General features: G+C 42.6%; 6 protein-coding genes, 1 long non-coding RNA gene and 1 pseudogene across 11 annotated transcripts; 7 read left to right on the forward strand and 1 right to left on the reverse strand.

Moving 5' to 3' along the window:
• Positions 1-19,428: 19,428 nt before the first annotated feature.
• Positions 19,429-69,950, reverse strand: LOC139582988 (protein broad-minded-like). Of its 4 annotated transcripts, none has more exons than XM_071413555.1 (34): positions 69,840-69,950; positions 69,234-69,430; positions 68,971-69,132; positions 68,580-68,757; positions 68,055-68,126; positions 67,805-67,930; positions 67,241-67,319; positions 67,033-67,136; positions 66,878-66,939; positions 66,642-66,792; positions 66,470-66,529; positions 65,993-66,095; positions 63,547-63,684; positions 63,304-63,393; positions 60,001-60,143; positions 59,014-59,141; positions 58,580-58,781; positions 55,181-55,260; positions 54,879-55,017; positions 52,689-52,776; positions 52,489-52,607; positions 51,573-51,692; positions 50,854-50,942; positions 47,933-48,055; positions 47,516-47,624; positions 44,260-44,353; positions 43,699-43,824; positions 41,094-41,195; positions 28,613-28,682; positions 28,099-28,214; positions 27,386-27,540; positions 26,246-26,386; positions 23,760-23,948; positions 19,429-20,459 (listed from the first exon to the last, which is right to left on the reverse strand). In XM_071413555.1, the coding sequence occupies exons 2-34, from the start codon at positions 69,386-69,388 to the stop codon at positions 20,340-20,342; spliced, it is 3,933 nt and encodes a 1,310-aa protein (XP_071269656.1). In that variant the 5' UTR covers positions 69,389-69,430; positions 69,840-69,950; the 3' UTR covers positions 19,429-20,339. The 4 variants fall into 4 exon arrangements, with proteins under 4 accessions (XP_071269656.1, XP_071269654.1, XP_071269655.1 ...); XM_071413553.1 differs by having other exon boundaries at positions 59,986-60,143; XM_071413554.1 differs by having other exon boundaries at positions 41,112-41,195; positions 59,971-60,143.
• A 182-nt stretch (positions 69,951-70,132) lies between these two features.
• Positions 70,133-72,296, forward strand: LOC139582989 (inactive hydroxysteroid dehydrogenase-like protein 1). The gene is made up of 4 exons (XM_071413557.1): positions 70,133-70,604; positions 70,708-71,153; positions 71,338-71,547; positions 71,671-72,296. Exons 1-4 carry the CDS (start codon positions 70,385-70,387, stop codon positions 71,740-71,742), a joined length of 948 nt encoding a protein of 315 aa, XP_071269658.1. The 5' UTR covers positions 70,133-70,384; the 3' UTR covers positions 71,743-72,296.
• Positions 72,297-72,838: 542 nt separating this feature from the next.
• Positions 72,839-75,068, forward strand: LOC139582990 (gap junction Cx32.7 protein-like). The gene is made up of 2 exons (XM_071413558.1): positions 72,839-72,945; positions 73,783-75,068. Exon 2 carries the CDS (start codon positions 73,804-73,806, stop codon positions 74,698-74,700), a length of 897 nt encoding a protein of 298 aa, XP_071269659.1. The 5' UTR covers positions 72,839-72,945; positions 73,783-73,803; the 3' UTR covers positions 74,701-75,068.
• Positions 75,069-75,338: 270 nt separating this feature from the next.
• On the forward strand, positions 75,339-77,526 carry LOC139582991 (gap junction Cx32.2 protein-like). The gene is made up of 2 exons (XM_071413559.1): positions 75,339-75,434; positions 76,003-77,526. Exon 2 carries the CDS (start codon positions 76,026-76,028, stop codon positions 76,899-76,901), a length of 876 nt encoding a protein of 291 aa, XP_071269660.1. The 5' UTR covers positions 75,339-75,434; positions 76,003-76,025; the 3' UTR covers positions 76,902-77,526.
• A 940-nt stretch (positions 77,527-78,466) lies between these two features.
• Positions 78,467-81,238, forward strand: LOC139582992 (gap junction Cx32.2 protein-like). The gene is made up of 2 exons (XM_071413561.1): positions 78,467-78,598; positions 80,076-81,238. The coding sequence occupies exon 2, from the start codon at positions 80,094-80,096 to the stop codon at positions 80,835-80,837; it is 744 nt and encodes a 247-aa protein (XP_071269662.1). The 5' UTR covers positions 78,467-78,598; positions 80,076-80,093; the 3' UTR covers positions 80,838-81,238.
• A 5,520-nt stretch (positions 81,239-86,758) lies between these two features.
• On the forward strand, positions 86,759-87,685 carry LOC139582359 (gap junction Cx32.2 protein-like; annotated as a pseudogene).
• Positions 87,686-88,651: 966 nt separating this feature from the next.
• LOC139582993 (gap junction alpha-1 protein-like) lies at positions 88,652-95,561 on the forward strand. 2 transcript variants are annotated; one of them, XM_071413562.1, is made up of 2 exons: positions 88,652-88,803; positions 92,758-95,561. In XM_071413562.1, the coding sequence occupies exon 2, from the start codon at positions 92,771-92,773 to the stop codon at positions 93,920-93,922; it is 1,152 nt and encodes a 383-aa protein (XP_071269663.1). In that variant the 5' UTR covers positions 88,652-88,803; positions 92,758-92,770; the 3' UTR covers positions 93,923-95,561. The 2 variants fall into 2 exon arrangements, with proteins under 2 accessions (XP_071269663.1, XP_071269664.1); XM_071413563.1 differs by lacking the exon at positions 88,652-88,803 and adding an exon at positions 91,695-91,810.
• Positions 95,562-131,318: 35,757 nt separating this feature from the next.
• Positions 131,319-138,677, forward strand: LOC139582360 (uncharacterized). Its single transcript, XR_011676327.1, has 3 exons — positions 131,319-131,527; positions 132,167-132,263; positions 137,380-138,677. It is a non-coding gene; the product is annotated as an uncharacterized lncRNA (long non-coding RNA).
• The last annotated feature ends 5,502 nt before the right edge of the window (positions 138,678-144,179 follow it).

Here is a 144,179-nt window from a genome sequence, read left to right on the forward strand (position 1 = left end):
AAGCTCTTTTTACATCAGCCGATGTCACAAAGTGCTGTACAGAAACCCAGCCTAAATCCCCAAACAGCAAGCAATGCAGATGTAGAAGCATGGTGGCTAGGAAAAACTCCCTAGAAAGGCCGGAACCTAGGAAGAAATCTAGTAGGAACCAGGCTCTGAGGGGTGGCCAGTCCTCTTCTGGCTGTGCCGGGTGGAGATTATAACAGTACATGGCCAAGATGTTCGAACATTCATAGATGACCAGCAGGGTCAGATAATAATAATCACAGTGGTTGTAGAGGGTGCAACAGGTCAGCACCTCAGGAGTAAATGTCGGTTAGCTTTTCATAGCCGATCATTCAGAGTTAGAGACAGCAGGTGCGGTAGAGAGAGAGTCCAAAACAACAGGTCCGGGACAAGGTAGCACGTCCAGTGAACAGGTCAGGGTTCCATAGCCGCGGGCAGAACAGTTGAAACTGGAGCAGCAGCATGACCAGGTGGACTGGGGACAGCAAGGAGTCATCAGGCCAGGTAGTCCTGAGGCATGGTCCTAGGGCTCAGGTCCTCCGAGAGAAGAGAAAGAGAAAGAAAGCGAGAGAATTAGAGGAAGCATACTTAAATTCACACAGGACACCGGATAAGACAGGAGAAATACTCCAGATATAACAGATTGACCCTAGCCCCCTGACACATAAACTATTGCAGCAAAAATACTGGAGGCTGAGACAGGAGGGGTCGGGAGACACTGTGGCCCTTTCCGACAATACCCCCAGGACAGGACCAAACATGCAGGATATAACCCCACCCACTTTGCCAAAGCACTGCCCCCACACCACTAGAGGGATATCTTCAACCACCAACCTACTACCCTGAGACAAGGCCGAGTATACGTAGCCCACGAAGATCTCCCCCACGGCACGAACCCGAGGGGGCGCCAACCCGGACAGGAAGATCACGTCAGTGACTCAACCCACTCAAGTGACGCACCACTCCTAGGGACGGCATGGAAGAGCACCAGTAAGCCAGTGACTCAGCCCCCGTAATAGGGTAGAGAATCCCAGTGGAGAGAGGCAGAGAATCCCAGTGGAGAGAGGGGAACCGACCAGGCAGAGACAGCAAGGGCTGTTCGTCGCTCCAGTGCTTTTCCGTTCACCTTCACACCCCTGGGCCAGACTACACTCAACCATAGGACCTACTGAAGAGATGAGTCTTCAATAAATACATAAAAGTCGAGATCGAGTCTGCGTCTCTCACATGGATAGGCAGACCATTCCATAAAAATTGATCTCTATAGGAAACCTTAACAGAAAGCCAGTGTAGAGAGGCTAGCACTGGAGTAATATGATACATTTTGGGGTTCTAGTCAAGATTCTAGCAGCCGTGTTTAGCACTAACTGAAGTTTATTTAGTGCTTTATCTGGGTAGCCGGAAAGTAGGGCATTGCAGAAGTCTAATCTAGAAGTGACAGAAGCATGGATACATTTTTCTGCATAATTTTTGGACAGAAAGTTTTTGAATGTTACAAAGATGGAAAAAAGTTGTCCTTGAAGTATTCTTGATATGTTCATCAAAAGAGAGTACAGGGTCCAGAGTAACACTGGGGTCCTTCATAGTTTTATGATGACTGTATAACCATCAAGATCAATTGTCAAATCCAACAGAAGTTCTCTTTGTTTCTTGGGACCTAGAACTAGCATCTCTGTTTGTCTGAGTTTAAAAGTAAAACATTTGCCGCCATCCACTTCCTTATGTCTGAAACACAGGCTTCCAGGGAGGGCAATTTTGGGGCTTCACCATGTTTCATCGAAATGTACAGCTGTGTATCGTCCGCATAGCAGTGAAAGTTAACATTATGTTTCCAAATGGCATCACCTAGAGGTAAAATATATTGTGAAAACAATAGTGGTCCTAAAACGGAACCTTGAGGAACACCAAAATGTACAGTTGATTTGTCAGAAGACAAACCATCCACAGAGACAAACTGATATCTTTCCGACTGATAAGATCTAAAACCAGGCCAGAAGTTGTCCGTGTAGACCAATTTGGGTTTCCAATCTCTCCAAAAGAATGTGGTGATCGATGGTATCAAATGCATCACTAAGGTCTAGGAGGTGATGGACGAATCTGGGTCTGGCAGATGCCGGGAGAACGCTACCTGCCAAAATGGATGGTGCCAACTGTAAATTTTAGTGGAGAAGGAATAATGGCCTGAGGCTGTTTTTCATGGTTCGGGCTAGGCCCCTTAGTTCCAGTGAAGGGAAATCTTAACGCTACAGCATACAATGACATTCTAGACAATTCTGTGCTTCCAACTTTGTGGCAGCAGTTTGGGGAAAGCCCTTTCCTGTTCCAGCATGACATTGCCCCTGTGCAATAAGCGAGGTCCACAGAAATGGTTTGTCGAGATCGGTGTGGAAGAATTTGACTGGCCTGCACAGAGCCCTGACCTCAACCCCATTGAACACCTTTGGTATGAATTGCGAGTTTATTTCCTTCTTAATGCGTTTGAGCCAATCAGTTGTGTTGTGACAAGGTAGGGGTGGTATACAGACGATAGCCCTATTTGGTAAAAGACCAAGTCCATATTATGGCAAGAACAGCTCAAATAAGCAGAGAAATACCAGTCCATCGTTACTTTAAGACATGAAAGTCAGTCAATGTGGAAAATTTCAAGAACTTTGAAGGTTTCTTCAAGTGCAGTCGCAAAAACCATCAAGCGCTTTGATGAAACTGGCTCTTATGAGGACCGCCACAAGAGAGGAAGACGCAGAGTTATCACTGCTACAGAGGATAAGTTCGTTAGAGTTACCAGCCTCAGAAATTGCAGCCCAAATAAATGCTTCATAGAGTTCAAGTAACAGACACATCTCAACATCAACTGTTCAGAGGAGACTGCGTAAATCAGGACTTCATGGTTGAATTGATGCAAAGAAACCACTACTAAATGACACCAATAAGAAGAAAAGACTTGGGCCAATAAACACGAGCAATGGACGTTAGACCGGTGAAAATCTGTCCTTTGGTCTGATGAGTCCAAATTTGAGATTTTTGGTTCCAACCGCCGTGTCTTTGTAAGATGCAGAGTAGGTGAACGGATGATCTCTGCATGTGTGGTTCCCACCGTAAAGCATGGAGGAGGAGGTGTGATGATGTGGGGTTTCTTTGCTGGTGACACTATCTCTGATTGATTTAGAATTCAAGGCACACTCAACCAGCATGTCTACCACAGCATTCTGCAACGATACGCCATCCAAACTGGTGTGCACTAAGTGGGACTATCGTTTGTTTTTCAACAGGACAATGACCCAACACACCTCCAGGCTGTGTGAGGGCTATTTGACCAAGAAGGAGAGTGATGGAGTGCTGCTTCAGATAACCTGGCCTCCACAATCACCCTACCTCAACGCAATTCAGATGGTTTGGGATGAGTTGGACCACAGAATGAAGGAAAAGCAGCCAGCAGATGCTCATGTGGGATGTCCTTCAAGCCTGTTGGAAAAGCATTCCAGGTGAAGCTAGTTGAGAGAATGCCAAGAATGTGTAAAGCTGTCATCAAGGCAAAGGATGGCTACTTTGAAGAATCTAAAATCTAAAATATATTTTGAATTGTTTAACAGTTTTTTGGTTACTACATGATCCCATATGTTTTATTTAATTGTTTTGATGTCTTCACTATTATTCTACAATGTAGAAAATAGTAAAAATTAAGAAAAACCCTTGAATGAGTCAGTGTGTCCAAACGTTTGACTGGTACTATAGGTGAATTTGTCCCAATACTTTTGGTCCCCTAAAATGGGGGTACTATTTACAAAAAGTGCTGTAATTTCAAAACGGTTCCCCAGATACAGATAAGAATACCCTCAAGTTATAGCTGACGGTCTGCACTTTCACTTCATAGTCATTGTATCATTTCAAATCCAAAGTGCTGGAGTACAGAGCCAAAACAACAGAAAATGTGTCACTGTCCCAATACTTTTGGGGCTCACTGTAGATAGAGGGTTCCACTTTTTTCCCTTGAGTGCATACATTTGAGAAACCTTTCAAACTCTGACCGTTATTCTGTCTTTCATAACTGTTTTGTCCCCTACTGACTATATAACACAGTTTTATTGGGGCATATATTTTCCAGAATGATTGACTGAAGTTGAGAGCTGCTCACAGTGCTGAGATGGAAATATAATAGAAATCATCACCATTTTCCATCTCAATAAAGATGAATAATCAAGAAGTTGACAGCTTATTTTGTATGCATTTCCCTCGACTATCAGTTCATGTTTACAAGAAATATGAATACGCTGTTGCTCTTGGCAACAGATCACATCCGGCGTTGCACTTGAGAATATATTGAAATTACTTCAACCATCTTGGATTAATATTTCATTTGTGAGCAGATGCTTCAAAGGGTAAAAACAGATTAAACTGCGTACCCCTGGGAGGACTTTCAAAGGAATCCCATAATGTATCTGCTCCAACAGGGCGCCCTTCTCCACTGATCTGGGATCAGAACCTTCCACTCTTAGGGTGCTGGTATAATCTCCGGGGATCACAGCAGGGTTACTCTGGATCAGTGTGGTAGAGATCATAGGTAGAACCCTGTTGCTGGGTGAAACTCCCTATCCATGTTTTATGCTATGTTCTTCATCTCTTTCATATTGCTTTTCTTGTGGTTATTTTCTCCAATGACCAAAGCAAAATTCCTATATTCTGTACAGTATTTGTCTTCACTGCTTCCAAAAGTCCATAATCCACAAAGATCTTGGATCTGACGCTTGTAGGAGTGAGCAAACTGTGGGTCTTGGGCCTTTTCATTCTTAGCTGTAGTCCATATTGCTGTCACTGACAGTAAGGTCTCCATTGTCTCCGAGAGTTTTGAAACTGAGTAAGTGACTGGATGAGGGTGAGTAAGTGCACTCAGGAGTGTAGTGTTGGAGTGGATGAGGCTGTTCTTCTATGGCTGTGGTTTTGCCTTAATCTGGCCTGACGTTTGTCTCTTCTTACCCTTCCCGGGAGAGCTCTCCTTAAATCAGACACACCGTTGTGAAAATGATCCAAGGGAACCCAGGGAAGGGGAACTGACGGCCACATCTTCACTAATAGATACTGTGCCCTGCATCCTCTGACTGCAGAACAATACAGTACTGGATCTATGAGATGCACTATTTGATATTCCTTGCATATTTTGTTGCAGTTGATGAGTGTCATGGTTATTTCACTTACTTGCTACCGGAATAGGAATTCAAATGAGTTGGGAATCTTTTGATATATAATTTTTATTGACAAACACAGTAACCAATTTTTTTATATTTTCAGATGAATTGATGGAGCTTGGAAAACATAAACGTGTCAATGAACCAAAGCACAGAACATATATATATTTTTGAATCTACTGAGATGTGGGTGAATACACAGGAGATGCAAAAAAATCTAATGTGCTGTAGAGCAATTAATACTGCATTACATGAATTTACTGAGGATTAATGACTCAAGGTCACACAAGGTATCTAGAATGAATACGCTTTGGCACTACCTGTGTATGATTCTAAAATCAAAATCATTGCAGGATATCACAAACTGATTGTTATAAAGGCATTGGGATATTACATTCATTGACAATATAATATTGATAATAACAATCTTACCCAGCATACACATCTGTATCATAAGGCATTCATCATTTATATTTTATTTCAACAATTCCCACAGCTTCATATATAAATCTTGACATTAAAGCCTGTTGGGCTGCAATGATTTTTTATTTATTTTTTATCTCTGGTACTTTTGTATACTTTTTAGCCAGTAGTTCTGAAAGTAGTGCTCAAGAGCCAAAAGTGGTCCCTGAAAATTGTGTACTACATCACATATGTGCTGATATGGGCACCACTTCACTGCTCTCTCTCTCTCTCGCTCCGCTGTGTGTGCATCTTGCTAACTGTCACTCAAATGGCAAGGGGCTCAAGCTCATTGGCTGAAATTGCTAAGGGGCTAGCAATGTGGGGAAAATGTCACTGCACACCTTCCAGAAAACAGTCACTTTTAAACTAGGGGATTGCGTGGCTAATTGAGGTAAAACAGCAATTCTGCTCATAGATTATGCATGTATGAACTACACATTGACACATCCAGCCCAAAGCGGGAGGTTTAAAAACTACTTAGTAGTCGTTAAAGTTCCGGAGCATGTCTTTAATACAGTCCCTTTGATGCCTACATAAGCAGCTATTGGGAAAAATTCTCCTTTGAAGTTGTTTCCCAAGTATTGGTCGTCTTAGAGATCCCGGGAGAATTGTCTTACTTTCTAGAGAGTCTGTTACAAGAAATCCATTTCTGTATGCAGATAAAAAAATTGGGTCGGTGTCTTTGAGCAAGTTGGTTAGATTGGGGTCAGCATGAAGTATAGATAAAGATTGACATACCGTATGTAGCTAGCTATATGTATTCTACATGATTTTTTATTGCATACCTCTGCAGTTTTATACTATGCAGAGGATGGGATTTCCCCATGGAGAGCAAAGAGTCAGAGAGGCTGACTTCAGTGAAACTCTCTCCCTCTTTGCTCACCCCCTCTCTCCCTCTCTCTCTCCGTCCCTGCAGGATATGGCTCACTGAGATTTACATGTTTGAGATGGAGGTCTCAGAGTGTGTATGCTTTGTGATGCGTTCAGGCCAAGAAGCTCCTCTGTCTCATCTCAATTCTGCTCTCAAACACTCCCTATGCTTTGTGCTCACTAAGGTTTCTTTATAAGCATGTTGCTATGGCCTCACCACAAACTACTGCATTCCTTAGTAGTTACCCTCCAGTGTTTACTACTTTTGGATTGTGATATCACACCGGACATGAGGATTACAAAATATTGCAGTATTAGTGGTAATTCCCTGATTCATCTAGCATAGTCTTTTTAAAATACATTTTCATACTAGTTCAGTATAGACATACTGTAAAAGCTGTATGCTTCAAGAGGCAATTCAAAAGCCTAAAAAAACGGACTTTCAGTACTGCTTGATAAACTTGTCACACCAGCAAATGTGCACTCCACTGCTAATCTAGAACTTTATTGTGAAAGTATTGACTAAGACGGTTCTCTACTGTGAGAGTAGAAAGATCTCTTTATTCAAAAACAATGTTCTCCAAAAACGTAGCTTCTCAAAGTTTCTGAAGGTAGGATTTCTAAAATGTCCTCCCCTTCTCCTTTATGAGCAGGATTATTTGACAGATTCCAGCACTTAATTGCAAGTCACAATCCTGCTGTTTAACTGCCAGTTATTAAACACGTTGTTATCACTTCATTGATGCTGTCTGCTTCCTCTCCTCTAGTCCTAATCTTTGTCTTTTGAGTGAAACAATCACAGCGTTTCTAGCAAAGCAGTGAAAGCAGCAATCCCTCTGCTGTCTGTTGTTGATATTTTCTATGGCATGGCGTTCTGAGGTGCCAGAATTTCATCTTGTTTAGTGAGCAGTGGATATATGTTGCACGCGCCCCTAAGCTGAACGAGTAGCGGGCACCGGCCGATCGGACTGTTTGAAGGAATCCATTAAAACAGGACAGACATCCCCTCCTGGGAGTGTATTGTTTCAACAACCTTCCACCATCATTCTCCCCCTCTGACATAGAGAAATGAAAGAGACAACAGCAAAAACAAAACTGGAACACGTTTTTCAAATGGCCTCTTGTCGCTGGAAAGTTCTGATTTATTTAGAACCATTATCATTTATCAGTCAAATATGACCGTTGTATAATAAATGGAGTGTCAGTTTTCATGCTGAATATGGTTTGCGGGAACACTGGCTATGTGTGAGTGACATGGGAATATGAACAAGAGGGGAGAGGAGAACTGAACAACAGTAACCAACAGTTAGTTTACTGTCACATTTCTCTGTTAATTCTTGATAGAGTGAATGAAATGTTAACCTTTTACATCGCTGATCAGTGAATTAACCCTATCACTCCCGAGACCACAGCAAAAAAATCTGCTTTTCATTTATCTGAGTTTAATTTATCTGCATGACCTGCCCTTATATTTAGCCTCACAATTAAGTGTTTTTACCATTTTATTTTCAAGACAACCTGGGCTACAAGTAGAACACAAATTAATTTGACATAAACAGTTGCATTCATGAGTTTTATTGACAAATGTCCAGAAATAAAAGGTCAGCCAAAGCTGTAAAAATGTATAGAAAAGTACAGAAATAGGTTGCTCAGTGAGAAATTAATATTCAACTAGTCAGTGACAACTGTGTGGAGTTTGGAGTTTGTGACAGCAACTATGTGAGCTTATTACAGTACTATAGACACTATGTCCTTGGATTTCCTATGATCTATGTAGAAGAACCCCTTACCTTATAACGACTCGTGTGGCTTGTGAGCATCATAGAGCAAAACATGTCTCAGCTTTTCATAGATAGCGTTTAATGGTTTGTAGCTCAAACCATTCAGACTCTACAGGCATTTTTGTAAAAAGACCCGGCCCCTTTGGGATCCTTCCTTGTTTCACAAGCACGCTTGAGCTCAGCCCCTGTTAATTATTATTAATATTTGTCTTTTTTAAAATAATTTAGCAGACGTTCTTATCCAGAGCGATTTACAGGAGCAATTAAGGTTAAGTGCCTTGCTCAAGTGCACATCGACAGAGTTGTTACCTAGTCGGCTCAGGGATTCGAACCAGCAACCTTTCGATTACTGGCCCAACGCTCTTAACCCCTAGGCAATATTTTTAAAGGGGTTAGAAGTTCACCACGGTGGGACTCATTGGGCAAATCCACTCACTGACTGTTTATGTTGAAAAAAACACTGAAGTATTTTGTGAAGGTGTTAGTCAGAAAATAATATTTCTCTGAAAATAACAAGGCAGAGATTGCTTCCATCTGATAATTTGACATGACATTTCTATGAATGATGAATCCAATTGAGCCCACAAATCCCCTCCTTATGTTTTCTGCTTTACCTGGCGAGCAACAAGAGAACAGAAGAATACTTAACTGCTCAAGACAAGAAGGTTGAATAGCAAACACCCGGCCTCTCATTATTACATTTTGTCTCCAATTCTGTTTGACAGCTAAAAAACAAAGCATAAGCCATGTCTAGACATGATGACTAATTGTTCTACTGGTACATTTTCAAAAATCGCCTTATTATCTGTAATTTATGCCTTACAATTTAAATTTGTGAGAGTAGGCACCTTTTCATGCCACACCATACACAGCGCCTAATATGAAGACCCTTTTGTGTTTGAGCAAGGCGGCATTTTGATGTCTAGACTGCCATCCTTAGCTGACAAATCCACAACCTATTCATTTGAATACACAGATCACTGCTCTGAACTTTCATTTTTGCATTTCAGAGAAGACTGCGCAAAACGTCTCGCACCAATGGAAATAATGGCATCTGTTATGCTTCCTGTGGATACTGAAATAGCTCTTGTGTTTGTGATTATTGCTCTGTATTTTAGAACGGTGAAGTGACAAGTTCAAGCGGGGCCTGTCGGAATTACGCCAGTGCAAATGCCTCAAACGCGCACACACACCTCCCCTCTCAAAGTACCAGACTCAAATCATATTAGGCTACGTCAGAGGAGACAGAGTGGGGCTGCTAGGGGCCCGAGGTCCTCCACTGACTATTTTAGCCTGGGCTGGCTGGGACCTTGTCTTTTGCCTGTCACTGGACTCTGGTCTCAGGCACTTGTATTGGTCCATTACTGTCAACCAGAAATATGGCAGTAATGGAGATATTCTACTCTGCCACAATAACCAGGAAATAGGGGACACTGTGCCCCCATAACTGTCACTAGGGATATACAGTATTTTCTATTCCGCCCAGATACACCATCACTGGGAAAGGGCAAAACTTTCCAAACAGTGGTTTGAGTGTCACTCACAACAGCTATGTCGGAAACAAAATGTATTTGACTCCTGCTCTAACCCTATAAAATGACACCCTTTCAAATGACAACCATTGTTTAGATATAAAAATAGGTGTTAAAGAACACTTCCACCCAAGTCCAATACTGGGCCTGCTCATCAGATATGACTGTTTTACTGCTGAGCAGGAAGACCCTGGGCACAGTAGGCTAAATCAGAGCCTCCAAGGTGATATAAATGTGCCCGTCAGCCCCTTACAAACCACCCATTTAATCCGAATGGACAGGCATGACTACCCAAGCCCCCTCTTCATCTATGAAGACGAGGACCACTGTCAGAGCAGGTGATGAGGTGATCTCTCTCCTACAGAACCTCCAAATAAGAAAGATAGAGAGACAGGAGAGAGAGAGAGAATATCATCTGCGGTGTTGATAACGACACCACGTGATGGAGTCAAGGCAGATCAATTTGTGGGTGTGTAAAAAAAACAATCACCTCCTTAACTGTCCCCATCAACCACAGACATAAACCACGGTCCTTTCTCAGGACGATGATAATGTCATCATGAGCATTGCACTGTGTGCCCAGCCACCATGGAGACCATCTGTGCCTGTCCGCTTTTTATACATTTCAATTCAAGGCTTTCTGAAGTGCCATTAGGAAGATTTCCATCCAACCTTTTCAATGCGGATGAATTACCTGACACATAAAAAGAAAGTCACTACAGTGCTGATGGAAACCCGGAAATGTCGGTTCAAATTCATAGATGTCGACTGACAATTTGTTCGTTCGACATGGCAAAATGTATTATGAGAGAAATTGCCGTGGAAATGGCTTTATTCGCAAATATTGCTCAAATAACCATAATATCAACAACAACAAAAATGTGGAGTCACGCAATGATATGTTAAGTTGTAGGCCTACCTCCATGAGGTGGAAAGGGATGAAGAGTTTCAAGGCAGATTAAACATGTCATGATGAAAGAACAGTTGCTTTGTGATCATGCTCATTTCCAAAAGGCTAAATAGCGAGGGTAGGCAATTTTTTTAATGCTGGTGACATGATGATCGGTGCTTGGCTGCCAGTTATCAAATAAAATAATCTTGCTCTTATCCATATCTCATCATATAAGCCTTCCACTTTATCAACAAACAGTTGTCTAGAGAGCAGAGTGAGCACATTTTTATTAATCCCAACAGTTTTTGTGACAACCATCGGTAAAGTTGAAAATGTTTTTATGCAGATTTTAGAGTATTTGCATTCAAATCTGTCCCCAAATGGATGGAAACCTAGCTAATGACAGTTCAAGAAGACGATGGGTTGATGAAAAGGTAAATGAGATAAATAGACACGGTATCCTTGACTACTGCTTACAACATTATTAATGTTAACCATAAACAGACATCTACCATGACTCAGGGTAATTCACTAGCTAGGTGTGCTTGGACATAACCTCTGCTCTTGTATATTCTAAAGAGCAACACTGTAGGTCTATGAATGTGCTGAAAGGAGGCTGGGATGGAAGTGATAATTCCTCCCTCTCCGACTGTGTGTCTCATTCAGTGTGAGAAAGGCTGAAATTATTACCGACTTGCCTCGCTAGCTCTCTCTTTAATTACTGATATTGTGCAGATGCAAATTTTGGATGATGGAATGTGTAATTTAAATCAGATGAACTGCAAAGTTCTCGACAGGATGCTTGTTAGTAAGATGAGGAATTCTCTTAAGGCGCTCCCTTTGTCTGGGAGGAAAATGTGTTGCAATCAATCCATAGTATGGTGACAAGCCCTCTTGAAAGCCTAGGCAACTTTTTATTATATTCTTCTCCAGTATCTATTTACTGTGATATAGTATGTCTGGAAGGTGGGAATCATATTCTAATTGTAGTGGCTATGGTTATGAAAATTCGTAATCTACAAAAAGCTCAGGTGGTAGGATCTTTAAAATCGTTGATGAATTTGTTTGATTTGCCCTCAGTAATGAGCACTCATCCAAATGTATATGGGGGTAATGAGGGCATACTGTGTGTGTGTGCATACAGGGTGTGTGTGTGTGTGCGTGCTCTGTCGATTGATATGTGAGCTCATTGCCACTCTGATCACTGGTTGCCGAGGCTCCAGGGCCACATCCTTAATTAGAGCTGGTATAATCTGTGCCCCATGCTGAACTTTGCAGGGATTTCAGGGCTAGTGCAGCTGCCACCAAATTAATGTCAATGTATTTGGATGTAAATGAGCGTCTCCTATTTTTGTACTGCCCTCACAGACATCAGTGGCTCTAATGCTCATTTCACTGCCATTCAAGAAGTGAAGCTACACTGATTGCATAATCCCTGACACAACTATTTTTGGTAAATACATAAGTAGAAACTGTATACAAAACATTGATTTAGCATGATACGAATATGGTTAAGGTTATTGATTGGCACGAGGACAGACTTTGACCATGACAACAGATGGTTTACAAGTCTACCTACTGCTAATGAATCCATCCAGATAATGTAGCTTGACGGTAGCTCTCGATGTGAGGGCCACCCCTCCCCTTCTCCTCTCCTCTGCTGGTCATGCCAGTCGGATCAATAGCAGCATGACGAATGTGAACATTCCAGGGTTAATGAAACTGGAGGAATATTTCAAATGGTAATACGAGGAAAGGGACAGGCTGCATTTACCATGCATGTCAGCGTCCCCACTGAATAATCACTCTCCATCTACTCTTCTCTATTTCTTCCCTCACTCACTCCATCCTGACCGGGACACCTCTGCACACAACAGCATTGGACGTTTTAGTTATGTCATATTATTGTATTTAAATATTAGTTCAAATGCATTGCCTGCAGTATGGTGCTAGGGGGTGATTCCAGGACTTGCTTTTACAGGTGCAGTGTGATCTGTTTTTGTTATCTCTTTTTTTTAAATCAGCAGATGAGATGCTGTTGGCCGTCCGTCGCTGGTGAAAGAATATAGATGACAGAGGTCATGTTTATTGCATGGCTGAGCTCACCGGCCCATCTGATCTGATTACTCAGCCCATCTCGCTTACTGACCTTTCATCTCCTCTGTACAGGGAGAACTCCTGCACCTCATCAGGCCAAACTCATTTACTGTTGCACTTTTATCACACCCTCTCTCTCAAACTGCCAAACTGCTCCGCTGCTCATATCCAAAGGGGAATATCAAGACAGCCAACAAGACGCCATGGGAAAACGCCCTCGGTTAGTCATCGTAGCTATTAATATTAATACATTATTATTAGCTTTTTGTTTAGCTTTATAGATTGCCTGGCTAAGAGCTAAATTCAGACTTTTAGTGAGTCTGCAAAGCCTTGTCATTATCAATCTAATCTCTTTGCATGACTTGCAGAGTGGACCACTTTTCCATGACTGGGAGCTTGTAGAGTGCACTCATACTCTGTGACATTATGATTAATATTTGACTGGAACTGTCCCTGGACTCTTGTCTCTCCTTCCCCCTGAGGGGCCTGTATTGATGCATGAAGAGCACGAAGTTCAGCTTGTTTGATCTGCCCAGTCAAGGCTATACAATAGAGAACAGTTGCATCCCAATACATCGGTCTCATCTATCTTTCGCCCGATGTTGTTTTTCACATCCCCAGCAAAGCAGTCCAGTGATTATTTTTACTGCCTTATGTCACTGTAATAAATCATGGTGATCAGTAAGAAAAAGTGTCTCTGTAATCACATTGCTTTTGTATGGACACCTTTATACGGGCATCACTATGCACAGTATACACAAACTGTATTCATGTCAATAAATAAAGCACCTTATCACTGGCATCGCCAACCCTGGATAAAATATGTTTTAAGCATGTTAGAGTGGTACACTCAACAAATAATGTCACTTTTAGACCGACAGGTTTCTTTCTCTACGTACACTACTAAACCCCTGTAAAAAATGAGTGACATTCAGCTCTGACCTTTAAAGGGAGCCATTGTTACCGTAAAGTTTAGCATCAGCTGTTGACCGGGCGTGCTCCGCTCCAAACAATGTCTCTGGAGTTGTGACATTCAACAGTACAGAGCAGCTAACGCAGCTATGAACACTCTGACACTAGCCTGACATTTCCTCACACCAATACAAGCTGTCAGAAATAGCCCTCGTCTGCACACTAATGCCCATGGACAGCATTTGAACTCAAAACGCTTGAGCCGCAGGTGCATAATACTATGACAGAGAGTTAAACGCATGCATTGTGAAGAGTTAAAGATATTAACTACCTGTAAGCCCTACACTAATCCATCACGACTGGACTACCGACGTAATCTGTTCGAGGGTTCTTTTTCCAACAGGACCCTTCGTCGCAACGTCCCCTGAATGCCCATCTGCTAGCCTGTTTGCCACGGCCCGCTAGCTGTCTAGAGCATATCGGACTGTTAGCTGAATAGGTCCATCGGCCAATTTCTTGGGCCACTATACATATTTTGCCAATTGGACTGGGCACCTTTACTACAAGGAACCCTACTAATCCATCAAGGCTGGTCTGCGAGGAGGCTTCAACAAACTTCTTCAGTCACGACGTCCCTCAAAGGCCCTTCTGCTAGCTTGCTAGCCCCGGCCCGCTAGCTGTCTGAATTGCCGTGTCTCCAGCCAGCTTAACATCCTGTGGCGTACTGCGTTAGCATCAAATAGCCCCCATGTTATGCAACTTTTCAGGGAAGTTAAAAACCAATATACACAAGCAGTTAGGAAAGCTAAGGCTAGCTTTTTCAAACAGAAATTTGTATCCTGTAGCACAAACTTCAAAAAGTTCTGGGACACTGTAAAGTCCATGGAGAAGAAGAGCACCTCCTCCCAGCTGCCCACTGCACTGAGGCTAGGAAACACTGTCACCACCAATAAATCCACGATAATTGAACATTTCAATAAGCATTTTTCTACGGCTGGCCATGCTTTCCACCTGGCTACCCCTACCCCGGGCAACTGCCCTGCACCCCCCACAGCAACTCGCCCAAGCCTACCCCATTTCTCCTTCACCCATATCCAGATAGCTGATGTTCTGAAAGAGCTGCAAAATCTGGACCCCTACAAATCAGCCGGACCCCCCTAATCTGGACCCTCTCTTTCTAAAATGATCTGCCGAAATTGCTGCAACCCCTATTACTAGCCTATTCAACCTCTCTTTCATATCATCTGAGATCCCCAAAGATTGGAAAGCTGCCGCGGTCATTCCCCTCTTCAAAGGGGGAGACACTCAAGACCCAAACTGCTACAGACCTATATCTATCCTACCCTGCCTTTCTAAGGTCTTCGAAAGCCAAGTTAACAAACAGATCACCGACCATTTCGAATCCCACCGTACCTTCTCCGCTATACAATCTGGCTTCCGAGCTGGTCATGGATGCACCTCAGCCACGCACAAGGTCCTAAACGATATCATAACTGCCATCGATAAGAGACAATACTGTGCAGCCATATTCATCGACCTGGCCAAGGCTTTCGACTCTGTCAATCACCACATTCTTATCGGCAGACTCAACAGCCTTGGTCTCAAATGACTAACTCGCCTGGTTCACCAACTACTTCTCTGATAGAGTTCAGTGTGTCAAATCGGAGGGCCTGTTGTCCGGACCTCTGGCAGTCTCTATGGGGGTGCTACAGGGTTAAATTCTCGGGCCGACTCTCTTCTCTGTATACATCAATGATGTCGCTCTTGCTGCTGGTGATTCTCTGATCCACCTCTACGCAGACGACACCATTCTGTATACTCTGGCCTTTCTTTGGACACTGTGCTAACTAACCTCCAGACGAGCTTCAATGCCATACAACTCTCCTTCCGTGGCCTCCAACTGCTCTTAAATGCAAGTAAAACTGAATGCATGCTCTTCAACCGATCGCTGCCCACAACTGCCCGCCCGTCCAGCATCACTACTCTGGACGGTTCTGACTTAGAATATGTGGACAACTACAAATACCTAGGTGTCTGGTTAGACTGTAAACTCTCCTTCCAGACCCACATTAAGCATCTCAAATCTAAATCTAGAATCGGCTTCCTATTTCGCAACAAAGCATCCTTCACTCATGCTGCCAAACATACCCTCGTAAAACTGACTATTCTATCGATCCTCGACTTCGGCGATGTCATTTAGAAAATAACACTCTACTCAACAAATTGGATGCAGTCTATCACAGTGCCATCCTTTTTGTCACCAAAGCCCCATATACTACCCTCCACTGCAACCTGTACGCTCTCGTTGGCTGGCCCTCGCTTCATACTCATCGCCAAACCCACTGGCTCCAGGTCATCTACAAGTCTTTGCTAGGTAAAGCTCTGCCTTATCTCAATTCACTGGTCACCATAGCAGCACCCACCCGCCACATGCGCTCCAGCAGGTATATTTCACTGGTCACCCCCAAAGCCAATTCCTACTTTGGCCGCCTTTCCTTCCAGTTCTCTGCTGCCAATGACTGGAACGAACTGCAAAAATCGCTGAAACTGGAGACTCTTATCTCTCTCACTAACTTCAAGCACCAGCTGTCAGAGCAGCTCACAGATCATTGCACCTGTACATAGCCCATCTGTAAATAGCTCATCCAACTACCTCATCCCCATACTGTATTTATTTATTTATTTTGCTCCTTTGCACCCCAGTATCTCTACTTGCACAGTCATCTTCTGCACATCTTTCACTCCCGTGTTTAATTGCTATATCGTAATTACCTCGCCACTATGGCCTATTTTATTGCCTCTCCTCCCTTATCTTACCTCATTTGCACACACTATATATATACTTTTTTTCTACTGTATTATTGACTGTATGTTTGTTTATTCCATGTGTAACTCTGTGTTGTTGTATGTGTCGAACTGCTTTGCTTTATCTTGGCCAGGTCGCAGTTGTAAATGAGAACTTGTTCTCAACTAGCCTACCTGGTTAAATTAAGGTGAAATAAACAAATAAAAAAACACTATACGTTTTTGTCTGACATGCTGCTTTGTTGCTAGTACGGAGCATGGTCCCAAAACATGACTGTTATTGGTTAGCCATAATCATCTGTCATTCATTACAGCCTGCCAACGTGTGAATCCCAATGAAGCACAGCTGAGACGAATACAACACAACACGACTAAATCATGTTTCAATGCTGACCATTACGAGGGCTGAGGTGATGAGAGCACTTGAGTCAGAATGAGAGGATCTATCCATTAGTTGCACAGCGGTCAGGCCCTTCTAATGATGTCTCCAGCTAGTGACCTTTCTCCGCGGGTGTCTGAGACGTGAGGAAGTGTTCCTGCTATCATGTTGCTGTGATGTATGGTGAGGAGCTGCTCTGACTTATTGCCCTTCACGCGCGTTACACAGTGCCTATTCAGGTACTGCCCCTTCATTTAACGGCTGTATCCGAGTGACACTGGTACAATCCGGGCTCTCTAGCATCTCTTATTCTGCAACTGCCAGCCTATTAATTATGACTGGTTTGCAGCTTGATTTCCTGTTTCATTGTTTTGGATGGATAAGTGCTACTTGAGTGTTGGTTGGAAACCTAATGTTTGCGGGTGAGTGTGTGTGTTTATGTGTGCGTGCAGGAGAGGTGAGAGTGTGTGCGCTGTTATCAGTTTGTGTTCCTCTCTGTATTGCAGTTCAGGTCTGGGTTTCTTTGCCATTTCTCATTTATTTTCCTTCAGGGCTCTTGTTCAGTATTCTAACAGGACACATGGACCAGTGCATGTTGTGTGTTCTTTGGAAAGATGTCCTTCAACTGCAGAAGTTGAAGCAGACGTTGAAAACCATATATTTTGTATAAATAGAAAGCAAAAGAGACCAGAGTTTTGACTAATTAAATGAGTGTTAAATTAGTGTTAACCTTTATCACTCACCTCTCAGTTGTACACCACCAAACATGTCTTGTTGGAAGCTCTTCATTACTACACTTCTGCCTGTGTCACCAAGCCCTGACAGATACAACAGACAGACCATCTGGAATATTTTGTAAAGAGGTAAAGAATATGAGGGTGCTGTGGCAGGGTGTTATTTGTGTGAAAGGGGAGTAATAAGAGCAAGTTGACCAGGGTGATTAATGCGCTATCGATCCACTCACCTCTCCTCTCTAAAGCGAGGAGTCTCCAAGCAATCTACAGGTCAATTTACAGTTCTCCTTCACAAGGCCTCCCAAAGGGTCAGAGTGCAACGGCTTGGATGACACAGAATGAAAACATACAAAGCTGATTTCTTTGCCAGCCAGGTGCCACAGTCGCGCCTCTGCACCTTTCTAGTCCAGTCCTTCTCCACTGACCTGGGACCAGTGAGTGGAATAAACACTTGGGGAGTGTGGCCAATGCAGCGATTACAACTGATAGACACTTAGAGGGAGTTTGTACGGCCGGGCTATCATTTACAGTTCACTCATTGCCTTTGGTTCTCAAACCATTCTACTCTCTCATGGGCTCTATACAAATCTCTGTACAAACGCCTACAACTGCTTTTCAAACGGCAACAAACAATAATGCGGATCAATGATGAAGTCGAAGTGTGACTGTGGACTAATACAATTATGAAATGTTAGATCATGGAGGCATTAGATTAGATGTGGAGAAATGGATAGGGCATATATAGCCACCCACTTAGCCACTATGTTGGGGACAGCAAAGCCATTACAATCTTAAAAGACCAAGCAAAATGTTGCCTCGTGAATATCTACCAATTCAGAACCTGTGCCCATGACAAAGAATCTTTCTTCAAGAGTTGTTTCAAGTTTCCTGATTGGTCTCCCTATTATCTTGTCCTTTCCATCCAATTCCTTCTTCCACCTCTATCCAACGAAGAGAACGGAATGTATTATTTTCTCTCCGTCGTTCTGTTCTCTCTCAGACGGGACAAACTGTCAATCTAGGGGTAGACGTAAGCAGGGTTTAGGCAGAGGGACTATGAGAGTCTACCTCTTGCATTTTAATCAACACCAGCCCATTTCAAATTAAAGGGGAGGCAGCAATGGAATGGAGACTCCAGTTATGGAGTTTCTACCGCTGTTTAATGCACTTTTGGATCAATAAACAATTGCAAATTGTTATAGTCAGCAAAGACGTGGTTGTAAAATACTAAGTTCAGATGGCATCCAATGACCTATACTATTCTGTGAGTTGGTTGCCCATCAATATGTCTGGTGTGAGGTATTGAGTTGTTATTCCCAAACCACCCTGCTCCACACGCATGCAAGGTGAACAGTATACCGCACCAACATAGGCATTAGTAACCACTGAAATGCTAGTAAAAAATAAATAAATAATAATATCGGGAATCTGCTAAGAAAAGGCTTGGCATGGTAGTGTCGCACAGCAGCTGAGGGTGTGCCTTAATTACCACAATCAGTGTAATGATAACTAATTAGCCAATTCAAATTAGTTCCTGTAATTTAAAGTCTATCATTGAGATGAACTATTAGAGTCATCATTACTGTAAAGGTTGCTGTTGTCATTTCTAAAATGTAATCTAAGCGCCATCTCCAGCAGATGCAGCAGTGTTGGCCGATGAGATTTTTCACATCATTTAAATAAACAGCTCATTACACTGAAATTAATTGATTTAGCACAACGGAATTATGGGACGTACAAACAGGGGACAAAGGACACTGACAGACAATCAAACCTAGACTGAATGTTCAATTTTATTTAACACATGGGAGATCAAAGATAAAGAAATAAAAGTCAAACTCATTTTAAACCTCACTTCAAGTGCTTATCGGGTAAACATTTTGTGGCACTGATTTCTATCTCTTCTATCGACCTCTGCCCTACGTAGATGGTAAACAGTATATAATATTTAACAGTTGTGTTGGAGTAACCAAGGGCTTTAATGATCTCATTCATTATTCAGAGGCGCTCGTATCAGATGGTTCAGCTGAAAGAGAGAGATGGGCTGTTTACTAAGACTTGTAACAACAACACGCTGCCTCTCCACGGTCACCATCAAGCCTCTCAATGAGGAGAATGGACCCACAACATAGATACACTTGGTAAGCTACACTTGTGGCACGTACACAGCTCATACACCTCCCATTACGGTTAGGAGCTTACGATCTGTAATGCATTGACGAGTAGAAGTAGAATTAAAAGGTGGGAAACAAACAGTCATCATATTGTCTAGTGGAGGTATTCGTAGTGGCTGTATCGGATAGGAGAGGTCAGTAGGTTTACAGGTAAATATAATTATGCCCTTAAGGTTGGATTAATATAGAGAATGATCATAACATTTCAAGACGATCCATGAAGACGTAAATAGACAAGAAAGTACATCAAGCAAGAAGTGAATTACCATGTATTTCATAACATTATCTCAATCCGTTAAATAATATGGCATACATACATTATATGCCACTGAACATCTTTAAATATGGCGAGAAATATTGACAGATCTTAGAGGAAAAAAAACACACAAAAAAACATTTACAGAGAGCATACGCAATATCAAATGTTAAACCCGTCTTGAGAATCCTTTACCTTGTTACAACCAGTCCCAGTGCAGCCTGGTGAGTGGAGACTATTGTGTGTCGTAGCACTGCTAGCTGACTCTCTGGGAGATATTGTTCATGTCTGTCAGTACCATTGTTCTGTAACTGCGCTCCAGACCCTCCATGTACTCAAGGTAATTACTCACTCTGAAGCCTTGGATGGGTTCCTCCTGATGGGAATCAAGGGGAGAGAAGAGAACACAACAACTCTGGTTAGGCTCCTAGTCCAGAGCGTTATGGGCTGTGTGTGTGTGTGTGTGTGTGTGTGTGTGTGTGTGTGTGTGTGTGTGTGTGCGGTAAGGGGGGTGGCATAGCAATATACAACAACGTGGACTTAACAACCTGTAATAGTACAGCCAGTATGTGGTATGACCTAATTTGCAAGGACAACTTAACAACCCCAATTGGATCAAGGCCAAAATGCTAGGGATAAGAAGATAACATTTAATTTGGTCATTTGTACTGTCAGCAATTTACTTTAAGGTATTATAATTACTCTCAGTGACACATCTTTTATGGTGATTCTCAAGTTCACAGACAATGAAAATGAAAAACACTCGGTGTGCAGTGCAAGTGTATTCTGTTTGCTACCTACAGAACACAGCACCCAAAGGGCAGGTTGGCATTTATTGTCATGAATCTTGCCCTGGAGGTAGCTATGCAGTGGTCACTAGCTAGCACAGTCTCAAAATCATAAAATCTGATTTAAACTGAACCTTAACCATACTGCTAAGCCTAATCTGAATACCTAACCCTAACCTTCAATTAAGATCAAAAAGCACATTTCATTTTCATGACTTTTTCATGAACAACCCTGATCAAACAAGTGCAAAGCTAATTTCACATCCTTAAATTCACGCTTTAAATGATGTAGAGAGGTACAGGTACGAGGTCTTTGTGTCTGAGTACATTGCCAGACATACAGTGGGGAGAACAAGTATTTGATACACTGACAATTTTGCAGGTTTTCCTACTTACAAAGCATGTAGAGGTCTGTATTTTTATCATAGGTACACTTCAACTGTGAGAGAAGGAATCTAAAACAAAAATCCAGAAAATCACATTGTATGATTTTTAATTAATTAATTTGCATTTTATTGCATGACATAAGTATTTGATACATCAGAAAAGCAGAACTGAATATTTGGTACAGAAACCTTAGTTTGCAATTACAGAGATCATACGTTTCCTGTAGTTCTTGACCAGGTTTGCACACACTGCAGCAGGGATTTTGGCCCACTCCTCCATACAGACCTTCTCCAGATCCTTCAGGTTTCGGGGCTGTCGCTGGGCAATACGGACTTTCGGCTCCCTCCAAAGATTTTCTATTGGGTTCAGGTCTGGAGACTGGCTAGGCCACTCCAGGACCTTGAGATGCTTCTTACGGAGCCACTCCTTAGTTGCCCTGGCTGTGTGTTTCGGGTCGTTGTCATGCTGGAAGACCCAGCCACGACCCATCTTCAATGCTCTTACTGAGGGAAGGAGGTTGTTGGCTAAGATCTCGCAATACATGGCCCCATCCATCCTCCCCTCAATACGGTGCAGTCGTCCTGTCCCCTTTGCAGAAAAGCATCCCCAAAGAATGATGTTTCCACCTCCATGCTTCACGGTTGGGATGGTGTTCTTGGGGTTGTACTCATCCTTCTATTCCTCCAAACACGGCGAGTGGAGTTTAGAGCAAAAAGCTCTATTTTTGTCTCATCAGACCACATGACCTTCTCCCATTCCTCCTCTGGATCATCCAGATAGTCATTGGCAAACTTCAGACGGGCCTGGACATGCGCTGGCTTGAGCAGGGGGACCTTGCGTGCGCTGCAGGATTTTAATCCATGACGGCGTAGTGTGTTACTAATGGTTTTCTTTGAGACTGTGGTCCCAGCTCTCTTCAGGTCATTGACCAGGTCCTGCCGTGTAGTTCTGGGCTGATCCCTCACATTCCTCATGATCATTGATGCCCCACGAGGTGAGATCTTGCATGGAGCCCCAGACCGAGGGTGATTGACCGTCATCTTGAACTTCTTCCATTTTCTAATAATTGTGCCAACAGTTGTTGCCTTCTCACCAAGCTGCTTGGCTATTGTCCTGTAGCCCATCCCAGCCTTGTACAGGTCTACAATTTATCCCTGATGTCCTTACACAGCTCTCTGGTCTTGGCCATTGTGGAGAGGTTGGAGTCTGTTTGATTGAGTGTGTGGACAGGTGTCTTTTATACAGGTAACGAGTTCAAACAGGTGCAGTTAATACAGGTAATGAGTGGAGAACAGGAGGGCTTCTTAAAGAAAAACTAACAGGTCTGTGAGAGCCGGAATTCTTACTGGTTGGTAGGTGATCAAATACTTATGTCATGCAATAAAATGCAAATTAATTACTTAAAAATCATACAATGTGATTTTCTGGATTTTTGTTTTAGATTCCGTCTCTCACAGTTGAAGTGTACCTATGATAAAAATGACAGACCTCTACATGCTTTGTAAGTAGGAAAACCTGCAAAATCGGCAGTGTATCAAATACTTGTTCTCCCCACTGTAAGGTAGACCTGTTATCTACAGCATGTTCAGGAGTACATTCACTTAATCACCCTGTCAAAACATGAGAGTGCCGTCATGATAAATGTGAGATTAGCATGAAGAACATCCTACATCCTGTTTCTTTCTCTGTAGACACCAATCTTTGTATGAAAATCCATCAAAATGACCAATGCAATTTCCCTTTATCACTTGTCACCCAGAAAAGAGCTGTAAACACCGTCAAACAAGTGGAAATAGTGAACAGATAACAATTCATACAGCAAGAAGGTATACCAACTGTACTGCAGCCTCGATCTTATTGTTACCGTGAGAGAGAGGTAAGTAAGGGAAGAAGTGGACATGTTGGAAGGCACTTTAGAAAATGTTTGGGAGCACTTCTTTGGGTGATAAAACCTATGGCAGCATTGTGTAATGATAGACATTTCCTTTAGAATTTTCACAAAGAAAGGCTTTATTTTCAGTTTTTCATGTAACATCTGAGTCACTGACGATGCTTTTTCACTTTGTGTCTTCCACCGCATCAAGCTGCAGACTGACATCAAGAACAATTGTACCAAGTCATTTCCATTTCAATGTTTTATTTACATGAAATATAGACTCAGAAGGTGTAGATATGTAAAAACCCAACAAACCCATCCGAAGTCCAGCTTAAACCCATCTCATATTATTCAAAGTGTGAACCTCAATGAGCATATACAAGATGGCATGTTTCAAACTTTCCAAGTTGAACCGAGGACAGTGAAGAGGCTGCTTAAGTGTGTTTCTGTCAAGCTGTATTTGCTACAAAAATGCATGCTACAATTCATCACAAGAATATCTCCAGATACAGCCATAACATGATATTTTATTCAAACTACTGTCAGAGTCTGTTGATGGAGCGTGGACTCTGCTGTTATCTGCTGAAGACCGATTCACTAACTCCAGGTAGACAAACAGACTCACCTTGAGGAAGACCTGCAGGTCCTGGGTCTGTGTGTGCTGCAGGATGTCCTGCTGCAGGTGTTTCAGTACAGCCACACACATGTACACCTGGTAGTCCGGCCCCATCACCACACAGGTGGACACGTAGTGGCAGATCTCAGACCAGTCCAGGTAGTTCCAGAAACACTGGCCTAGCCACTGCACACACATCTGGAAAAACACCCGCCCACACATTTAATAAATTATATAAAGAATGTAAACCATAAAATTAGATGGTTGAAGTGATGAAAATAAAGTTTTATGCTTTTTATTTTTATCTAATGACTTGGAGAAAAGACTATTAAGACTTTGTGGCAGTAGCTTTATGGAGTATGCAGAGTGGTTGTAAGTCTACCATGTGCTTTAATAACTGGGGTTACATGAAAAATAACTGGACAGCCTGACTGACCATAATAGACTTAACACTCTACCTAGGATACTGAAGCACACAGAGGACAATAGGTTAAAAAAAAAGTCCCTTTTTTAGGACCCCGTCTTTCAAAGATAATTCGTAAAAATCCAAATAACTTCACAGGTCTTCATTGTAAAGGGCTTAAACACTGTTTCCCATGCTTGTTCAATGAACCATAACCAATTAATGAACATGCACCTGTGGAACAGTCGTTAAGACACTAACAGCTTACAGACGGTAGGCAATTAAGGTCACAGTTATGACAACTTGGGACACTAAAGAGGCCTTTCTACTGACTCTGAAAAACACCAAAAGAAAGATGTCCCTGCTCATCTGCGTGAACGTGCCTTAGGCATGCTGCAAGGAGGCATGAGGACTGCAGATGTGGCCAGGGCAATAAATTGCAATGTCCGTACTGTGAGACGCCCAAGACAGCGCTGGAGGTTCTGTCATGGTCTGGGGCTGTCATGGTCTGGAACTACCTGGACTGGCTCATCCTGACATGACCCTCCAGCATGACAATGCCACCAGCCATACTGCTCGTTCTGTGCGCGATTTCCTACAAGACAGGAATGTCAGTGTTCTGCCATGGCCAGCGAAGAGCCCGGATCTCAATCCCATTGAGCACATCTGGAACCTGTTGGATCGGAGGGTGAGGGATAGGGCCAATCCCCTCAGAAATGTCCGGGAACTTGCAGGTGCCTTGGTGGAAGAGTGGGGCAACATCTCACAGCAAGAACTGGCAAATCTGGTGCAGTCCATGAGGAGGAGATGCTCTGCAGTACTTATTGCAGCTGGTGGCCAAACCAGATACTGACTGTTACTTTTGATTTTCACCCACCCTTTGTTCAGGGACACATTATTCAATTTCTGTTAGTCACATGTCTGTGGAACTTGTTCAGATTATGTTTCAGTTGTTGAATCTTATGTTCATACAAATATTTACACATGTTAAGTTTACTGAAAATAAACGCAGTTGACAGTGAGAGGACGTTTTGTTTTTTGCTGAGTTTATTTTCAATGCATAATGGATTACTATCAAGCTCATATAATGCAGCAATAAAAACAATGACAAATCCTAATTGGTGTTCCTGTCAGAATCACCAGTACACTGAACACCCTTTACAGTTCTTTCTAACTGGGCCTCCAAGAGCATGTTGAGAATGCATTGTATTTTCAAGTTATTTTCAATTACAGTATTTTGAAGGGAAAGAAGTGAATTCAACTTGAACTATTCAGTCAGACAGAGCTAACCCAAGTCCCAGCCTGTTCTGCTAGGCCCTCCACCTCTGCCCACCAACTCCACACTGCAATTTACTCTGTATGTTTACGTTCTCTGAATATCTTTCCTAGCAACTCCAAAGGATGTGGCGTAGCTGCAGCTGGAATTTTAACGAGGCACCCAGGAGCACAATAATATCTTGCCATTCCTGATGGAGGAATGAATCTGACCTTCATCCGATGGTCAGATTCATGACGTGATTCCTGATTTGTCATGTTTTCAAAACTCAACTTATTAGGGTATATTTTCATTTATGGCAAAGAATATACTGGATTTATATATAGAGCTGTGATTGGGAAACTGGGAGGAAGTGCATTCAATAGTTTGCACTCAATGACTTTGACTTAAAAGCTATATTATAAACTTTTTTTATTGTGAGAGACTCTTTGGCTTATAGTCCCTGTTGACACACATTACGTCTGAGATGACAGTCCGCCTGAAACACTGAGCCAAAAGGAGATGAGATCAAAAGGAAGATTTTTCAAGGTGAACTTTTTGTTTGAGGATGAAAGTTTACGTCAAGGGAATCAACTGTGGCAAGCCGAACAACAGAGGGATTCCGCAGCCTCAGTTCTGAACTTTTATATGGAGAATAAGTACTACTGTCACCTTGAGGGAAACGTATTATGCCGGTTCATGAAAACTAATTTTCTATCCCATTTTAATGGTCATAAGCATGGTCAAAATAGTCCCTTAGCGTGTCCATTTCATTATAATACCATACTGATGAGTGAAACATTTGGACAAGTGAAAGGATGGAGGGTGATATTATACCTGGGAGGGGGTAAAACCGGACATCCTGAAGGCAGAGAAAACTAGAGGCACTTCAGTCTTCAGCAGCATCTCTACATAGTGTGTTGTGCATGAGTAGACCGGATGGATGCTAGACTGAGCAATCTCCATGGGTAGGTGAACCTAAAAGGTGAAGAGAAGTTCAGATTTACAAAGCATAGTAACTAACTACAAAAGCCAAGCTCTGTAGGTTAATAGCTAAACGCCAAATGCCAAACAGACAGCTGATTGGTCTGATTTTCACTTCCTCCAAACAGAATTGTCAGAGCCCAATGCTTTCGGAGAACGCAGTGTGTGTGCGTGCGTGTATGTGTTTCACTGGGTACACTGTGTGAATTTGCTACTATCACTTAATCACTTGTCCCTCTGTTCTTCTAGGTATTGACAGCATCGACCGCATAAAATTTACAGAGGATTGTGCCGCCACTGTTTAGTAATTCTCCCTCATCTGCGACATGGTGTGCTTACTCCCATCTGCCTGCATACATCCTGATTTGCATGCACTGCTGTTTGGATGGCAGAGCCATGAAGATTTGTAATCAGTTGTGCAAGCGCTTCCACCATTTCCAAGACATATTCTTACTGCTGAAACGCTATTAACGGCTGAGTATTCAACGTCATCAGCAGCCAGAGATGGCTGTTTCCAAATGTAAGTGGGGACATTGATAATGACTATTCCAGCATAATCTTATCATATTCACCATTTCTATCAAGAAAACATGCAGTATTAAGAATCCCTAGTCTACACAGATACAAACGATAACATAACTCAAACGTGTATGATTTGGCTTGTGGTGCATAAATTGGGTGAGAATATTTAGCATTAAAATGCAACTCATCTTTCCAATGTATGGCCATACAAATGACAGTATTTCATAAGAATCCAATTTTGCAGGAGGATTCATTACACGCTCCCACCAAATGAAAGACGTGTTTATCTCCTTACATACTTTTAACCGTCTTCTTCCTTGACTACTTCCAAAGCTGCATGAAAATAGAAGGCAGGGAGAAACAGAGGTAGAGAGCAGGGGGAGAAAAGAGCTACGCTCTATCTGTCAGACTGGAGGCAATTTAGTATTCAGTCCCTTCCTGGAAGAACGAGGGGTGGGCTGCTGGACTCACCGATCCGTGGAGCCTGGCGGGCCAGAGGAAGGCTGATGTGAGCAGGGTGGAGAGGTGGAGGAGGAGGCGGAGGGCTCTCTCCATGTCTCCAGCCATGATGAGGAACACGGTGGAGGCGAACCAGTCATGACCTGGGTAGGCTCCCTGCAGAGTGTCTGGTGGAGGGGAGTTATGGAGAGGCTCTGACAGAGTGCAACATCTGGGCCTGTCTGACTGGACATCACCATGGCCCCCCAGCAGAACAACCAGACCAGGGGTAATGTCAGGGCCACTATAAAAAACCCACCCAGAGCACCACAGGCCAGTCTCAGCAGGCAGGAGAGGGGTTAAAGATTGAGGGGACTGAGGCTGGATGCAGTGGGCCTTCTCAATTTAATTGACAGACACATACTGTAGGGGAGTGGACGATGATGATAAACATAGACGTATGAATCTGAATTTAAAACAGAGCATAGTCATGAGAGGCTCTTATCAGGTAATAAAGAGAGGAATCTCAGCAGAACTTCAAGTATCATTCAATTGAGAAAAATGTAAGTTTCTGAAAGCCTCTTGAGGGTTCATGTTGCGTCCTTGAAAAAAGCAGGTGTAAAATATATTTTCTTCCTCTGAGAGAAAATAATAGATATCACTTTACTGACTCTGGAATAGTCAGCAGATGCTTAGTCAGTCCCATTGTGATTCGTATGGTTGTCAAACATAGCTGATAAGGATACAAAGCTCCGACGTGAGTTTGGCTCTCTGTTGAGATAGGAGCTCTTGGCAATGCTTCATCAAAAGACAGAGGTCCTGCTCAGAGTTATCCCTCAGTAAGTTCAGATGTCTCCCATACCTACAAACAAACAGACACAAATTCAAACATTCAGGATTCTACTGTAGATCACACTTTGACTCATCTATTTAACAAATTATGTGGTGTTCAATCAGAACAATTAGGGTTAATAGAAGGATATAATTAGCCTAAATGAGTCTTGTCTTAACGCTCATCTCTCATTAGCATATCGCCCAAAGAGTACGCAATATCTTATTTGAGTTCATAGAAAGTTTACCTATTGTTCTAGAATGTCTCTGCAATAGTGCTGATCACTATATCATTCTGTAATAATCGTTTTTTTGTTATCTTTATTGGCCGTTGAGTACCTGCTCTCTCTGAGAAAATGGCTGGTGCTTACTGGGGGGATTAGGAACAAAGCTGGGAGGTTCAGACTTTGAGGATGCAGACGGCGTTACCTGAGAGAGGCCTGAATCCCCAGCTGGTCCACAGACGACAGGCTGCCAGTCTTTATGCCGCTCCCCGACGCTATAAAACACGCAATAAAGGAACTGGAAATTACCAGGGGTTTACTCACTAGCGCTCCCCAGCCATCAATAAAAATGTTAATTCAATGACTGTGGCAAAGCAAAGCGACTGTGCCTTTGGCAATGCTCGCTCATTTGGCGAAATGACTCAAACTCTAATCTCGCATCAAGTGTTACACTGCAGAGATAGTCTTCCGGCGCCGAAAAGAGATGGCCGCCTCGCTTCGCGTTCCTTGGAAAATATGCAGTATTTTGTTTTTTTATGTGTTATTTCTTACATCGGTACCCCAGGTAATCTTAGGTTTCATTACATACAGTCGGGAGGAACTACTGAATATACGATTAACGTCAACTATTCATCGTTCCTACCAGGAATATGACTTTCCCGAAACGGATCCAGTGTTTTGCCTTCCACCCAATACAATGGATCTGATCCCAGCCGGCGACCCTGTGCGACGCCGTAAAAGGGGCAAACGAGGCGGTCTCGTGGTCAGGCTTCGGAGACGGGCACATCGCGCTCCACTCCCTAGCATACTACTCGCCAATGTCCAGTCTCTTGACAATAAGGTTGATGAAATCCGAGCACGGGTAGCATTCCAGAGAGACATCAGGGATGTCAACGTGCTCTGCTTCACGGAAACATGGCTAACTCAAGAGACGCTAACGGAGTCGGTGCAGCCAGCTGGTTTCTTCATGCATCGCGCCGACAGAAACAAACATCTTTCTGGTAAGAAGAGGGGCGGGGGGGTATGCCTTATGATTAACGAGACGTGGTGTGATCATCATAACAACACACAGGAACTCAAGTCATTCTGTTCACCTGATCTAGAACTCCTCACAATCAAATGTCGACCGCATTATCTACCAAGGGAATTCTCTTCAATCATAATCACAGCCGTATATATTCCCCCCCAAGCAGACACATCGATGGCCCTGAACGAACTTTATCTGACTCTTTGTAAACTGGAAACCACACACCCTGAGGCTGCATTCATCGTAGCTGGGGATTTTAACAAGGCTAATCTAAAAACAAAACTCCCTAAATTCTATCAGCATATCGATTGTGCTACCAGGGCTGGAAAAACCCTAGATCATTGTTATACTAATTTCCGCGACGCATATAAGGCCCTCCCCCGCCCCCCTTTCGGAAAAGCTGACCACGACTCCATTTTGTTGATTCCAGCCTACAAACAGAAACTAAAACAACAAGCTCCCGCGCTCAGGTCTGTTCAACGCTGGTCCGACCAATCTGATTCCACGCTTCAAGACTGCTTCGATCACGCGGATTGGAATATGTTCCGCATTGCGTCCAACAACAATATTGACGAATATGCTGATGATTCGGTGAGCGAGTTCATTAGGAAGTGCATTGACGATGTCGTACCCACAGCAACGATTAAAACATTCCCAAACCAGAAACCGTGGATTGACGGCAGCATTCGCGTGAAACTGAAAGCGCGAACCACTGCTTTTAACCAGGGCAAGGTGACCGGAAGCATGACCGAATACAAACAGTGTAGCTATTCTCTCCGCAAGGCAATCAAACAGGCTAAGTCCCAGTACAGAGACAAAATCGAGTCGCAATTCAACAGCTCAGACACAAGAGGCATGTGGCAGGGTCTACAGTCAATCACGGATTACAAAAAGAAAACCAGCCCCGTCGCGGACCAGGATGTCTTGCTCCCAGACAGGCTAAACAACTTTTTTGCCCGCTTTGAGGACAATACAGTGCCACTGACACGGCCCCCTACCAAAACCTGCGGGCTCTCCTTCACTGCAGCCGAGGTGAGTAAAACATTTAAACGTGTTAACCCTCGCAAGGCTGCAGGCCCAGACGGCATTCCCAGCCGCGTCCTCAGAGCATGCGCAGACCAGCTGGCTGGTGTGTTTACGGACATATTCAATCAATCCTTATCCCAGTCTGCTGTTCCCACATGCTTCAAGAGGGCCACCATTGTTCCTGTTCCCAAGAAAGCTAAGGTAACTGAGCTAAACGACTACCGCCCCGTAGCACTCACTTCCGTCATCATACATTTACATTTCATTTAAGTCATTTAGCAGACGCTCTTATCCAGAGCGACTTACAAATTGGTGCATTCACCTTATGACATCCAGTGGAACAACCACTTTACAATAGTGCATCTAAATCTTTTAAGGGGGGGGGGGGGTCAGAAGGATTACTTTATCCTATCCTAGGTATTCCTTGAAGAGGTGGGGTTTCAGGTGTCTCCGGAAGGTGGTGATTGACTCCGCTGTCCTGGCGTCGTGAGGGAGTTTGTTCCACCATTGGGGTGCCAGAGCAGCGAACAGTTTTGACTGGGCTGAGCGGGAACTGTACTTCCTCAGTGGTAGGGAGGCGAGCAGGCCAGAGGTGGATGAACGCAGTGCCCTTGTTTGGGTGTAGGGCCTGATCAGAGCCTGAAGGTACTGAGGTGCCGTTCCCCTCACAGCTCCGTAGGCAAGCACCATGGTCTTGTAGCGGATGCGAGCTTCAACTGGAAGCCAGTGGAGAGAGCGGAGGAGCGGGGTGACGTGAGAGAACTTGGGAAGGTTGAACACCAGACGGGCTGCGGCGTTCTGGATGAGTTGTAGGGGTTTAATGGCACAGGCAGGGAGCCCAGCCAACAGCGAGTTACAGTAATCCAGACGGGAGATGACAAGTGCCTGGATTAGGACCTGCGCCGCTTCCTGTGTGAGGCAGGGTCGTACTCTGCGGATGTTGTAGAGCATGAACCTACAGGAACGGGCCACCGCCTTGATGTTAGTTGAGAACGACAGGGTGTTGTCCAGGATCACGCCAAGGTTCTTAGCGCTCTGGGAGGAGGACACAATGGAGTTGTCAACCGTGATGGCGAGATCATGGAACGGGCAGTCCTTCCCCGGGAGGAAGAGCAGCTCCGTCTTGCCGAGGTTCAGCTTGAGGTGGTGGTCCGTCATCCACACTGATATGTCTGCCAGACATGCAGAGATGCGATTCGCCACCTGGTCATCAGAAGGGGGAAAGGAGAAGATTAATTGTGTGTCGTCTGCATAGCAATGATAGGAGAGACCATGTGAGGTTATGACAGAGCCAAGTGACTTGGTGTATAGCGAGAATAGGAGAGGGCCTAGAACAGAGCCCTGGGGGACACCAGTGGTGAGAGCACGTGGTGAGGAGACAGATTCTCGCCACGCCACCTGGTAGGAGCGACCTGTCAGGTAGGACGCAATCCAAGCGTGGGCCGCGCCGGAGATGCCCAACTCGGAGAGGGTGGAGAGGAGGATCTGATGGTTCACAGTATCGAAGGCAGCCGATAGGTCTAGGAGGATGAGAGCAGAGGAGAGAGAGTTAGCTTTAGCAGTGCGGAGCGCCTCCGTGATACAGAGAAGAGCAGTCTCAGTTGAATGACTAGTCTTGAAACCTGACTGATTTGGATCAAGAAGGTAATTCTGAGAGAGATAGCGGGAGAGCTGGCCAAGGACGGCACGTTCGAGAGTTTTGGAGAGAAAAGAAAGAAGGGATACTGGTCTGTAGTTGTTGACATCGGAGGGATCGAGTGTAGGTTTTTTCAGCAGGGGTGCAACTCTCGCTCTCTTGAAGACGGAAGGGACGTAGCCAGTGGTCAAGGATGAGTTGATGAGCGAGGTGAGGTAAGGGAGAAGGTCTCCGGAAATGGTCTGGAGAAGAGAGGAGGGGATAGGGTCAAGCGGGCAGGTTGTTGGGCGGCCGGCCGTCACAAGACGCGAGATTTCATCTGGAGAGAGAGGGGAGAAAGAGGTCAGAGCACAGGGTAGGGCAGTGTGAGCAGAACCAGCGGTGTCGTTTGACTTAGCAAACGAGGATCGGATGTCGTCGACCTTCTTTTCAAAATGGTTGACGAAGTCATCTGCAGAGAGGGAGGAGGGGGGAGGAGGGGGAGGAGGATTCAGGAGGGAGGAGAAGGTGGCAAAGAGCTTCCTAGGGTTAGAGGCAGATGCTTGGAATTTAGAGTGGTAGAAAGTGGCTTTAGCAGCAGAGACAGAAGAGGAAAATGTAGAGAGGAGGGAGTGAAAGGATGCCAGGTCCGCAGGGAGGCGAGTTTTCCTCCATTTCCGCTCGGCTGCCCGGAGCCCTGTTCTGTGAGCTCGCAATGAGTCGTCGAGCCACGGAGCAGGAGGGGAGGACCGAGCCGGCCTGGAGGATAGGGGACATAGAGAGTCAAAGGATGCAGAAAGGGAGGAGAGGAGGGTTGAGGAGGCAGAATCAGGAGATAGGTTGGAGAAGGTTTGAGCAGAGGGAAGAGATGATAGGATGGAAGAGGAGAGAGTAGCGGGGGAGAGAGAGCGAAGGTTGGGACGGCGCGATACCATCCGAGTAGGGGCAGTGTGGGAAGTGATGGATGAGAGCGAGAGGGAAAAGGATACAAGGTAGTGGTCGGAGACTTGGAGGGGAGTTGCAATGAAGTTAGTGGAAGAACAGCATCTAGTAAAGATGAGGTCGAGCGTATTGCCTGCCTTGTGAGTAGGGGGGGAAGGTGAGAGGGTGAGGTCAAAAGAGGAGAGGAGTGGAAAGAAGGAGGCAGAGAGGAATGAGTCAAAGGTAGACGTGGGGAGGTTAAAGTCACCCAGAACTGTGAGAGGTGAGCCGTCCTCAGGAAAGGAGCTTATCAGGGCATCAAGCTCATTGATGAACTCTCCAAGGGAACCTGGAGGGCGATAAATGATAAGGATGTTAAGCTTGAAAGGGCTGGTAACTGTGACAGCATGGAATTCAAAGGAGGCGATAGACAGATGGGTAAGGGGAGAAAGGGAGAAAGACCACTTGGGAGAGATGAGGATCCCGGTGCCGCCACCCCGCTGACCAGAAGCTCTCGGGGTGTGCGAGAACACTGCCTGTTCACCCCGCTATCATCCAGAAGGCGAGGTCAGTACAGGTGCATCAAAGCAGGGACCGAGTGCTTTGAAGTGCTTTGAGAGACTAGTCAAGGACCATATCACCTCCACCCTACCGGACACCCTAGACCCACTCCAATTTGCTTACCGACCCAATAGGTCCACAGACGACGCAATCGCAACCACACTGCACACTGCCCTAACCCATCTGGACAAGAGGAATACCCATGTGAGAATGCTGTTCATCGATTACAGCTCAGCATTTAACACCATAGTACCCTCCAAACTCGTCATCAAGCTCGAGACCCTGGGTCTCGACCCCGCCCTGTGCAACTGGGTCCTGGACTTCCTGACGGGCCGCCCCCAGGTGGTGAGGGTAGGTAACAACATCTCCACCCCGCTGATCCTCAACACTGGGGCCCCACAAGGGTGCGTTCTGAGCCCTCTCCTGTACTCCCTGTTCACCCACGACTGCGTGGCCATGCACGCCTCCAACTCAATCATCAAGTTTGCGGATGACACTACAGTGGTAGGCTTGATTACCAACAACGACGAGACGGCCTACAGGGAGGAGGTGAGGGCCCTCGGAGTGTGGTGTCAGAAAAATAACCTCACACTCAACGTCAACAAAACAAAGGAGATGATTGTGGACTTCAGGAAACAGCAGAGGGAGCACCCCCCTATCCACATCGACGGGTCAGTAGTGGAGAAGGTGGAAAGTTTTAAGTTCCTCGGTGTACACATCACGGACAAACTGAATTGGTCCACCCACACAGACAGCGTTGTGAAGAAGGCGCAGCAGCGCCTCTTCAACCTCAGGAGGCTGAAGAAATTCGGCTTGTCACCAAAAGCACTCACAAACTTCTACAGATGCACAATCGAGAGCATCCTGTCGGGCTGTATCACCGCCTGGTACGGCAACTGCTCCGCCCACAACCGTAAGGCTCTCCAGAGGGTAGTGAGGTCTGCAGAACGCATCACCGGGGGCAAACTACCTGCCCTCCAGGACACCTACACCACCCGATGTCACAGGAAGGCCATAAAGATCATCAAGGACAACAACCACCCAAGCCACTGCCTGTTCACCCCGCTATCATCCAGAAGGCGAGGTCAGTACAGGTGCATCAAAGCAGGGACCGAGAGACTGAAAAACAGCTTCTATCTCAAGGCCATCAGACTGTTAAACAGCCACCACTAACATTTAGCGGCCGCTGCCAACATACTGACTCAACTCCAGCCACTTTAAAAATGGGAATTGATGGAAATTATGTAAAAATGTACCACTAGCCACTTTAAACAATGCCACTTAATATAATGTTTACATACCCTACATTACCCATCTCATATGTATATACTGTACTCTATATCATCTACTGCATCTTGCCATCTTTATGTAATACATGTACCACTAGCCACTTTAAACTATGCCACTTTATGTTTACATACCCTACAGTACTCATCTCATATGTATATACCGTACTCTATACCATCTACTGCATCTTGCCATGCCGTTCTGTACCACCACTCATTCATATATCTTTATGTACATATTCTTTATCCCTTTACACTTGTGTGTGTGTATAAGGTAGTAGTTGTGGAATTGTTAGGTTAGATTACTTGTTGGTTATTACTGCATTGTCGGAACTAGAAGCACAAGCATTTCGCTACACTCGCATTAACATCTGCTAACCATGTGTATGTGACTAATAAATTTGATTTGATTTGATTTGAGATGATCAGACGAGCGTTCTGTATTCATCATAGAAACCAATGCATGCTTTAATTGAGAAAATGGTCTTGATGAGAGTGAAGTAAACCTGCAGCTCTGTGGAAACTACTCTTCCCTCCTTATTAATATCAGTGCCACTCCCTGATTGAAATGACTATCTAATGGAGATGAATGGCTTCTCTCTCCCGTCTGCCATTGTTTCTTCTTGATAGATGAGCCCCTGAGAAAGGCCTGGGAGTGAGGTGAAGGAACTCCAGCAAATGACTCTCCACCACATAATGGCAGCCCCTCGACATGAGCAAATCTGTGAGCCTGTTGTTAATGTCAATCACAAGCCATGACAGGAGAGGGGAAGAGAGCTAAACCGCACAGGCTATGACAACTGCTCCCCTGATGGACCATTTGGTGAAAGGAATAACTTCACGGAGGAAAGGACAAAAGGGGAAAACAGGGCATGGGAGTGTGTGTGTGCATGTGTGTCTGAGGGGGAGATGGGAGAGCGTGAGAGAGAAATGGTTTTCTTGACTTTTCAAGTTTCTTTAGACTTTTTCTACGATTCACCCTCCTTTGTGAGCTACAGTACAGCCCAAGAGTACAGCTCAGCTCTAATGAGCATGTCTCGCACAAAGAGACTCCAGTGTTTGTTTGAGTTAAGCAAGCGAAGCGAAGAAAGAACACTTCAAATCAAAATCAAATGTAATTTGTCACATGCTCCAAATACAACACGAGTAGACTTTACAGTGAAATGCTTACTTTGCAGTGTAGAGTTAAAAAGTAAGACACATATTTGCTGGATAAAAAAGGAAATAGTAACACAATAAAAACAATAACGAGGCTATATACAAGAAGTACCAGTACCGAGTTAATGTGCAGGGGTACGAGGTAGTTGAGGTAATACAGTATGTACATTTGGGTAGGGGTAAAAGTGACTAGGCAATCAGGATATATCATAAACAGAGTAGCAGCAGAGTGTGTGAAAGTGTCAATCTGTGAGTGTGTGTGTATGGAGTCAATATGCATGTGTGTATGTGTGTTTTGTGTGTGTGAGCGTATGTAGTGTGAGTGTGTGGGTAGAGTCTAGTGAGTGTGCATACAGCCAGTGCAAGGGAGTCAGTGCAAAACAACTAAGATAAATAAATAATAATAAAGGGTCAATGTAAATAGTCCTGGTAGCCATGTGATTAACTTTTCATCAGTCTTATGGCTAGAAGCTGTTCAGGTGCCTTTTGGTCACAGACTTGGCGCTCTGGTACCACTTGCCATGTGGAAGCAGAGAGAAGAGTCTATGACTTGGGTGGCTGGAGTATTTTTAGGGCCTTCCTCTGACACCGCCTGGTATAAAAGTCCTGAATAGCAGGGAGTTTGGCCCCAAACTGGGCTGTACTCACTACCTTCTGTAGCCCCTTGCGGTCAGATGCCGAGCAGTTGCCATACCAAGCGGTGATGCAGCCAGTCAAGATGCTCTCAGTGGTGCAGCTGTAGAACTTTCTGAGGATCTGTGGGCCCATGCCAAATCTTTTCAGCCTCCTGAGGGGGGGGGGGGGCGATGTCGTGCCCTCTTCACGATTGTGTTGGTGTGTTTGGACCATGATAGGTCCTTAGTGATGTGGACACTGAAGAACTTGAAGGTCTCGACCCGCTCTACTACAGCCCCGTCGACGTGAATGGGGGTGTATCGGCACTCCGTTTCCTGTAGTCCACGATAAACTCCTTTATCTTGCTGACGTTGAGGGAGAGGTTGTTGTCCTGGCACTACACTGCCAAGTCTCTGACCTCGTCCCTATAGGCTGTCTCATTGTCGTCGGTGATCAAGCCTATCACCATCGCGTTGTCGGCAAACTTAATGATGGTGTTGGAGTCGTGTGCGGCCACGCAGTCCTGGGTGAACAGGGATTACAGGAGGGGACTGAGCACGCACCCATGAGGGGCCCCTGTGTTGAGGGTCAGCGTGGCAGATGTGTTGTTGCCTACCCTAACCATCTGGTGGCGGCCCGTCAGGAAGTCCAGGATCCAGTTGCAGAGGGAGGTGTTCAGTCCCAGGTTCCTGAGCTTAGTGATGAGCTTGGAGGGCACTATGGTGTTAAACGCTGAGCTGTAGTCAATGAACAGCATTCTCACATAGGTATTTATTTTGTCCAGGTGGGAAAGGGCAGTGTAGAGTGCAATAGAGATTGTGTCATCTGTGGATCTGTTGGGGCAGTATGCGAATTGGAGTGGGTCTGTAATGATGGTGTTGATGTGAGCCATGACCAGCCTTTCAAAGCATTTCATGGCTACAGATGTGAGTGCTATGAGATGGTAGTCATTTAGACAGGTTACCTTGGCATTCTTAGGCACAGGGACTATGGTGGTTTGCTTGAAACATGTAGGTCAGGGCTGCACAACCCTCTTCCTGGAGATCTACTGTCCTGTAGGTTATCAGTCCAACCCTCTTCCTGGAGATCTACTGTCCTGTAGGTTTTCAGTCCAACCCTCTTCCTGGAGATCTACTGTCCTGTAGGTTATCAGTCCAACCCTCTTCCTGGAGATCTACTGTCCTGTAGGTTATCAGTCCAACCCTCTTCCTGGAGATCTACTGTCCTGTAGGTTATCAGTCCAACCCTCTTCCTGGAGATCTACTGTCCTGTAGGTTTTCAGTCCAACCCTCTTCCTGGAGATCTACTGTCCTGTAGGTTATCAGTCCAACCCTCTTCCTGGAGATCTACTGTCCTGTAGGTTATCAGTCCAACCCTCTTCCTGGAGATCTACTGTCCTGTAGGTTTTCAGTCCAACCCTCTTCCTGGAGATCTACTGTCCTGTAGGTTTTCAGTCCAACCCTCTTCCTGGAGATCTACTGTCCTGTAGGTTTTCAGTCCAACCCTCTTCCTGGAGATCTACTGTCCTGTAGGTTTTCAGTCCAACCCTAATTTAGCATATCTGTTACAGCTAGTTAAGGTCCTGTTGAGCAGCTAATTAGTAGAATCCGGTGTGTTAATTTAGGGTTGGACTGAAAACCCACAGGACGGTAGATCTCCAGGAAGAGGGTTGGGCAGCCCTGATGTAGGTATTACAGACTGGGTCAGAGAGATGTTGAAAATGTCAGTGAAGACACTTGCCAGCAGGTCAGCGCATGCTTTGAGTACTCGCCCTGGTAATCCCTCTGGGCCTGCGGCCTTGTGAATGTTAACCTGTTGAAAGGACTTAAAATTCTCTCACATCGGCGGAGAGTGTGATCATACAGTCGTCAGGGGACAGCATGGTTCAGTGTTGCTTGCCTTGAAGCGAGCATAGAAGGAATTTAGCTTATCTGGTAGGCTCACATCACTGGGCATCTCTCAGCTCGGTTTCCCTTTGTAATCTGTGATAGTTTGCAAGCCCTGCCACATTCATGGTATTGATCAGGACTAAAACACATAGAGGGCTCAATGAGAAACACTGACGCACCTCTGCATGTTACCAAGTCAACCATATACTATTAGACATTTATTAACAGAATTCTACAGGAACACATGACGGAACATATATAAAGGAAGGGGTCTCAAACAGTGATAAAGATATATTAGCCTAGGTTTGAGGAAACACTAAAACTAAGCTCCAAGAAAACATGAAAATAAAGATTCAAATCAGCACCAATGCTTTAGAAATGACAGACTGGTCTAAAGTTACTAGCTAGCTCCCGTTAATAGATAATGGGCAGTGAGGTCTCATTGGACCCTGAAAACGTTGATGTGTGTTGATAGCATAATGAGGCTAAAAGAACACCAAAGCACTGAGGATCCTTTGAGCTTCAAGGGAAAGTTAGTTAAATAACTACTGATGAGATGGAGAGAATGTTCTCACTGAACAGTAAATAACCTGCCTTTGGATTTCTGGACAAAGAGCCAGATGTCATGATGGAGCACATTGTACGAGATAAATAATACATGGAAAATTATTATAACACTAGGGAAAAAAACTATATTTGAGTTGGATTTAAAATGTTCTATTCTATATGAGTGGCGGATGGATGCTGATTTGTCCTGACATTAGATATCCACATAAAGTTGAAGTCGGAAGTTTACATACACCTTAGCCAAATACATTTAAACTCAGTTTTTCACAATTCCTGACATTTAATCCTAGTAAGAATTCCCTGTTTTAGGTCAGTTGGGATCACCACTTTATTTTAAGAATGTGAAATGTCAGAATAATAGTAGAAAGAATGATTTATTTCAGCTTTTATTTCTTTCATCACATTCCCAGTGGGTCAGAAGTTTACATACACTCACTTAGTATTTGGTAGCATTGCCTTTAAATTGTTTAACTTGGGTCAAACGTTTCGGGTAGCCTTCCACAAGCTTCCCACAAAAGGTTTGGTGAATTTTGGCCCATTTCTCCTGACAGAGCTGGTGGAACTGAGTCAGGTTTGTAGGCCTCCTCGCTCGCACATGCCTTTTCAGTTCTTTCCACAAATGTTCTATGGGATTGAGGTCAGGACTTTGTGATGGCCACTCCAATACCTTGACTTTGTTGTCCTTAAGCCATTTTGCCACAACTTTGGAAGTATGCTTGGGGTCATTGTCCATTTGGAAGACCCATTTGCGACCAAGCTTTAACTTCCTGACTGATGTCTTGAGATGTTGCTTCAATATATCCACATAATTTTCCTACCTCATGATGCCATCTATTTTGTGAAGTGCACCAGTCCCTCCTCCAGCAATGCACCCCCACAACATGATGCTGCCACCCCCGTGCTTCACGGTTGGGATGGTGTTCTTTGGCTTGCAAGCCTCCCCGTTTTTCCTCCAAACATAACGATGGTCATTATGGCCAAACAGTTCTATTTTTGTTTCATCAGACCAGAGGACATTTCTCCAAAAAGTACGATATTTGTCCCCATGTGCAGTTGCAAACCGTAGTCTGGCTTTTTTATGGCAGTTTTGGAGCAGTGGCCTCTTCCTTGCTGAGAGGCCTTTCAGGTTATGTCGATATAGAACTCGTTTTACTGTGGATATAGATACTTTTGTACCTGTTTCCTCCCGCATCTTCACAAGGTCCTTTGCTGTTGTTCTGGGATTGATTTTCAATTTTCGCACCAAAGTACGTTCATCTCTAGGAGACAGAACGCGTCTCCTTCCTGAGCGGTATGACGGCTGCGTGGTCCCATGGTGTTTATACTTGCGTACTATTGTTTGTACAGATGAACGTGGTATCTTCAGGCATTTGGAAATTGCTCCCAAGGATGAACCAGAATTGTGGAGGTCTACATTTGTTTTTCTGAGGTCTTGGCTGATTTTTTTTAATTTTCCCATGATGTCAAGCAAAGAGGCACTGAGTTTGAAGGTAGGCCTTAAAATACATCCACAGGTACACCTCCAATTGACTAAAATTATGTCAATTAGCCTATCAGAAGCTTCTAAAGCCATGACATCATTTTCTGGAATTTTCCAAGCTGTTTAAAGGCACAGTCAACTTAGTGTATGTAAACTTCTAACCCACTGGAATTATTATACAGTGAATTATAAGTGAAATAATCTGTCTGTAAACAATTGTTGGAAAAATTACATGTGTCATGCACAAAGTAGATGTGCTAACCGACTTGGCAAAACCATAGTTTGTTAACAAGAAATTTGTGGAGTGGTTGAAAAACGAGTTTTAATGACTCCAACCTAAGTGTATGTAAACATCCGACTTCAACTGTAGATGAGAGACTCATCACTAATTAAAACAGTTCATTATAGATTAAAAAAAAACTGTGAATGTGACACCGATGGCAGCATTTTATCCTTTGCTCTTTATTTTTGATTGATAAATGTGTCACCGCTGGGAAAGCTTCAAGCCAAAATCCACAAAAATGCAAGATGAATCACTCACTCACTAGGCCACACTGACCTATGTAGTCCGCAGGTGGGAAGAAACGTTCTGACGGCAAAGCAGAAAGGTGCGACACAGCCTTCTCCAGTAGATCAGCCAGGACTGTGGGCGGATACAGGAAACACATAGTGGGTTTTAGGAACATCACAGATGCCTTTGAAAAGCCATCTCTCTTCAATGATACATCATGCAAGTACAAATTGAGCTGCTTTTACTGTACACACAGCCGGGAAAATAGGAAGGTAATCAAGCATCTTGTTTATCTAATATATGAAGAAAGGAAGCTCTGTGTAGACAATTTTTATAATTTAAGCTACATCAAAGGCCCTCGTCCTGGGCGCTTCTTTGTCTCTGAATTAAATAAGAAATCAAGAAGTCTCTTACTCTGCACTCCGTGATCCCTTCACAAGCAATAATTCAAAATGTAACTATTTTAGATTGACATTCAGAGGAAGCAATTGAACACACAATGAATCATGACGGTTTCGATGATTAGCAACCAATAAATTACATGAACACCCTCAGAGACCGCAACAGCTGACACATGACAAGTATGGTCAATTACAAGTAAAGTAAATTAAAATCTTACGTGGGAAAGATAGTAATCTTAACAAATTGGTCATTGATACACTTGCAGTTACAGTGGGGCAGAAAAGTATTTAGTCAGCCACCAATTGTGCAAGTTCTCCCACTTAAAAAGATGAGAGAGGCCTGTAATTTTCATCATAGGTACACTTCAACTATGACAGACAAAATGAGAAAAAAAAAATCCTGAAAATCACATTGTAGGATTTTTAATTAATTAATTTGCAAATTATGGTGGAAAATAAGTATTTGGTCACCTACAAACAAGCAAGATTTCTGGCTCTCACAGACCTGTTGCTGGGACTTTCGACTTTCAACTACACGGACTTTCAACTCCCTCCAAAGATTTTCTATGGGGTTGAGATCTGGAGACTGTCTAGGCCACTCCAGGACATTGAAATGCTTCTTACGCAGCCACTCCTTCGTTGCCCGGGCGGTGTGTTTGGGATCATTGTCATGCTGAAAGACCCAGCCACGTTTCATCTTCAATGCCCTTGCTGATGGAAGGAGGTTTTCACTCAAAATCTCACGATACATGGCCCCATTCATTCTGTCCTTTACACGGATCAGTCGTCCTGGTCCCTTTGCAGAAAAACAGCCCCAAAGCATGATGTTTCCACCCCCATGCTTCACAGTAGGTATGGTGTTCTTTGGATGCAACTCAGCATTCTTTGTCCTCCAAACACGACGAGTTGAGTTTTTACCAAAAAGTTATATTTTGGTTTCATCTGACCATATGACATTCTCCCAATCTTCTTCTGGATCATCCAAATGCTCTCTAGCAAACTTCAGACGGGCCTGGACATGTACTGGCTTAAGCAGGGGGACACGTCTGGCACTGCAGGATTTGAGTCCCTGGCGGCGTAGTGTGTTACTGATGGTAGGCTTTGTTACTTTGGTCCCAGCTCTCTGCAGGTCATTCACTATGTCCCCCCGTGTGGTTCTGGGATTTTTGCTCACCGTTCTTGTGATCATTTTGACCCCACGGGGTGAGATCTTGCGTGGAGCCCCAGATCGAGGGAGATTATCAGTGGTCTTGTATGTCTTCCATTTCCTACTAATTGCTCCCACAGTTGATTTCTTCAAAACAAGCTGCTTACCTATTGCAGATTCAGTCTTCCCAGCCTGGTGCAGGTCTACAATTTTGTTTCTGGTGTCCTTTGACAGCTCTTTGGTCTTGGCCATAGTGGAGTTTGGAGTGTGACTGTTTGAGGTTGTGGACAGGTGTCTTTTAAACTGATAACAAGTTCAAACAGGTGCCATTAATACAGGTAATGATTGGAGGACAGAGGAGCCTCTTAAAGAAGAAGTTACAGGTCTGTGAGAGCCAGAAATCTTGCTTGTTTGTAGGTGACCAAATACTTATTTTCCACCATAATTTGCAAATAAATTCATTAAAGATCCTACAATGTGATTTTCTGGATTTTTTTCTCTCATTTTGTCTGTCATAGTTGAAGTGTACCTATGATGAAAATTACAGGCCTCTCTCATCTTTTTAAGTGGGAGAACTTGCACAATTGGTGGCTGACTAAATACTTTTTTGCCCCACTGTATATGCAGAGAGCTATTGGTTCCTCATTATCTAGTACTCAGGACACTCAATATGGGTCTATCATTTCATCCACTGACAAATTGATCATCCACTGACAAATTGATCGTCCATTTATTCGTGGGAACTTAACGGACTATCAAATGTTAACATACTGTGTCCTCCGTCTGTGGTTTGAATATAAAACAGATGAGTTATAACCCAACAGAACTATTGTTCTCAAATACAGTGTGTAACATATTGATTGTAGCATATCATGTAATGGCAAGAACTTTGAAATGTTGATTCAGGGTTTTTATTGATAAACTATTCAAAGTCAGAAGTCTAGGTCTGGGTTTTTTCCCTTCTGACCATGTGACCTGACCAGGAATATCTCTGTATCGTATCTAGGGCCCAGAGTTGTTCCTGGTTAGACCATGTGGTCTAGAAAAACGTATTGCCCTACACATAACATCATTGTATATCACCCACCGTTCCCTGAGACAATGTTGGACTTGGTGGTCATGGCTTTGCAGTACTGTCTCCTACAGGTATCCATCCAGCTCCCATCCTTCTCTGTGTTCTTGGTGGAGGCCAGGAATGCACTTATCTCACAGTCTACAGACAAAACAAAAATACATTGTTCACTCCGACTACCAAATGCATTTATTCACATTCTCATCAACTTCCAGTAGAGTCTTTTGCCTCCATTATGCAATCAGAGATATCTTTTCTTTCGTGACGCTGACCTTTTAAACAACATTGACATACAGTTGAAGTCGGAAGTTTACATACACCTTAGCCAAATACATTTAAACTCAGTTTTTCACAATTCCTGACAATGTATAAGGTAATATTTGCCCTATTTTCCCTGGGTTATCTTTGGTAGATTCAGTATGTAATGCTTACCCTGCTTACCCCGGGTAGTCTTTGGAAGATTCAGTATGTAATGCTTACCCTGTTTACCCCGGGTTGTCTTTGGAAGATGCAGTATGTAATTCTTACCCTGCTTACCTCGGGTTGTCTTTGGAAGATTCAGTATGTAACACTTACCCTGTTTACCTCGGGTTGTCTTTGGAAGATTCAGTATATAATACTTGGGCAGAGGGTATGATGAAAACATCGGCCATGGATAAGGGTCAGTGCCCTAAAAAAGATTAATAATCATTATGTTAAAACCTGTTAAGGCTGCAAGCCCGACACCGGTACACCTATGACAACATCCAGCTCAAGTGCAGGGCGGCAAATTCAAAATCTATTTTTTTTTTTTAAATATTTAACTTTCACACATTAACAAGTCCAATACAGCATTTGAAAGATAAACATCTTGTCAATCCAGCCAACATGTCCGATTTTTTAAATGTTTTACAGAGAAAACACCACATATATTTATGTTAGCTCACCACCAAATAAAAAAGAGGACAGACATTTTTCACAGCACAAGTAGGATGCAAGTAGCATGCACAAGCCAACCTAACTAACCTAGAACCAACCTAAATAACCTAGAAAAAACTACCTCAGATGACAGTCCTATAACATGTTACACAATAAATCTATGTTTTGTTCAAAAAATTTGCATATTTTAGCTATAAATCAGTTTTACATTACTGCTACCATCATAGCTACAGTCAGAAATCGCACGGGAGTAGCCAGAGAAAATACAGACACCAACGTCAACTACTCTAATTACACATCATAAAACATTTCAGACAAATATATGGTGGATAGCAAATGAAAGACAAAGATCTTGTGAATACAGACAATATTTCAGATTCTTTAAATGTTTTACAGCGAAAACACCACATATATTCATGTTAGCTCACCACCAATTTTTTTTTATTTAACCTTTATTTAACCAGGTAGGCAAATTGAGAACACGTTCTCATTTACAATTGCGACCTGGCCAAGATAAAGCAAAGCAGTTCGACACATACAACAACACATAGTTACACATGGAGTAAAACAAACATATAGTCAATAATACAGTGAAAAAAAATAAGTCTATATACAATGTGAGCAAGTGAGGTGAGATAAGGGAGGTGAAGGCAAACAAATATATGTATAAATAAATAAAAATATAAAAAGGCCATGGAGGCGAAGTGAGTACAACACAGCAAGTAAAATAAAAACTAAAAAAACACTGGAATGGTTGGTTTGCAGTGGAAGAAAGTGCAAAGTAGAGACAGAAATAATGGGGTGCAAAGGAGCAAAATAAATAAATAAATAATACAGTAGGTAAAGAGGTAGTTGTTTGGGCTAAATTGTAGATGGGTTATGTACAGGTGCAGTAATCTATGAGCTGCTCTGACAGCTGGTGCTTAAAGCTAGTGAGGGAGATAGGTGTTTCCAGTTTCAGAGATTTTTGTAGTTCGTTCCAGTCATTGGCAGCTGAGAACTGGAAGGAGAGGCGTCCAAAGGAAGAATTGGTTTTGGGGGTGACTAGAGAGATATACCTGCTGGAGCGCGTGCTACAGGTAGGTGCTGCTATGGTGACCAGCGAGCTGAGATAAGGGGGGACTTTACCTAGCAGGGTCTTGTAGATGACCTGGAACCAGTGGGTTTGTACAAAAAGAGAGACAGACATTTTTCACAGCACCGGTAGCATGCAGCTAGCATGCAGCTAGCATGCAAAGCCAACCTAACTAACCTAGAACTAACCTAAATAACCTAGAAAAAACTACCTCAGATGACAGTCCTATAACATGTTACACAATAAATCTATGTTTTGTTCGAAAAATGTGCATATTTCAGCTATAAATCAGTTTTACATTACTGCTACCATCATAGCTACCATTATAGCTACAGTCAGAAATAGCACGGGAGTAGCCAGAGTAAATACAGACACCAACGTCAACTACTAATTACTCATCATAAAACATTTCAGAAAAATATATGGTGGATAGCTAATGAAAGTGAATACAGCTAGTGAATACAGACAATATTTCCGATTCTTTAAGTGTTTTACAGCGAAAACACAATATATCGTCATATTAGCTTACTACAATAGCAAACATAGCAACAGCATTGACTCAAGGCAAACGGTAGCATAGCACAGTTCGACAGATATATATGAAATAGCATCCCAAATTGGGTCCTTATCTTTGTTGATCTTCATTCAGAATGTTGTACAATGGGTCTTTTGTTCAGAACCAGCTTTGTTTCGATCCAAAACGAACTATTTCCCTCTTGAATTAGCAAACACACTGGCCTTCCTGTGCTAACCTCTCCATCTTGAAAAAAATTCTTCCTACGCATCACGTATAAAATCCCGAATAAATTTAAATAATATAATTAAACTATATTTAAAAAACATACTTTAGGATGATATTGTGACATGTATCAAAAAAAATCGAAGCCAGATGTCATATTCATCGAGAACGACCGTTTTCCAGGTGGAGAGTCCTGGTCCGAGTTCACGCCTCAGGAAAAATAAATTATGGCGGTCGTCTCATTCAAAGAGGGTGTATGCATTCTCTGAAAGAGATATTCAACTCCTTTCTGTTCTCACTTCCGCATGAGACCCAGAGGAAGGTGTATGACGTGTTTCTACAGTCCTAAGTGACATGACCTTATATAGACAAGCTTTTGAAGAGCGACTTAGCTTTTGGAAATCTCACTTCCGGATAGGAAATGAGCTGTAAAAAGGGTTCTGTTTCACTTAGAGACATAATTCAAACGTTTTTAGAAACTAGAGAGTGTTTTCTATTCAATATTAATAATAATATGCATATTGTACGAGCAAGAATTGAGAACGAGGCCGTTTGAAATGGCCACCTCTTTCCAGGGTACTCAAGGCTCCGCTTACAGCCATAAGAAGTTAAAATATATGTGATCTCTCTGTTTACAAACTCCTACAAGCGTACGTATCTCATATTATTGACACACCTAATAAAAATATGGTGTATTACTGATTGTCTGTAGATGCTGTGTAATAAGTGAAATCTGAGCTATTCCACATGTAAATATTTAGAATATAAATCACATATGAACCATGGTTTACTTTTCAGATTCAGAGTACTCTAAATGTCAATGGAGTTTTGTTTGCTAATCCTTATCATCTTGTCTGTGCTATTTACATTCATTGAAGACATGGTGCTATTGAAAGCATGTCTTTCCAGGTCACTAGTTTCTGTGTCACGGAAGCCACGGAATATCACAGCATCCCTGGAACAGGTTACCATGATGAACCTTTTGTATGCAGATGATAGCATTTTAATGTAACACACAGTTCTGGAAAACAATTCCTTCAGTCATCAGGACTTCCTTGACTTGATGTAAGGCCAAGGGGTGTGAGTAGAAAGGCACTGACCTTCTGGAGGACCCTAAGGGGAAGTCTCCTCTCCGATGGTCCTCCAATCACACTCATACGCACCAGGATGTGGTTCCTCTCCACAGATAGACCATCAATGATGAAATCTCTGAGAGAGGAGAGGAGGGAAGGAAAGATGGGAGGAGAAATCTCCACTTCACAAATAAAACTAGCGTGCATGCAGATATATTTATTTTGTGACCGGACAATATGGAGCATTTCAATTCATGAACAGTTGCAATATCCATTAAGGAGGCATTCAAAACACCCTTTTGGAAATTGCCTTTTGTTTACGCTTTATTTCCATGACAAGGCAAATGATCCATTTCTTATTTTGTTGTGATTAACCTCTAACGGTGGAACCAAAGCCTGCCATAGCATTATGAGGCACAGGAAATCAAAACCCTTTTCAAATACCCTTCACCGGACGATGGATCGGTGATGTTGTCCTTCTGACATTGCAGCAACATGTCGGAAATGTTGTACTGTGACTCCAGAAGAAGGAGGGAGTCTAGGTTGCAGCACATCACACTAAGTAATCTGAAAGTACACCAAAATAAATAGATAAACACATTTTTACTTCTCAAGGACATAGAATTACAGATCGTACAGACGTAATCGTTATAAAATGACTCAGCCACTTGATTTCGAGTGCTTGCTCTGACAACCCATTGGGTCTAGCTGCCTACTGCTTACACACCTACAACAGACAGCATGTTGTCTTTTACCCAGGTCTTATGAAAGCTATCATTTGTTTCTGCTAGCCTGCCTTATTGCCTTGTGTATTAACAGACTCCACAGAGGACCAAGCCAGAGTGCTTTGCATAATAGGGAGAAAGAATCCCTAACTGAGTTGTGGAAATAGATTTCAACATTAATGCAGCAGTTGTGAGAGTAATAAATCATGAAAGCGGATGCAGGAGCGATGTGACGGAGACATTGTGTATTTTTGGAGAACATAGCTACGACATAAAACAGGCAGGTGGAAGTGAGCAGTAAAATATGACAACCTTGGGTTATATTGTTAAGTGACAGAGATGTCCCTCTCTAATGGCTATAATGAAGGGATTTCCTACCGAGCAGTCAGTTCATACCAGCCTGGTCCTTTTACAGTGACAGTGACACAAGCCTACTGAACAGGATTTGGGCAGCAACACAACATACAGTACTGAAGCTGTACTCAACCAAAATGGTTCTTCCATTGCAGCCTGCTCTTTAACTCAAGACCAAAACAATCTTGGGACCCTTGGAGCAATTCCAAACATAATTGTTTCGACACAGACACCAAACTGCAGGAATGCAAGTTCTTGTAAACAGGAAAAAAGATCCAGTCCTTGAGCAGAAATAATCCCACCAGTCAAATCATTAACTACAAGTGAAAGATTGTGTAGAAGCCAGCCAGGAGGCAGTAAACATTATAAATGCTTGTTCTGCATTCAGGGAGTAAGGAGCTCCATCTTTGTTCATACCATTACAGGCTCTGATAAGGAGTGCAGCGTGAGGGCAATTCATTATCATTATTTTAAGCATGAAAAATGGGAGCCAACGTGCTGCTGAGACACTTGTGAAATGAACACTGAATAAAACCGTTCAAGCAAATTACACAGCCACAGCGTTTTGTCAACAGGAAGCCTTCCTCTTCAAAAACAAGAGTCTCCTAATTGATCCATTTTGCATATTTGGTGGAGCTGAGTGGGGCCCTCAGGCTCTTTCATCTGCAGTTTCCGCCACGCTCCCGGAAACACCAACACTGACTTGCCCTCCTTCTGACTGGGGCGGCCATCGCTAAGGATTCACTTTGACTTCAAAACCAGTGTGTCCCTCTGGCAGCGAAGTACAGAACATTCAAAACAGCAGAGAGAAAATAGTCTAAAGTAGTGAAAAATTCAGGGGCAATGTGTTAAAAAAACAATAAGGTGTCTGTAAGAGAACAATCTAGAGACAGCCCTTTGCGATGCGGTACACAGAGATGTGATCTGGTTAAGCAAGGAGAGGTGTGAGTTGTTGCTGTGATGGAGCATTCTGTCAAAGCAAGATGATTCATTTCTGTGATGCTGTCAACTGTCATCACGCCCTCAGTGTGATGGGCACCTTCAGTCATTCAGTTTGACGTCCATTGGAAGACAGAATGGCTTTGTGAGTTCTGAAGGCTGTCCGTTTCCCAACTCATCCTTCATTATTTAACATGCAGGTCAACATCTAACCTATATCTACAGTTCTTTTTCAAGATGTAGATGTTGTGTTCAGTTACAAGGACAATTAGCGTGGAGAAACCCTAACAAACAGTGAGTGAGCTAACACCCAGTCAAGCCTGAGTAAGGCAGCTTGGAAGTGGAACAAAAAATACTTTCCTCATTTCCAAGAGCTACTTCCATGCCAGAGAAGAAATACAGCCCCCCAGCATTGAGAAATGGTTACCAGGTGGTCCGTACTCACAGTGCTGTGCATTATTTATCCACTCTTCCTCCACTAGGAAACTGGTTTACTCACCCATAAACACACAGCAGCTGCTACATCTACACTGTGCTGTGCTGTCAGAGACTAGACATGTCTAGACTGTCCTATGGACACCGTACACGTCACTCTGATAGGTCCTCCCTGTGATATCCTGCCAGCCAGTCCAGCGACACACAGACGGCTGTGACAGTTGTTGGGTGAAATTAGGACGTGAGGAGGGACAGTGGCTCAGTAATGATGACCTCTCCCCAGAGAGACAGAGAGTGAGGCAGAGGTCATCCAGTGACAAGTCTATAACCACTAGAAGTGTGTAAAAGTGAAAGAACCAGCCAGCCATGTTAACACTGAGGCAGCCTGGTGTTTGTTTGAAGTCGATGTGGAATACATTGCCCTTTCCAATCCATATACATCACTAAGTTGATGGAAGATTATTTTCCGGAGAGTTCACAAAAGATGTGAGCGATATAAACAAAACAAAACACTCACATCAAATCATGTTTAGAATGAAAAAACGGACTTTTCAAAAATAAGAATATCCTTTGTGGTAGCTTTAACAGTCGTGGGGTCTAATCTGTAGCAAATTATTTAGTGTTATATTAATTTGCTTTCTCTGTGTCTAAAATAGTGACTCAGTAACACAGCCTTAATTCAACTAAGAAAACATACGAGTCAATTCTGAGAAAAGCTCTTTTTATACAGTGGAATTATTCAGACAGTCGATGTCGCATAAAAATAGCATAAAGCAAAGAGTCAATCTCATATTGATCAGGCTAATCAGGCCAATCAGATGATAAACCACACAATACATGCACTGCTGTGCCTTTGTGCTCCCGCCCCCCATTCATTCTGAAAGAAAGATCGGAGAACAGTATTGATCTTACCTCAGGCCAAACGTGTGAGATTGCTCGTAGTTGAACAGTGAATGAATTTTCACATCTGAGTTCACAGCAATCAGCCTATCAATCAAATCCTGTGGCAAAGAGGTACAACACAGAGTGAAAATGCTGAAAAGATTGTGATGATGTGAAAGGTAGATAATTACATTTCTACCTACATCCTGATCGTGTGCAGTAGTTATTGATTCGGCTATGTCTGTAGAAGTACACATGTAGGACCATGTTACAATAGCCGCGTTTGCACACAACCAATGTAAGTGTGGCCTCCTATGGCAAAACCTGGAACTGCAACCACATTAAAAAGTACTACCAGAGACAGAAGATGAAGCGACACACCCCACTCCCTCATTTTTTTCTGGTTACATTACATTCAATAAACTAAGCAGACCAGACCCAGCTGCTATTGCATTGGTGTCTATGAGAGAACCACCCCGTTAAGCAGACCGGAACTGACCATTGTTTTCCAATGGTAAATGGCCCGAGTGAACTATCTTCATTTATTCACCTTTTGGTACTACCTTATCTTTGACATTGTCTGCATAATCTTATATTTCACATTTTCACATATCTGAAGCAATACATTTTATTTATGGGTAGCATAATCCGAACAAACTGATGTTAAAACCATATCCAACATAGGAAACAGATACAAGTGTATGTCAAGTCCAGCATTCTCCTGGTAGGGTGTGAGGGTCGGGACTGACTGTAATGGATGTGGGCATCTCCCTTAGGTTGTACTCAGCCTTGTTGGGAAGAGGCTGCTGTCCCAGGAGCTCCCACACAGCATAGGGGGAGGACAGCAGGTTGACCAAGGACAGGAACGACTAGGGGGAAGGGGAGGGGTGGGGTCAAAACAGTCATACAGTCATACATCATTTGGTTGTTCTGAAAAGCTAAGGTCAAGATGAAATGAGTTTGGGTTTATGACAAGGTTGGGGTGCAGCAATTTTTTGTGTTTCTTTCCTACATTCTATTTATTCAAAAGGAACGTTATAGGTCTAATGATCTATACTGCATTTCAATAAAAAAGGATCAAAGGGATGACAATTACATTCACATGTGCTCCAGACAGTGTGTATTGCTGAGGCGTATCAGAGGACTGACATATTGCTAGATCATCTTAAACTGATGAACACCAACTGTGAATACCTGAGTAGATTACTTCCTGTAGATTGGTGAATATAAAAGACCGTATTGAAATAAAACAACCGAAAACAAGAGCTAGGCTATTATCTGTTAGATACCGTTATTTAATTTAGGGGATAAATGGCAGCAAAACAAAAACATTATTGTCATTCTTGTCATTCTGGTTCCTATCCTGTCTGAATATGATATAGACCTACCACTCAACCTTTGACCCACCCACCATGAATAGCTAACAGAACAGGGCCCACAGTCATAACACCAATGTCAATCAGAGCACTGCTCACTGAAATAAACCATCCATCCCGTTCATGAGCACTTTCTGTAGTAAGTCCTCTCTCTGACCTGATGACCAAGAAAGGCTGACTGTGAATACCAAGGCTGAGTTGTCCTGCTGATTATCCTCAGGAGGCTGCATGAGAAAACCATGGACGTTGAAACACACGGCACTGTAAAGATCTGAGCAAAATAATTTACCTTCAGACAGCTCCTGTCAATGGGGTCCATGGGGGTGGACTTGGGGTAAACGACCCTCACATCCTCTCTCCCACACTCCAGGACTGACCATATCTCCACCACTAAGGCCTGCACAAAACCTGCCAGGACATACTGAGGGGTAACTCATGTGTTAACACTGTATAACAATATGCTCTGTTTTACTAGTAGTATTACTGTACCAGAACTGTGTAAAGCCACCACACCGGGGGCTGTTGCTGCTACCTGTGTTACCATCACACCGTAGCCAAACTTCTCACATCGGCTGACCTGGAGGAAAGCGTTTTCACAGATTTGAAAATAGCCCATAATTGCTATTAGCCAAAAGCTATTTACTATCTTGCATAATCAAAAAGTGTATGTGTGTGCATGTCTTTGTGTGAAGAATATTTGTTTATTCTGAAAATGGGAACACATTAGTTAGGCCAGAGGCATTGTTCTATCCTCTGGGTTATCGAAATGGCACTCAGATGTATAAATACACCGTATTTCTGTTAATTGATTTGATGTAAATCACTAGCTCAAACAATTGATCAAAAATAAAGATGAAAGTAAAACAACAAGTGGAAAATGCAAGAAAGACCTACAGAATTTAAGCCTATTAAGCCTCAGATTCCAAGCACATTTTCACCAATATTGTGGATGAATCAAAGTAATGAGCATTAACTACAGATAGGACTAAAATCTGAAATGCAAGATTTAAAACATTTATAAATGTAAATACAAAGTGATTTCATGCGTAAAGATTCTTAACTAATTACAAAACAATGGCGCAAATTAAAAATAGATTAGCTTAATTACAATCTGGAGCAAAATGTACGCAAAACAAGGAAGGTAATTAAATCAGCAGGGAATTGTGCCCACGTTTGCAGTACATGATGTATACATTGGGCAGTAAGGCTACATAAAGAGACATTAATACATCAAATTCAGTGTAGCGGTACCAGCATATGTACAGTTGAAGTCGGAAGTTTACATACACTTAGGTTGGAGTCATTAAAACTAGTTTTTCAACCACTCCACAAATGTCTTGTTAACAAACTAGTTTTGGCAAGTCGGATAGGACATCTACTTTGTGCATGACACAAGTAATTTTTCCAACAATTGTTTACAGACAGATTATTTCACTTATAATTCACTGTATCACAATTTCAGTAGGTCAGAAGTTTACATACAGTAAGTTGACTATGCCTTTAAACAGCTTGGAAAATTCCAGAAAATGATGACATGGCTTTAGAAGCTTCTGATAGGCTAATTGACATAATTTGAGTCAATTGGAGATGTACCAGTGGATGTATTTCAAGGCCTACCTTCAAACTCAGTGCCTCTTTGCTTGACATGGAAAAATCAAAAGAAATCAGCCAAGACCGCCACAAATCTGGTTCATCCTTGGGAGCAATTTACAAACGCCTGAAGGTACCACGTTCATCTGTACAAACAGTAGTACGCAAGTGTAAACTCCATGGGACCACGCAGCCGTCATACCGCTCAGGAAGGATACGCGTTCTGTCTCCTAGAGATGAACGTACTTTGGTGCGAAAAGTGCAAATCAACCCCAGAACAACAGCAAAGGACCTTGTGAAGATGCTGGAGGAAACAGGTACAAAAGTATCTATATCCACAGTAAAACGAGTCCTATATCGACATAACCTGAAAGGCCGCTCAGCAAGGAAGAAGCCACTGCTCCAAAATCGCCATAAAAAAGCCAAACTACGGTTTGCAACTGCACATGAGGACAAAGATCGTACTTTTTGGAGAAATGTCCTCTGGTTTGATGAACAAAAATAGAACTGTTTGGCCATAATGACCATCGTTATGTTTGGAGGAAAAAGGGGGAGGCTTGCAAGCTGCAGAACACCATCCCAACCGTGAAGCACGGGGGTGGCAGCATCATGTTGTGGGGGTGCATTGCTGCAGGAGGGACTGTTTTACTTCACAAAATAGATGGCATCATGAAGCAGGAAAATTACCCAACTTATTGTGGGAAGATTGTGGAAGGCTACCTGAAATGTTTGACCTAAGTTAAACAATTTAAAGGCAATGCTACCAAATACTAATTGAGTGTATGTACACTTCTGACCCACTGTGAATGTGATGAAAGAAATAAAAGCTGAAATAAATCATTCTCTCTACTCTTATTCTGACATTTCACATTCTTAAAATAAAGTGGTCATCCTAACTGACCTAAGACATGGAATTTTTACTTGGATTAAATGTCAGGAATTGTGAAAAACTGAGTTTAAATATATTTGGTGTATGTAAACTTCCGACTTCAACTGTATACTGTATATAGCTGGGCGTTATAAATACTAAGTAGGGTAGTGGACTCAATTTTGCCTATTCATCCCTACCATGGTGTTTTCTCTCCATACCTGTAGTTTCTTGGTAAACCTGGAGAACATGTAGGTGACACACTCATTGATGGCTCCAGTCTGCTGGAGGAGGAGCAGGCCTTTCGGTGTGGCAGCGAAGTTCAGCAGGTTGTCCAGCAAAGTCTCCTCCCAAACCACTCTGTGTGAACAGACAGCAGAAGGAAAGATTGATGGGAAGACTCATTATTTTCCATCTTATTTATCCTTCCTAACAACATGCTAGAGGGGTGACTGAAAATAAAATCACAACATAATTATAATAGATGCTGTTTGCCTGCAGGGGGAGACACAAAGAAACGTACACATTCTGCAGCTCCTGAGAGGACGTGCCAGGGATGGCTCCGGGAACCGGGGTGGGAACTCTTTCTGACAGGGAGCTTGTCTGTGAGAGAGAAAAGAAACCTTCAGCTTGAGCCTTTGTTTTTGTCCCCTGAACCTGTACACTGAACTTCAATAATGAGGAGTTCAGCAGTCATGTTAGAGGCTCTGCATCTCATTTCTCCAGTCTTTCTACCTTCCTCCATAGAGGCACAGGGCTCACAGGGATTCATTATTAGCAGTGTAGAAAGTTCTCTGTCTCCTGTAGCTGCCTGCCTGATACGCAACACCCATCACAAAACAATGGCCTTAGACAATATGGTTTTGTTTAAACTTTCATGATATTTGGCTTGTGGAGGTGCTATTGTGAAGGCAAAGTTTTGTTCTGGGGTTTGTGAGGGTAGTTGCGAAGCTCTAATTGAGAATTGGTTAACTCTCGCAAGGCCGCCAGACGGAACACCAGGACGCGTTCTCAAAGCATGCACAGACCAGCTGGCAAGTGTCTTCACAGACATTTTCAATCTCTGCTTGTCCCAGTGTGTAATCCCAACATGTTTCAAGCTGACCACCATTGTCTCTGTTCCCAAGAATTCCAAGGTAACCTGCCTAAATGACTATCGCCCCGTAGCACTCACAGCTGTCATTATGAAATACTTTGAAAGGCTGGTCATGAGACACATCACACCATCATCCCAGACACCCTGGACCCACTCCAATTAGCATACCGCCCAGCAGATCCACAGATGACACAATCTCAGTTGCACTTCACACTGCCCTCTCCCACCTGGACGAAAGGGGAAATAACTATTTGAAAATTCTGTTCATAGACTACAGCTCAGCGTTCAACATCATTGTCCATCACCAAGCTGTGGACCCTGGGACTGAACACCACCCTCTGTAACTGTTCGGTGGTGAGGGTAGGCAACAACACCTCCGCCACGCTGACCCTCAACACGGGGGACCCTCAAGGGTGTTTGCTTAGTCCCCTCCTGTACTCCCTGTTCACCCGCGACTGTGTAGCCACCCACGACTCCAACACCATCATCAAGTTTTCTGACGACACTCCGGTGGTAGGCCTGATCACCGACGACGATGAGACAGCCTACAGGGAGGGGTCAGATATGTCATGGGTCCAAGGGTCGTCAAAAAGTTGCACCATGGAGAGCATCTTGACTGGCTGCATCACCGCTTGATATGGCAAATGCACCACCCTCGACCGCAAAGTGCTACAGAGGGTGGTGCGGACAGCTGCCATTCAGGACGTGTCAGAGGAAGGCCATAAAAATTGCTGAAGTTTCCAGCCACAGACTGTTCACTCAGCTACTGTCCGGCAAACGGTACTGCAGCATCAGCTCTCGGACCAACAGGCTCCGAGACTGTTTCTACCCCCAAGTCATAAGACAGCTAAATAGTTACGTAATGGTTACCTGGACTATATGCACTGACCCTCTCTTGCACTGACTCTATGCGCACTCACAAGACTATACACACACACACAACTACACTGATACACTCACAGAAAACCCACACATATACACTACATACGCACACACACGCTTACCTTCAACATACATACACACACGCATATGGAGACAACATCAACACACATTCACACACACTTTTACTCTCATCATATACTGCTGCTACTCTGTTCTTTATTTTACTCTTATTATTATCTATCCTGATGCCAAGTCTCTTTATCTCTCTGCACATTGATCTGGTAATTGTACTCCCTGTATATTGCTCCATTCTTGTGTATTTTATTCGTCTTGTATTACTATTTTTCTTTTTATAATAATTTCTTTAAACTCTGCATCATTGGAAGGGCTCGTAAGCAAGCATTTCATGGTTAAGCCTACATGTGACAAATACAATTTTATTCGATTTTTAAGACACCACGGATGCTGGAGGTTTGCGATCAACAAAATACAGCTTGTCCATCATAAAGTATGGTTTTCGGTAACCTCCAGCATCGATGGTCATTTAATGACTCTCAAATATTTTATAGGGCTGCAGGAACTTTTACTTTCTGACATTTGACTCAACAGGTAAAATATTATTTTTCTGATGTCTTCCCCCTACCAAGTACAATAGTTAATACTGTATTTCACATGATATGTTTATGAGAACATTTTAGGAGGGTGGAGTTTGGTATCTGAATGTGGGATAAGGATTACTTAGAATTCCTATTGATAAAGGCGTAGACAATAGCTCATAAAAGCCAACAGCATATCATACATGCTAGCTGGCAAATGAGTAATCAAACTAGTAAAACTGCTGATACACTGGGAGTGTCTTAGGATAAGTTTAAAATCTTGCTTATGTAACCTTATATATATATACAGTATATATATATAGATATAGTATACACTGAGTGTACAAAACATCAGGAACAACTTCCTAATACCCGCTTTTGCCCTCAAAACAGCCTCAATTCGTCGGGGTCATGGACTCTACAAGGTGTTGAAAGCGTTCCACAGGGATGCTGGCCCATGTTGACTACAATGCGTTCCACAGGGATGCTGGCCCATGTTGACTACAATGCTTCCCACCATTGTGTCAAGTTGGCTGGATGTCTTTTGGGTGGTGGACCATTCTTGAAACACACGGGACACTTTTGAGTGTGAAAAACCCAGCAGTGTGGCAGTTCTTGACTCACTCATGTGTGCGCCAGGCACCTACTACCATAACCCATTCTAAGGCACTTAAATATTTAGTCTTGTCAATTCACCCTCTGAATGACACATATACACAATCCATGTCTCAATTGTCTCAAGCCTTAAAAATCCTTATTTAACCCGCCTTCTCCCCTTCATATATTGGTCCCCTAAAACGAGGGAACTACAGTGGTTCTTCTTTTCAAAGTTTTGAGCTTATGCCGCGACCATTTGTGGTAGATGGTGGTAAATTGCATCATTCTGGCAACAATGGCTGACATTTAAATAACGTGACATAGAATTCTGCGGCACCCCGCAAGCTGTGCTGCAGTACGCCGCAACTTTTAAAGGAAGAACCACTGTATGTACAAAAAGTGCTGTAACTAAAGCTGACTTTAACCTCACAGTCATTGTATAATTTGAAATCCAAAGTGCTGGAGTACAGATAGATACAGTACTTATAGATTGCATTTGGATTACTGTTAAAGTGCTATTTGGGTTGTTAATTGGATTCGTTACATTATTTCTAGATTTCTTGTTCTTTCTATTTTTTTTATTGATTATTTGTGTACCTGTTTGACATTTTACTGCATTGTTAGGAGCTAGTAACATAAGCATTTCGCTGCACCCACTATAACATCTGCTAAACGGTGTACTCGACCAATAAATTTAGAATTGATTAGTATGATGGAAAATTGCTTCCTTTTCAGTAGAGTTAAAACATACCTTTTTCCAAGCTGCAGCGATGCACTCATGCAGGCCATAGGGCCTGAGCACCTGCAGTCCTTCACATGTGTTGTACATCTGCCGACACACGAAGATGAAGGCCCCGCTCACGCCATAGGATGTCTCTGCATTCCGTAACAATGGCAGCTCTTTAGCCAGGAGCCTCTGGGTGAACTGAACGATTACATGGGCAGCTGAAATACTAGACCACAAATAAAATACCCTGATCGATTACATGAGCCGTCACTCATACTGGTATACCATTCAATTGTTTGATGTACAAGGATTAACAATCCAACATAAATTGTTGTGCTCTGTAAGTACACGAGAAAAAACGCCATACTTTTGTAGTATACTTAAGATGCTGAAAGTGCAATATTCATAATAATAAACAATGAATAAGTACCCTGTGTATAAAATACGTTTTTACTTACCCTTCCCCCTCACCAGAAACTAGATTTCTTTCATATAAGAAAAGTGATAATCCTCGCTCAGTGGTGGCAATTCTTGCGAGAGTGTCTGCTATATGAATCAATGTAGTTTCTGGGGAGTTTAATTTAGCCTGTGACACAAAACACAATTGAAATGGCTTTGGGCACATTGCGGAATTAATACAAAATAACACAGACAACTCATACAGTGCAAATGTAACTAATTTACCACATAACATCAACACATTTCTACAATACTAATAAACATCATGCTGGGGATGTTGGTTCATTCATTTGTATATAGAACTGAACTGAAATATTGTATATATTATGTCCAAATAAACACTTGGATTTACCCCAGCTTACACTGCATTACATATATTGAATAAATACAGGTTTATAACCATTAGAGCTGAGAGATTGTACTTTTTTAGTGTAGTTATTTCGTGATATTGTACCACGTAACCTAAAATGCAACAGATGCTTTATGCTGACCTGCTTTATATTGACCTGCTTTATGTTGACCTGCTTCATGCTGACCTGCTTTATACTGACCTGTTTTATACTGACCTGTTTTATGCTGACCTGCTTTATACTGACCTGTTTTATGCTGACCTGTTTTATGCTGACCTGTTTTATACTGACCTGTTTTATACTGACCTGTTTTATGCTGACCTGTTTTATACTGACCTGTTTTATGCTGACCTGCTTTATGTTGACCTGTTTTATGCTGACCTGCTTTATACTGACCTGCTTTATATTGACCACTTTAATGCTGACCTGCTTTATACTGACCTGCTTCATGCTGACCTGTTTTATACTGACCTGCTTCATGCTGACCTGCTTTATGCTGACCTGTTTTATGCCGACCTGCTTTATGCTGACCTACTTTATGCTGACCTGCTTTATACAGACCTGCTTTATACAGACCTGTTTCATGCTGACCTGCTTTATACTGACCTGCTTTATGCTGACCTGCTTTATGCTGACCTGTTTTCCTTTGAGCAGGGTGATGATGGGTGCCAGCAGTGTCTCTATGACAGGGGTTTGGTAAAGGCACTCCACTGCACACTCTGTGCGGTCACCCAGGGTCCTCAGCAACTCCATTACAAGAGTGGTGGGAGAGAGAGTGTCTAGAAACACAATTGCAACGACACACATGCAGACATGCACATACACCCACGCACACAAACACACGGGACAGTTCAGTTTAAGATTTTTTGAAACTGCCACGAAAATTCCTAAGTATCAGTAATCATTATTTGAACAAGGACCATGAAATATAAGTTTATTTTAAGCTATAGTTTGTGGCTTTAGCTGTGGAATACTGGCAAAGGACATGCTGTTAGACAGGGAAGGTACATTACTATTGATCATTTGACTGGGGTAAAGGTATTGTAGTGTTGCTCATGAAAGTGAAGGGGCAATAAAATGGGTGTTGGTGTCACCAACAGATAATATACACTGAGTGTACAAAACATTAAGGACACCTTCCTAATATTGAGTTGTGCCTGGCACCTACTACCATACCCTGTTCAAAGGCACTTAAATATTTTGTCTTGCCCATTCACCCTCTGAATGGCACTCATACACAATCCATGTCTCAATTGTCTCAATGCTTAAAAATGATTCTATATCCTGTCTCCTCCGCTTCATCTACAGTGATTGTAGTGGATTTAACAGGTGACACCAATAAGGGATCATAGCTTTCACCTGGATTCACCTGGTCAGTCTGTATCATAGAAAAAGCAGTAGTACACTCAGCGTATAATGGCTCAACACAAGTTGAGTCTCAGTGATGTTATGTCTCGTCTCAGTGAGTATCACAGCGTTCTCTAGACAAAGGTCTGACAGACACAAAGTGGGTGTACTCTAGAACACACATATCAAGATAAAGGGCTGTCATAAAAACTAAGCCACATACTGGAGTATCTGAGTTGTTCCACCAATTGGGTGCCTTTGAGTAGTGTAACTTGGGCAAAAACAAACTTAGATTTCACGGAATTTTTACATTCTGTCATAAAGAACTAAATAAATAAAGCACTATTTCGCATCTCACGAGGTTAAATAAAAAAATTACTATGGTAAGTGCCTATAAAGTGCCAAAATGTAATCTTAAAACAGCCATAAATCCCCTTATGACAGGGGAATTGGAAGTTTGCTGTGGGCAACAGGGAGGGGCAATTGAAAGAAAGCTTCACAAAAATGGCTTTATTGTTAAAACATTTCTAGCTTATCTATCTATGGGTAGCAGGGTTGACAAGTTATGTTTGACCCTCTCACTTTTCAACCACAAAATACTAGAACACAGCCCAAAAAATCGTAGAACCAGCTCAGCTGCTTTTACACTATGGTTTCAGGATTAGATGTTCAATGTTTATTTTAAAATATATATTTAAAAATAAATAGTTTCACCACATTAAAACAAGAGTTCAGTTCACGTAACAGGTTGACCTTAAGTTATGGACAGGGGGCAGTGTTTCCACTTTGAACGAATTGCGTACCCAAACGGAATTTCCTCCTACTCTGCCCCAGAAGGTAATACATGCATATTATTATTACTATTGTATAGAAAACACTCTGAAGTTTCTAAAACTGTTTGAATTATGTCTGTAAGTAGAGCAGAACTCATTTGGCAGACAAAAACCTGAGAAGACTTCCAAACAGGAAGTGAGAACTCGATTTTCAAAACAGTGCCAAATGATACCCCATATAGTTATGGATAAGCAAACACTTCCTAGGGCTTCCACTAGATGTCACCGTCTTTAGATTTTGGTTATATGATTCTACTATAAAGGAGGGGCTCATATGAGCTATTTTACTGAGTGGTCTTCAGAAATTCTCATTTTGCGCGCGAGCGAGAGAGAGTGCTCTCGTTCCAATGCTCTTTCTTCAGACAATGAAATTCTCCGGTTGGATCCTTATTGATGATTAATGTTAAACGCATCCTAAATATGGATTGCATACATCATTTGACTTGTTTCTACGACCTGTAACGGAACTTTTTGAGTTTTTGTCTGGAGGGATTGCTCGTGCGTCATGAAAATGGATTCGTGGGCTGAACATGCTAACAACAAGTGGCTAAATGATGGGCTTTATGGAACTTTTCAGTCATTTATTGTCGAACTGGGAATCCAGGGAGTGCCTTCTGATGAAGTTATTCGAAGGTAAGTGCATATTTATAGTGATTTTGTAGCTTCTGTTGACGCCAAAATGGCGACTATTTCTTTGGCTGGATTGTGCTCTGAGCGCCGTTCTCAGATTATTCTTTTTCCGTAAAGTTTATTTTGAAATCTGACACAGCGGTTGCATAGAGGATAAGTTTATCTTTAATTTTGTGAATAACACTTGCATCTTTTATCAATGTTTATTATGAGTATTTCTGCAAAATCACCGGATGTTTTGGAATCAAAACATTACTGCACGTAACGCGCCAATGTAAACTGAGATTTTTTTAATGTATATATATGCACATTATCGAACAAAACATAAATGTATTGTGTAACATGATGTCATATGACTCATCTGATGAAGATGTTCAAAGGTTAGTGATTAATTTTATCTCTATTTGTGGGTTTTGTGAAAGCTATATTTGCTGTGAAAAAATGTCTGTGCTTTTTTGGATTTGGTGGTGAGATAACATAAATATATGTTGTGTTTTCGCTGTAAAACATTTTAAAAATCGGACACGTTGGCTGGATTCACAAGATGTTTATCTTTAATTTGCTGTATTGGACTTGTTAATGTGTGAAAGTTAAATATTTATACAAAAAAAAAATTAATTTCGCGCGCTGCCTTTTCAGCGGAATGTTGTGGGTGTTCCGCTAGCGGAACCCCTGGGCGAGAAAGGTTAAAATGAGGGACAGACAGACGTGAACGACAAAATAAATAATACTATTCAGAAATGACTTTGTCAAAGCAACAAAAGAACTAGGGCCAACGAAGGTGAAAAAAAATCTTCCTAGATGTCAAAAAGGGTGCACCGAGGGACATATCAAAATGCTGGATTTTGGGACTTTAACAAGACTTCAGTCATTATAAAAATCTGATGTATTGAATTCTCCATGTGGTCTATATTAAAGTGCACTTCCATTAATATAACTTGCTTTTAAATGCAATATTTCTACTTAAAATATCAAAGGGATGCAAAAGGCACTCATTTCGTGGAACAACTCATCTGTTGTTGCACCTTCTTGCATAGTTAATTCATCATCTTAATGAGAGGGTGGGAAGCATGTGTAAAAGAAGGCTTGATAGTGAGTCAAGGGATGGGAGAGGCAACGTGAACCACACCTGCATGTGATGAGTCACTGTGAGGAGGCTTGGGGTGTTGGTACATGATGCTAATCAGAATGACAACCAAGTCTGTCAGACTGACTGGATCTGTAAGAAAATTACACATGTATCAGACAGTTAGGGTGGCAACCTAGAGAAATGCAACAGCTCTTCCTCCAGGATGGGGTCTACATATCTTCTGTGAAATAACTGTCAAACTATGTTTTTTCCATTTAAAAAAGTATTCATTTCTGTTCATACCTTTGCGTTTCCACACTGTGATGGGAAAGAGCTTTCTCCCATTAGTGTACATGAGAAGCCTTCCAAGCACACATAATGAGTGAACGAAATACATATATTCCAGCTCCTTGGTAGTGTAGAGAGTCCTTTGAGCAGTGCCTGGACAGAAACAAGATTATGCTTCAACAGTGGGAACAAAAGAGATAACATGCTGTCTAAACTCCTATAACATTTATTCAGCTGAAACTCCATTCACGACATGTAACAAATAGCATGCTGATGTAATTTCATATGAAACAAAATACAATTTCTTCACCAACCTACCTTTTAGCATATGCTGAAACAATAAAACACTACGGGCAGTGCTGATAATACAGGTTCAAACAAGGGACAAAAAAAGCCTTTTGCACAATCACTGACAACGGGATCAGTTTATCTGTGTTCATCCAATGCAAGGTCAAGAACGCAGCCTCACTCTAAGGCAGAGCTGCCCCACAGAAGACAACACGAGGCACGCTCTGTTTTAAGGAGAACTATAAAGGATAGAGACATTACGCATCTTTTTTATTAGGCCTTCCATACTATACATGAGGTTGTAGGAAATATTAAAGGTACTGTATTCAGGAGAAACAGTACCTTTGAAATAATGGGCCATTCTTAGGTCTCAGTGGATATAGCATTGGGAGAGAAGAGAGAGAAGCTAGTCTGAATTAGAATACAGGCTTAGGAAAAGTTTTTTTCAAAAAGCCTAAGGGATGCTTAAATAATTTCTGCACTTCCATAACCCCAGTCTCACTTACCTAATTACCTCCTACATAGCTTACAATTAGTTGTTTAGCACAATCATGGTGATGTCACGCCTACACCCGCTCCCCATCTCCAGGGCTTGACGTCGCCGGTCTACTAACCACCGGTCCTGGCAACCATCATTACCCACACCCGCTCGCCATCATTACCCACACGTGCTCCCCATCATTACCCACACCTGCTCCCCAATATTACCCACACGCGCTCATCATCATTACTCACACCCACTCCCCATCATTACCCACACCCGCTCCCCAAAATGACCCACCCGCTCCCCATCCTTACCCACACCCGCCCCCCATCATTACCCACACCCGCTCCCCATCCTTACCCACATCCGCTCCCCATCCTTACCCACACCTGCTCCCCATCATTACCCACACCTGCTCCCCATCATTACCCACACCTGTTCCCCATCCTTACCCACACCTGCTCCCCATCCTTACCCACACCTGCTCCCCATCATTACCCACACCTGCTCCCCATCATTACCCACACCTGCACCCCATCATTACCCACACCTGCTCCCCATCATTACCCACACCTGCTCCCCATCATTACCCACACCTGCTCCCCATCATTACCCACACCTGCTCCCCATCATTACCCACACCTGCTCCTCATCATTACACACACCTACCCCCCATCATTACACACACCTGCTCCCCATCATTACCCACACCTGCTCCCGATCATTACCCCCACCTGCTCCCCATCATTACCCACACCTGGACTTCATCATCACCTTGATTACCTTCCCTTTATTTAGCTCTCAGTAGCCTCAGTCATCAGGCAGAATTGGTTTGTTTTCACATTCAGTACACTACTCCTGTTTTGTTCATCTGCCTTGTCTTATTATTAAACTCTCTTTCTGCACCTGCTTCCTGACTCACTGCATAATCATTACATGTGAGCTCTAGTTCACACAAGTCATTATTTGTATCATGGACCAAATTATGAATACATATTACATGGCCATACATAATCTGGGCTTCTCAAGACTCAAAAGACCAGACTTGAATATACTCTGGCTGATATTATAGACATTTTGCTATTCTACTCCCTGAGCTTGGCCAGTCAGTGATTTCCTCCAACCCCACCATCCCTAACAGTATTTCACTATGCAGCTCCTCTGCTCTTCCCCAGACTACACAGTATACACAGTGGTAATCTCTTTCAAAGCATGGGAGCCCTCCTCGGCCCTGGCGATAGATAGATAGCAGCAGAGCCATCGGGCCTGGAGAGGAGGACAGACTGTAAGACCACAGACAGAGGAAAACAAACCACCGGGTGTCTGATAACTGCAGATACGGGCCGCCTCAAAAAGACTTGACTTATTCAGCATCTAAACACCCCACACTCAGTGGGATAAGGAGGCGTGTGAACCAGGTGAATAGGGAGAGGTGGAGGCGAGCTGGGAGGGAGGGCCTGGCGCCTGCATTGAGTTCTCAAGGGATGTACAGCAGGTGAAAAGCCACAGAAAAAGCTATTAGCCTCTACTGATTAAAATGTCCTGTGTAATAATTAGAAATGTTCTCCAACAACCAAATACAAAATAGGTCTGCATGTTGATTATTGGTGTTGTGCTACAGTAGATCTTGGTTACAATATCATTTGAATAGAATGGAGAAATACCAGTGTAGATGAAAGTTCAATTTACCGATGTGCTGGTGCTCCATAGAGTGGATGACCTCAGCCGTCTCATCTCTGACTGGGTCACAGGAGTCATAATAATGAATGCACTGCTGAAGAGCTGCCACAATCTGGGATAGAACAGCGCTCATTACAATCATCAAAGGAATGTTGAAAACACTGAAAAAATACAACTGAAGACCTGTAAAGTAAATCATTTGTTTGAGGGTAATACATTTTCCAGCACTCTACCTGCGAATAAAATATAACTAGATATATAGAAGGTTTAATGTCTTCAACATCCAACAACTGTATACTGCAAGACAAAACTGAAATGTATGGCAAGGTTTTAATAGCTATAAAGGCAATCTAAACTTTAATCTTAATAAAACTGGAAACGAACGTATCATCATGAAGGAGGACAATCAGAGACAATCATCAGCTCGTCATCAATCCACCACCCTCACTGTCACAGAACCATAAAGATGAGTCATCACTCACTCACCAGAGACTTGTACTTCCTCTCCAGGAGCCTAAAGACCACGGTCCTGCTGTAGTAACCATGCTGGAAGAGACAGGATTGACATCATATTCACTCAGAACTGACAATTGGTTTGACTACTTATGGGGAGGATTGTTTTTTTGTGGTGTTTAGAGAAGGTTAATATTGTGCTCACCATCCACTTCTTAAACCAGGTGGCTTTGATATCCAGTAAAGCAATGAGGTGCATGGGCTTCAAGGCTTTCTCTGACCCTTGTGTCTCTAACCCATGTTCAGGGAAGAAGGACAGGAGAGAGAAAGTACTCTCTATTATCTCCTCCATGTACCTAGTGACAGAAAGAAGATACTAAATCTAATTCTAGATTAAACTATTAATTTGGATCACTTAATAAAATAGAACAAACATCTCACTTCTCTGGGTGCCGAATCCAAAAGGTTGTTACTTCCTTCTGAAAATCATTCATTAACCGCATCTGGCAAAAAAACAAAAAAAAAGTATAATAATGACATCATTTTCAGAAAAGGTATAACTGCCATGAAAGTATCCCATTAGAGAGGGTGCATACTTGTTTTAGGAGACGGGTAATGTCCTGTCTGTTTACATCAATCCCCGCTGATCCAGTAGGGAGGCTCAGTTTATGGTACAGGAAGTCAGACTCCAGACTTTTGGCTATTTATCAGAAGGCAAAATATGCATCATCCACATCAGACTTTGATTTTTTTTTTTTTTACTATACATTTCAGAAACATATATGGGAAAAACAAATGAATTACCTAAACTGGTGTAGATCTCCCTTGTTACATTCAGTGGCGAACAGGAGAATGTTTTTGCAAAAAAGCGCAGGACCTTATCCTGAGTAGAGAGTAAACAAAATAATACTGAGAAATCTGAGGAGAGAAACAGACAACCTTTGGGAAATAGGACTCATACAGATGTGAATTGTTGCAATTTCACTGTGACAAATGTTCATCAGACTGAAAACAACTAAAGTTGACCACAAGTTCCCTAGGGGGTGAATTCCCATATCAGAGTATCCGTTTCTATTTAAGGACCTTGTATTCATCTGAGGTTTCAAATGTCTACTCTAAGTATACCGACAATGTGCAACTATATGTGAAGATGGCTTACTTTACTTTGAGTTAATATATTAGAAATCATCAGTTGCCAAACTAAGCTGGCCAGCTCTTTTCCTTGTATAAGCAAAACAAGGATGACAGTATTCATTCTCCTTTGTTGGCTCTTTAATATGATTTTCAAAATGTCATAAGACAGGCATCTCTCTGAGAACATGTTATCATAGGAGCCAACTTTTCTGTGAGCATTATTCAGTGACTTACACTGAGGTCAGGGTCTGGGTCAGCCAAGGCAGCAGAGAGGTTCCTGCGCAGGCCACTCCAACTCTCACAGCTTAGCACATCCGAGGGCGGGGCACAGCACAGAGCCTGCAGGGCCTCCCAGCGCACCTGCACAACACATCACTTTCACTCTCAGGGACCACACAACATTGGCTCCAATCAATTAAATCTCTGCCGCTAGTAATAACCTAGCAAATTATACAGGATAGAAATCATATTGAAATCCTTTTACCTCTTTAGGCTTACTAGGGTCAAGCTTTTCAGCAAGAACCTGCAGCTGTTCTTGTTTGATAAATGCATAACTCTGTATGGAAACATGGAAGCATTTGCAACTGTAGTTAATGTGTAATTACTGTACATTCCCTTTTTTTGAGCTGGGTAAGGTATAATTAGACAGCATAAATTACACTGATTACCAACGCAACTCAGAGGCAACACAAACAAATGTGGCCTATAACGTAATGATTTACACGTTTAATAGTATTACTTATCCAAACCAAAATAAATATGTTAATAAGGTATAATGATACTGCTCTGATAGTGTATAAAAAGCCATTCAGTGGATTGTTGGGTGGATCCTCACTTTGTCCCGGCCTAGATTAAACCCCCTATAAATCAATATGAACTCTGCCAGCACAAACAAAAACACATCATGCGTTTATATAGCAATGCTGAGTAGCAGACTACGGAGTTGCAGACCAAATTCAATTAGGGCATCAAGAGTGACTTGTAGGCTATTTATTGTACATGCCATTACCTGATTGAAGGATGAATCACTGTCGGAGCAGTTGTCTGTGTAATGGCTGTTTGACTGCTGATGTTGGCTCTCCCTGTGCATCTCCTCCTTTCTCAGTTGGTCCTCTTCAAATTTATTAATCAATGATTCAACGACTACCATCATCGTGTTCTTCAATGTCTGCATCATTTGCTTGTATCTACAAATGAGAAAGTAAATGTGATGGGTGAATGCAATGCCAGATCTAGTCTACACTCCTGCTTCAAGATTGTATTCATTGTGAAGCATACAAGCACATACAGACTCCCCCCTGTAAGCAGTGGAATATTCTGTGAAATAAGTGGCGAGTCATGTTAGTCATCTCGTCTTCACTGGGAATGCTTTATGGACACTGGAGAGACACCATACATACTCTCCAGATTCTCTAGTCTTCCTTGTAACAGCATGGACCAAGGTGTCCTGAACAGACCCAACAGCATATCCCTCTCCTCGGGCACAGCTCTCTGTCTCCTCCTCGATGACTGCTCCCAGAGAGCTTTCCACATACTGCCGCAGGTACTTAACAAATTCATAACTAAAAAAGAGACCAATAATAAACAAGAATTATATGAAAATGGATACAAATTACTATAGATTTGATGGTAACAATCGAGAAAGCAAATAATTTCTGAATACTTATGGAAGTTCTTGTCTGTCTCCTCCAGATGAAGCAAGATTTCCTCTGCACATTCAATGGATGGTGCACCAGAGATTCTGTCTTTGATGCTTTTTAGAAGTTGCCTCAACAGAGACTGAAGTTCAGCCTCAGCCTCAGCTGAGAACTGAGACATGGTCTTGATGTGGATTCACTCTTCTCTGCAGAAATACAGTATCTGCAGAATTCAGATTAGAATGTGTCAATTTAGTTATCTAGCTAGCTACTACAGTGCTTCTCCAATGCGATAACTAGCTAGTTAGACAAGCGATGTAATTGTATTAAAAACCTGTACACGCATTGTCTTGCTATGTAGCTAGTTAATGTTGTGTTTGTTGACATTTCTGCAATTTCGGCGCTAACATAGTTTGCTAACGACGGTTGCTAACGTTAGCTTGCTAGCAATGAAGGAAATTAGATAAAGTCCTTTGCATGACCTAACTTCGTTCAACATTTCCCCAAACCATTTCAAATGTATCACATTGTAATAAACGGTGTAAGACTTACTAGCTACATATGGTACAGCTTATTTAGTCAATATAGCTAGCTAACGTTAGCTAGTTGAATAGTTTGTAAACATTTCGAACCTGCTGCAGCTTGGCTCGACCACTGTCTCTATGGAAACGGGTAGCTAGCTCACACTCGTGCATTGTGGGATATTCAAAGCAGATGAAGGTCACAGGCAAAGATGATGCTGAGAAAAGGGTTGCAAACAAACACCAATGGTGGAGGATGTTTAAGGATGTTTGAATATTTATAAAGTTAATATTGACAATGATGATATGCAATAAATTACAGCTACTACGTTTTCAGACGTTATGCTTGTTACTGTGCCTTTAAATCCCGTCCCTGTGTTAGGTGTCACATGGTCCCCATGTTTACAATCCCTTCCGGGAAAGGATCATCTATCAAAAGCCAAACTAGCTCAAGATTGCAACTGTCAGAACCGCTATTTATCTAGATGGCATAATACGATACAAAATTTAACTAAGTATCAAGTAAAATATATAATCAGAAAAGCGTTAGCTAGCTTATTGAAGTACATAAGTAGTACAGATTGGCTAGGATTGGAAACCATTGTTTATAGTTTTTTTGTTTTGTTTAGCTAGCTAAATACCAACCCGTGACTGCTATGGCTGCTGTTGACAGTTTTGAGCTTTTGTACAGAGAAATTGCTCGGTCATGCAATTCATGTGTGGAAACCCTAGCCGTTGTGGGTGCTCTGTATACAGCCAGCAAAGCTGTCATCCTCGTGCGGGACTGCTACAGCTTTGTCAGGTTGCATTTCCTTCCTCGACTGATGCCAAGCACGCGCCTTGGCCACCGTTTTGGTGAATGGGCTGTCATTTATGGTAAGGTAAATGCAATAGAATAGACGGCGAATAATTCCATAGTTCACATAAAGGGTTTTTATGTTGTGGTTCTCATCATGTATTCCCTGCCCATGTATTGCAGGTGCTTCAGAGGCCATAGGGAAAGCCTATGCAGAGGAGCTTGCCAGGCAGGGCATCTGCATCATCCTGATAAGCCAAGAGGGCGCCAGTGTCAGTGACACAGCCAAGGCCATATCTGAGACTCACAGAGTGGATACAATGGTGCTTGTGGCAGACTTCAGTCAGGGCCACGCAGCTTGCAAGCCTGTCAAAGACGCCTTGCGGGACAAAGATATAGGCTTTCTAGTTAACTGTGTGGATGACTCCCTTCGCAACTCGCCAAACTTTACTGGCCTGTCTGAAGACCTGTTATGGGACGTAATCAACAGAAATATTGCTGCCACCACACTGATGACGCGCCTGGTTCTACCTGGCATGGTAGAAAGGAGACGTGGAGCAGTAGTGAACATCTCTTCTGGGGCATGTTATAGACCCTCTCCAAGCAAAGCTGCTCTCTCTGCGTCTACGGTCAGATTCTACGCACACACATACACCCTATTAGGTGTGCGTGCGTGCGTGCGTGCGTGCGTGCGTGCGTGCGTGCGTGCGTGCGACCCTAATGACGTTCATGTTTTTAAACGTGTTGTGGTCTTATCAGCCTACTGTTTTGTTGTACTGAAATGGCTGTGATTCTTCTCTTTTTTATTCTCAGGCTTACCTTGACAACTTTTCCCGTGCTCTGCACCATGAATATGGTCGTCAGGGAATCTTTGTGCAAAGTTTGGTACCTTTCCAAGTGGCGCCCCATGGAGCATCAGCAGGCGGGTGGCTAATACCGCAGTCAGATGTGTATGCCCGTCATGCCATCTCCACTCTGGGCATCTCACACAGGACCACAGGCTATTGGGCCCATACACTGCAGGTACACAGATCAGTGCTGATTAAAATGGGTCTTGGTAGAGTTGAGGGATAGACATTTAGTAGCCATAGTCCATTTTAAACTATAGACTAACCATGACTCTCTTGTTGGTGTTATCTTTTCCAGTTTCGACTTGTGCAGTCAATGCCAGAATGGATTTGGGTCTTGGGGTCACGTATGCTCACAAGCTCATGCTGAACGGTCTCCAGAAACGGAACTCCAGCCACTGAACTCATGACAACAAAGTTATGCCTAGCTGGTAGTCATACTGTCATCATACAGATGATATTACACTAGTGAGTGAATTAGTGTGTGTAATGATTGTATCTTGAATTGCATAAAAAATGATATTTATTCATAGTTTATAATAATACTAAAGAATCTCCAGGAGTGTAGTGCCCAAATTATGTTGATAACGTCTGTGAAATTTACAGATATGGGAGGTGATGGAGATATTTTTTGCAGTGATTTGAGGTTTATTTGACCAACTGTGATCATTGAGGTGTTTAACTGGCATTCCTATGTAAAGAGTTGTTTTGAAACAACGGACAGTATACTTGAGAATAGATTTTGAAATGGGTTATTTTTTATTTAGTGATGTGCTGTGATTATAATTATTGGTGATATGATTGCAGAAACAACTTGTGTGCTTGTGAATGACTTTTCTTGTAGTCTATACTTGGTGAATATGCATATGTTATGCACAGCATAATAAAAAATGTATCTCAATAAAGATGATCCTTACTAGATAACTATTTGTTGATGTACTTGATTAGGGTTTCATTTTTGAACATCAAATATCTATGTTTTTAACAACAAAGACAAGATAGTTTTGTAAATCATTTATATTTAGAAAGACCAACCATCTTGACATATGGAATATTCTTTAGAAGCAATGTGGTCAGTCATTGTCTGTAATCCTCACAAGGACACGTGAAGCAAAGTCTGCTGTTTAAAACAAAACAATTGATGGAACAATTGGAAAGTAACAACTGACAAAGAAATGGCAAAATGTCTAATTATTAGACACATAAAATGCATATTGTGTATGAATATCAATATTTGATCTGTAGTCAATTCAATCTTGTTGCAGGTTGGCAGTGTCTCACTTTTGTTTTTTAAGCTTAATTTCTCGGATATTGGCATACCCTGCCTCTGTTTGGTATAGCCATACAGTAGATATATGAACCTAAATGATCATTTTATGGTTTCACCTTGGGCAACAACACTACCACAGGTCATTGAATGGTGTCATGACTAAGAGGTGGGATATGTAGTCTTTGTTGTGGTTTGGATGGTGCCTCCATAAAAGGGGAAGGTTGAGAAGATTCTCGGCTTCACTCGGACATCAGCCTCCTGAGAGACTGAGCGCTCCAAACTTTCTTCGAGTCTTGTCCGTTGGTAAGTTGAAAAAGCAAGCAATTCACTTATGATAATTACATAATCAAATACCAGGTTTGTGCAAATTGCATTCATGACATTAGAAAGTGAGATGTAATGGTCTCTTATTTTATTACGAAAATGCAACCTCTTAAAATAGTTAAGTGCATTGCCTCTGATTAGTTGTTGGTAATACTATAATAATGCATAGACAGTGAGGTTAATCAATTGAAATTTACATTAAAGGGATATTTTGTAAGGGTGCATGAGATTTGCTGACCATGACTAAAAAGTAATGACATAGCCTATAATTATAGTATTTATAACATGTGAACATACCTGTTTAACAATACTTAGACTACGCGTACATCTTTGATGAAAAACTATCTGCAGTGAGAGGTTTTTCCTCAGAAAACGTTGATAGGCAAAGATTCAATTTTGAGTATGCGTTCAATAAATGACCCTGAATTAAATTGTGGCACAGAAAACTGTAATGGAAAGGCAGGAAATAATTGTAATGTCTTCTTGTGCCTTCTGAATAAAGCAATCAATGTTTGGGGGTTTAACAAGGTCAGGTCCTTGGTTCTCACCAGATTGGAAAGGTCTGTTATTGTAATGGCTCCTGATATCTGGGCCTCATGGGTCTTCACTTATCAATGTACTCAATGGTTCAAACTAACCGATAAAGAAGGTCCTTGATTGACGACTCATTGGTACATTTGAATTAGTACAGTTTAATTCATGCTGTTATGAGATCAATTCATTCTCTAAAACATTGCTTAAAACATGAAATACATTTTACAGTTGTAGTCAACAGTAATCCAACATGTGATAAATCAATTATATGTTTTTCCACAGCAAACTGTCTAACTGATCGAAATGGGTGAATGGGACTTGCTGGGCCGGCTGCTGGACAAAGTGCAGTCCCACTCCACAGTCATAGGGAAGATCTGGCTAACTGTCCTGTTTGTCTTCAGGATCCTGGTCCTTGGGGCCGGGGCAGAGAAGGTGTGGGGGGACGAGCAGTCAGACTTCGTCTGTAACACAGACCAGCCGGGATGTGAGAACGTCTGTTATGACCACGCTTTCCCCATCTCACACGTCCGTTTCTGGGTGCTTCAGATCATCTCCGTTTCCACCCCAACCCTGGTGTACCTGGGCCATGTCCTCCACATCATCCACGTAGAGAAGAAAGTCAGGGAGAAGATGAAGAAGCAAGCACAGGATGAGCAGGCCAATGACTTCCTGAAGAAAGGCTACAAAGTCCCCAAGTACAGCAACGACAATGGAAAGATTAACCTGCGTGGCCGTCTGTTACGCAGTTACGTGCTGCATGTACTGGTGAAGATCCTTCTAGAGGTGGGGTTCATCGTGGGACAGTACTACCTGTATGGCTTCACCCTCCAGGCCCGCTTTATCTGCGTTCGCTTCCCCTGCCCTCACAAGGTGGACTGCTTCCTGTCCAGACCCACAGAGAAAACCGTCTTCATCTGGTTTATGCTGGTGGTAGCCTGTGTGTCTCTACTCCTCAACCTCATTGAGCTCTTTTACCTGTTTGTCAAATCGGTCAAAGAGTGTCTGGACAGAAGGCAGGACTACACGGTGACCCCGGTCACCCCTGTCCTGGAGAGGAAGGCCTTTGAGAACAAAGACCAGATGATCCAGAACTGGGTCAATCTGGAGTTGGAGCTGCAGGGGAGGAAGCTGGGCAGTGGGGTGGCGAAAAGTGTGGCTTCTGAGGAAAACACTGCTAACATGGGGGAAGTCCACATCTAAGGTGTCAGCTTTTGTACACATTCTTTTTCACAAAACCTGCTCGTATGTTGACTCAATGATTCGCATGCCAGTCTACAGCCATACATATTTCTCCTAAACATTAAATAACATATTCATCATGTTTTTATGTGATAAAGGATTCATGTTTGAGCTTGTACCACAGACAAATATTGTCTAATATAAATATGTTCCTTTATATTAGATGCATTTCTTAATTTTCTAAATATTTCTTGGGGATTTGTATTATTGGTTGTGACATTGCATGTATAAGTAGATGTCATTCATATAACACTATAATCTTGATTTAATAAATTATTATTTTATAACACTATAATCTTGATTTAATAAATTATTATTTTATAAGGAAATTATTCTGGCTGGTATTGTGTTTGGTTTGAATGTTTCGGACACCATGATGCCTATTTTAGGAACAACTCTGGGCTCTGTGTTATCAATTCATTACAAGACAAAATTATTTATTTAGATGTGTTCCTGTTAAGTCTGTTGAGTGCATGCTTCTTATTGTTGTGGGTATGTATCATTCTGTCAGTCATTATATATGGCCCTTCCTGTCAGTTCTGTACAGGTTAACTTTTAAAATTGATTTTGCTGATTATGACAACGTGACAGGGAACCTGACGCAAACCTTACCACCATCCTCCAAAACTCAAGGTTCAACTCATGTTAGCGATCAGTTGGTCTTAGAGGTATATTCGCCATAGAGTCAGGAACAGGTAGGAGGCACCTTTTTTCTCCTCGTTTCACATTTTCCTATCCTTTGAGTCATTTAGTAGTAGTTTGTTCTGTAATTCTTTTGGATCTAATGAATTTTTATTAAAGTCATTATAAGAGTAGATTGTTCAGTACGTAAGGTGTTTGGGGTGTACTGATTACCATGCAATATCATAAAATATGAACATATTATTAATAGTAAATAAGGCATACATCAACTTTTCCTCATAATCAATACATACTAGACATGAACTATAATCTAGCCTGTCATGTGCTTTTTGTTGCTTTTCATTATGTGACTAACTGCTTACATTTTAAGTTTGTTTTTGAACGAGGGTTATCTTTCAATATAGAAGGGTTATTACATACAATATATAAATATTGTCTTGATGATAGAGGGATATCAGTTTTAGGAACTTGGTCTTGATGCCGTTGTGTGCGTGCCCCAAAAATCAAATGAATGATTAAGGGTAAAAAGAGAAGTGGAAAATGTTTGACAACCTGACTTATTGATAAGATGGGCCTTCTACTGTCAAATTAATTAACTGGTTATTTTTTTCTCTTCTTTAGAAAGCCATTGAACATCAGCAAACATGGGAGACTGGAGTTTTCTTTCCACGTTACTGGACAAGGTGCAGTCCCACTCAACGGTCATTGGAAAGATATGGATGAGTGTCCTGTTCCTGTTCAGGATCATGGTTCTGGGTGCTGGAGCGGAGAGCGTGTGGGGCGATGAACAATCTGGTTTCTTATGCAATACGCAACAACCTGGTTGTGAAAATGTCTGCTACGACTGGATCTTCCCCATATCACACATCCGTTTCTGGGTCATGCAGATCATCTTCATCTCTACTCCAACTCTTCTGTACCTGGGCCATGCCATGCATGTCATCAGCCAGGAGAACAAGCTAAGAGTCATACTGCACAGCCAAGAAGATAATGGCATGTTGAAGAAGCCCAAATACACAGATGAAGCAGGGAAGGTCAGAATTAGGGGAGATTTGTTGGGCAGTTACATGACCCAGCTATTCTTTAAGATCATTCTAGAGATCGCTTTTATTGTTGGCCAGTACTACCTGTATGGGTTTGTCATGGTCCCCATGTTCCCTTGCTCCAAATCTCCCTGTCCCTTTACTGTAGAATGCTACATGTCTCGTCCCACAGAGAAGACCATATTCATCATCTTCATGCTGGTGGTGGCCTGTGTGTCTCTGGCTCTGAATGTGATTGAGGTTTTCTATCTGCTTTACACAAGAGTGAGATGTGGCGGTTCCAAGGGGCGCAGGTATCACACTACCTCAGCAGCGAACCCCGCCACCCTCTCCTCCTCTGGGTGGTCTGGTCGCGTGGATACTGAGATGGACACACTGAGACAGAACAAGATGAACCTGGAGTTTGAGAGTGGCCAGAGTTTAGGGGGTAGTCTGGATGGAGCTAAACAAGAGGAAAGGTTGCTAGGTCACCACTAAAACACGTGAAAGTTAATTAGCCATGATTGTATCTTGATCTTTTGTATTGTTGAAAATCTGAATTAATAAACTACCTGTTTTGCTTTCTTATGTTTATTGATTTAAACGCAGTGTACTAGTAGTTAGTGTATTTTATGTATTGATGTTGAATGTTTACTGTTCAATTGTGGACTACTACAAAATGAAATGTTACCCCTAAATGCCAATAAACCTTGATATCTGTGAAGTAGAAATGTCATTCAGTTATAATATCCCAATGGTATGTTCTACGTAACATTTTCTGTCATAGGAAGCTTTGGGATTTTGGAAATCTATTTCCCCAGTCAGATGAATTTGTGGATACCATTTCTATGTCTCCGTGTCCAGTATGAAGGAAGTTAGAGGTAGTTTAGTGAGCCCATGTTAGCTAGCGTTAGCACAATTACAGGAAGTCTATGGGTATCTGCTAGCATGGAGAAGGTGATAAAGGACTTCTGCCAAAATCCCTACCACCTGGGGTCTTGAAATTATTTGTATATTGCCTGATGAATGTTAACAACCGAGATATTGTCTATCCTACAATACAATCTAGATATGCAGTGTTTATTTTTTTGAAGGAATAAATAAAATATATTGTAAAAAAAAATGTTTTAAATGTTTGTATTAATGGTGGTTGCATGAACCTTAGAGACTGAAAACTCATCAAACAATCACTGAAACATGTTACAATAACACACATGAAGGAATAGTTGATTCTCTTAGGACATTATTTATGGAAATATGGCTTTTAAATGAACATCACTGAAGAATAAGATCTTAATTTGATCACTATTTTCTTGCAGTAGTGTATTTAAGGTTTATCAACCCCTACAAAAAAATCCATAAATTATAATCCACCTAATAATTCACATTTCCTGTTGCTGCAGGATTATTTTCCTGCTGTAGCAAACTGGCTCAAATTAAGATCCTACATCTATCTGTATGTCTCCCAACCCTCAAAATAAAGTGGCTTATTATTATACCAGAACTTTGTCAAAATACCAATCCAGACAAATGTTCTAGGAGTGCAAGACTGTGTACACTGCATATGAAAATATTGCTATAGGCATAATTTGAAAATAAGGAATGGCACATCCTCCAACCCTCACAATAAAGGGGCTTATAGCTATAGTATAATAAAATAAGTATCCTCATTTTTTGCCAGAACTCTATTAATGTCAATTATGGCACATATTCTGAGAGAGCATTGTCAACAACAAAAATACAATTTCATACAGTATACTCTGAAAACTACCCAAAGAAATCCCCCACCAAAATATTGATTTAAGATTTCATGAACTTATATTACCCTTTGCCTACCTAGACCTAGACCACCCACATTTTCAATGAGAAATCATTAGCAAAGGCTAGGCCTTAGATTACAATGCTATTTCATGGTTATTACTGACTCATTTGGAAATACAAAATGACTCAATGTTAAAATGTACCTTATCATTGTTTTGCCAATTATTAACTTGTACAATCATTCCCAGGAACACATAATTCTAAACAGCAGATTTGTCATTTCCATGCACAACGTGTCAGCTCGCATGACAAGACAATTGTGTAATTCTACAAAACTAAAGTTCAAGGTAAACTAGTAGCAGTACGTAGCATTTGAGCATTTGTCACTACAACTGGTGGATGTTGTGTTCTGCCCAGAAGGTGTCTGTTTAAAGGTAAGACATATTTAATGAACTATTTTGTTGTTTTCACTTTACATGAAAACACATAAGAATGCAAATCTAATATCACCAAAACCAAAATGATTTATGGATAAGCTTGAACCATTGTAAGATGGACAACCTAGGCTTAAACATATCTTTAACCTAGAAACAAAAGTTTGAGTTTTTATTTAAATATTGATTTTGTGGTATTTGGGACATTTTACACTTACATACTTTGGGCATATCATAAAAATAAATCGAAATAATTTGTTTAAAAAATGATACTCAAAACAGAATGTACAGTCAGGCCCATAATTATTGGCACCCTTGATAAAGATTAGCAATAAAGGGAGTATAAAATACTGAGCTATATTGTATGCTCAAACAAATATAGAAATTATTTTATACTATTACAATTGCTCAGAGAAAGAGATATACAGTAGTTTAGAGATGTAGATTAGAGATCACATTGGGAGGTATCTTAGACCATTACTGCATACAGAATCCAGATCCTTGATATCCTTCGTCTGTGCTTTTGGAATCCCCTCTTCAATTCAAACCACAGGTTATCAACGGGGTTCAAGTCCGGAGGCTGAGATGATTTTGTTGTCAATTAACCATTTCTTTGTGGATTTTGATGTTTGCTTGAGGTTATTGTCTTGCTGGAAGATGCACCTTTGTCCGTTTTAGCCTCCTTGCAGAGGCAACCAGGTCTAAAATGTCCTGGTACTGGGTAAAGTTCATGATGCGTATGACCTTAACAATGGCCTCAGGACCAGTGGAAGCGAAATAGCCCAATAACATCAAATATGTTGGTGGTGGATCTTTGATGTAATGGAGCTATTTGTCCTTCCACTGGTCCTTGGGCCCTCTACCAAGTACCAGGACATGTTTAGTGCCATTATCCTCGCAAGGTGAGGTATTGAAAGCTATTGAAAACATAGTTGCCAGTCATTTTGACCGGTATCTTTTTTAGATTTTTTAAATGACTTGTTAAACAAAATCTCTGAGCAATTCTATTAGTATAAAATAATATTACAATATACTGTGGCTTAGCATTTGTATTATTTCTTTTATAGAGTGTGCATTTATCAAGGGTGCCAATAATGTTGGGTCTGACTGTAATGTACTGCATATATAAAAAACGTTATATATTTTGCTATTGAAAAACTGAATTATAATGTCTGATGCTAAAATATTATACATCAGATTTTGACTCAGAATACACTTAATCTCTTGATAACAGACAGCATGTGGAATCTCTCCATTTAGGCAATGTGTTTTATAGCTTACTTTACTCAAAGAAATAGCCTTACTATCCCATAAACAACTTGTGTTCTTCTCTCCGTAACACAGACTGCTCTCTGTTCATCTACTGTGTTTTTTTTTAACCTATTTAATCCTTTTTCATTCATTCTCATCATAGATTTCCAATCATTTGTCAGAATGTTGCCAATAGTGTAACTCAACCTTTTGCTTTGTTTTCTAGCCAGAGCTATCAGCAAAAATGGGAGAGTGGGGATTCCTGTCATCACTGCTGGACAAGGTGCAGTCACACTTCACGGTCATTGGAAAGGTTTGGATGACCGTCCTGTTTATCTTCAGGATCATGGTCCTCGGAGCAGGGGCGGAGAAGGTGTGGGGCGATGAGCAGTCCAATATGATTTGCAATACCAAACAGCCCGGCTGTAAGAACGTGTGCTACGACCACGCCTTCCCCATCTCCCACATCCGCTTCTGGGTCCTTCAGATCATCTTCGTCTCCACCCCAACGTTGGTGTACCTGGGACATGTTATGCACGTCATCCACAAGGAGAACAAACTGAGGCAATGGCTGAGTCAGGCAGGCAATGAGATGGGGAAAATGCCTAAGTATTCTGATGAGAAGGGTCATGTCAAAATCAAAGGTGAATTGCTGGCTAGTTACACAGCCAATATATTCTTCAGGATTCTGCTTGAGATAGCATTTATAGTGGGTCAGTATTACTTATATGGGTTTATTCTGGACCCCAAGATTGAATGCAGCAGAGCTCCCTGTCCGTTCACTGTAGAATGCTTCATGTCACGACCAACAGAGAAGACCATCTTCATCATCTTCATGCTGGTGGTGGCGTGTGTTTCTCTGCTGCTGAATGTGGTGGAGATATTATATCTGATCTGCTCTAAGTGTGGCTCTGGCTCAAGAAGACGAGCCCAAGAAGTCCCAGCCATCGCAATGCACAGCTGTCTGGATGGAGGCAGCACTGCCTGAAATCATTGATCACCACTCAACTATTCAGTGGCAGAGAAAGGATGACACGTGTAACAGGACCGAAACTTTGAGCTTTGATTTATTGTCCTCTGGTAAACCAAGCCAACATGTTGTATTTGTTCATGGTGTGCACTAGAAGGAAATCAAATGCAATGCAACTTAATTTTCAGCAGTCTTGTCGCTCCTCAGTGAGATGGTCATCGAATTGGCTTTTTGTGATCATGTATGAATCTTAATATAATGCGATTCATCATACATTGTTTGGGTTATTGAAACCACACTGACCTAAAGTGACCAAAACAAAATCCAGAAAATATTTGTGGCTTTCAATATTTGTAAATATGTCAGTTTGATTTTTGTATTTATTTTATGTGGTTGTAAATAAAATGTAAAAAATGTGAGTTTGCCTGGAGTGTATTTTATGTTATAAGATGAGGAAAACGTTTAAATAACTATAAATAGGCGACTGGTGTGATGTTTTATACCATAATATTTTCTCCTGTCAATATACTGTATGTACAGCATATAAAAAAGTCAATCGTGCAGCAAAACTGGACTATGATGTGTGTACTGTATCAGTGATTTGACTGACTCAGACCAAAATATAAGCTGTAAATATAGCATAGTCTTCTTCGGTCAAGAGGTGAAACAAAATCTTCATGGTAATAATGGACTATAGCAAATATGTGTGCAATGAGGCTGTAGACTACACGCTGTATGTATATCTGCAGGAATGTACAGTGTATTATTAAGTCAATTATGGTTTCATTTTATAAGACGCAAGTATAAGTACCTCATTTGTTAGATTTTCAATACAAGTGAATCATCTACTGTCTGTACTATTCAGTGAAAGTTTGCTTGAGAGTCGGGAGATGATGTGGAAACCGGCCACTAGGGGCAACAGTGAGCGCTGTTACCTTCAAGTAGATTTTGGATTTGCAAGGGCATTGGGGATGGTGGATCGGCGTACACATCTGCCTCTGATTCCAAAGGTTGCAAGTTGAAATCCAGCGATAGAAAGATGTTTTTGAGATTTTTGTTTTAAGCCTATCCCAAACCTTAACCCTTACCTTAACCATTCTGAGTTAATGCCTAACCTTTAGGAAGTAATGCCTAAACTTAACCCCAACCTTAAAAATGTGGAGTTAATGCCTAAACTTAACATTAAACACTTGGAAATTTTACTACATTTTCAACAACTTCAATTTTTTACATTTGAGAAACATGGACCAACGTTTAATTCTAACGTGAGACTGTGAGAGCTAGTTGCATAAAGCACAATGAACTCCAGATTAATCTTTGACACCTGATGTGTTGCATGGGTAAATCTACTCAAACTCTGAATTACACAATAATTCATAATTGTTAACAAAAAGAACTAGCGATACAAAGACAGGGCACATAGCGTTGAACTTGAGGGTGCTACTAGGATATAAGACTATGATGCAAATAAGTTACTGGGTCATACCATGATACAGGAATAGATCTCAATAAATACTGGGAATAAATTAAAACCGTGATAGGATCTGAGGCTCTGAATGCACACTTTAAATAACCCCTCCAGCCTGTACATGAGGCTGCCTCTCAACAAACCTGCCACTCAAGCTCAGTAGCTTAATGTGACGCACACAAATATGTATGGTCATATTGTTGATGTTTAATTTAGTTTGTTATTTTATTTTTTGCTCCTCTCTGTCGTGTACCTGGGCCCTTAGTCCCGTGTCGCAGGCATCCCAAAAAAAAGAAGCAGTTTTGTGTTTGTCTTTCTCTGCCACCTCCACCTGGTTGAAGCCACTCACCAGCTCAAGGGTGTGGAACCAGCAGGCGCCACTCAGTGCATCCAGGATTCTTCAATTCTTGGGAGTGGATAAGCATCTCGTCTCGTTGTAGCATTCAGTCTCCTGTAATCCATCCACATCTTTATTGAGCCATCCTTCTTCAGCAGTTTGATGTCAGCCTTGACCTTCTTCGACTGACTTGGTGGAAAACATCTGTACCTCTGACGTACTGGAACATCATCTATGTGAGGAATCTCATGTTCTATCAGGTCAGTGTATCCTACATCTCCATCCCCTTTAGCAAAAACATCAGAGTACTTACGCAGTAAACCCCTGACCTGTTCTTCCTGAGATGGACTCAATTTGTGAAACTGTAGATTGTTCACCTGTTGTGAAATGGATGGTTTATCTGGTTTTGAACACACCTGAATATGTTCTATGAATACAGTAGACCTACTCTCATCAGGAATATCTGTAAACATAACCTCTGTTTCTGAACTGCTAAACACCACCTCTGCTGACTGGGCGGAAGCTAAATGCATACCTGGTTCCAGATACTCATTCTCTACCCCCACATTCATAACTGGCATCATTAACTGGCCTGTTGCTTGAGCTATAAAGGCACTGGTGATTAAGATACCAGCTGGTAAGTCACCTTCCTCTGGTGTCAAAGGTTCTAACAGTACTGGTGCCCCTGGGCTGAGCCCAACCTGCCAGCCAGTGGCTGAGACCAACTTCATAGTGGGATTAAAAGGTGTGCAGTGGAGAGAAGATTTACAAACTTGTTGTCCTGTTTGTCCTAGGCTCAACATACCTCTAAGGCCTGCCTAAATGTGGCTTCACACTGGTATCTGGCAGTATTGTGGACCATGATGCTGCTTGAGAATGCTGAAATAATTTTGAATTACATTAATTCCCACTAGTCCTGGAACCTCCCCTTTTCTCTCCCTGGTATCTGGGTCCATGGAGTCCTTGACCACTATAATTCTATAAGGACCAACGCTGGAGTCGAGAAGCAGGTACGGGGAGTCAACATTTAATTAGGAACAGACATGAAACAAGACAGGAACAGCGTCAGCACACGGATATACAAAGACAGACGACAGTCACTGCAGCAGCGGGGAACAGAGCTGGGGAACTGACAAATATAGGGGATTGAGTCCAGGTGAGTCCAATAAATCGCTGATGCGCGTGACGAGGGACACAGGTGTGCGTAATGATGGTGGCAGGAGTGCGTAATGCTGGTGAGCCCGGCGCCCTCGAGCGCCCGGGGGGGAAGAGTGGGAGCAGGCATGACAGAATTCCCTGTTTTGGCCTCCCGAGATGGGCAACAGTCTAAGTATCGCGGTGCACTGTATCGCAGTGTTTGAGGCATCACTACAGACCCGGGTTCGATGTTGCAGCCGGCCGCGACCGGGAGACCCATGAGGCGGAGCATAATTGGCCCAGCTTCGTCCGGTTTAGGGGAGGGTTTGGCCGCCTGGGATGTCCTTGTTCCATTGCGCTCTAGCGACTCCTTGTGGCGGGCCAGGCACATGTACGCTGACACGGTCGCCAGTTGTACAGTGTTTCTTCCGACACGTTGGTAAGGCTGGCTTCCGGGTTAAGTGAGCAGTGTGTCAAGAAGCAGTGCGGCTTGGCAGGGTCATGTTTCGGAGGACGCATGGCTCTCGACCTTCACCTCTACAGAGTCCGTACGGGACAAGACTGTAACTACCAATTGGGGATATCACAAAATTGGGGAGAAAATATATAAAATATAAAATAAAATACATTTTGTTTTGAAAGGGTTTTACCCATTACCACTACATCCAACTCTAGGTTGCCTACATAAGGGATGTCTAGACCCTTTTCTGCTTCAGCACAAGCCAACCACAATCTGACAGCAGACCTAGACCGTCAGCTTCAAGGTGTAGGTTTCTTTAAAGAAACTCTCTGTGATCATGCACCCCGTGGAACCTGTATCAATCAAACAGTTTGTATCTAAAACCGTGTCGGTTTTCCACAACCGACACGTGGCCCTCGGCCGAGCTGGCATGGTTTGCCTCCTGCCCCCTTGCTAGGTTGGGGTTCACACTCTGGTTACAACACCTGGCTATGTGGCTAGGACATTAACATTTGAAACAAATTGGTAGGTTAGCCACTTCATCCACAGGTGTTTTATGTTGAGTTTGAACAGCTTCAAGTAGCTGTAGTAGTATTGGGTCTGTCTGATTCTTAACCGATGTGGCTTCACAATCAACTGGATCCTGCACCTCATGATGTGATTTAGATTCTCCCTGAAGTGAAGGGCTGTACATCTAGGAAATATGGGTTAGGGCTTTGTCTAATCATTTTCTTAAAGTCTCTACATAATGCTTTATCTTTGACATTTTCAGGAAATACATTTCTGAGTGTATTATCCTCATCTTCAAAGGTCTTGGGATCACCAGCCAGCTAAACTCCCCTCCAAGATACTCTCTGGGTTAGAACAACCACTAGAAGGTCTGTATTTTATCTCTTGTTTATTTAACTAGGCAAGTCAGTTAAGAACAAATTCTTATTTCACTGACTGGGTAGCTGTGATATAACGCGAACGCATAGCACCTTTTACATCCTCAACCCACTCATGAGTAACATGTTTTGCTGCCGCGTAAGCTAAAGGATACAGAACCTGATGAATAGAACTGTTAAACCAAAGCAGCTTTCTTACCTCAGAGGTGAGCACCGTCTCTTCACACCAGTTATTTTCTACTGAACTCTCTTGATGTATTGGATTCTCTCCTCTTACAGTTTGACATCTGTTTGTATCACTATGATGTCAACACCGTCCACCCCCATACTCACTGACACCCTGCACGACTTGGATTCATGGATGTTATCAAACATGATCCATGGTATTTGGTTCTTACCTACTGTAGAGAATAGGCAACTGGTACTTTTCAAAGATGCCTAACATCAACAGATGCGTTTGCTCATGGAGGATCTCAGCTGTGTACAATCATTTCAAGTACTGACACAAACATTCAGATAAGACAAACATCCGGTAAGAATCACTAACTTTCTGCAGACAATACAGTCAGAGAGGGTTGAATGACTCCACAGAGTGTGTTTGGATCTCACATGTTTAGATCTTCTTTGTGCTGAAGTTAACATGAGGTGAGGGTGGAGTATCAAAAGGTCATCCACTTTTCAAGGAAGTGACCCATTGTTGCATGGGTCAAATTCATAAGTGAAGTCTGATTGGTGTAAAAGTGTATCAAGGTGTGGGTGTAGCAGGTGCATTGGAAGTCAGGCGCAGGAGAGCAGAGATGAGTGGACAAGGCACTTTACTGAGGCAATATATTAATAGAACGCAACTGCGTCACAAAACCAAATGCCCTCAGAACAGGCGAGGCAGCACTAAGTACAAAAATAACAAGGTACAACGTACAGGCTGTCAAAAAGCACGGGTGTAAAATAGAACCCGGCGCAAACCAGCCGGAAGAGTGCCAACCTGACAATAAACAATTACACACACAGACATGGGGGGAACAGAGGGTTAAATACACGACATGTAATGAGGGAATGAATACCAGGTGTGTGGGAAAACAAGACAAAACAAATGGAAAATGAAAGGTGGATCGGCGATGGCTAGAAGACCGGTGACGTCGACCGCCGAACGCCGCCCGAACAAGGAGAGGGACCGACTTCGGCGGAAGTCGAGACAAAGTGTGACAAGCATGCAGTGTGACTGAGTCAGGCTGACCAAACCCATCAGGTTTATAAGAATGGCCTACCCTTTCAGTCTTTCAATATCCTAATCCATGGGCACAAACATTATTCCTCGCCTCCGGCTTGTAGATGAAAATGTATTTCTGACCTGAGCAACAAAACTGGTGAGTAAATCAGTTTTGTACAAACTGAGGATAATACAGTATCTCATGTAAATGTAGATATCAATAGAAATATACAGTAAACTATCATAGATTTTGATTAGAAATTATTTAAACTTAATTTTAAAATAGTCCTGTGAAACAAATGTACTTCTCCAGTCAGGTTGACAGCTCACTCGTCCACTATCAAAGTCAAAGTATGATTTCACTATTTCTCTATGAAGTGATTCCTGAATAAAATGTAATTAGACTACTCCTTTTCTTATTCCATAGATACTAATCAGCCGCAATGGGGGACTGGTCTTATCTTTTAAATTACTGGACAAGGTGCAGTCCCACTCAACGGTGATTGGGAAGATATGGATGAGTGTCCTGTTCCTGTTCAGAATCATGGTTCTGGGTGCTGGAGCGGAGAGCGTGTGGGGCGATGAACAATCTGGTTTCATATGCAATACGCAACAACCTGGTTGTGAAAATGTCTGCTACGACTGGATCTTCCCCATATCACACATCTGTTTCTGGGTCATGCAGATCATCTTCATCTCCACTCCAACTCTTCTGTACCTGGGCCATGCCATGCACGTCATCAGCCAGGAGAACAAGCTAAGAGCCACACTGCACAGCCAAGAAGATAATGGCACGTTGAAGAAGCCCAAATACACAGATGACCGGGGGGAAATCAAAATCAAGGGAATACTGCTGCGTAGCTACATGACCCTATTGCTCTTTAAGATAGCTTTAGAGCTCGCTTTTATTGTGGGACAGTACTACTTATATGGGTTTGTCATGAAATCCTTCTTCCAATGTCAACAAGAGCCCTGTTCCAAACTGGGTGCTGAATGCTTCATGTCCCGTCCTACAGAGAAGACCATTTTCATAATATTCATGCTTGTTGTGACCACTGTGTCTCTGCTTTTGAATGTGGTCGAGGTGTTTTATTTGATTTGCACCAGAGTAAAATGTGGAGCCAAGAAACAGTGCCCACTGCATATTAACTCATCTGAGAACACAGCCACCCTCTACAATCCAGCATCAGCATGGCACGGTAACATGGATGGACATAAAGATCACTCACTCATCACTTCACAGAGTCCAGAGTGAAGCTGAACTGTTGGAGGAAGAGAAAAACATTTGTTAGGCTTCCAATAGATTTCACTTGATGATATTCTGCTCTGTGAAGTGACATACTGTAATGGGTGGCCTACAAGTAATATAAAAAGTGTAAAGTTACATTCCAGTGAATTGAGTATGTGTTTGTTCATGTTACAGTTAATTTCTATGCTGACAGTGTGATGCCAAATGTTTGGCAGACTATGTATACTGTAAAAGGAAATTCGAAAAACACCACACAGCCACTCATTCCCAGAGCATACACTAGATGGCAGCATAAACTTGGTGATTGAGATCACGTGAACAGCACTGCTGATCTGCAGTATAGGCTATATGTTATAGTCTTATCTATAGGTCTAGATCTATGTACATAAGCACACGCAACACAAGTTACCTTTCATGTCAAAGTTCCGTATTATAGTGCAACATAAAATCGTTAGGCTTCTTGATGAATTACTCTCATGAATTACTCACACTTATGGTCTGTCATTTTTATTGAACCTTTATTTAACGAGGCAAGTCAGTTAAGAACAAATTCTTATTTACAATGACGGCCTACCAAAAGGCAAAAGGCCTTCTGCCAGGATGGGGGGCTGGGATTAGAAATACATTAAATATAAATATAGGACAAAACACAAGAGAGACAACACAACACTACATAATGGGAGACCTAGGACAACAACATAGCATGGCATAAGAAATGATGAAAAACAAGATTATCAAATATGTTTTGATCTACATGCGATTAATATGAATTATTTTAACCCATTAAAACATAGCCAATTCCACAACTAGGCTATTAGTTTACAGGTTTGCCCACAGGACCTAATACAGAACGCTTTAGTATAGGCTGTAGACTTGATCTTGGTAAAGTTTTAAATTCATGTTGGTCTGAAAAAGGTGCTATTAATCTTTGTTATAAAAAAAAATATTCTATTGCACAATTACATTTCAGTAGGAGAAAAGTACAGAAACCGAGCGTAAGGATGTCTAAGTCTTGACGTAGGGGTCAGGTGACTGACTCCAAACTTTTCTCTCCATCGTTTATTTTTTTTCTCTCCCCCAGCCCGTATGTGGACTGTTATAAGCAAGGAAAGTTTGACAAGTCAGTCTCAGATTCTCCGTGGTCCCGAACTTGGATTTCAAGAAAGCGGTGACTGTTTTCAAGAAGTGACGGAGAAGTCCTTTTAAGGGCTCTCTTCTGACTTCTCAGTAACTTTCCAGGTAAGCTTTGCGCTATTTCAACTGCCATTATTGACATGAAGAAGTAAAAATTCGTATCTATATATATTTTTGTCACTGTCAGAAGTTATGCGGAGAAACTAATTTGCGCTCAGAATCCAGACACACTGTGTCAATCCAGACGCATTGCATTTCTATAGGCTATCTGCTATAGTATGGTCCATAATATATCCTTTATAAAACATTCAATTTTTTCTGGGTTTAACAAGCAAAAGTTTAAATGATCCATCTGTTTCTTTTGCTGTTTTATTTTTCCAATTTCGTCTGTTGAGTGCTTTTAAGATAAACGAGTAACCTGAGGCAAATTACTCAAAGCAGCATGGAATGAATAATTATTACAAGCTTTATAGAGGACTTTAACTGAACAGCGTATACGTTGTAAACTGAGGATTGATTTGTTTTAAAACAAGCTACATCGTAACCAAGCATATTGACATGCTTCATTGATATTTTTCCTTGGCCTTATAGAAAATCTTCGTGAAATGGGATCAAGTTGGGCTACTCAGATTTTTAAAGGTCTTCCTTGCATCTTGAGAGCACAGTTTAAATCCTCTTCCAATGTCAGGACATCTTGAAGTTGAGCTGATGTGCTTACAACCTTACAAATTGCTTTATTCACCCAACTTCTCGTTTCAATTGCTGTAATAACATAATGTCAAGATCAGATATCTCAGGCGGATGATAGCATCGGTGGGTTTCTTACTGTAGATCAGCAATGTCTACATGGACGTGTTTCTTCTTCTTCAAGTTTCCAAATGGTACTGTGATATTAAATAGGCCTATAAATGACTCAGTGAAACATATATATACAGTGAGGGAAAAAAGTATTTGATCCCCTGCTGATTTTGTACGTTTGCCCACTGACAAAGAAATGATCAGTCTATAATTTTAATGGTAGGTTTATTTGAACAGTGAGAGACAGAATATCAACAAAAAAATCCAGAAAAACGCATGTCAAAAATGTTATGAATTGATTTGCATTTTAATGAGGGAAATAAGTATTTGACCCCTCTGCAAAACATGACTTAGTACTTGGTGGCAAAACCCTTGTTGGCAATCACAGAGGTCAGACGTTTCTTGTAGTTGGCCACCAGGTTTGCACACATCTCAGGAGGGATTTTGTCCCACTCCTCTTTGCAGATCTTCTTCAAGTCATTAAGGTTTCGAGGCTGACGTTTGGCAACTCGAACCTTCAGCTCCCTCCACAGATTTTCTATGGGATTAAGGTCTGGAGACTGGCTAGGCCACTCCAGGACCTTAATGTGCTTCTTCTTGAGCCACTCCTTTGTTGCCTTGGCCGTGTGTTTTGGGTCATTGTCATGCTGGAATACCCATCCACGACCCATTTTCAATACCCTGGCTGAGGGAAGGAGGTTTTCACCCAAGATTTGACGGTACATGGCCCCGTCCATCGTCCCTTTGATGCGGTGAAGTTGTCCTGTCCCTTTAGCAGAAAAACACCCCCAAAGCATAATGTTTCCACCTCCATGTTTGACGGTGGGGATGGTTTCTTGGGGTCATAGGCAGCATTCCTCCTCCTCCAAACACGGCAAGTTGGGTTGATGCCAAAGAACTCCATTTTGGTCTCATCTGACCACAACACGTTCACCCAGTTGTCCTCTGAATCATTCAGATGTTCATTGGCAAACTTCAGACGGGCATGTATATGTGCTTTCTTGAGCAGGGGGACCTTGCGGGCGCTGCAGGATTTCAGTCCTTCACGGCATAGTGTGTTACCAATTGTTTTCTTGATGACTATGGTCCCAGCTGCCTTGAGATCATTGACAAGATCCTCCTGTGTAGTTCTGGGCTGATTCCTCACCAATCTCATGATCATTGCAACTCCACGAGGTGAGATCTTGCATGGAGCCCCAGGCTGAGGGAGATTGACAGTTCTTTTGTGTTTCTTCCATTTGCGAATAATCACAGAAACTGTTGTCACCTTCTCACCAAGCTGCTTGGCAATGGTCTTGTAGCCCATTCCAGCCTTGTGTAGGTCTATAATCTTGTCCCTGACATCCTTGGAGAGCTCTTTGGTCTTGGCCATGGTGGAGAGTTTGGAATCTGATTGATTGATTGCTTCTGTGGACAGGTATCTTTTATACAGGTAAGAAACTGAGATTAGGAGCACTCCCTTAAAGAGTGTGCTCCTAGTCTCCGTTCGTTACCTGTATGAAAGACACCTGGGAGCCAGAAATCTTTTTGATTGAGAAGGGGTCAAATACTTATTTCCCTCATTAAAATGCAAATCAATTTATAACATTTTTGACATGCATTTTTCTGGATATTTTTGTTGTTATTCTGTCTCTCACTGTTCAAATAAACCTACCATTAAAATTATAGACTGATAATTTCTTTGTCAGTGGGCAAACGTACAAAATCAGCAGGGGATCAAATACTTTTTTCCCTCACTGTATATAAATATTTTTATCATAGTACCATCATTGTTGAGTAGGAAGCAGTCCTTGGTTATTTTCCACTATACTGTAGGCAGTACAGTATTAGCTGTGAAGCCATGCTGTTGGTACACCCTCCAACAGATCGCTTTACTGATCTATGTTTGTTTATTGTGCAGTCATTCCAGGGACTTCATTTGTTTACTGGCATCACTCAGAATCTTCATTCAGATGGTATTCATGTTTTCAAACTTGATTCCCATCTGACATGCAGTGTCAGTAGTATCTGTAAGAATTGCGTCTTTGTAGCGGAGCTAGGCAGGTCGCTAATATGCATACAATGAACTGGGGCCCTGTGCTCTAGACTCAGAGGCTCAGAGAGAGCGCGTTCCAGACACTCCCCAGCAGGAGAGCTGTTGGTCCCCAGTCTTAGGCTTACACTGAGAGCAGAGAGCTACAGTATCGTGCCTTAGTACACTGTCCACTTCCTTCATAGGCTGTTATAGGTGGAGTTTCTTCCAGATTTTGGGAATGATATCTACTGAGGATGATAGTTAATGAGGATAAAAATGACACATCTACTATGAAGATCGGTTAGTTATTTTCTCCGCTGACTAGTAAATGCATGTGTTATGTGAGGAACAGTAACCGTGTCTAAAACTGCACGACATTTCTTTGAGACTGGGGGGTATTTGCATAGCAATCCTTAGATTACACAGTACGGCACAATTTAACATTGACAAATGCTTACATACACGCTATTTGACATCTTTTAATTTGGTCGGCGTCTCTTATTTCTACTTTGTTTCATGTTTATTACAGTTGTTAACAAACAATGGTTTGATGAGAAACAGGTCCCCGGCGCATGTTTTCATACTCTGCCGATGAAGGGGAAACAAATGTCTGCGCTTGTGTTTCACCAACCTGGGCCCTATCATCTACCATTACACTGTTCACTTACTCAGTATTTTAAGAAGTTCCATCAACACTGGTAGGACCACACAATGTGATTCTCCTCTCATTACTTCCAATAGGAAGACAATAGGCTTTAAAATGGCTCTCTGGATTGATTAATTATTAAGCATAGTGAAAGGTGGTCGTTGACATTGGTCTTGTTCAGGTCTTTTCCGGCAATTGGATTTGTTCTGTGCGTCACTACAGCCATCACAAGACTCCTAGTTGTTACACATTTTCCTCAAACATTGAGATGTGTTTGACACATTGACTCTGTACCGGTACCCCCGTATATTGTTATTTACTGCTGCGTTTTAATTATTTGTTTTTCTTAACTCTTACTTTTTTTGGTCTTTTTTTTTTTTAGGTATTTTCTTAAAACTGCATCATTGGTTAAGGGCTTGTAAGCATTTCACTGTAAGGTCTACACCTGTTGTATTCGGCGCATGTGACAAATAAAATTTGATTTGATTTGATCCGATTCACAAATGTAACTTGAGATATAGTGCTATATAACCATGTTTACTGTATATAGGAATATGTTTGAACACTTACAATATATTCATTATTTTCTGTCTAATTGCAGCTAAAACTCCATCATGGGTGACTGGAGTGCTTTGGGGAGGCTACTGGACAAGGTTCAGGCTTACTCCACAGCTGGAGGGAAGGTGTGGCTCTCTGTCCTCTTCATCTTCAGGATCCTGGTGCTGGGGACGGCTGTGGAGTCTGCCTGGGGGGACGAGCAATCCGCCTTCAAGTGCAACACCCAGCAACCTGGTTGTGAGAACGTGTGTTACGACAAATCCTTTCCTATATCACATGTAAGGTTCTGGGTGCTACAGATTATCTTTGTCTCGACGCCGACTCTTCTCTACCTTGCCCATGTGTTCTACCTGTTGCGAATAGAGCAGAAGATTAACCGCAAAGAGGAAGGGCTGAAAACCATCCAGAACGACGGAGGCGACGTGGACGTACCTCTGAAGAAGATTGAGTTAAAAAAGCTCAAGCATGGGCTGGAGGAGCATGGGAAGGTTAAGATGAAGGGAGCCCTCTTGAGAACCTACATCGTCAGCATTTTCTTTAAGTCCATCTTTGAGGTGGGCTTCCTGGTCATACAGTGGTACATTTACGGCTTCAGCTTGGCTGCTGTCTACACCTGTGAGAGGTCCCCCTGCCCCCACAGAGTCGACTGTTTCCTCTCCAGACCCACTGAGAAAACCGTCTTCATCATTTTCATGCTGGTGGTCTCTCTGGTCTCCCTGGTTCTGAACGTCATTGAGCTCTTCTACGTGACGTTCAAGAGGATCAAGGACCGCGTGAAGGGGAAACAACCGCCCATCCACTACCCTGGCACTGGGACATTAAGCCCCACTCCCAAGGATCTGTCCACCACTAAGTATGCCTACTATAATGGCTGTTCCTCTCCCACTGCCCCCCTGTCACCCATGTCACCCCCGGGGTACAAGCTGGCCACTGGGGAGAGAACCAACTCCGTTCGCAACTACAACAAGCAAGCCAACGAGCAAAACTGGGCCAACTACAGCACGGAGCAGAACCGCCTGGGCCATAATGGCAGCACCATCTCCAACTCCCATGCACAGGCCTTTGACTTCCCTGACGACACCCAGGAGAGTAAGAAACTGACCCCAGGGCACGAGCTGCAGCCGCTGGCCCTGATGGACCCCAGGCCCTGCAGTCGAGCCAGCAGTCGCATGAGCAGTCGGCCAAGGCCAGATGATCTAGATGTCTAGCCCCTCCCCAGCCCCCCCTGTCGGTGGCCTTGGTGCCAGAGAACAGAGAGTACAAGGGGGGCGGGGCGGGGCAGGGCGGGGCATAGCCCATTCACTGTCCTAACTAGAGAGTCAATAAAGAGACATTAAAATACTTACTGTTGGAGGTACTATACATTTATTGATGACTTTGAAACTAGTGGAGCTAACAAGCTTTAACAACAAAAACATCTAGTGGGCGAAGAACATGTGATCCTGTTCCGATAACTGTGCCCACGTTTCACTTTAGAAGAATATGCCTTGGCGATGTGTTAGTTATCATGTTTTTACCTGTAGGTTTCATTTTATAGCCTCACACAGTTACATTCCATTTAGAAAGATTGCACTTCAATATAATAGCAATGTGTCTTTTTCCATGCTTTGCAAGTAGTTTGAAAACATTTGGCTTGTATGTCTCCGTCACACTCATCTTCTGTATGACTTCCAAGTCTGTCTTGTGAAACAGGATTGTAAGAAGGATGCTCAGTTTCATGAATTAATATTTATTTATTAGTAAAAGTACATCCACCACTAGATAAAAATGTACTACTATCCAAGGTCATATCCATATAAATTATATAAAGTCACTACACCCAACTGCATATTTATTGATAATAATAAAAAATTATTAATACAATACAATTTTCTCAACAAATAAGAGGTTGCTTTTATTATCGTGGACTGTCATTTCCTGATAAACTTTGAATTTATGTGGTGTCGGTTGTTTTATTTGATATTTGTTGTTTGGGGTTTTGTGGGTAAGAGGTTGCTTTCAGATTGTGGACTCAAGCTGCTGTAAGAGAAATACAGAGCAACAGTTTTCTATTGCTACATTTGGGTCTCGAAGCATCTTTGAAAGAAAGCCTTTATTTTTTCCTAATTTTAAAGTGTACGTCTGCTTTTTCTTTTCTTTCCTGTAGGATGGTAGAGGGCAGTAGAATAATTATTTGTGTTTTACCTTTGGAGTGAATTTTTTTTTTGAACTCAATGTAATCATTGCTGCTTGAGAGATAGATTTTTAGTACTGTAATTCAAGCTAACTGTTTCACCAATGTGAGTTTTTAGAAGACTGCTTATAGAGCTAGACTAATATTTAGTCAAATATATTAAAAGGTATATGCCAATGTAGCTCCACAACTACCAAACATTTGTAGATGGGATTTCATGTTTTCTGTGGGGGGGTTTTCTCTCCCAATTTTGCATCATGGTATTTCGGTACGTCAACAGAGAGTTTCATGGGTTATTCAGCTACAATGGTGTTTGCACTGAGATCTTGACTACGGTGTAATATGAGGCAAAAAAAGTGGCAAATGTTTTCTGATATGTAAGTTACTAATTCATGTTACTACACCAGGCAGAAATTAATACAGTACATACATTGACAGGGCTTTTTTTGTGACCGCTGGTTTCTATGATCTCAAAAGGCTAAAGCAAAGGGCCTCCATTCAGAATACAAGACACACTTCAGTGTACATTTGTTTAATTATGCGGTCAGATAATGTCATTCCATGGAAATCCACTGTTGTACAGTGTGTAAGTGCATGAGAGCAAGAAACAAAACTCATTAATTATATCTGTGAAAGGCTATTTTAACCAATAAAGATTTTTTCTTTCTTTACAAGTCTGTCATCATATGCACCTCATTCTGCCTTTCCTCTTCTTGATTCAGTCTATGTGTCTATAGTCCAGACTCATTGGGCCACCAGAACCTAAGTGCCTTAAAAATAGGTATTAAATAGATATTATGGTCAAAAGATACATTTGTCATGTGTTGAGACTACAGTAGCCTTTCTTCTATCATAGGTAACAACCCCCCTCCCCCCAAATGATCATATATGATCCCCTGCTCGTGGATATTAAGAGAATGATAAGTACTATATAGTATATGTTGTGAAAATGCCTTGGAGACTTTGAAAACTTCATAATATGCAAAGACTCAGCACTTTTTTCTGTTATCCAAGTTTCCTATTTAACCTTTCCACAAAGCTAAATAAAACCACATGTTTGGATCCAGTCTGTAGACCACATGTGGCTGGAGCCGAATAGAAAAGCTTGACTTTGATCCGATGCTAATTAATCTACATTTTTAATTTAACAATTACTTTTTATCAGGACTTTTAAACAAGATGTCACTGTAAGACACAAAAACAGTTGAAACACACCATTTAAAAGAAAAATATTTATTACATAATGTATTTACATAACAGAACATACCAATTAAGAACTGTTGCCAGAGTTTGAAAAGTAACAGAGCAGCAGTTTACTCAATTAAGATAAAGTTATCTTAAATGTGTTTCAACAATCTGTATTCTCTGTTTAAAAGCAAATGCATTACTGTTGAGTACTAAATGGCAGAAATAGTTCAAATGTAAAACAAAATTAGCAAAACTAAATCACAGCATTTTCACATTTCAAACAGTAGTCCTAGCACATTTGAAAGCATTCAGAAGGTGATGGAAAACGATAGCACTACAACTTCTGACTCTCTGGCGCAGATGCTAACCACATGCATACTTGATAAATGTCAAATAAAGTCCTGTGATTGTAACTGCATTGGTGCAGTGGTCAGGTTAGAAAGACAACATTTTACTGTGTTTATGCATGTTTCATTGCTTCTTTTTAGACAACAAGGATTCAAATGAGAACAGCTTTACAGCGCTTTAAACTTTATTTTCTTCACAGACTACTGTGAACCTCAATGTCTGAGTTACATTTCCACCGCCTGTTCAACCGTTCAGACCACAAGGCCAGGGCGGTGCTACCAATACATACTGTAGTAAAGCTAGTAGAAACAGCTGGTGCCTGGTGTAGACCTCACGTGATATTGTCACGCCCTGGCCATAGAGAGGTTTTTATTCTCTATTTTGGTTAGGCCAGGGTGTGACTAGGGTGGGCATTCTAGTTTCTTTATTTCTATGTTTTCTATTTCTTTGTGTTTGGCCGGGTGTGGTTCTCAATCAGAGGCAGCTGTCTATCGTTGTCTCTGAATGAGAACCATACTAAGGTAGCCCTTTTTTCCACCTGTCTTTGTGGGAAGTTTACTTTGTTTAGGGCACATAGCCTTTAGCTTCACGGTTTGTTTTTGTAGTGTTTATTGTTTTGTTCGTCATTTTTATTAATAAAGGAAAATGTACGCTCACCACGCTGCATCTTGGTCCTCTTCATTTAACGGCCGTGACAGAACTTCCCACCACCAACAACGAACCAAGCAGCGTGGTAAGGAGGAGCAGCGTGTCCACGATTCCTGGACTTGGGAGGAGATCCTGGACGGTAAGGGACCCTGGAGGCAGGCTGGGGAGTATCGCCGTCCACGGGAGGAACTAGAGGCAGCAAGAGCAGAGCGGCAGTGTTTTTTTGGGTGGGCATACGGGGAGTGCGGCTGAGTCAGGTTGGAGACCTGAGCCAACTCCCCGTGCTTACCGTGGCGAGCGTCGTACTGGTCAGGCACCGTGTTATGCGGTGGAGCGCACGGTGTCTCCAGTGCGCGTGGACAGCCTGGTGCGCTACCTTCCAGCTCCCCAAATCAGCCGGGCTAGAGTGGGCATCCAGCCAGGTCGGAGGATGCCGGCTCAGCGCATCTGGCCGCCAGTACGTCTCTACGGCCCGGGATATCCTGCGCCGGCTCTGCGCACTGTGTCTCCGGTGCGTCTGCACAGCCCAGTGCGTCCTGTGCCTGCGCCCCGCATCTGCAGGGCGAAAGTAACCATCCAGCCAGAACGGGTTGTGCAGGCTCCTAGCTCGAGACCTCCAGTGCCCCTCCACGGCCCAGTGTATCCGGTGCCTCTGCCTAGGACAGGGCCTCCTGTATGTCTCTCCAGCCTGGTGAGTCCTGTGCCTGTGCCTAGAACTAATCCTCCCGTATGTCTCCCCAGCCTGGTGAGCCCTGTGGCAGCTCAACGTACCAGACTGCCCATACGTCTCCTCCCTCCAGTGATGATCCATGGCACGAAGCCTCCAGTGAAGATCCATGGCAAGAAGCCTCCAGTGATGATCAATGGCAAGAAGCCTCCAGTGATGATCAATGGCAAGAAGCCTCCAGTGATGATCCATGGCACGAAGCCTCCAGTGATGATCCATGGCAAGAAGCCTCCAGTGATGATCCATGGCACGAAGCCTCCAGTGATGATCCATGGCACGAAGCCTCCAGTGAGGAGTCATGGAACAAAGGCCTCCAGTCCGGAGCCTCCAGCGACGTTCTCCAGTCCGGAGTCTCCAGCGACGGCCTCCAGTCGGGGGCCCCCAGCGAGGATGCCCAGTCCGGGGCCCGCAACGAGGGTGCCCAGTCCGGGGCCCGCAACGAGGGTTCCCATTCCGGGGCCCGCAACGAGGGTTCCCAGTCCGGGGCCCGCAACGAGGGTGCCCAGTCCGGGGCCCGCAACGAGTGTGCCCAGTCCGGGGCCCGCAACGAGGGTGCCCAGTCCGGGGCCCGCAACGAGGGTGCCCAGTCCGGGGCCCGCTACGAGGGTCCCCAGTCCGGGGCCCGCCACGTGGGTCCCCAGTCCGGGGTCGCCGGCGAGGGTCCCCGCACCAGAGGCGCCACCAAAGTGGGGGGAGCCAGAGGCGGAGCGGGGTCTACGTCCCGCACCAGAGCCGCCGCCGTAAAGGAAGCCCAACCGGACCCTCCCCTTTAGAGTCAGGTTTTGCAGCCGGAGTCCGCACCTTTGGGGAGGGTACTGTCACGCCCTGGCCATAGAGTGGTTTTTATTCTCTATTTTGGTTAGGCCAGGGTGTGACTAGGGTGGGCATTCTAGTTTCTTTATTTCTATGTTTTCTATTTCTTTGTGTTTGGCCGGGTGTGGTTCTCAATCAGAGGCAGCTGTCTATCGTTGTCTCTGATTGAGAACCATAATTAGGTAGCCCTTTTTTCCACCTGTCTTTGTGGGAAGTTTACTTTGTTTAGGGCACATAGCCTTTAGCTTCACGGTTTGTTTTTGTAGTGTTTATTGTTTTGTTCGGCGTCATTTTTATTAATAAAGGAAAATGTACGCTCACCACGCTGCACCTTAGTCCTCTTCTGTTAACGGCCATGACAGATATTTCACGTCACAAAATAAGCTTTTAAAAGTTATTTATTCCTTTTATCATGTCAGTAGGGTGGAAATGAGTTTTATTAGGCATCTTTGACAGATTAGCCATTCCCTTGCCCTCTAAAGGAAAGACAGCTTGCAAAACTACAGATGAATGGGTAGCACAACACATCAGAAGTGAGATAAACTATCTACTGTACTGTATATGGTAGATATAGCCAGGTCCATAATTATTGGCAACCTTTGATAAAGATGAGCAAAAAAGACTGTATGAAATATATAATACAAATACTGAGCTATATTGCATATTGCAAGAAAAATATTCCCATAACATCAAAGATCCACCACCATTTTTTACCGTGGGTATGAGGTACTTTTCTGCATATGCTTCTGTTTTTCTACGCCAAATCCACCACTTAGATCGGAACCGGTGCTATGATCAGATGAAATGAAAATAGAGCTCTTTGGCCACGCACACCAGTGGCGTTGAAAAACAGAAGCATATGTAGAAAAGTACCCCATACAGTAAAATACGGTGATGAATTTTTGACGTTATGGGGATATTTTGCTTCCACTGGTTCTGGGGCCCTTGTTAAGGTCAAGGGCATCATGCACTCTACCCAGTGCTAGGACATTTTTTGCCAAAAACCTGGTTGCCTCTGCCTTAGTTTGTGTGATTAATGGGGGCATAACTAAAGCGGTGTTTGTGAGACAAGGACGTATCCCAAAGGGGCCTGTGGCAGGGTCTTTTTACAAAATCATCTGTAGAGTCTGAATGGTTTGAGCTACAAACTATTAAAAGCTCTTTATGAAAAGCTGAGAATCCCACGAATACCTGTACTGTATGTTTTCCTCTGTGATGCTCACAAGCTACACAAGAGTCGTTAGAAGATAAAGGGTTCTTCTACATAGAAGATCTATAATACTGTATTAAGCTCACATAGTTGTTGTCACAAACTCCAAACTCCACACAGTTGTCATTGACTAGTTTGATATTAATTTCCCCACTGATCAAACCATTTCTGTAATTACAGCATTCATACAAATTCCTTTTTTTATCAGGTTTTTGCTTTGGCGGACATTATTTTATTGTTTATGTCAAGTTGTTTTGTATTCTACTTGTAGCACTGGTTGTCCTGAAAATAAAATGGTAAAACATTTAATTGTGAGGCTAAATAGAAGAGCTGGACATGCAGATAAATGAAAGTCAGATAAATGAAAATACCATTTTTGCTGGGGTCTCGGGACTGATACTGTAGGGTTAAGGATTTGGAAAGATTCTGTATGGAGGAATGGTTGTAAGATCCCTTGCAACGCATTCTCCAATCTCATAAAACATTTTAGAAAAAGGCAAAGAGAGGGTTCTGGAGTATAGAAAACGGGGTGCAAATAATTGTGACCCCTTTCTTTTTTAAGATTTTGCATTATTTGTTACACAAAATCTCTTTCTCTGAGCAATTGTATTAGTATAAAATAATATATATTTTTTTAGCAGCTCATTATTTGTATAAATATTTTTGCTCATCTTTATCAATGGTGCCAATAATTATGGACCTGACTAGACAGTATAGCATTCATTTTTTAACTGACCTACGAGTTTTAATTTTAATTTTTTACATGCCTTTCAGTTTCCCATCTCTTGTTAGGACAAAGCTGTGGACACAACACAGACTTGACCCTGTTTACTTTACAGTCACCATTATTGGGTCAGCTAACAAACTTCGACGTGCAGCTTTTTCAAAATCACAGCATGGAAATATCCCACCTGCTGCTAGCTGGCAGTTGCAGGGATTATAGGTGAAACAGAGCATCATGTCTCATCCCTTCAAGCAGGTCTTTCATCAGACTCAAACCGAGCACGGAGAGTATAAACCCAGGCTGGATAAACCTAACCATTCCACATGTATGTGAGAAAATGTAGGAGATCTCATAGTCACTGTTTGTGCTACCTGTGTACTGTAACCTCAGATCTTCTTTAATGGGTAGATCCACAGTGAGTGCGGATATCATGCTCAGTCATGTTTCCTGAGCTGTCTACAAACTCCTAACTGTTTATATAAGCATAAGGAAAGGAAAACAATAGGATGCTTCCAATTTTAAATGGCAAGAGTAGCAGATCTCAAATGGTCTCAGCTTTCTTTGTGGTTACAAATTGGATTCATACCCAATACATTTTCTTTGAATTTTTCCTCTGCCGGACGGAGGCCCCCAAACAGAGCACTGTGGTTTTATTAAACACGGGAAAGCTGCTCCAAACATGTCTCATGAACACGAGGACATGCACTGAGTCAAAGTAGGTTTGTGCGAATGCACTTTTACTGTCAGTTAGACAAGCACACAACACCATGCCCAATCTATTAGGGATCTGCCCTGGAAGTGTCCACCATAAGTCGAGCCATAGCAGGATGTATGTGCTGAAATGTGGGGTCCCAGAGCATAGGAGCATGTGCCCCCAGCGTTTCCTCCCACGGAAAAGGACACAAAAAGTTAAACAGTTCTGTATCTGAAGTATGTGTTTTTATTAGTTCATTTTTTTATGAACTGACTTAAATAGAAGAGTTGAATAATTGTGGAAAAGTTACCAGACACTGAAAGCTAAAAGCATTCTTAGGGGTTCTTACCATAATATCAGCCATAAAACATCACTTCATTAAACTTAATGCATTCTTTTTTTATTACATTTTTCACACACACACACACACACACACACACACACACACACACACACACACACACACACACACACACACACACACACACACACACACACACACACACACACACACACACACACAGAACAACACATTCATATTTTTATTATGCATTTATTTCAAGGCACATAAACCACAGATTGCAGAAAGCTGTGTCCCAGACATTTTTGCTTTTGAAGTCTGTGAGCAGCATATGAGGCATATGGTTAATGAGCTTCCTTGTCCCACACAACTGGAGCCTAAGGCAGAGAGAGATGCAGAGAAGAAGCACTGAGCACAAAAACAGGGTCTCTCAGGTAGCTGGAATCAAATCAAAATCAAATCTAATCTAATTTTATTTGTCACATGTAAACAAGAAGTGTGGACTATCCGTGAAACGCTTACAGGCCCTTCCAAACAATGCATAGAGAAGAAAAGAAAAGTAATAACATGAGAAATAAATACACAATGAGTAACGATAACTTAGTTATATACACAGGGTACCAGTACCAAGTCGATGTGCAGGGGTACAAGGTAATTGAGATAGGCATGTACATATAAGTAGGGGTAAAATTACTAGACAACAGGATAGATAATAAACAGTAACAGCAGCTTATGTGATGTGTCAAAAGTGTCACGCCTGCTCCCGCTCCCCCTCTCTGGCGCTCGAGGGCGCCAGGAGGCCCATCATTACGCATACTTGTCACCATCGTTACGCGCTTCATGGGACTCACCTGGACTCTATTACTTTATTGATTGCCTCCCCTATATCTGTCACTTCCTCAGTTTCTTCCCGTGTCTGCATTAATGTTGTTTTGTTTCCCCTGTCCAGACACTGTCCGTGTTCTGTTTCATGTCTGCTGTTTATGAAATGTTCACTCTCTGTACTTGCTTCTCATCTCCTAGCTTCTGTCCTTACACAAAAGTGTGCAAAAAGGGTCAATGCAGATAGTCCAGGTAGCTATTTGGTTAACTGTTTAGCAGTCTTATGGCTTGGGTGTAGAAGCTGGTCATGGTCCTGTTGATTACAGACTTAGTGCATCGGTACCGCTCGCAGTACGGTAGCTGAGAGAACAGTCTATAACTTGGGTGGCTGTTGTCTTTGACAGTTTTTAAAGACTTCCTCTGACACTGCCTGGTATAGAGGTCCAGGATGGCAAGAAGCTCGGCTCCAGTGATGTACTGGGCCGTTCGCACTACCCTCTGTAGCGCCTTGCAGTCGGAGACCAAGCAGTTGCCATACCAAGTGGTGATGCAGCCAGCCAGGATGCTCTCAATGGTGCAGCTGTAGAACATTTTGAGGATCTGAGGGCCCATGCCAAATCTGTTCAGCCTCCTGAGGGGGAAGCAACATTGTTGTGCATTCACGACTGTGTTGGTGTGTGTGGACCATGTTCATTCCTCAGTGATGTAGAACCCGATGAACTTGAAGCTCTCTACCCACTCCACTGCAGCCCTGTTGATGTGGATGGGGCATGCTCCTCCATCCTGTTCCTGTAGTCCACGATCAGCTTTCTCTTGCTGACGTTGAGGGAGAGGCTGTTGTCCTGGCACCACGCTCCTGGTCACTGACATCTTACCTTTAGTCTGTCACATCGTCGTCGGTGATCAGGTCTACCACCGTTGTGTCATCGGCAAACTTAACGATGGTGTTGAAGTCGTGCACGGCCACGCAGTCTTGGGTGAACAGGGAGTACAGGAGGGGACAAAGTGTTGAGGGTCAGTGTGGCAGATGTGTTGTTGCCTACCCTCAGCACCTGGGGGTGGCCCGTCAGGAAGTATAGCAAGCGTTGTATGAATTTCTGTGTGTGGAGTAATCTATGTGATCTAGAGTTCTGTTGCCTCTAGTTGCACAGGTGACATGCTGGTAAAAATGAAGTAAAACAAATTTCAGTTTCCCTGCATTAAAATCATTGATCACGAAAAGCGCCGCCTCTGGACGTGCATGTTCCTGTTTGCTTATGGCCCTATGCAGCTCACTGAGTGCAGTCTTAGTGCCAGCATCAGTTTGTGATAGACAGCTACGGAAAATATAGATGAAAAATCTATTGGTAAATAGTATGGTCTGCATCGTATCATGAGGAATTCTAACTCAGGCAAGCAAAAACTTGAGACTTAACATTATAGATCGCGCACCAGCTGTTTTTAACATCTTACCAAAGGCTGCCGACCGGTAATGTTCACCTAAAACGTTTTCGGGCACTGAGAACATTTGAGGTTTGCTGAGCGCAAACTTCTGTGCAACTTCCAGCGTGCGTTATAATTTTTTATTTAGTGTTTTAACTGTGGCCAAGTAGACTACTGTGGCTATTTGATCATAATGTAGGCCTACCATGTGTGGTGTTCAATGTAAGCCTAATTACTTGAGATTTAAAAAAAAAAACATGCAGGTCTTGACATTAACCTGTTTATCCACTTGTCCTTCCGACAATGAGGTGACTGAACATGTTGTTGTGTTGTTTGACGCAAGAAACCACTTCACAAAATACAATTCATTATTATTCCAATACCATTATTACAGAAAATCTGACAAATTATGCTACCCTCTGCCTATTTGCTACTTAGCTTATACAAGCCTGTCTCAAAATACACCACTGCCCTTTAAATAAAAAAATAATCTTTGCCTGACTCGCTTTAAAAAGATGGCTAGAAATGTACGTTTTGTGGTTTTGTAGGAAGCAATCACTCCCACTTTGCTGACTACAAATCTGCTATAACTGGGATAATAACTTACTAACTAGCAAAGGATATGAACAAATGTGCACATGTTGCTACATGTAGCTCTCGCTTTGATCTCAAAACAAATGTGTCTAATCACAACCGGTCATGCTGTAAAACAGTCCAGTTCAAAGTGAATGGCACAAATCCATATATGGCAATTGGGGCGGCAGGGTAGCCTAGTGGTTAGAGCGTTGGGCGAGTAACCGAAAGGTTGCAAGTTTGAATCCCCGAGCTGACATGATACAAATCTGTCGTTCTGCCCCTGAACAAGGCAGTTAACCCACTGTTCCTAGGCTGTAATTGAAAATAAGAATTTGTTCTTAACTGACTTGTCTAGTTAAATATAGGATAAATACATTTTAAAAATTGTCTATTTGCATATAGGCCTATTCTGGCTCTGATTGCCTATAGCGCACCGGTCTGTGTAGACTAAAGGCCTGAGTCGTGCCTGTCAATGCAATAGAATCCTATTCCGATGCTCTCGGCCTTCTACAAAATCTCTTGCATAGTTAGTTTGCATACTAAGTGTTGCAGAGTTTGTTTTGTTTCGGTATGATCCATTGAAAGTGGCTAATATTGTGTTGATTTGATCACAATTCCCACAGTAAAGGGAAATGTTGATAGTGTTAACTAAAGGGGAAAACTCTAGAAATTTGAGTGAAGTTCTATCTCGTGCTTCCCTGCACTGGCTTATATTTCTTCTGCATGGCAGTCCCGGGGGAGCTGTGCGCCCGTGTGCAGTTTAGAGGGAACATTGCCGACCGGTCTCGACGATGCATGGAAAAACCAGCAAGATGTATATTATCCATGTCCTTGTTCAGCCACGACTCTGAGAAACATAGAAGGTTACAGTTCTTCAGGTCTTGTTGATAGGATAGTCTTGAACGGAGCTCGTCCAGTTTGTTCTCTAGTGACTGTACGTTTGCCAATAGAACGGAGGGTAGAAGCGTCTTCTTTGCTCACCAACGTAGTCAAGTCAGGATGCCGGCTCGTCTGCCTCTTTCGAAGTCCCGGGGATTAGGGCCTGGTCCAGAGTAAGCAGATCGTCCAGAGCTGACGACTTGTTGAAGTAGAAATTGTAATCCAAATTGAGGTTAGTGATAGCTGTTCTGATGTCCAGAAGCTGTTTTCGGTCATAGGAATTTATGGCGGAGACATTATGTACAAAAAAAGTTAAGGTCAGCGTAAAAAAACACATGTAAAACATCTGCTATCCACCGCGGCGCCAGTACAGTGGCTAAGGGTAACATGAAAGGTGTCCAAGTTAACCTAAGTATTAGAAGCCAGTTCAAGCCACTGCCCATGAATCAAGATACTGTATTTGGATTTAGATGGATGGGATATCGTAAAATTTGAACCATGACAGCTTTTTGTTCTTTGAAAGGTCATGATAAAGAAAGTACAGTATGTAGCATGCATACAAAGACCATAGCTAATTTTCCTGGCACACACAAGTATTTCCACATCTCACTAAATACTGTTCTGTATATTTTCTTAACACTTCCACATCAGCAGTCGCTAACAATGTAGCCTGGTTGGTGCATAGGCAATGCTGGTTAGTCTATATTTAGCCAGTTGGGTCCTGGTTTTCCATGGAAAGATCCAAATCTCGAAAATCCAGCCAGGAATGGCGAGTTCTACATTATATTTCACATACCTAATATGCTTGAGATTGAATCACTTTCACATTGAAGCACAAGATTCTTTTGGCAATGCTGTACATATTCGCCATAGCAATAATTTCACCGGGAGAGGTCTGTAAGCAGTTATACGCTTGCTCTCGCTGAGGGAACAGAGTGAAATAACCAGAGGTAATGTGTGATTAATGGCTTGGAGAGTCACTGGGTCAGGCCCAAAGTCAACCTCTCACTTGCGTAACAAAATAAAGACCCTACAGTACATACTGTATACCACCTGGCCTCTCATGCAAATGAAACGAAACAAGACCAGTTGGTAGTAACATATAATTCTTAATCCCAAAGCAAGTGAGATGGCTTTAGACAGTAGGAGGAGTGCAGAGCAGAACAGACTGCCCAGTGGAAACTGTTACTCACTGTAAACCGATCCAAATCTCCTTTAGGGAAAAAAAAACTTTCTGATTATCATTCTGTTATGATTGATAATCAGAACCAGTTAAATCCGGTGTTTAAGCTAAATCTGGATTTGCACTAACTCTTAGCAATAGCTAAAGCTTACCTTCACCCAAATGACTACAGTCCTTAGTTTGCCCAAGTATTCATCACCAGAGTAGCCTATATCACAAGATACAATTCATAAACACTTTGCAATCACACCAAGAATGCAAACCCTTAAACCCTCTGACATGTATATTTGTTTTCATATTACTCTTTGGAGTTTTCCATAACATGGCCTCAGGGCAAAGTAGGGAGGTCAGTTGGGGAGGATGGGTGGGCGTATACCGTGACAGTCTAGCAATCCAAATGTTGCGTGTTGGAGTCAGGTTGGAGACAACAGTAGTATTTTTTTACCTAATTCTCCTTTTTCATTTTAGTTCTCCTAACCTTTTACGTAAGTTATCCTAACCTTTGTTGTTAGTTCTCCCAACCACCAACCTAAATTGTCCCCCATTTTCTTCTTTGTTGTTATGATGCAACAAGCAACCTGGTCTCAGAGAAATATGTATAATAATATACATCCTCCATAGGATTTGGTCTGTAAATTTGCGACCTCCAGTTAGTATGTAATACTGTATTATGTTACGTTAGGTTACATTATGAAGGTAATAGCGGTTATATAATATCATAATAATTAGAGGACGTATGGTATCATACGTCTTACCCGTTCGAGAATAGCATATGAATTGGATGAAGCGATTTATCATACATCTTGGAGGACGTATATTATTATACATATTTCTCTGAGACCAGGTTGCTTGTTGCATCATAACAACAAAGAAGAAAATGGGGGACAATTTAGGTTGGTGGTTGGGAGAACTAACAACAAAGGTTAGGATAACTTACGTAAAAGGTTAGGAGAACTAAAATGAAAAAGGAGAATTAGGTAAAAAAATACTACAGTTGTCTCCAACCTGACTCCAACACGCAACATTTGGATTGCTAGACTGTCACGGTATACGCCCACCCATCCTCCCCAACCGACCTCCCTACTAAATTAACTAGACCATTAGTACATTTCATACGTCTTGAAGGTACATGCAAATATATATAGTATGCTTCGTATGGCTTTGAGGCCAGGCTGGTTAGTTGGCCTTTTACTGCAGTGGGCTAAATCAGGGCCACACAGTGATTCTTGGTAGTCTTAAACAAATCTACTTTGAAACAAAAGTATACACCTCACACACATGGTTATGGGCTTTAAAAAAAGAAGACACCTGTACAATGTCAGATATAGACTTGAAATGTATTACATTTTGAGTTTGCATCCAATATTACACTTTATATACATAACTGAAGACTGAAATATAACAAAACTGTTTAACATAGAAACAATGGATTTTTGTAGAACATTTTTTTAAATGATGTATTTACTATGAAATTATGAAAAATATTAATAACATTCCACCAATGAGGCCAAATATATCACTTTTGGTCATTGACTGCAGGAAAGGGCTAACTAGATTCAGCAGATTAGTGAGGACTGTAGGCTACAAATGACTTTCAGAGGCCAATACCGCATGCTGAGTATAACATAGCACCACTTTAAAGCTGTGGATGCAATCAACAAACAAGTTGAAGAACACATCCACCAATGTCAAAACAGAACTTATTTTCATTGGCAAGCTATTACGCAATATAAGGCTATGTACATGAGGCGTAGATTATGTTGAAGATGTAATGAAGATGAAATGTAAAGATGATAGGCTACTGTCTTGCCTCTCAAGCGATTGTAGTTGTAGTAGATTTACCGGGGCAGTGTCTTTGCTACTGATAATGAGTCACGCATTCTTAGAGCATACTGCTTTTCTATTAGCATACAAACCTGCACACTGGGGACGTGGCCATTTAGCTGGATGAAGCAGAATGAAAAGAGAGGAAAAGAGCGTAAGCAACTCATGTAGAAAAGGAGGAGACAGGCCACTGCGGAAATTGAACAGGAAGTGGAGGGTACGTGTGCTTTCCAACAATGGGGACTGGACAGGTTTTGCAAAGCAACATGAAAGAAGACTGAGGATGTTGATCCTGCTAGTTCCTGCATACCATCCAGACAGTTTTTGGGAACCCTCAACATCCTTTGTTCAATAAAAAGAGACTCTCAAAATGTTCACGCTGTGATAGAAAGGAGACAATCCCAAGTGTTTTTGGACAGAACACAAAGATCCAATGTGGAACAAACTATTATGTTCAAGAGGGAAGGAAGGAGGACGCAGCACAAATGAACAGGATTAAATGGCATTTAAAACAGAGGACAAAAAATATAAGATGCTAGTGCCACTACCTTGGGGCAGTAATAGTGATGAGATCTCCAAACATCAGAGATACTGCCATATTTCCTCTCCATCATCCTAGACAAATGGTAATTGTACTCAGGACTAATGTGATAATCCATTTGGTTTATGTTCTTAAATGATCTCATTGCTATTTTCCAAAACTCTGCATATACAATGACCCTATGGCATGGTTTGTGTACTAAAACATCAACAAATACAAAATGTTTCATTAAGGATTGTTAGACAATAATTTGTCATGTTTTCCACAGCATGTTGCAGTGGAATTACTAAATGGAAGTACAACAACAAAAAACTTCCCACATGGTACACACTGGTTGAATCAACGTTGTTTCCATGTAATATCAATGAAATTACATTGGACCAAAGTGGAATAGCCGTTGAATTGACGTCTGTGCCAAGTGGGTTGGGTTGAGAGATATGGAAAGAGAGTTCTAGAAATCTATTAAGGTACTGTATGAACAAGAGCTAAACACTTACTGCACGATGAGAAGGCCAAGCAAGGCAAATGCCTTCAACAACCGAGCCAGGCACAAACAACAACAAAACAACAAACATGTTAAACCGGGAACCAACAAGACGCTAATTAGTAATCAACTCACAGAGAACTCTTTGAAGAGGCTTGGAAATGGCACAACCTCTTGCAGAATGGACTTTGCCACCCTATTACTACCCATGGTAGTCTGGTAGCCATATCCAAGACATAGCTTTCTCTTGGCCAGCCATCTTCCCAAATCTAATCTCAATCAGGTGAAAATAATTGAGGATTTGTGTCCTGTCATAACAATAAAAGCAGTTTAGATACATTACCGGTCAAAAGATTTAGAACACCTACTCCTTCAAGGGTTTTTCTTTATTTTTACTATTTTCTACATCGTAGAATAATAATGAAGACATCAAAACTATGAAATAACACATATGGAATCATGTAGTAACCAAAAAAGTGTTAAACAAATCAAAATGTATTTTATATTTGAGCTTCTTCAAAGTAGCCACCCTTTGCCTTGATGACAGCTTTGTACACGTGTGGCATTCTCTCAACCAGCTTCATGAGGTAGTCACCTGGAATGCATTTCAATTAACAGGTGTGCCTTCTTAAAAGTAAATTTGTGGATTTTTTTTCCATCTTAAAGTTTGAGCCAATCAGTTGTGTTGTGACAAGGTAGGGGGGTATACAGAAGGTAGCACCATTTTGGTAAAAGACCAAGTCCATATTATGACAAGAACACCTCAAATAAGCAAAGAGAAACAACAGTCCATCATTACTTTAAGACATGAAGGTCAGTCAATATGGAAAATTTAAAGAACTAAGAAAGTTTCTTCAAGTGCAGTCGCAATAACCATCGCTATGATGAAACTGGCTCTCATGAGGACTGCCACAGGAATGGAAGACCCAGAGTTACCTCTGCTGCAGAGGATAAGTTCATTTGAGTTACCAGCCTCAGAAATTGCAGCCCAAATAAATGCTTTACAGAGTTCAAGTAACAGACACATCTCAACATCAACTGTTCAGAGGAGACTGTATGAACCAGGCCTTCAGGGTCAAATTACTTTTTTGGTTACTACATGATTCCAACTGTGTTATTTCATAGTTTTGCTGTCTTCGCTATTATTCTCCAATGTAGAAAATAGTAAAAATATAGAAAAACCCTTGAATGAGGAGGTGTTCTAAAACTTTTGACTGGTAGTGTAGGTCTAATCTGTTAATTATTCTGTTATTTTGAGGTGAAGCTAATGAGGTGTTGCCTTGGCGACCCCCATTATCTCCAAGCACATGCACTGGATTAGACCTGGATGTAACGGCTAATATGCACAGGGATTGGGGACAGGGGAGTAGGTACCACTGCAAGCAATCCACCTAACTCCAGGATTCAGCAGAGACGTCAAATCCTTCACTTTGACTTGAGTACAGCCAGAGAGAGAGAGATCCTTCCTCACCCAAAGTATATTGGCAAATGTCTAACGTTCCAACCCAATCCCACTGCCAGAACTAATCAGCTGAAAATGCTGATTCAAAATGATGCTGACAAATAAAACCAAGCCCTTACTCAAGGGAAGGCCCATTCAAAGTCTATTTACTAACAATGGAGCTGTGTACCCAGGCACACACTCAGGATTTATACTTCACGGACATGAGCTCTCATTGCCCTTGACAGTAGCATGTAAAGTGACAGACCTAAGGAATGCAAGTATTTAGTCTCAATGTGTTTGATGGAAAGACAAAATGGCGCACAACTGCAGACACCCTCCCACATGCGCAACTAAATGTGTTTTGCTTTTTGAAATTTTCCCCGCATGAGCACAAATCAGGAATTTCTTTCCTACGCAACCCCACCTCTGCTTCGCACGCCTCCGAATGCCTTGCTGTCAGTCTTTGGGATATTGGCAACAAAGAGTTGGACACATACTTAAATGCACTGCCAAGCTCTGTATGCTTTTATGAAGGTTTTAAAAGAAACACCTTTGAGTCCAAAAGTACTGTATGTATTTATACAGCAATTATCATTTCTATGGGTTGATTTAAAAAATGCACAGCAGAAGCAATGAGCTCATCTCATCTAGAGAAGTGGATATAAATTAGGGCATGACCACATCTTTATGCTTCAGTCATTGTTATGGTCAACAATTACTTCAGCTGTAGTACATATATGTATGTATACTTTGAAATAGTTTCTCAGATGGAAAATGATTTATGGTAGTAATGTGAGAGTAAGATTAAGTACCATTTAACTAAGCTAATGCACAGAAAGTGCACTCCAGGAGACTGGGTTCATCCCTCCACGTACTAGAGGTGAGTGCACTAAGCTCTTGATGTCTGCACGCCTTTGTACCAATATAGTCCACAGGCCATAGAAAAGTGTGAAGAACGGTAACCATAGCAAATCAGACAAGTGTTTCATTTGGCTCGCTGTCCCTTTCATCAAATGTTATATCCTTCCTTCCTGTATGTACAAACACTCTTCTCACAATGTTCTGATAGCCTTTAGTTCTAGTCTAGAGGAAAGACCTGCACATCTTTTCATGATTTATTTCAGATCATAGAAATAGTGTTTTCTCACTACGTGTGAAGAAAAAAGTGCGCAGAAGAGGAAAATGTGATATAGCATATACTTGTCAAATATACTTCCATTAGAAGCACTGTTCTTGGAGAGAGTAGTGAGAGCAGCAGCGAGAATCGCCACCGACCTGACCCCCCCCCCCCCCCCCCACCCCCCCAACCAGGAGTACCAGCTCCTATCATCATGGCGCCGATACAGAGTCCATCTTTGCACAACCGCCGGAGCCCAGAAATCATTCATTCCCAACAGCATAAGTCATTTCAATAAATAACTGCTCAACCACCCCCACCCCCCCCCCTCCCCATCCTAGATTTTACAAACTGAATTACGTTGTCTGTGTTGTCTGTTGTAGATATTACTTGTGATTTATGTCTGTATTTATGACCCTGTTGGTGATGCTGTGCTGTTGTTTGTTGAGATGCAAGACAACTTTCCCGAAAGTGACGCACAATAAATAATAATAATTATTATTATTAGAAGAGAGCATTATGATAATTAATTACAATAGCAATACAGCAGAAAGTAGTACATAGACTGATCTGTACTTAATCAGAACAGAAACACTGTATCTGTGGAAAATAGGATTACACTACCAACCACGTACACTTCTCTTAAAGACCTGAAATTCAAATCCCACATGAAACCTTGAAATGTGCCGTTCTTTTGTTTTTCAAGAAGACTAAGCCCATTCTTTGCCCACAACATTGTTTTTTAATAAAATGATGTTATGTTCATGAACTTGAACCCAGACAAAGTTTACTCCATGATTATGAAATCGTATGTTATGCTGCCAACGCATCATGTGATTCTATGTATGGTTCGGGTTTGTTTTGCCTAAACATAATTATTGAGGAAATTATTATTTTCACCTTTTCAGTTTGAACGTTCCCACCATTATGTTCCCACGGTATTTCAGAGGAAGTCAGTCAGGTGGGCTTGGCCAAGTCTCTTCCAAACAAATTCTTTCATGTTTTGGTGAGCAACAGTGTCACTCAGTCACAGTATCCTGGTTCAGTACCATTCATTATTGGTTTGGAAAACCTTATTGAACCTCTAGCAATCTCCCACATTGGAACTGTATCAGACAGTCAGTTGAGTCAATATAGATGGAGGACAGCCATTCAGTAATTTACACACTAGGTATGTTTGTCCAACAATATTTTTTTTTTTGCTGGGCTCAGCAACAATTAATGAAAATTAAAGCAGTTGAACATTTATATGCTGTAATTACTGAACCGTTTGGCCTGGGTCTCTCAGACATAGACAGGGCTTAATAACCCTCTTCTTGGGTTTTACTGCCCACAAAACAGCTTCATAAACAGTAGCTACCAGTATCACCTGCTGGGTGTGCTTGGCCCGTGGACAGTGGGCCAGCCAGGGACAGTGTGGCTATGCCACAAGAGAATACCCTCCAGCCCCCCTGTCACCCTCACCACAGGCCCTAGCTGAGTTTCACATTTCAAGGTAGAGTACGGTAGAGTACACACCAATCCCTAACCTTTTCGCTTTCTCAAGTAAATCAACATTTTAGGAGGGTGGAGTGGACATTTTAGCAGGGTGTAATGTGTAAAGCCATTTTCACCATACCAAAAAGGGCTCAGGCCCATCCAAAACATGACTGTATGATATACACTGAGTGTACAAAACACGAAGAACACCATGCCTAATATTTAGTTGCACCCCGTTTTGCGTTCAGAACAGTCTAAATTCGTCATGGAAAGAGCAGGTGCTCCTAATGTTTTGTACCCTCCGTATAGACCCAGCTGCTGTAGAAATGGTGATATAGTGCTGTGTTGGGCTGGTTCACCTCCCGTCTGCTATCGAGGAGTGTGTAAGTGAGCTCAGTTTATTAAGTCTGGTGGAAAGTTTATGTGGCTTTAAATTAGTGGCCAGCCTATATGAAGGCATGTTTGCTCCTCGTCAATTGAGTTACCAAGTCTCCGTGAGAGGAAGAAAACCCAGCAAGAGTGTCTGAGATTGCATCATCCATCAACAGAAGAATAGAGCACTAAAGGTGTCTTAAAAGGGCCCCTGCATAGCGCTACCTACTGTAAGTAACAGCTCTTGCGCTGTTTGTATTCTTCATTGTGGGTATATTTTATACATTTTATATTGGAAAGAAATACGAAGTTGGTTGTCTGAAGGCATCATTTTCTATCGGTAGGTCTTTCTCTGAGACAGAAGAACGGGGCCTGTAAACACAAAGCATCTCAGAAAATGTCCTTGGAATCCTGAAAGAAAATACTCCTAGCTCAGAGTAGGTTTTAGGGAGATGTTAAAGGAACATTTCAGAATGTTACATTTTCATATTTATCATCTCCAGCACCCCCCAACATCAACATACACTATATATACAAAAGTATGTGGACAACTGTTCAAATTAGTGGATTCGGCTATTTTAGCCACACCCGTTGCTGACAGGTGTATAAAATGAAGAACACAGCCATGAAATCTCCATAGACAAACATTGTGTCACGTTCCTGACCTGTTTTCCGTTGTTTTTGTATGTGTTTAGTATGGTCAGGGCGTGAGCTGGGTGGGTAGTCTATGTTATGTGTTTCTATGTTGGGTTCAATGTGTTGCCTGATATGGTTCTCAATTAGGGGCAGGTGTTTTACGTTTCCTCTGATTGAGAACCATATTAAGGTAGGCTGTTCACACCGTTTGTTTGTGGGTGATTGTCTTCCGTGTTTGTGTTTGTTACCACACGGGACTGTATCGTTTGTGCTAGTCTGTACCTGTTCGTGCGTTCTTCGTGTTTATGTAAGTTCTTATGTTCAGGTCGGTCTACGTCGTTTGTTATTTTGTAATCTATTCAAGTGTTCTTCGTGTTTCGTCTTGCTTTAATAAATCTTCATGTATTCATCAACCGCTGCATTTTGGTCCGATCCCTACTCCTCCTCTTCAGACGAAGAGGAGGAAAACAGCCGTTACAAATTGGCAATAGAATGGCCACACAGAAGAGCTCAATGACTTTCAACGTGGCACCGTCATAGGATGTCCCCTTTCCAACAAGTCAGTTCATCAAATTTCTGCCCTGCTAGAGCTCAACTGCAAGTGCTGTTATTGTGAAGTGGAAACATCTAGGAGTGCTGAAGCGCGTAACTCGTAAAAATCATCTGTCCTCGGTTGCAACACTCATTACCAAGTTCCAAACTGCCTCTGGAGCCAAACTGCCTCTAATATAACCCTAAGTAGTGATAGACTGCCTCTTTTACCTCAGCTGGCAGCTCTTTCATGACACAAAGGGCATCCAAGGTTGTGAACTTGTCTTGGCCCAGGTCGAGGTGCATCTGGACGCAGATTTCTGTCCTCTCTGCCTCCCTGTCCTCTCTTCTCCCCCTGAAGCCTCAGCGGAGGGCCTGGGCCTGCAGGCTGGCTGGTGTTAAGTTCTTAGTGAGTCACATGGATCCAAGCCCAGGCTCAATGTGCAGGCTTGGGGATTGGGGCTCCAGAGGACAGCTGTTGTGTTTAGCAGGGCTGAAGCTGAAGAGCAGCTAGGACTGTTGCAGCATCACACAGCAGAAAAAAGGTCTCTTCATTTCACTATGATGAAGGCTGTCAAACTGATGTGTCCTTGTCAGAAGATCACAGTGGGAAAATAAGATCTTTATGGAGTTTAGTAAAGGGCAATTGTATGGCTTTTACCAAACTGCAGCCGTGACAGCATTTGGTATCCATTTCATTTGATCTCCCACAGTATGGTGGAGATAGATGGTTGGTGATTAACTTGGAAAAAATTAACTATAATGGATCCCCATTAGGAAAGGAAAGGGATTGGAGATTCATTAGCCGAAGCCAATGGCAACAGCAAGTCTTACCGGAGTCTGACACAACGAAAAAGGCATTACAGGCCAAAGACTTTACAATTTACATACATTTAAGAATGTATGTAAATTCATGAACATGTAGTGTGCGTGTGTGTGTATCTATCAGTTACACATACATGTCAGTACATACACACAAAAAGTAGGTCACATGGGGAAAGGCGTTGTGAGGTGTTGCTATATTTGTTTTTTTAAACCAGGTTTGCTGTTCACTAGTGAGATGGAAGGGAGTAACATGCAATCACGGCTCTGTAGAATACTGTACGTTTCCTTGAATTTGTTCTGGACCTGGGGACTGTGAAAAGGCGTCTGGTGGTGTGTGTGTCAGTGCTGTGTGTAAATTAACTATGCAAACAAAAGACATTATTGTTTCTTATTAAAAAAAGAAGCGATGCAGTCAGTCTTTCCTCAACTCTCAGCCAAGAGATCCTGGATTGTCAGCTTTGTTTAATGAAATCCTTTTTTAGGAACAGTTGTGACGGTAATCTGTTGAGAATAACTACTTTATGTCATTTACAGGACAATTTTCCCTGACTGAAAATATTTCAGCTATCAAGCAGCTGTTTCTATCATCAAATGCTTTTTTATCATGTAATCCCAACAGGAGGGTATTTGTTTCCACCTGTTCAAAAGTCTGGAGTGTTGTGTTTGTCGCTGTGTGCCGGTGAACGTAATTTTCTAGTCAAATTAATTTATTCCGAGCCAATGCCCCCGTGCACAAAGTAAGGTCCATACAGAAATGGTTTGTCGAGATCAGTGCGGAAGAACTTGAATGGCCTGCACAGAGCCCTGACCTCAACACCATCCAATACCTTTGAGATGAATTGGAACGCCGACTGCGAGCCAGGCCTAATCGGCCAACATCAGTGCCCAACCTCACTAATGTTCTTGTGGCTGAATGGAAGAACGTCTCAGCAATGTTCCAACATCTAGTGGAAAGCTGTAGCGTGTATGCTAGGAGTCTGGAAGCAAGTACAGGGAGTGAATTTAATAAATAACGGAACAAAACAAGAGACACGAGTAGCGTACAGACAAACACAGGAACTGAAACAGAATCAATTACGCCTGAGGAAAGAACCACAGGGAGTGACAGATTTAGGGGAGGTAATCAGGAAGGTGATGGAGTCCAGGTGAGTCTCATGAGGCGCAGGTGCACATAACGATGGTGATAGGTGTGCGTAATAATGAGAAAACTGGCGACAATGAGCGCCAGAGAGGGGGAGCGGGAGTAGGCGTGACAGTACCCCCTCCCTGACATGTGGCTCAAGCCGCAGGACGCCGACCAGAGGGATGGTCCTGGGGACCAGGAGCGGGCCGGTTGCTCTGCTGAGGCACGGGAACCTGTCGAGCCGGCTGAGGCTTGAGAACCTGACTAGTCGGCTGAGACATCCCTGGTAGCTTCACCAATGGAAGCCTGATGAGTCAACCGAGGCTTGAGAACCTGTCGAGCCAGCTGAGGCTTGAAAGCCTGACGAGCTAGCTGAAGCATCTCCGGTAGCTTTGGCAATGGAAGCCTGACGAGCCAAACCGAGGCTTGTGAACCTATCAAGCCAGCTGAGGCATGGAAGCCTGACGAGCCAGCTGAGGCATCCCCGGTTGCTTCCGCAGTGGCCCATGGACCCAACAACACCATAAAAAAAATCCTGGGTTGCTTCCCTTTGGTGAGGCGTTATTCCGTAACGTGTACGCTTGGAGTCGAGAAGCAAGTACAGGGAGTGAATTTAATAAATAATTGAACAGAGAAATATCCTTGTTTTTGAAAGAAAAGCATATTTTTTGTTCATTAAAGTAACATCAAATTGATCAGAAATACAGTGTAGGCATTGTTAATGTTGTAAATTACTATTGTAGCTGGAAACGGCAGATTTTTTATGGAATATCTACATAGGTGTACAGAGGCCCATTATCAGCAACCATTACTCCTGTGTTCCAATTGCACGTTGTGTTAGCTAATCCAAGTTTATCATTTTAAAAGGCTAATTGATCATTTGAAAACCCTTTTGCAATTATGTTAGCACAGCTGAAAACTGTTGTCCTGATTAAAGAAGCAATAAAACTGGCCTTCTGAAGACTAGTTGAGTATCTAGAGCATCAGCACTTGTGGGTTCGATTACAGGCTCAAAATGGCCAGAAACAAAGCCCTTTCTTTGGAAACTCGTCAGTCTATTCTTGTTCTGAGAAATTAAGGCTATTTCATGCGAGAAATTGCCAAGAAACTGAAGGTCTCGTACAGCGCTGTGTACTACGACCTTCACAGAACAGCGCAAACTGGCTCTAACCAGAATAGAAAGAGGAGTGGGAGTCCCCGGTGCACAACTGAGCAAGAGGACAAGTACATTGGAGTGTCTAGTTTGAGAAACAGATGCCTCAAATGTCCTCAACTGGCAGCTTTATTAAATAGTACCCGCAAAACACCAGTCTCAATGTCAACAGTGAAGAGGCGACTCCGGGATGCTGGGAAAGTATTCAGACCCCTTCACTTTTTCCATATTTTGTTACTTTAAAGCCTTATTCTAAAATTGCGTTTTTTTTTTTGTGCAAATGTATAAAATAAAATAAAATGGAAATATCACATTTACATAAGTATTCAGACCCTTTACTCAGTAAAGCACCTTTGGCAGCGATTACAGCCTCTAGTCTTCTTGGGGATGACGCTACAAGCTTGTCACACCTGTATTTGGGGAGTTTCTCCCATTATTCTCTGCAGATTCTCTCAAACTCTGTCAGGTTGGATGGGGAGCGTCGCTGCACAGCTTCTTTCAGGTCTCTCCAGAGATGTTCGATCGGGTTCAAGTCCGGGCTCTGGCTGGGCCACTCAAGACATTCATAGACTTGTCCCGAAGCCACTCCTGCGTTGTCAAGGCTGTGTGCTTAGGGTTGTTGTCCTGTTGGAAAGTGAACCTTCACCTCAGTCTGAGGTCCTGAGCACTTTGGAGCAGGTTTTCATCATGGATCTCTCTGTACTTTGCTCTGTTCATCTTTCCCTGAATCCTGACAAGTCTCCCAGTTCCTGCCGCTGAAAAACATCCTCATAGCATGATGCTGCCACCACCATGCTTTACCGTAGGGATGTTGTCAGATTTCTTCAGGCCGTGATGCTTAGCATTCAGGCTAAAGAGTTTAATCTTGGTTTCATCAGACCAGAGAATCAGGCCGTAACGTAACAAAATGTGAAAAAAGGTCTGAATACTTTCTGAATGCACTGTATACTGTATATGTATATATGTAATATATATATACAGTACCAGTCTCAAGTTTGGACACACCTATTCATTCCAGGGTTTATCTTTATTTTTTACTATTTTCTACATTGTAGAATAATAGTGAAGACATTAATACTGTCAAATAACACATATGGAATCATGTAGTAACCAAAAAAGTATTAAACAAATCAAAATATATTTTATATTTGAGATTCTTCAAATAGACACACTTGAATGAGTAGGTGTGTCCAAACCTTTAACTGGTACTGTATTTAATTTTTAATTTTTTTACACGTATGTAACACCTTATTTTTGTTTGTCACAAAATTACCTCCATTCTTCCATTGGTTTGTAGGGGCCAGCGTATGTGAGCAGAGCGGAGCGAGGAGCTTAGCGTGCCCAATTTGACTGGAGCGTGGAGCTAGATTCCCAAAGGCTGGAGCATCTGCCTTCTTGCCCGCTCCGAATTTGCTCCAGTAGCGCTCACTTCCCGAGTTCAGGGCATGCCCGGCCCAGCATGTAACGGCAGCCTTCCCTCTCTTCACGAGAAGAGAGGGTGTAACAGGGATCGGACCAACACGCAGCGTAGCCAGTGCTCAACATGTTTAATCACAAATGAATACTGTGAACACTTACAACAATTACAAAATAACAAAACGTGGCAAACCGAAACAGCCCTATCTGGTGCGGAGAAAACACAGAGACAGGAAACAACCACCCACAAATCAAGCCACCTATATATGATTCCCAATGAGGGACAACACAAAACATCTGCCTCTGATTGAGAACCATATTAGGCCAAACATAGAAACAAACAAACTAGACACACAACATAGAATGCCCACCCAGCTCACGTCCTGACCAACACTAAAACAAGCAAAACACATAAGAACTATGGTCAGAACGTGACAGTACCCCCCTCCTGAGGTGCGGACTCCGAACGCACCCCCTAAAACTCAAGGGGAGGGTCTGGGTGGGCATCTGTCCGCGGTGCGGCTCCGGCGCAGGACGAGGCCACCACTCCACCATTGTCTTTGTCCCCCTCCTTAGCGTCCTTTGAGTGGCGACCCTCACCCCCGACCTTGGCCTAGGAATCTTCACCAAGGTCCCCACTAGATTGAGGAGACAGCTCAGGACAGAGAGGTAGCTCAGGACAGAGAGGTAGCTCAGGACAGAGAGGTAGCTCAGGACAGAGAGGTAGCTCAGGACAGAGAGGTAGCTCAGGACTGGAGGGCAGCTCATGACTGGAGGGCAGCTCATGACTGGAGGGCGGCTCATGACTGGAGGGCGGCTCATGACTGGAAGGCGGCTCATGACTGGAGGGCGGCTCATGACTGGAGGGCGGCTCATGACTGGAGGGCGGCTCATGACTGTAGGGCGGCTCTGGCGGCTCCTGACTGGCGGGCGGCTCTGGCGGCTCCTGACTGGCGGGCGGCTCTGGCGGCTCCTGACTGGCTGGCGGCTCTGGCGGCTCCTGACTGGCTGGCGGCTCTGGCGGCTCCTGACTGACGGACGGCTCTAGCGGCTCCTGACAGACGGGCGGCTCCAGGGGCTCCTGACAGATGGGCGGCTCTAGCGGCTCCTGACAGACGGGCGGCTCTGACGGCTCGGGACAGACGGGTGGCTCTGACGGCTCGGGACAGACGTGCGGCTCTGACGGCTCGGGACAGACGGGCGGCTCAGATGACGCTGGACGGACGTGCGTCTCTGACGGCTCGGGACAGACGGGCGGCTCAGATGGCGCTGGGCAGACGGATGGCTCAGATGGCGCTGGGCAGACGGACGGCTCAGATGGCGCTGGGCAGACGGACGGCTCAGATGGCGCTGGGCAGACGGACGGCTCAGATGGCGCTGGGCAGACGGACGGCTCAGATGGTGCTGGGCAGACGGATGGCTCAGATGGCGCTGGGCAGACGGGCAGCGCATGCGGTGCTGGGCAGACGAGCAGTGCAGGCGGCGTTGGGCAGACGGACAGCGCAGGCGGCGTTGGGCAGACGGCCGACTCTGACCTGCTGAGGCGCACAGTAGGCCTGGTGCGTGGTGCCGGAACTGGTGGTACCGGACTGGAGACACGCACCTCAAAGCTAGTGCGGGGAGCAGGAACAGGGCACACTGGTCTCTCGAGGCGCACTATAGGCCTGGTGCGTGGTGTAGGCACTGGTGGTACTGGGCTGGGGACATGCACCACAGGGAGAGTGCGTGGAGGAGGAACAGGGCTCTGGAGATGCACCGGAAGCCTGGTGCGTGGTGTAGGCACTGGTGGTACTGGGCTAGGGCGGGAAGGTGGCGCCGGATATACCGGACCTTGCAGGCGTACTGTCTCCCTTGAGCACCGAGCCTGCCCAACCTTACCTGGTTGAATGCTCCCCGTAGCCCGACCAGGTGGAATAACCCGCACTGGGCTGTGTTGGCGAACCGGGGATACCATGCGTAAGGCTGGTGCCATGTACACCGGCCCGAGGAAACGTACTGGAGGCCAGATACGTTGAGCCGGCTTCATGGCACCTGGCTCGATGCCCACTCTAGCCCGGCCGATACGTGGAGCTGGAATGTACCGCACCTGGCTAAGCACACGTACAGAAGACACCGTGCGCTCTTCCGCATAACACGGTGTCTGCCCGTACTCCCGCTCTCCACGGTAAGCACAGGAAGTGTGCGCAGGTTTCCTACCTGACTTCGCCACACTCCTCTTTAGCCACCACCCAATACATTTTTGGGATTTCTTCTCGGGCTTCCAGCCACGCTTCCGTGCTGCCTCCTCATACTACCGCTCCTGGGCTTTAGCTGCCTCCATCTCTTCACGAGAGCGGCGATATTCTCCAATGTGAGCCCAGTGTCCTTTTCCCTCCAGAATTTCCTCCCATCTCCAGGAGTCCTGTGTAGTTGGTTCTGTAACGGCAGCCTTCCCTCTCTTCACGAGAAGAGAGGGTGTGACAGGGATCGGACCAACACGCAGCGTATTCCGGTGCTCAACATGTTTAATCACAAACGAATACTGTGAACACTTACAACAATTACAAAATAACAAAACGTGGCAAACCGAAACAGCCCTATCTGGTGCAGAGAAAACACAGAGACAGGAAACAACCACCCACAAATCCCCAACACAAAACAAGCCACCTATATATGATTCCCAATCAGGGACAACACAAAACATCTGCCTCTGATTGAGAACCATATTAGGCCAAACATAGAAACAGACAAACTAGACACACAACATAGAATGCCCACCCAGCTCACGTCCTGACCAACACTAAAACAAGCAAAACACATAAGAACTATGGTCAGAACGTGACACAGCATGCATTTGTAGTCTACTTGTGTGCTGCTAATAGCCCCTTGCTTTAGCTACTGTCATGGAGTTCGCTAAATATTTTCATTAAGAAACTGATAATACACACAGGTGCAAAATCAAAGTAACTTACAAAGATGAGGACCAAGAGCAAGAGAGGGAGTGCGATGATGTAGTGTCCACCACTAAAGAATCATTGTGGAATCTGAAAAGACACACGTCCCAAAAGCATGATGGTGTACTTACTACACTAAACAAAAATACGAACACAACATGTAAAGTGTTGGTCCCATGTTTCATGAGATCCCAGAAATTTTCCATACGCATTAAACGCTTATTTCTCTCGAAGTTTGTGCACAAATTTGTTAACATCCCTGTTAATGAGAATTTTTTTCTTTGCCAAGATAACCCATCTACCTGACAGGTGTGGCATATCAAGAAGCTGATTAAACAGTATGATCATTACACAGGTGCACCTTGTACCGGGGAGAATAAAAGGCCACTCTAAAATGTGCAGTTTTGTCACACACAATGCCACAGAGCGTGCAATTGGCATGCTGACTGCAATAATGTCCACCAGAGCTGTTACCAGAGAATTGAATGTTAATTTATGTACCAAAGCATTGTTTTTGAGAACTTGGCAGTAGGTACAACGGGGCTCACAATCCCAGACCACATGTAACCACGCCAGCCCAGGACCTCCACATCCAACTTCTTCACCTGCTGGATTGTCTGAAACCAACCACCTGGACAGCTGATGAAACTCTGGGTTTGCACAACCAAATATTTTCTGCGCAAGCTGTCAGAAACCTTCTCAGGGAGGCTCATCTGCACGCTCATCGTCTTCACCAGGGTCTTGACCTGACTGCAGTTCGGCATCTTAACCGATTTCAGTGGGTAAATGCTCACCTTCGATGGCCACTGGCACGCTGAAGAAGTGTGTTCTTGACGGATGAATCCCGTTTTCAACTGTACCGGGCAGATGGCAGACAATGTGTATGCCGTTGTGTGAGTGACATGTCTGCTGTATAACAGTGTGTTGCAGTTCCCGCCAATATCCAGCAACCTTTTTAAGGTATCTGTGACCAACAGATGCATATCTGTATTCCCAGTTATGTGAAATCCATAGATCAGGGCCTAATGAATGTATTTCAATTGACTGATTTCCTTATATGAACTGTAACTCAATAAAATCTTTGAAATTGTTGCGTTTATATTTTTGTTCAGTGTACATGCATATGCTAAAAGAAAGGAATGAGGTGGGTAGCTAATTAAGTGTGTCATTGTAGCAAGGTATTTATAAACAAAAAATCTGATCTCTTAAAAGTTTCCTTCAGTTATGTTTTATTATCTTTACAATGATTGATTTTGGCCCAAAAGTCATGGCCTATTCCAACATTCAAGGAGCTTTCCATTTTGATTGGGTTATTTTGTCTAAAAACCTTTCGGCCTGCCTACATATATAAAACCAAATACAACTCTGCATCCCTGCCCAGCCTGGCAAGAGTGGCCAAAAGGGTGTTCAGCATCCCCAGTGGCTCTGCGAGCTCAAAGGGGATATTCTCCACTGCTGGCCTGCTCTCCAGGCACCATGTCATGAGCCTTAAGCCACAGACTGGCCAAACTCGTGTTTCTAAAAATGAATTCAAAGGCACTATAGACTGAGCCTAAAAGGCATTTTTTGTGTAATTTTAATTGAATTCTAAGTCACAGCCTATATGCACAATTTATAGACTACAATAATTTAATACAACGACATGTTGTTTAAATGCTGAGCGTTTAATGCTCCTGACTCCCTACCAGCCTAGTGTGTCACATTTGCAAATGCTTCACAATGTCTTTCTTTGTAGACTATAGCCTTGAGATAATTTAAATAATACAGCCTAAATAATACATTTTTGTTTCTTCTTAGGCTCCCTGTTTGGCTCCTGACCTATTTAGAGTGTTTATATGCTGTTTAATATGACATGTAGCCTATTTGAAATGATGAGCACTTCTTATGTTCACCTTTTCATGTTTATTAAAATACTTTTAATTCAAATGATATAGTTTGGTTTCAATACTTCGAAACCAAACGGTAGGTCCAGGTAGTGACAAAAATAGATGGGTGTTGTGATTTTAATGAATGGAGTGAATTTGGAGCTGCAGTTTCTTTTGTGAGCGAGGAGCGTTTTTTAGCAAGTGAGTAGCGCAGGAGCGGTGCGCAAGTACTCAACTTTGCTCACTTACTCTGGGATGGGCTACCTTTAGACGAGTCCCATGACACTTGCTCAAACCGGTCGGATGCTAGAAACAGAAGTTGGCACGTCTGCGTTACTGACTTCAGGCGAGTCCCGTGACACTTGTGGGGGTTGTGGAGCAGAACGGAGAACACCATCGTGTTTGTGAGAGTCTCCCCTTCCCATAGAGTGGTCATAATAGTTTGGATGCTACAGACAGTTTTGTGAGAAGACCTATTTTTGGGATGTTCTAACAAACACCGTAGCTCGGCCACCTTTCACCGCAGATGCGAAAGACCAACATAGACATACTGTATGTGGTGGATTGAGACTCAGCCCATTCAAAAAACAGATTATATCTAGCTTAAATTGACAGATTTTGATGGGGATTTTTTTACAATTTCTTTTACTATGTTACTTAGATTGACTGATGGGTGCATCAATAGACTCTTAAAGATTTTAACCAGGGGCCGTATCGAAAATTGTCCATAAGTCCTGAGAATAGAGACATTTTACACCTACTCTTATGTGAAAAATTAAAAGCTATGCATGAAGCCTCTTTACTCATAAGAGTCACACCTAGTCACCAGATATTTTGGACACCTCATGAGCTATCCTAACCAGTTAAGAGTTACCAGCAGGTGTCTTGCTAATAGAAAAATGCAGCGAGTCAGAGGATCCCTCATAATAGACAGGCAATTGCTTTTGAGTTGTTGAAAAAATATTTAGATATTTCTGTATGATTAATTCATAAATAATCTAGACCCACATGCAACAGTATCTTTTGCACTTTTGACAATTATTTTATGTGAAGGCTACTTCACATGATATGCCTAATTAAGTGATAATGCCGGTGGAGGATATATTGGTACGGTTGTTGTTAGGCCCGAGACGAAGTCTCACTGTGCCAATATATACTCCAAACACCGGCTTTGAGGGCATTATCACTTTTATACAACGGGTTACCAACATATTGACATATTTTCATTAAAAACTTTATTTTGATGAATTTATTCATACTATTTCATCCTTCCACAAGATATAGTCCCAACACAAATCTAGGGTTGTTACCCAAACCGGCTGGTCGTTCGTTCTATTGGTTCGGTTGCCAGAGACGCAACCCAGTCGTTCAGTCTTTTTGTTCTGTATCTATGGACGCTCTTATCCCTTGCTTGCTAGCTAGCCAACTGTGGCTAACTTACAATCACGTCAAACAGTGCAGCCAGAATAACAACAGTAGCTGCATTTGTTTAAGCTGTTTTCTAGTGAGATTTATTTGGGCACATCCATAACAATGAGCTAATGAGGTGCGATTTTGCTTGGCATAGAACATGTGCTCTCTCGTCGGGACACTGTTGTTCAGAGTTGCTAGCCAACAGCACAGCTAACACAATCACCTCAAACTGAAGCTGGAAAGACTGCAACCTATATGCACTTAGTTTCCTTTTAATTGACATTTCTTTGTATATATCCATAAAAATTATGCCAGCTGATTCATGATTTAGACTGGCTGAGAAACGCTGCCTGCCTGTCTGTCTTGTCCCGACTCCCAACACATTTATTACAAGGGGACAGCTGGAGATAGAATTTGAATATTGAAACAATATTGCAAATGTCGGAAAGACAGACAGCAATACGGTACCTCAAACTGTCGTGATTACCAGCTGAGATAAACATTTAGGAGTTGATTTTACTCCTGGCTCAGAGTTTGTCAGAGCAGTGACATCCTAAAACCTACTCTGAGCTGTTTTTTGTTGTTGTTGTTGTTGTCTTAAAACAAGTTTTATCAGGATTTCTAGGACCTTTTCTGAGACACTGTGGATACGGGTCCAGATGTCTGTTTCCAGTCACATTGTCTTTATTTAATCCATAGCACTTTGTGTGGCTGTGCATTTTGGCTGTGTTCCTCTGGTTTTATGTTGCGGACAGAAAACCACAGCTTTATAATGTGACACTTTTAATTAGCTGGCTAGAGTTGAGAAACTGCATATCTCATACATTACTTCCACAAGCGATGGCTTAAACATTCTAAACTATTTGCTGACTGAATTCTGTAAAAATAAAAGGTGTTCGGGCCACATTACAAAAACACTACAGAGGTCTTAAATAACTCTGTAATTCAACCTTTATGCCTTGTGAGATATTTATCTTTTGTTCTTACATATAATTTGTCCGAGCCACTTATGCATCAGCTGATTTTGGGACTACTGCATCAGTTGAACATTGTTTAACACCACTATCATGAGAAAGCAGGCTTTTTGGTCAGCACATCAAACAGCACAGTAACTCTCATGAATGGCCAAAGCAATCAGGCCCTGATTGCCTAAGCCATCCAAGCTCTTATTATGTGTAATCTTTGGCAATGTTGCATACAACCAATAGATCTGACGTCCTCATTTTGTCCTTTCCAACCTGGTATTAAGAAGGGTGAGGTAAAGACCCATTAATGCACACTAGAATACTGCCTCGCCAAGTAAAAAGTGGTCATACCGTTTCTACACTAAACATATTCTTGTTATAAGTCGTCGGTTGTATTTGAGCTCATTTGAATACTTGAGTGTGGTGCTGGGCCTCTAAAAATGGGAACGCTTCTGAGAAATCAGACTCAGTCTGCCAACTGCATAGCTGTGAGAGAATAACACTTACCGTGGCAGTTTGTTCCTTTCACTGGGGTGATGCCTATCTCTGTCCCACAATACCTCATGCTCTCTGGTTATGTGAGGTACACATCTTCAGTCGCTCTTAAGAGTTCAGAATCATGGTTAAAATAGTTGTTTTTTGTTTCCACTGAGTGCAGTCAGCATGAAGCAGAGACAAAGAAATGATCCCTTTAGCACTAATTGCTCTTGGCTATTGTGTCCATGAAGCTCTCTCCCAATGTTACTGGTTTTCAAAGAGCTTCCTCTAAAGACATACAAGCTATCCATCAGTCTGTCAGATGGGTTTATTTCCACACGTAAAAAAGGACACCCATCTGAAGAGTGCTACATTAACAAAGTTGCTCTGCTCAGAATAGAGGGAAATACAACTATTTTGAAGGGAAAACAAGTTTTGAAGACAGTGTAAATGGATGCTCATTGCAATTTCTGATCAAGTTTGGCCAAGACAGATCTGTCTGATTTCAGATTCATACGAATGATTAGCTAAGATGTAACCCTTCATTGTCATTCATGATGACTCAAATGAACATGCTGGAACGCCAGACTGTAATTGCAGCTAGGAAAAACACGTGGAGGCAATCTGTCAGATTTGTATTGTGGACTAATAAGAACAGATCATAAAATAATAACTGTTCTAAAGAGGAGAACACTGAAATATCTCCTGCATGGAACTAACATGTTCACCTTAGCCTAGAGGCTGGCCAAGTATGGCAAAGTATGGAACTTCCATCTCCCTTACTTGGGAGGTGCATACTGTACTGTGGAGCTCTACCACACCACCTTCATTCCTACTGAAAGAGATCTCTAATCTACCATTAAGTCCAAAGGTTTATTTTCAAGGATGACCTTGAGTGTTTTCCATTTTTAATAGTAATATTTAGACTGGCATCACACTTGCCAGTGCAAAGAGATATTTTATAAATAGTTAAAAGGTAATTTGGAAACAGACCACAGGCATTATGGAACCTTTCGTAATTGATGCTGGAAAGATTTTGAAAGCTAAAATACACAGAGAGCTCTTCTACGTGCAACAACACAACAGGTCCTATTTGGATAGTGTTCACTGAGAAGCATTATGGAATAACATGCAAATGAAGATTTGAGGAGAGTATATGACTTAACTTCGCCAAACATCATGAGTTGAGGAATGGTCACAGTGTTTTTACACAAGTAAAAAAAAAAAAAGCAGAAAAGAGGAATAAGGTCATTTTTTCAAGTCAGGAGCAGAGAGCCCACTTGACATAATTATGTCCCTGTATGGCTGCAAGAGAGCCCCACCTAGTACACTCTATCGCCCTTTGCCTCCCACAGACCTTAAACAAGTCGTCTCAGGGTCTTGTAAAATGTTATGTCGCAACCATTAAAAGAGCTTGAACCAGAAGGTGTTATCCTAATTATGTCAAATCTCCCTTGTGGAGGAAAAAAAGAGGCTGAGGTTGAAGAAGAGGTAAATCAGGGAAGATAACTCATCCCTCCATCCCGCCAACTTGTAATTATAGCATGTAACTAGGCTTTCTCCACAGCTGACCACCTGACCACACTCCCATGCAATTTTAGCTAAGATAACATCAGACCTCTGTGACCCCTCTGAGAGAAAGTAAATGGTTTACATTGAAAATATGTTATTATCCCCTACCTTTTGCGCTTACTGAGTATTTGTTTAGAATACGTTAACAGTAAACTAAATAATGCAATGGATTCATCTCAGAAAATATTTGTATATTTCTAAACATTATCTTATCTGCGGAAGTTGAGGGGAAACTCACATTGAAACGTGTAGCCAGCGGTGTAAAGTACTTAAGTAAAAATACTTTAAAGTACTACTCAAGCAGTTTTTTGGGGTATCTGTACTTTACTTTTACTTTACTATTTATATTTTTGCCAACTATTACTTTTACTTCACTACATTCCTAAAGAAAATAATGTACTTTTTACTCCATACATTTTCCCTGACACCCAAAAGTACTTGTTACATTTTGACAGGAAAATGGTCGAAATCACACACTTATCAAGAGAACATCCCTGGTCATCCCTACTGCCTCTGATCTGGCGGACTCACTAAACACAAATGCTTCCTTTGTAAATGCCTGAGTGTCGGAGGGTGCCCCTGGCTATCCGTCAATAAAAAAAACAAGAAAATTGTCCCGTCTGGTTTGCTTTATATAAGGAATTTGAAATGGTTAATACTTTTACTTTTACTTTTGATACTTAAGTACATTTTAGAAGTTTCATTTACTTTTGATACTTAAGTACATTTAAAACCAAATACTTTTAGACTTTTACTCAAGTAGTATTTTACTGGGTGACTCTCACTTTTACTAAAGTATGACAATTGAGTACTTTTTCCAACACTGCATGTAGCCTAGGTTATCATTCTGAAATTATATCGTCATTATTACTGACAATACCCCTTTAAGACTTTTATTGTGAAGCACTTAATTATTCCCAGAAGGCACCTGCGCCTGTCCAGGGGGAAAGAGAAAAGCTTTGATGTTGATGGGATTCCAACTTGGCTGCGTTCTTGTGATTCTGAGAATTAATACAAGATAAAGTACTTTACCCGTTGTAACCTTGAGTTATTTTATTCTAAGACCCACAAGTCCTCTGGAGGAGATTGAATGTAATATCCACAATCAAGAAATGAAGGTTACACATAGTATTACGTTTGGCTCTCTTTGGCTTCATTTTATATCAGGGCATTGTTTGGCCTAAATAAAGCCAGGAAAAAACGAAGTTATTGATGCTGGTTTAAAAGCCTTAAACAGAGGAAAGAAAAGGCAGAGACCACATCAGACAAAATAAACTATTCCTGCAACTTGTAATTATGTTTGAAATGTGGTAACTAGAAATTGAGATTTCCAATTACTTGCAAGGTCTTTTGAGATATAAGTCTGCTTCACATGGTTCCACTTTACAAGCTTGAGGAGTAACAAACAAATTGCACCTCATTTGGTTCACTGGGGTATTTTTAACTGCCCTCGGCTAGCGTGGCTGCAGGACAATCAATGACGTGTTGAGACAAAAACTGACACTGCAGAAAGCTTGATAGGGCGTACACAATGCCGTTGATTTACATGAGAAATATAGAGGCACAGTTTATGGAGGGCCTGGCTGGGCATTATAAACGTCATGCAGCTAATCCCTCCGGGAGAATGGAGAGACAACACAGGCTTACACTGACATGCCAAATGAAGATGTTGTCACCCATGACATAGAGAAAGGAATGATTCGTCTTTGAGATGATAAGAACAGCTATAGTTTAATCTCTCTGAGAGAACAAGTATAGCTCAAGAGGGTGCTGTTAATTGTTTTACTTCATACGTGTCCTGCTGCAGCAGCTAAGGTGTTTTTCAACTCCACATGACGTTGTTCTCGTTTTGGCATGGACTTCAGAAGATGTGTAGGATTTCAGAAAGCAAAGCACCTTGTTCTTTTTATTGCTTAGAAGCGCCGTCCAATAGTGCAGCTTTTATAACGCTACATAGTGGGGTGTTTGTTCGTTTGCTCCTCACAAGCAGGGCCAAGCTGGCGGCCTGAAGAGAGGAACCCATAAAAGGCTGCTAGCCTGAGTACGGACAGCATGGTGTTAGCTCTCCTCTGTAATTGGTCACTTTAATAGGAGGCTCCGGTTCAAACCGAGAGGTTTGGAGAGCTGCAGAGAACACGCTCACCACCCCTTTCTCTCTCTCTGCTGGGAGCTGAGAGGTGGATAGCACACACATGCACGCACCTGCAGTCATTGACTCACACAAACACACACACACACTGGAGAAAGAGACACACAGGAGAACAAGAGGTTCTTGATACGAATACATTTACCACATCAATTAACAATAAATGATTTGTCATCAGGATGTAAAAAGTGTCATCCTTGAAAATATAATTTGTCATACTTCTATGAGAGACTAGCTAGCAGACACTATGTTATATAAAACAGGCAGCGTCTCAGGACAAGCCACTGATTCAGTTAAGTATCAGAAACTATACAGCATTCCAAACAGATACCAGGAGTAAAAAAAATTGCAACAGAACACAATAGAGCTCAGTGACTGCATTATTAACCAGAGGATATAACTCACAACACTGAGATTACACGTTGTTATTTCACTCCCATAAAAGTTTATTAGTTTAACACAATAAATGGCCCAGTCATGCTGAAGTTTTTTAATGAAAACAAGAGGCCTCTGCCGCTCTTTTAAAAGAAACAGCTTGGTAGACACTAAGCAATTCTGAAAGCGAGTGGTGGGAGGAAGAGGGGGGATATGGGTAGTGAGGGTGAAGGAGCTTCATCCCTCTTTAAAACAAACTGGCATAACTCTCTCGTGTTATAATGGACGCTTCCTGAGCTGCTGACTGTATTAATGTATTTTTAAAAGCTCCTTTGTAAAGAGGAGAAATGGTCGACTTCACACCGAAAAGTGTCACATCCATTTTAATTGGAGAAAAAAGTCCTTGTCCGGCAGGTAATTCTAAGAAGTCAAATGTCCTTTGGGAAAATATTTGATAGTAGAAAGAAGACAGAAAGTTAAACATAGACCTGTGCTGCATGTTGATAAGTTAAGATGTTTGTTTGTTGAGTTGTAATCCTATTCAGGACTGTTCAAGTGATGTACTACTGTTTGTGGCTATTCATCAATCTAATACATGTAGGAATGATTACGGAAACTCAGAGTAAACTATACAATGATAGGAAGTTGAAAACAATGACAAATTCAAACCAACTGAGCTCCATCTCTATGAGCATACTGTCCTAGAATGCTTGAATTGGGATTCTTCTTGACAAGTTGGCTCTGTTGACATTGTGTGGTCACCACATGCAGCAGCAGCAACAGCTGACTGGTCTGATAGAGAAGAGAGGGAAGAAGAGAGGTAGAAGAGAGGGAGAAGAGAGGGAAAAGAGAGTCGGAAGAGAGGGTAGATCAGCGGGAACAGCTGTGTTTTCCACAGGGGTCTCAGGGCTAAGCCCTCTCATAACCACGCTTCTTGCTGGATCGAGGCCTTAAACAGTTATTACCACAAAGGCCTTTCTGCTGATGACTTGGGCACATTGTTCCCATACTGGTGGCATCCTGTCTAATTTGAAAGGGAATGTATGGTTACAGATGCTGAGTGCTGACCCAGTGCAGTGAAGGAGGAACAAGGCCCGGCAGCAGACAGTAGCTGTACAGTCCCCCTGCTTGACCAGTCAGAGGAAATTAGGTACAGTACCCAATCCCCCTCCAACTCCCCACCACACCTATCCATGTTCCTTTGACTGTGACCTTAATTAGAAAAACAACACACATTCAGTAATAGTTTTAAAAAGTAGTTACTTTCTGAGATCTGTACTCAAATAGTTTTGGCAAGTAGTCACTTATTCAAATAGTTGTAGTCACCTCCAACGTAACTATTTGTTCCTCCCCAAAAAATGTACCTTTCACAAAGCATAGTTAAAACTATAGTTGTCCCTGGTCTGATCTGGAGTGCATTCTGGAATACCGCCATTCAGCAAACAAATTCAAATGTTGCAGAGGAATGTGCAACATATGACATTCAGGCCAATTAGTATGTAATGCGGTCACTAACACGTGAAGCCTCTCCCTGTCAACAAACACGATGCTGAATGGGACGCAGCGTGTCAGTCCAAAGTGAGTTCCTAGCAAACGTTTAATGGCATTTGAAAATGGAAATAGTTGAAGAAAAAACCTTCTGCAAACGTGCTGAACCTTGACCAATAAGCATGAGTCTGCTGTTTGCTTGTCTTTTTGCACATTCCTCTGCAACATTTGAATTTGTTTGCTGAATGGCGGTATTCCAGAATGCACTCCAGATCAGACCAGGGACAACTATAGTTTTAACTATGCTTTGTGAAAGGTACATTTTTTGGGGAGGAACAAATAGTTACGTTGGAGGTGACTACAACTATTTGAATAAGTGACTACTTGCCAAAACTATTTGAGTACAGATCTCAGAAAGTAACTACTTTTTAAAACTATTTGAATACAGATCTGAGAAAGCAACTACTCAAAAACATATTTGAATACCAATCTCAGGAAGTGACTGCTTTTCTGAAACTATTGGATTGGCTGCCTTCAACTAATGGCAGGGCTGTATCTGGAACTGCATTTTGAAGATAGAAATATAATGAATAGAAAACACACAATCTCCTATAATATTCCAATCTGTCTGACAGCCACATTGGATCTCCACATTACATTTCTATCTGAACATTTTGTAAATGTCCATTCTCCTGAATATCCATTGTGCAGGGGTACATAATCAAGTCAAACCAATTAACCAACACTTACCATTAAACTGTTCTTGTTCCTGTGTAATAAAACTGTAATTACTTTTGGAGCAACATTTTATTAGCATGTAGTTACATAATACCTTGGCAATTTCATTTAAATTTTTTATTTTTTTATTTATTTAACCTTTATTTAACCAGGTAGGCAAATTGAGAACACGTTCTCATTTACAATTGCGACCTGGCCAAGATAAAGCAAAGCAGTTCGACACATACAACAACACATAGTTACACATGGAGTAAAACAAACATATAGTCAATAATACAGATGAAAAAAAATAAGTCTATATACAATGTGAGCAAGTGAGGTGAGATAAGGGAGGTGAAGGCAAACAAATATATGTATAAATAAATAAAAATATAAAAAGGCTATGGAGGCGAAGTGAGTACAACACAGCAAGTAAAATAAAAACTAAAAAACACTGGAATGGTTGGTTTGCAGTGGAAGAAAGTGCAAAGTAGAGACAGAAATAATGGGGTGCAAAGGAGCAAAATAAATTAATAAATAAATACAGTAGGTAAAGAGGTAGTTGTTTGGGCTAAATTGTAGATGGGTTATGTACAGGTGCAGTAATCTATGAGCTGCTCTGACAGCTGGTGCTTAAAGCTAGTGAGGGAGATAGGTGTTTCCAGTTTCAGAGATTTTTGTAGTTCGTTCCAGTCATTGGCAGCAGAGAACTGGAAGGAGAGGCGTCCAAAGGAAGAATTGGTTTTGGGGGTGACTAGAGAGATATACCTGCTGGAGCGCGTGCTACAGGTAGGTGCTGCTATTGTGACCAGCGAGCTGAGATAAGGGGGGACTTTACCTAGCAGGGTCTTGTAGATGACCTGGAACCAGTGGGTTTGGCGACGAGTATGAAGCGAGGGCCAGCCAACGAGAGTGTACAGGTCGCAGTGGTGGGTAGTATATGGGGCTTTGGTGACAAAACAGATGGCACTGTGATAGACTGCATCCAATTTATTGAGTAGGGTTTTGGAGGCTATTTTGTAAATGACATCACCGAAGTCGAGGATTGGTAGGATGGTCAGTTTTACAAGGGTATGTTTGGCAGCATGAGTAAAGGATGCTTTGTTGCGGAATAGGAAGCCAATTCTAGATTTGACTTTGGATTGGAGATGTTTGATGTGGGTCTGGAAGGAGAGTTTACAGTCTAACCAGACACCTAGGTATTTGTAGTTGTCCACATATTCTAAGTCAGAGCCGTCCAAAGTAGTGATGTTGGACAGGCGGGCAGGAGCAGGCAGCGATCGGTTGAAGAGCATGCATTTGGTTTTACTTGTATTTAAGAGCAGTTGGAGGCCACGGAAGGAGAGTTGTATGGCATTGAAGCTCGCCTGGAGGGTTGTTAACACAGTGTCAAGAGAAGGGCCAGAAGTATACAGAATAGTGTCGTCTGCGTAGAGGTGGATCAGAGAATCACCAGCAGCAAGAGCGACATCATTGATGTAAACAGAGAAGAGAGTCGGTCCAAGAATTGAACCCTGTGGCACCCCCATAGAGACTGCCAGAGGCCCGGACAACAGACCCTCCGATTTGACACACTGAACTCGATCAGAGAAGTAGTTGGTGAACCAGGCGAGGCAATCATTAGAGAAACCAAGGCTGTCGAGTCTGCCAATGAGGATGTGGTGATTGACAGAGTCAAAGGCCTTGGCCAGGTCAATGAATACGGCTGCACAGTATTGTTTCCTATCGATGGCGGTTACGATATCGTTTATGACCTTGAGCGTGGCTGAGGTGCACCCATGACCAGCTCTGAAACCAGATTGCATAGCGGAGAAGGTGTGGTGTGATTCGAAATGGTCGGTAATCTGTTTGTTGACTTGGCTTTCGAAGACCTTAGAAAGGCAGGGTAGGATAGATATAGGTCTGTAGCAGTTAGGGTCAAGGGTGTCCCCCCCTTTGAAGAGGGGGATAACCGCAGCTGCTTTCCAATCTTTGGGGATCTCAGACGACACGAAAGAGAGGTTGAAGAGGCTAGTAATAGGGGTGGCAACAATTTCAGCAGATAGTTTTAGAAAGAAAGGGTCCAGATTATCTAGCCCGGCTGATTTGTAAGGGTCCAGATTTTGCAGCTCATTAAGAACATCAGCTGACTGTATTTGGGAGAAAGAGAAATGGGGAAGGCTTGGGCGAGTAGCAGAGGGGAGGGCAGTGCTGTTGTCCGGGGTAGGGGTAGCCAGGTGGAAAGCGTGGCCAGCCGTAGAAAAATGCTTATTGAAATTCTCAATTATAGTGGATTTGTCGGTGGTGACAGTGTTTCCTATCTTCAGAGCGGTTGGAAGCTGGGAGGAGGTGTTCTTATTCTCCATGGACTTTACGGTGTCCCAGAACTTTTTTGAATTTGTGTTGCAGGAAGCAAATTTCTGCTTGAAAAAGCTAGCCTTGGCTGTTCTAACTGCCTGTGTATATTGGTTTCTGGCTTCCCTGAAAAGTTGCATATCACGGGGGCTGTTCGATGCTAATGCAGAACGCCATAGGATGTTTTTCTGTTGGTTAAGGGCAGTCAGGTCAGGAGAGAACCAAGGGCTATATCTGTTCCTGGTTCTAAATTTCTTGAATGGGGCATGCTTATTCAAGATGGTGAGGAAGGCATTTTAAAAAAATGACCAGGCATCCTCTACTGACGGGATGAGATCAATATCCTTCCAGGATACCCCGGCCAGGTCGATTAGAAAGGCCTGCTCGCTGAAGTGTTTCAGGGAGCGTTTGACAGTGATGAGTGGAGGTCGTTTGACCGCTGACCCATTACGGATGCAGGCAATGAGGCAGTGATCGCTGAGATCTTGGTTGAAAACAGCAGAGGTGTATTTGGAGGGCAAGTTTGTTAGGATGATATCTATGAGGGTACCCGTGTTTACGGAATTGGGGTGGTACCTGGTAGGTTCATTGATAATTTGTGTGAGATTGAGGGCATCAAGCTTAGATTGTAGGGTGGCTGGGGTGTTGAGCATGTTCAAATTTAGGTCGCCTAGCAGCACGAGCTCTGAAGATAGATGGGGGGCAATCAGTTCACATATAGTGTCCAGAGCACAGCTGGGGGCAGAGGGTGGTCTATAGCAGGCGGCAACGGTGAGAGACTTGTTTTTAGAGAGGTGGATTTTTAAAAGTAGAAGTTCAAATTGTTTGGGAACAGACCTGGATAGTATAACAGAACTCTGCAGGCAGTCTTTGCAGTAGATTGCAACACCGCCCCCTTTGGCCGTTCTATCTTGTCTGAAAATCTTGTAATTGGGGATGAAAATGTCTGAATTTTTGGTGGTCTTTCTAAGCCAGGATTCAGACACGGCTAAAACATCCGGGTTGGTAGAGTGTGCTAAAGCAGTGAACAAAACAAACTTAGGGAGGAGGCTTCTAATGTTAACATGCATGAAGCCAAGGCTATTACGGTTACAGAAGTCATCAAAAGAGAGCGCCTGGGGAATAGGAGTGGAGCCAGGTACTGCAGGGCCTGGATTCACCTCTACATCACCAGAGGAACAGAGGAGGAGTAGGATAAGGGTACGGCTAAAAGCTATGAGAATTGGTCGCCTAGAGCTACTAGAGCAGAGAGTAAAAGGAAGTTTCTGGGGGCGATAAAATAGTTTAAAGGAATAATGTACAGACAAAGGTATGGTAGGATGTGAATACAGTGGAGGTAAACCTAGGTATTGAGTGATGATGAGAGAGATCTTGTCTCTAGAAACATCATTGAAACCAAACCAAACCAATTGCATAGCAATGAGCTGTGTTTTTTTGTAACTACTATACACAAGAGGAATAGTGACTGTTCCTATTCCACTTATGTAATAACTCCATTATTATGCAATTCGATAAAAATAAAAATAAATTCTGTGTAACAACGATGTTGCTGTTGTAATAATGTTGTAATAATCAAAGTTACTACACATTATGCCAACTGTTACTGGATTACCTTATGTCTCACTCATTATGAAAATATATTTGTTAGTAATTTTGAAGCTGCAACAGTGGTCTATTGGAATTTGTTATTGATTTTTTTGTTACCCCTTTTTCTCCCCAATTGGTAGTTACAGTCTTGTCTCATCGCTGCAACTCCCGTACGGATTCGGGAGAGGCGAAGGTCGAGAGCCGTGCGTCCTTCGAAACACAACCCAACCCAACCAAGCCAAGCCGCACTGCTTCTTGACACAATGCCCACTTAACCCACAAGCACCAATGTGTCAGAGGAAACACCGTACACATGGCAACCGTCTCAGCGTGCACTGCGCCCGGCACGCCACAGGAGTTGCTAGTGTGTGATGTGTTAAGGACATCCCTGCCGGCCAAACCCTCCCCTAAGCCGGACCAGTTGTGCACCGCCCCATGGGTCTCCCAGTCGCGGCCGACTGCGACAGAGCTTGGACTCGAACCCAGAATCTCTAGTGGCACATCTAGCAATGTGATGCAGTGCCTTAGAACACTGTGCCACTCGGGAGGCCCTAAGGTCTATTCTAATTTTGAGGTGATTCTATGTCCCTCATGTATTTAATCATAGACTAAAAGCTATATTAACATTCATATCTAAGAGCCCTCCAAACCATGTGCATATTATCATATATTTAGACTAATTCAACTAACTGTTGTAGTTTCCGGTTCTTCATTAAATGTTTGGCAGCAATCAAATACAATTTCTTTTTGTTTTCAAGAAAGCATATATTCAAATACCGTCAAACAGTATTTGGTTTTCTGAGAGGTATTCAAATTCCTTTCAAATATATATTTCTTTCTGAGACCTGTATTTTAATATCAAAGAAAATAGTTGCCTTTTAGTTGCCTTTTAAACTATATAAACTATATTCGACTACCTCAAGTATTTTGAAAAGTTGGTATTTTCAAATAAACAACTATCTCGTTCCCAGGTCTGATCAGTTCCTGTCTTGAGATAATCATCCGCACCATTAAGAGTTTCATACGTACTGCCGAGACACTACATCTGCAGAGCTGAGAGAAAAAAGTCAGCCACCATAAACTAATGAAGTACAAGCCTGTTTATCTTGGCAAGTCTGGGAGAAATATTTAATTGCTTCGGAGAAAGTCTAATGCCTGCCGAACCATAACTGTTCAGGCTCCAACACTGTTATTTAAAACACTGTTGGATGATTGTGCAATGTGGTAACTGTGAAGCTTTGAGGGGTTTATGATTACCAGGATGTAGCCTGTTTTCCAAACACTGTTAGATCATCTATTCCATGATGCATTTCATGGAGGTATGAAAATAGCTCCAATGGTGCCATGTATTGCATAGGATTCTCAAATATGGCATACATGCAATACTATTCAATGAGTCATTCAATTTTGTCATAGTGAATAAACTGCTTTACAATTCGGGTATTGGAAGCCATGTGTATTTTTATGAGTTGAAGTTATGTGATTATATCCATCCAGATTCCACACCCCAGTCTGCAATAACTCTCCATGTAATGCATAGAGCTACAGTACTAGAGAGTAAACCTGGTCAGCAATGTCAGAAGTGTTATTGGAATCAGTTCCCGTCTTCATTTGTGACCACGTCACAGACAGGCAATAATATTCAAAAAGTACATATATATAAAGTAATGAAAAACAGTAAATAAAATAAAAATTTAATTAAATAAATAAATGTATTTCTCCTCACTGTCCCATCCCCCCCCCCCCTTTTGTGGTGAAACCCATTCCTATTCCCCCCTCCGTCGCTCCCCACCTCTCCCACTCCCCACCTCTCCCACTCCCCACCTCTCCCCCTCCCCCCATGGGCTTATGTTGTGGCCATATCTATGCAGAAAACAAAACATCATGGGTAACTTTTCTTATGTTTGTTAAATTGTTTGTAGGACCGAGGCACACATGAATAGAATCAGCCTGCATACATCGATATTCAATACAGATATTTAAAATACAATTGATGAATTCAAACATGATTACATTAGAATAACTCATAATAAGCTTTCAACCTTTTCGACTGCTCTATGCATCTAATGTTGTTTCCTTGGCGCTGTTCACATGAGCTATGGGCTCTAGTGAAAGAACATCAAGGAAGTTTTGTAGCCATTGAGTAATGCTAAGCTTATGTGGAGGCTTCCATCTGGTCACTAACATTTGTTTTACCGAAGTCAATCCAGGCAACTATACTCGTTTCGGAGGTACTGTGAGAGTCAGTGAAGAGTCATCGTTCAACAATAATATTGGGACGATAGGAAATGGCAGCACCAACTGTGCTCGACACAGACCTGGCAACCTGTGACAAAAAGGTTTTCACACTGGGGCAGTCCCACATCATGTGACCACGAGGTCTTCACATTGGGGCAGTCCCACATCATGTGACCAGGAGGTCTTCACACTGGGGCAGTTCCACATCATGTGACCACGAGGTCTTCACATTGGGGCAGTCCCACATCATGTGACCAGGAGGTCTTCACATTGGTGCAGTCCCACATCATGTGACCAGGAGGTCTTCACATTGGTGCAGTGCCACATCATGTGACCAGGAGGACTTCACGCTGGGGCAGTTCCACATCATGTGCATGAAGCTTCCAATATTTCCTTGAGAACACAACAGACAATTTGGAATAGAAGCAAGTTTAAATTGGAAGCGGTTCCACAAATTTGTAGTGTATTAATTGATGATTCATATTTTGGAGGACATTGGGATGTTTTTCAGAATAAAATTTAATAAATGACGAACCAGGTGAATTATACATATTGTTTAAGGTCATGAAAGGATAATAAACCTTCATCATTCATTATGTCAGAAAGTTGATGAATTCCTTGTTCATTGTTTAAAATAATTTTATTTGGGTTTCCAAATGTCTGACTCCAATCTCTGTTGGACAAAGCCTGTTTGATGAGGATGAACTAGTTTGTGTAAAATGGTTTCAAGACGTTCGGCTTGAACCTTGGCGTACAATTTCATGTCACTGTTAATGAGGGACAGAGGCCTATGACTTGATGTAAGTATCCATTGTTGTTCGGCGCTTCCACACAGGATGTCATGTGGGCCTTGTGTATTTGTGTCAACGTGGGAAGCAGAGGGTTCGGCGAGCGCAGCAGCGCATCAACAGGAAGAGGAGCATGGACCGGGGCTCACCCTGATGTGTGGCTGTGACCCCGTACTGTAGCAGCATGTACTGTATGTCCCTATTCCCACTGGTGGAGATGGGGTCGGGCTCACCAATATGTGGCTTTGACCTCATAGTTTACAGTATATACTAGTAGCATATACTACTATACTGTACGTCATTGTTGGTTCCCATCGGACACTAAAGTAGCTGCTGCTACACAACAAGACCTAGCCATGTTGTAGGCATAGTGAGTGACTCTGCAACTCTATTGCCCAGTCTGCATAGCTCCCGCCTCCGGCAGTAATGGGTGGCAGTTTAATAAAACAGCTGTCACAGAACTTAAGTGGAATGTTAATAAAGCCACAGTCACACTGAGACAGAGTTTGAGTCCGACTGGACCTGGAAAGGGGGAATGATTTCTGTTTACAGCTTGTCAACACATACTGTACGTAAGAGCCCATTTCACATCCATTATAAAAGTCAGCTAGGCACTGGAAGGGAGACTACTACACACATCCCTTCAATGCATTAACACTTGACTGTTGGCTGAGGGTACTGGCCTCTCCCCTGCCTGGCCCTGCTTGGCTTCACCTTGTGACATTCCCGCTGTGACGTCTTTGAGCGTAGCAGCGGCCACCTCTAGAGAGATCATAGGGGTAACACATGATTTACATGAAGGTGTTGACAACAGTTACTAAGGGGTACGATTGTGAATGGATACAGCAATAAGTTGGTAGAATTAACGTATTTAGTTTGATTTAATAAGAGAGACTGTGAGGAATAGAAAAGCAAGGGCAGCCTGTTGTCGTTGTGTCTGAAAAGAGATGTTCCCCTCTCCCTAGCGTGTTTTCGTTTTTTCTGGCCCCATTCAGTGTGGTTTCCATGTACTTACGTTGCAGAAAACTAGTCATTAAATATTTTGTGCTGAACTGCCCATTCACCCACACAGTTAAATGTAGTTGTTTATAAACTGACTCACTCTAACCAAATGTTGTGCGATCCTACAGTATGACTGGGTTGTTGTGGGACGTACAAACGTCACGAAGGAAAAGATTTAAGTGCCTTTGGACTCAATATTAAGAAGGTGTTCTTAATGTTTTGTACACTCAGTGTATATTATTATTAGTATTAGTATTCTTACGCTTTCTTCAGTTAATCAAATGACTAAAATGTATGATAAAGTAACACCTCTGTTACTTGGTAACTGATCTGTGTGACATAGAAGGAAACAGACTACTGAGGACATGTACAGTAGGCCTGTATTTTTGTTTTCAAGAACTCAACAAGTAATTAGTCATGACTCCCAAACTTTATGGTGAGAAAAAGTTGTCATAAAAAGCATTGGTCGCTTTCATTTAAATCTGGAGCGGCCAAACAAATATTTTAATTACATTTCCACGACTTATTAAAAGAAGCCAAAAACAGAAACCTTTTCGGGTGGGGAAACAGAATGTGTAAAAAGTGCTTCGCTTGGCCTTGATGGCTTTAAAACAGTAAACAAACAATTGTTCCCCCCAGAAAAGGCTGTCCTGACCTCTCTAATTCCTCAATGACAGGGAGCTTATCACATGGCCTTAGCTAGGCCCACGGTTATTTTCCTTCCCACAGCCATGTCACTGGCGGAAGTGGAGCTACTTGAATAAAACCCTGACTGCTGAGGCACATTGGGGACAAAGGAGCGACGTGCAGAGATTCAGGGAGACACACACACACACAGACACACACACACGCAGACATGCAGAAGCACTCACACACACACACACACACACACACACACACACACACACACACACACACACACACACACACACACACACACACACACTCACACACACAGACACACACACACACAGACACACACACACGCAGAAGCACACACACACACACACACACACACACACACACACACACACACACACACACACACACACACACACACACACACACACACACACACACACACACACGCACACCAAAGCTCTGCCTTAGTACTCAAGGCTCTGTGAGGGAGACAGATAATTCCGATTCCAAACGTCCACTTGGAATTTGAACTTGCACCAGAAAGAAGACGGTGCTGAAGCGCACAGCCGGAAGGCTGCTGGCGGACTCTGCACACTCCCTAGAGGCTTTCACAGACATATGTCACGTACGTCACCACTCAGTCACAACCAGAGCTGCAGGAAATAGACAAATGACTGTCACGTCTAGTGTGTTTACAGGCTGCAGAGCTACCACCTCACTTTGCTCTTTTCAGAACTACCGCCTCACTTTGCTCTTTTCAGAACTATCACCTCACTTTGCTCTTTTCAGAACTACCACTCACTTTGCTCTTTTCAGAACTATCACCTCACTTTGCTCTTTTCAGAACTATCACCTCACTTTGCTCTTTTCAGAGCTACCACCTCACTTTGCTCTTTTCAGAGCTACCACCTCACTTTGCTCTTTTCAGAGCTACCACCCCACTTTGCTCTTTTCAGAGCTACCACCTCACTTTGCTCTTTTCAGAGCTACCACCTCACTTTGCTCTTTTCAGAACTATCACCTCACTTTGCTCTTTTCAGAGCTACCACCTCACTTTGCTCTTTTCAGAACTATCACCTCACTTTGCTCTTTTCAGAGCTACCACCTCACTTTGCTCTTTTCAGAACTATCACCTCACTTTGCTCTTTTCAGAACTACCACCTCACTTTGCTCTTTTCAGAACTATCACCTCACTTTGCTCTTTTCAGAGCTACCACCTCACTTTGCTCTTTTCAGAGCTACCACCTCACTTTGCTCTTTTCAGAACTATCATCTCACTTTGCTCTTTTCAGAACTACCACCTCACTTTGCTCTTTTCAGAACTACCACCTCACTTTGCTCTTTTCAGAACTATCACCTCACTTTGCTCTTTTCAGAACTATCACCTCACTTTGCTCTTTTCAGAACTACCACCTCACTTTGCTCTTTTCAGAACTACCACCTCACTTTGCTCTTTTCAAAGCTACCAGCTCACTTTGCTCTTTTCAAAGCTACCACCTCACTTTGCTCTTTTCAGAACTATCACCTCACTTTGCTCTTTTCAGAACTACCACCTCACTTTGCTCTTTTCAGAGCTACCACCTCACTTTGCTCTTTTCAGAACTATCATCTCACTTTGCTCTTTTCAGAACTACCACCTCACTTTGCTCTTTTCAGAACTATCACCTCACTTTGCTCTTTTCAGAACTACCACCTCACTTTGCTCTTTTCAGAACTATCACCTCACTTTGCTCTTTTCAGAACTATCACCTCACTTTGCTCTTTTCAGAACTATCATCTCACTTTGCTCTTTTCAGAACTACCACCTCACTTTGCTCTTTTCAGAACTATCACCTCACTTTGCTCTTTTCAGAACTATCGCCTCACTTTGCTCTTTTCAGAACTACCACCTCACTTTGCTCTTTTCAGAGCTACCACCTCACTTTGCTCTTTTCAGAACTACCACCTCACTTTGCTCTTTTCAGAACTATCACCTCACTTTACTCTTTTCAGAACTATCACCTCACTTTGCTCTTTTCAGAACTACCACCTCACTTTACTCTTTTCAGAACTATCACCTCACTTTGCTCTTTTCAGAACTATCACCTCACTTTGCTCTTTTCAGAACTATCACCTCACTTTGCTCTTTTCAGAACTATCACCTCACTTTGCTCTTTTCAGAACTATCACCTCACTTTGCTCTTTTCAGAACTATCACCTCACTTTGCTCTTTTCAGAACTATCACCTCACTTTGCTCTTTTCAGAACTATCACCTCACTTTGCTCTTTTC

The sequence above is a fragment of the Salvelinus alpinus genome, chromosome 8 (genome assembly GCF_045679555.1).
Source record: "Salvelinus alpinus chromosome 8, SLU_Salpinus.1, whole genome shotgun sequence".
Classification (NCBI taxonomy): domain Eukaryota; kingdom Metazoa; phylum Chordata; class Actinopteri; order Salmoniformes; family Salmonidae; genus Salvelinus; species Salvelinus alpinus.

Coding starts and splice junctions, on each gene's coding strand:
- LOC139582988 (XM_071413553.1), bottom strand. CDS start 69,388: ATGTCTCAGTTCTCAGCTGAGGCTGAGGCTGAACTTCAGTCTCTGTTG. Junction 67,931..68,054: donor ACCCTAGTAAGCCTAAAGAG/GTAAAAGGATTT, acceptor TGTGTTGTGCAG/GTGCGCTGGGAGGCCCTGCA. Junction 55,261..58,579: donor TCGCTGCAGCTTGGAAAAAG/GTATGTTTTAAC, acceptor TCTCTCTCACAG/ACAAGCTCCCTGTCAGAAAG.
- LOC139582989 (XM_071413557.1), top strand. CDS start 70,385: ATGGCTGCTGTTGACAGTTTTGAGCTTTTGTACAGAGAAATTGCTCGG. Junction 70,605..70,707: donor TGAATGGGCTGTCATTTATG/GTAAGGTAAATG, acceptor CATGTATTGCAG/GTGCTTCAGAGGCCATAGGG. Junction 71,548..71,670: donor ATTGGGCCCATACACTGCAG/GTACACAGATCA, acceptor TATCTTTTCCAG/TTTCGACTTGTGCAGTCAAT.
- LOC139582990 (XM_071413558.1), top strand. CDS start 73,804: ATGGGTGAATGGGACTTGCTGGGCCGGCTGCTGGACAAAGTGCAGTCC.
- LOC139582991 (XM_071413559.1), top strand. CDS start 76,026: ATGGGAGACTGGAGTTTTCTTTCCACGTTACTGGACAAGGTGCAGTCC.
- LOC139582992 (XM_071413561.1), top strand. CDS start 80,094: ATGGGAGAGTGGGGATTCCTGTCATCACTGCTGGACAAGGTGCAGTCA.
- LOC139582993 (XM_071413562.1), top strand. CDS start 92,771: ATGGGTGACTGGAGTGCTTTGGGGAGGCTACTGGACAAGGTTCAGGCT.